Genomic DNA, 144,179 nt, shown 5'->3' on the forward strand with positions numbered 1-144,179 from the left:
CTCCAGTAACATTCCTACACAGCGGCCCACCAGGGGATTCTCCTGTTCTCCTGATGGCCAGTCCAAGCTTTAGAATAAAAATGGCATGTAAATAACCCATGAAAAATACTAAAAGGGGACAAAAATGTTTTTGGTATCTTCATAACTGTAACACCTGTTATAATAAAAGTTAATGTATTAATTGTACAGCAATGAAAAAAAAACACTACACAGAATAAGAACCAACTTTGGCGCTACTTAAAAACACAAATTGACCCCACAAAAAAAAAAAAAGAAGACCGGGTCACAGTGATTTAAAATGTAATAAAAACGCATACAGCGAGGCAAAATTGGAAAATGACTTGATGTCCTGAAGGCCAAAACTAGCAGTTAATGTTAATGGGTTAAGTCAAGAGCTACGGCCATGATTCTAAGTAAGCAAGACAGTTACAAAAGTGTAATTTTCGATGGAAGCGAAACCACATCTGGACTTGTAAACTTTCTGAGTCTCATTAGTTGAATATAAAGAGTTCTACAGTCAGACGGGTGGTTCATGGTAAAGGCTGTGGCACAATCAAGATGTTGGTGGCCTCAAAAAAGTAAATTATAAAAAATAATAGTAAGTAATTAGTCTATGGAAAAATAAACAGGCGGTCTGATCATCCAATGCTGATGCCCGATGGCACCGGTGTCCTTCACAGACCCCCGGCGCAAAGAGAAATACGGAACCTGGAGTAAGACATCTGTATTCACTCCTAGAAACAGTGGCTAAAAGAAACAAAATAAACACTTTCTATGCCCCTCCGCCCTGTAATCATTCAGCGTGTTTTCCACCCTGAGAATTATAGCAACATCTCAGTATTTTCCACATATGGGTCTGCACTTCTGCCGAAAGCACTTGGAAAGTTTTTCCTTTACTTTTATTAAAATGCCGTAAATTCACATTCTATATTTGGTAAGTCATATTTTCTGTGTCCTCCCACAACTCAATGCATGGCATGAAAAAAATGCATATTAGTTGTTCATCGAGTGTTTCCTAGTTCATGAATGCAATGTATGAACTAGAGTATTAGATTAGATAAATCTAGAGATAAATCAAACTGTGCTTCCACATGGATAGGTCAATATAGCAGGCAAGATAGAAAAATGGATGGCAAAATGGATGGATGAAAGAATGGATTGATGTGTGGCACCCCAGGAGTCCAGTTGCCACAGTGGCATTGCCTCCCTCACAGGGGGTGATGTCATGCCTGAAAGCAAGGAGGGGTCCTCTTACCAGGTAACACCAGCATCCAATACTTTTTCCCGACTCCAGACCAGAAGGGGGAGCTCTAACACCTGGCTTCAGGGGAGCTTCCCTATAAGTTCTGGCCTGGAGGCAGGGTTCGTCAGTCTGTGGAGTGGAGCTGTAACTAAGCTGACCCCAGAGCTGAGCGCTAGAAACCGGACACCGGAGTCCGTGGTTGCGCGGGCACTGAAGTCTCGGCAGCTAATTCCGGGGGGGGGGGCAGGAGACTACAGGTCTCCTGGCCCCATCTAACATCCAGTGGCACACCTGCATACCAGCGCCCGGAGCTGCCGCAAAGGAGCGACACCTGTAATAGGCTCAAGCGGCCTGCCATGCGGGTAATGTTTTATTTTAACTGTCAGACAGTGAGAGGAACTTGAGCAGAGCTTAAAGAAGCAAAGACCTAACAGGACAGCGCAGTAGGAAGACCTCTGAACCCATTGGTTATGTGGATCATAAATTGCTTGCAGGCTGCTCGGATCTCTATTACCATCTGTTACCCGTGCCCCAGACAGCACCTTCAACCATCGAGTAAAGGCAAATAAAACTACAGCCCTTGTGTCTTCCAGTCATTTCTCGCACTGTCAGTCCTGCACCCCAATGTCCACAATCTCTTACAACAGTACCGGTAGCCCTGGGGCCCTGCTCCATCTGTGGGGAGCAGAACCATTCCAGTTGCGTCATCATTGGCCCCTGTGGTCCCTTTAAGCAGCGTCGGCCATCCATTGCTGAACACCACAGGTGGCATCACATTAAATCTCTTATAAACTTTCCTCATTATTTTATTGTATACCCAGGGCCACTGGCCGGGGAAACTACTACTGTGACAACCCCCCTGAAGAACTGTCCGACCCAGACTGAGTACCCCACGGCCCTGGTGGGCGTCGCAGATTGATGGGTGGATGAAAGGACGGATGGATGAAAGAATGAATGGATGGGTGGATAAAAGAATGGATGGATGAATGAAAGAATTGATGGATGGGTGGATGAAAGAATGGATGGATGGATGAAAGAATTGATGGATGGGTGGATGAAAGGATGGATGGATAAAAGAATGGATGGATGAATGGATGAAAGAATGGATGGATGGATGAAAGAAGTGCCAACCACCTACGAGGAAAATGGATGCCTTAATGAAGCCTTAGGTCTGTGATCTGCCAGAGGCTGAAAGCAGCCAGAGAATGTTGGACAGACTGAAGACAATGAAGAACATGGGGCACTATTGGCATCGGATGCAAAAAGGGGGGCACTATTACTTCGTGAAGGGACATTATTATTGAAAGAAAGTTTCAAGGGGACATTACAAGTATTTGGGGTAAAGAGGGGTCATATCAGTGTGTTTTGGCACATTCGGAGAACTATTACTGTTTGAAGACACTTTTAGTTCTGAGGGACCACTATTACTGTGGAAGGCACAAATCAGGGCTACTATTCCTGTGTAGGACAAGAGTGGATCATTATTATCTATAAACAACTATGGTAATATTACATTTATGTTGGAGAACAAGTAGTGAAGCCGCTGGAAACCCAATAATTCCATTTTCACATCTCTGGCTTGAGTAAACACCTTGTAGACGTTGTTGAGGATATATATATATTTCATGCTGGTGAAGGGTGGATCACAGTAAGCCTCATCTGTTTGAAGTTACTTGATAAATAAAATGGAATGTACTAAGAATGTAGATAAGTAAGAAATCATTAACCAAGAAGGAAAGTTCACTTCCCTATCCTACATGTGCCGACTCCCGAGCTGTGTATGGAAACCACAGTAAAAACTTCCAGCAAAAGGAGGAAAGTGTTGGGACAATGCATCACATATCAGTGCCAAAGGGCTGGCTTACTATTTCTGATGTGCTGGGTATTTCTGAAGCTTCTGCCTTTCCATATTTTTCTAATAGAGACTTGTCAATGTGTGTTCTTAGCAAGACATCTGCAAATTACCTGGCGCAGCATTAGAAAAAAGCCGGTCAGATACACCGCCGCACTAGTCCAGTTTCTCCCCATCTTCAAACCACATGTACGGTTAGGCTACTTTCACACTAGCGTTTTTTGCAATACGTCGCAATGCGTCGTTTATGGCAAAAAACGCATCCTGCAAAGTTGTTTGCAGGATGCGTTTTTGCCCCATAGATTAACATTAGCGACGCATTGCGACGCATTGCCACACGTCGCAACCGTCATGCGACGGTTGCGCCGTGTTGTGGCGGACCGCCGGGAGCAATAAACGTTAAATGTAACGTTTTTTGCTGCTGACGGACCGCTTTTTCCGACCGCGCATGCGCGGATGGAACTCCGCCCCCACCTCCCCGCACCTCACAATGGGGCAGCGGATGCGCCGGAGAAATGCATCCGCTGCACCCATTGTGCGGCGCATCAAACGCTAGCGTCGGAATCTCAGCCTGACGCACTGCGACGGGGAGATTCCAACGCTAGTGTGAAAGTAGCCTTACTAACCTAACCGTTCTTTGAAATGCCAAAGTGTTTGATAAAAACATACCTGGCTGCAGTCAGGCTCTGATTCATGCTGCCTGTGGTTTGGGCAGCAAGAACCAAGCGACAGGTTCCCTCTAAAGAGGAAGCATTTGCCCTTCTGACATGTTTGTTTCAGTACTTTTTCCTGGAATTTTGCATTGTGTGGTTCCTCGATTTTTCTTCTGAAAAGGCATGATACATCTACAATTGGGAGCTACCCTCCTCTTATCGATGAGTGAAGGCCATACACATTCTATCAGAGAGGACTGGTAGATGCCCTCTGCAACTGACACTAGACTTGAGGGAAACCAGCCACTAAATACCCTGTCTGTTACCAACATTCTCTGTCCAGCCTCTCTGTCACTTGGACAGCAAATTAGTACTTACTAACCCTAAAGAAAAATCATATCGGCAACATATCCAATATAATAACAGCCAAACTGGCTAGAGAGTCCACCTTCACCGTCTTACAATGTTATAGACTAATACCATCTCCAGGAAGTAAAGAAGCATAGCTCCTCACCCTGGAGACTAGGGAGTGACAGGGGACATGCAAACATTGTTTCATCTGTGCGTATAGTTTGTATCAGGGATGCTTGACTTGAAGACAACAGTCCAGATCTGGCCCAGAAACATTAGATGTCCAGCCCCTGCAGAACTTCCATCACAAATGCATTGTAGGACGAGAGTGTCACCTCCGATACATCTATGTTGGCGGGTTGGGGTTGAGTTGATCACTTCAACTTCTTCCATCTGTGAAATTTAATATACCACACCACAAAATGTCAAGTGTCCTAAGAGTGAAACGTTAAATTCTCTGCAGTAGAACCTCCCCAACCCATCTCTTATATTGATGTGAATGTGATGTCCATTTCCTAGTTCAGATCTAAAGTCAGGAGCAGAAAGGAGGTGTTTAATACATGGAACCCAGGGCACTTCACAGCTTGGAAACACACACTGGACACATGGCTTTGCAACAGAATAAACTTGTTTTTCATGACCATGCTAAAGCGATCACTCAACAGCAGATGGGAGAGGTTGGGAGAGATTTACCGAGAGCCCAGGACACTTTACCCTTAGAGAACACCCACTAGACACTTGGCTTTATGGCGGATTAAACATCTACTTCTTGACCTTGCTGCTGCTCACAATATCCATATAGGTTTGTTAAAATTGGTTTACTGGTCATTTATTTAGCATTTTCAGCAGTTCATTTGAATATTGAATTTTTTTGGTGCAACAGTCAACTAATTTAATAAGCTTTCCATTGAAAAGAAGCAATTGCCCTGGTGCCGGCCTTCTGTACTGGCTTGTTTCGAAATGTTATAAAATTGACCTTCAGGGTAATAATATAAATAATAATTTTATTTCCATAGCACCGACATATTCCACAGCACATTATTGTCTGTACATGTCCTGCTCAATTACAAAGACATACAAATTAACATATAGTACACCAGTTATAGGAGGAGTGAGGGTCCTGCTCCCGAGCTTACAATCTATAAGTAAACAGGGGTACACACACTGGGGAAAAATTACTTGTCATGTATGATGCAGCCATCATAATTAAAATAGGGGTTTTCAAATAAGCTGCATGATCCGGTCATCAGCCAGTATCTGTCTAAGCGCAGTTATGAAGTGCTCTCGGGTGCATGGAGGAGGTGGAGAAAGATAAATAGGAATGATCAGATAATGAGGAAAATTTAGAAAGGAAAACAAGGGAAGAGTTAGATTAGTAAAGTTAGGTGATTGGCCTATCTAAAGTGATGTGCTTTTAAAGCACGCTTAAAAATGTAGGTGCTAGTAATCGTGTTGCGTAGTGCATTCTAGAAAACTGGTGCAGCACAAGAGAAAAGTCTTGGAGATGGAAGTGGGTGGTTTGGATTATGGAGGATATTAATCTTAGATCAGTTGCAGAATGGAGAAGAAGGGTAGAGTGATAGAGATGAGGGAGATGTAGAGTGGTGCAGAACTATGGAGAACTTTATGGGTGAAAGAGATAAGTCTATATTGTATTCTGTAGCTGATGAGTAACCAGTGTAATGACTGGCACAAGATGAAGGCATCAGTGTAGCGGCTGGTCAGAAATATGACCTTGGATCCCGCTTTCATGATCAATTGGAGAGGACAAAGTTTGGTAAGAGAGAGAGGGGTCAACAGACAGTTAGAGTAATCCAGACGAGAATGAATAAGAGCAACAGTAAGAGTTTTTACAGGGAAGTTGAGTAAGTATTTTGGGCATTCTATTTGTGCAATGTATTTTTTTTTTGTAAAACTATTTGTAGTCATATATCGTGCTCATTATTTATCCAAGCGCACATAGTAAGAGGTGGCATGCGTGTGGAATGTGAGAAGTATTATCTGGGAGCAGGCTTCCACAAGCTAAACTAAACATTGTTCTAAAATAAGACCAATTGGGTCCCGCGTGTTTTCTTCCAAGTGACTAATACAATTAGCAGATGTGCCAATGTTTTAAGGAGCGGTGGAGAATGGGCAGACATAATAGGCATAGCTTTGGAGACTTTTGTTTGGTCCATGTAAACTCATACGATTGTTCCAAGCCTGTCTGGAAGAAGGATGGTGCACATTTTATCAGGGAAGGGAAAGTCTTTTCAAAGCCTTCATTGTGTTTGTACAGATGTGTAGCAAGTGTAACAGCTATGCTCTGTTATTATTTGCCAAACTGTTACATCTTACTCGTCATTTCCATTAGTTTTCCCTTACTTCACATGCAGATCGTATATCAAGCAATACATAGCTATAGGTTTATCCACATACATACAATATATCGTGTAGAACATCCAGTAATAGGCAAAGCAACGGACTGGTTATTAGGAATATAAGTTTATCAAGATCATAACGAATCTTTAGACTTTCCATCTGCATTGGTAGGGCGTTATAGAATCTGTTATTAGGGTCTTCATTAATGATATCAGGAAGGATCATTAGATCCTAGAGTGATAAGGCTCTGAAGCAAAGGGTGGGAATCTTTTATTCTGCCAAGGGCATTTTGGACATTTATAACCTGATTCGGAGACAATACGAGATCATCAACTTAAAAATTACCCAGCTATATTTGGTCAAACATTTAATTAACTTTACCCTCATGTGACATCTGGAGCCGCTTCTCTGTGGTGAGACGTGTGATGTTAGGTGGCATTGATGATCTTGCTACTCAACGGTTTTTTTCCATGTTTGCGTCGGTCAGGAGCACAGTCGAGTTTTTGTAAAGAGCTCAAAGTAGTTAGTTTTACACAACACAGATGCATACTACACATAGGAGACACCGAGACTGCTTTATATATAACATATAGGAGACACAGACTGCTGTATATACATTTCATTAGTGGAGGTATGCATTAGGGGTTATACAGATCAAAGGCTGGGGGGAATTTGATCACTGCCTGCATCCTACCGCTGTAAACAAGTGATTGAAGCAGGTTATCTGGTGAAGAGAAGACATGGAGTCTGTATGCAGAAGAATTAACAAGTAGCTAAAAATGTTGGATAAGCATCTGGGCCAGCAGATGTGTCCCTGTATGCCTCCACTGGTACATAGGCAGGCTTGGACTGGCCCACGGGAGAACAGGAGAATCCTCCGGTGGGCCCCTATGCGATTGAGTGAGCCACCAATCTCTTATATGAGCAGTTCTTGGCACAATATACTTGGATCACTATGTACAGACAAAGGCAGCATATAAATTAGGGCTATCCAATGCAATAGGTTACAGATAACGAGTCACCAAATGGTAACATTATATAGGACCCAATATACTGTAGATCTTGATGCAACAATTCTCGAAACTCTCCGATAAACACTCAGGTCATGAGGTCTATGGACAGATGACAACATTTGTTTGGGAGATAAGAAAGAAAATACTTTAAGCCTTGCTAAGAATGATAAACGAGGCATTGTCCAACAGTAATTATCAATTTATTGTGGCTAATTATTCTTGAAACACTATTCTTCAAGCTCTTCAACGAGATGAAACCTTGTTCCCCAGAAATTGGATTTTCCTCTTCTCTTTACAAGGTCAGGAAAGGTTCACAAAGCGTAAAATGTTCATGTGAATTATGAGATTACAACAAAGTTCTTTTTAAGTTTTCAGCTTTTAACAGATGGGAGTTGAAGTGTTTATGGCACGGCACAAGTTAGTACAGGCCTCTGTCCATAAAATGCTTTTTGTGTAAATAAATGGACATTGCTGTCTATTATGATCACGCTACTCTGAAAAAAGAAAAAAAAAAAAAGCATCATCTTAGAACTGCAAACAGAGAATGACTTTGTAACGCAGACTGAGAGGTTATGTAATGACAGGCTATCCATAACCGAGTCACTATAAAAACAACAGAATATAGCTATATGCTACTACGCCACTAAAGGTGCCTATACATCTTCCAGTTATGGCATATGGACATTGTGGAGTGAAGTGGTCTTCCTCTATTAGCCAGGGTGGAGAACTAATACTAAGAAAACCAAGTTAGATCAAGTATTGGACATTTTAAAAAAATGCTATGTAATACCTCGTTTCACCTGTAGTGGCCACTGTAGGAAGAACGTGAACTCACCCAGTTTCCCTTAATCACTGGTGTTTCAAGTGATCAGCTGATCCCCAGCAGATTATATATTCATTAAGTGTAAGGTTTTAGAACACATTTTTTTTTACATTTCTACACTTTAGCCATGTAAAAATTCATAAAACATATGGGCTTAATCGTGTATGCATTTCTAGATATAGGCAAATTTGGCGTATGCTTGGAGCGGCAAACACTGAATGTCATGTACCGTAGACAGTCATACAGATATTACAAAATTCTGTCGTTGGTAAACCTAAATTTGCCAAATATCCAGATTTAGTCATAGCTACTAAAGTAGTATATTCATAAAAGCACTTTGAATTGACTTTTGGAAGAGTTGTACTTAGTAAGTCCAAAATATACATCTTTAGTCCAGCCACAATCATACCATGATTAAGAATGGGTAAGCAGCTCGAAACGCTTAGGCTCCTTACCTCATTTTATGAGGTTAAAATAACTTTTTATTCAATAAAGATTTTATGCTCCATCCTCGTGGTTGGGTGCATTTTCGGATTTTCATTGGAACACTACACATGATCATGGTCCGTGTCTTGGATTAAGCCTATTTACACCCAGTGACCTGGTCTTTTTAGCTTTTTTACTTTGCAAATAGTTGCCCAGCATAGACCAGTGCATCTCAAACTGGTTGTCTTTCACAAGTTTTTGGTAAGGTTCATCTGATGAGGCTTTTTTGACAAAAGAAATAAAATACTGCACCTACCCCCTGTCTTTAATCAAGATCTAATAGGTTATCGGTAAATTACTTAATAAGAAATAGGCCCAAATAGTTAGCGACTGGCTCCATCTCCAAAAGGTGTTGTCTTTTGCTTGACCTCTGCGTTCATGTTGCATAGGGGGCTTATTTTTGGATTAGACCCAGTCTCACCCCGACTTTGACCATTAGTAAAGACCGAGAAGCTCTATGTTTTGGCTAATGTGGCCTCAGCCAAAAAAAGGATAAGAAGACCAGGAGCAGCCTATGTTGTTTTGCATCTAATAAGTCATGTGTAGTTGAGTTGGCCATGGCCACCTCATTAATATCATCTGGAATATGTTTTGTCGCAAAGGCCCAAACTTACATTTTATTCATTAGCCATTTTAAGGCTCGGTCACGTGCCATAAATATATTTTACCAGGTGTAGTTGCTGATCTCCTGAACGTGTTGAGATTTTTCTTTTGCTCCTGTATAGGATTCTAGTCATTTTAGCCAACTGGGCATGGTTCTGAAAAGTAATGGAGAAGAGTTGAGGACTAGTGTTGAGCGATACCTTCCGATATCGGAAAGTATCGGTATCGGATAGGATCGGCCGATATTCAAAAAATATCGGATATCGCCGATACCGATACCCGATCCCAATGCAAGTCAATGGGACCAAAATATCGGAATTAAAATAAACCCTTTCTTGCCTTGTAGGTTCATTCTACATGAAGGAAAACAACTAAGAATAATGTAGGATGTATTGTGGGAGGTGGCGGAGACATTAAAGGCAATGAGGTTTAGCCCAATCAAATAGAATAGCATGTTTTTTTTTTTTTTTTAAGACGTTCGGAGTGAAAAAGATATTGAGTATGTAAATTTTTTTTTATTTTGTCAGATATTGATGTTTCACTATTCCACGCCCTTCCCCTTCTTTTTTTTTCTTTTTTTTTTTTACTTTTCCCACACTTTCATCTTCATCATCATCAGCATCTTTGACATCAACTTCTTCTTCACCTTATTCATCTTCTTCTTCATCTTCTACCTATTTTTTTTTTTTATTACATTCTTCATATTCATTTTATTCAACTATTATTATTCTTCCTATTCTACATATTCTTTTTATTCCACTGTTATTATTCTTCCTATTCTACTTCTTCATCATATTCTCATTTGTGACAGGCATTCCCGTAGTTGTTATCTATAAAAGTTGGAAGATTACACCTTCCGTTCTGCCAGTCACAAAAGTTACATTTGTCCGCGTTCAGTTTGGCCTGCAGCATCAGGCTTTATCCAGGGGCACCACGAGGAGGAACGGACTCACCCCCATACACTGCTTAGTCTTCTTCTGCATATAATTTAGATAATATCTTTTGCTCTGATATTAAGTCTTATGCTTAATGTTCTTCTGCTCTTTGTTCTGCAGCCTCTTGTTCTTCTGCTTCTCGGTCTTCCATGTCGTCGTCTCCAGGGTCGTCGTCTCCAGTGTCGTCATCTCCGCCGTCGTCGTCTCAGCCGTCGTCGTCTCCGCCGTCGTCATCATCGGGGTGGTCTTCCGGGTCGTCGTCGTCGTCATCGGGGTGGTCTTCCGGGTCGTCGACTTTAGGGTCTTCAACTTGGAAATTTAGCAGAAGGTACAAGAAGGCTGAGAAAATGCCAAGAACCAGCTGATGGAACTGGAACTCGGATGGCTACCCGAAGGTTCAAGAGCCTATGGAACAACCGAGGACCAGCTGACGTTACTGGAACCCGGTTACTAAGCAGGAGGTACCCGTGCTAAAAAGCACTACCAAGGACCGCCTGACGTTGGCGGAACTCGGATACCCAGAAGGAGGCACCTAAGCCAAAGGCTCTGCCCGGAACCAGCTGACGGTACTGGAGCCAGGATGGGGAGCAGAAGGTACAAGAGCAAAAGACACTGCCGAGAACCAGCTGACGGTGCTGGAACCAGGTGGTGGACCCCAAGGCCCACAGGAGAGGAGAGAACAGCTAGGCCGCGAGGCAGCCGCAGTTACCGAACCCCAACAGTCCTACAGGGGGAGCTGGGCCTACTGGCACTACAGAACCAGCCTTGACTACCAGTTCACGCAGCCCACATAGGAAGCTCCTAAACTGGAGGCACCCTGGAGTTGGCTAACCCGACCGCACCACGACGGGGCAAGCATAGGCGTCTCAGTGAGCTTGACACAACCCGGAAACAGCTGACGGTGCTGAAACCAGGCTTGGCACGAGGGAGTACCTGTGACAAGAACACTGCCGAGAACCAGCTGGCGGTGCTGGAACCCAGATGCGTTACCCCAGTGTGCAAGAGCCAATGGCACGACCGAGGACCAGCTGACGGTGCTGGAACACGGTTACTAAGCTGTAGGTGCCCGCGCTTAAAAGCACTACCAAGGACCGCCTGACGTTGGCGGAACTCGGATACCCAGGAGGAGGCACCTAAGCCAAAGGCTCGGCCTGGAACCAGCTGACGGTGCTGGAACCAGGTGGTGGACCCCAAGGCCCACAGGAGAGGAGAGAACAGCTAGGCCGCGAGGCAGCCGCAGTTACCGAACCCCAACAGTCCTACAGGGGGAGCTGGGCCTACTGGCACTACAGAACCAGCCTTGACTACCAGTTCACGCAGCCCACATAGGAAGCTCCTAAACTGGAGGCACCCTGGAGTTGGCTAACCCGACCGCACCACGACGGGGCAAGCATAGGCGTCTCAGTGAGCTTGACACAACCCGGAAACAGCTGACGGTGCTGAAACCAGGCTTGGCACGAGGGAGTACCTGTGACAAGAACACTGCCGAGAACCAGCTGGCGGTGCTGGAACCCAGATACGTTGCCCCAGTGTGCAAGAGCCAATGGCACGACCGAGGACCAGCTGGCGGTGCTGGAACCCGGTTACTAAGCTGTAGGTGCCCGCGCTTAAAAGCACTACCAAGGACCGCCTGACATTGGCGGAACTCGGATACCCAGGAGGAGGCACCTAAGCCAAAGGCTCGGCCTGGAACCAGCTGACGGTGCTGGAACCAGGTGGTGGACCCCAAGGCCCACAGGAGAGGAGAGAACAGCTAGGCCGCGAGGCAGCCGCAGTTACCAAACCCCAACAGTCCTACAGGGGGAGCTGGGCCTACTGGCACTACAGAACCAGCCTTGACTACCAGTTCACGCAGCCCACATAGGAAGCTCCTAAACTGGAGGCACCCTGGAGTTGGCTAACCCGACCGCACCACGACGGGGCAAGCATAGGCGTCTCAGTGAGCTTGACACAACCCGGAAACAGCTGACGGTGCTGAAACCAGGCTTGGCACGAGGGAGTACCTGTGACAAGAACACTGCCGAGAACCAGCTGGCGGTGCTGGAACCCAGATGCGTTGCCTATTAAAGATTGTCTTCCTAGAGCCCCAACTAGCGGTGTTGGAGCTAAGGGTAAGCAGGGGGAGCAGAGTGTAGGCCGAAGCCTGCACTGGAGGCAGCTTTGTGTCTGCGTTGCGTTTGCAGGACACTTTGCCGGCTACACAGTGGGGGAACAGCTGGCGTTGCTGAACCCCACTAACACAATGGCGTGTGTTTTTCTCTGTGCAGTTAGCACTTGCGGTCAAAAACTAGCGATGTTAGAGCCCGTGTTGAAGCAGGAGGAGGAGGAGGAGAGGAGCAGAGTGTAGGCCGAAGCCTAGTTGAACCAATTTCAAAGGAAACCTTTAACCCCCCCTCAGGTGTTACAAAGTACAAGAGACACACCTTGTGCAGTATTAATGCTGCACAAGTGAAAGGTTGCTCTATTAATTTGTCTACTTGCACACGCTGAATGAAAGACGTACACAATTTAGCCCATTCTACAGTCAAACTGTAGTGGATGCGTGACTTGGCTTTTTAAGGAGACGCAGCACAGGTGTCCCAAATAACGCCTTGGTGCTTGGCGCAGCTTCCTGAGCGTTGTTATTTGCTGTACAGGAGTCTGCGCTCTTGTGTTATCCCTTGGCAATGCCCTGTTAGAGCTGCCCGTCTTATGACCTCATTTCATGTTGGCCGGTGCGGTTAACGATGGCCATAAATCCCAGACCCACAGTGCCTTTTCATAAAGTCACACTGCGGTGCTGTGATTCGTGGCCTTGAGCAGTAAATATTTTGGCCGCTCACACACGTCCTTACACCTGCTTCAGACTGGGCGGCCTCTGCTGATCCCTTCTCGCATGCCGCGGCCATGAGGCTGCACAGTCTGAAGAAGGCGGAAGGAGATGAGTTAAGACAGGCGAAGATATGCACTGCTCGTGCCCATCAATCACACCCTCGCAGTCAAAATAAGTAAGACAACGAGGGGCGTTGTGTCGGGCATGGCGGACGCACAGGCACAGCCAGCCAACCAATGATGTCAGAAGACGGGAAGCGCTACCAAGGGGGGTGCTGCGTATCATTAGAAAGGAAAGTCACACCTCAGGGACAGTGGAATGGTCTCAATGAGACACATTTTGTACGTGTTGAGTTCCACGTGGGCAAGGACAAAAAGTCAGCCACCTTGTACAAATGCAGCAGTACTGCTGTACAAGGTGGCTGTTATACATAGAAACACCTGGGGGTGGGGGGCAGGCTCCCTTCAATTTCAGTTCATGTGCCTGCGTGGCGTTTGCAGGACACGTTGCCAGCTACACAGCAGGGGAACAGCTGGCGGTGCTGAACCCCACTAACACATTGGCTGGTGTTTTTCTCTGTGCAGCTAGCATGTCCGGGCAGAAACTGGCGTTGTTTGAGCCCAGGGTCAGCAGGAGGAGGAGAGGAGCAAAGTGTAGGCCGAAGCCTGCACTGGTGGCAGCTTTTGGTCAGTTGTGCCAGCGTGGCTTGTGCTGGACACGATGCCGACTACACAGCAGGGGAACAGCTGGCGGTGCTGAACCCCACTAACACATTGGCTGGTGTTTTTCTCTGTGCAGCTAGCATGTCCGGGCAGAAACTGGCGTTGTTTGAGCCCAGGGTCAGCAGGAGGAGGAGAGGAGCAAAGTGTAGGCCGAAGCCTGCACTGGTGGCAGCTTTTGTTCTGTTGTGCCAGCGTGGCTTGTGCTGGACACGTTGCCGACTACACAGCAGGGGAACAGCTGGCGTTGCTGAACCCCACTAACACATTGACTGGTGTTTTTCTCTGTGCAGCTAGCAGTTCCTGGCAAAAACTAGCGGTGTTTGAGCCCAGGGTCAGCAGGAGGAGTAGAGGAGCAGAGTGTAGGCCGAAGCCTAGTTGAACCAATTTCAAAGGTTACCTTTAACCCCCCCTCAGGTGTTGCAAGGTACAAGAGCCACACCTTGAACAGCATTAATGATGCACAAGTCAAAGGTTGCTCTATTTAATTTTGCTCCTTGCACACGCTGAATTAAACACGTACACTATTTAGCCCATTATACTGTCAAACAGTAGTGGAGGCGTGACTAGTCTACTAGTCTTTTTAAGGAGACGCAGCACAGGTGTACAAATTTACACCTAGGTGCTGTGCGCAGATTCCTTACCGTTGTTATTTGCAGTACAGGAAACTGCGCTCTTGTGTTATCCCTTGGCAATACCCTGTTAGTGCAGGCCGTCTCATGACCTCATTTCATGTTGGCCGTTGCGGTTAACGATGGCCATAAATCCCAGACCCACAGTGGCTTTTCCTAAAGTCACACTGCGGTGCTGGGATTCGTGGCCTTGTGCAGTAAATATGTTCGCCGCTCACACATGTCCTTACACCTGCTTCAGACTGGGCGGCCTCAGCTGATCCCTTATCGCATGCCGCGGCCATGAGGCCGCACAGTCAGAAGAAGGCGGAAGGAGGGGAGTGAAGACAGGGGAACATATGCACTGCTCGTGCCCATCAATCACACCCTCGCAGTCAAAATATATGAGACAACGGGGGGCGTTGTGTCGGGCAGGGGGGACGCACAGGCACAGCCAGCCAACCAATGATGTCAGGAGACGGGCAGCGCTAACAATGGGGGTGCTGCGTGTCATTAAAACGGAAAGTCACACCTCAGGGACATTGTAATGGTCTGTAATGAGACACATTTTGTACTTGTTGAGTTCCACGTGTGCAAGGAGAAAAAGTCAGCCACCTTGTACAAATGCAGCAGTACTGCTGTACAAGGTGGCTGTTATACATAGAAACACCTGGGGGGGTGGGGGGCAGGCTCCCTTCAATTTCAGTTCATGTGCTTGCGTGGCGTTTGCAGGACACGTTGCCAGCTACACAGCAGGGGAACAGCTGGCGGTGCTGAACCCCACTAACACATTGGCTGGTGTTTTTCTCTGTGCAGCCAGCATGTCCGGGCAGAAACTGGCGTTGTTTGAGCCCAGGGTCAGCAGGAGGAGGAGAGGAGCAAAGTGTAGGCCGAAGCCTGCACTGGTGGCAGCTTTTGGTCAGTTGTGCCAGCGTGGCTTGTGCTGGACACGATGCTGACTACACAGCAGGGGAACAGCTGGCGGTGCTGAACCCCACTAACACATTGGCTGGTGTTTTTCTCTGTGCAGCTAGCATGTCCGGGCAGAAACTGGCGTTGTTTGAGCCCAGGGTCAGCAGGAGGAGGAGAGGAGCAGAGTGTAGGCCGAAGCCTAGTTGAACCAATTTCAAAGGTTACCTTTAACCCCCCCCTCAGGTGTTGCAAGGTACAAGAGCCACACCTTGAACAGCATTAATGATGCACAAGTCAAAGGTTGCTCTATTTAATTTTGCTCCTTGCACACGCTGAATAAAACACGTACACTATTTAGCCCATTATACTGTCAAACAGTAGTGGAGGCGTGACTACTAGTCTTTTTAAGGAGATGCAGCACAGGTGTCAAAATTTACACCTAGCTGCTGTGCGCAGATTCCTGAGCGTTGTTATTTGCTGTACAGGAGTCTGCGCTATTGGGATCCCTTGGCCATGCGCTGTGAGCGCTTCCTGTCTTCTGACCTCATTTAATGTCGGCCGTTATGGTTAGCGATGGACATGAATCCCAGACCCACAGTGTGTTTTCAAAAAATCACACTGCGTGGCTGGGATTCGTGGCCTTGTTCAGTAAATATGTTTGACGCTCACACATGTCCTTACACCTGCTTCAGACTGGGCGGCCTCATCTGATCCCTTATCGCCTGCCGCGGCCATGAGGACACCCAGTCTGAAGAAGGCGGAAGGAGATGAGTGAACACAGGCAAACATATGCACTGCACATGCCCATCAATCACACCCTCGCTGTTCAAAAAAATAAGACACCGAGGGGCGTTGTTTCGAGCAGGGCAGACGCACAGGCGCAGCCAGCTAACCAATGATGTCAAAAGACGGGCAGCGCTAACAAGGGTGGTGCTGCGTATCATTAGAAAGGAAAGTCACACCTCAGGGACAGTGGAATGGTCTCAATGAGACACATTTTGTACGTGTTGAGTTCCACGTGGGCAAGGAGAAAAAGTCAGCCACCTTGTACAAATGCAGCAGTACTGCTGTACAAGGTGGCTGTTATACATAGAAACACCTGGGGGGGTGGGGGGCAGGCTCCCTTCAATTTCAGTTCATGTGCCTGCGTGGCGTTTGCAGGACACGTTGCCAGCTACACAGCAGGGGAACAGCTGGCGGTGCTGAACCCCACTAACACATTGGCTGGTGTTTTTCTCTGTGCAGCCAGCATGTCCGGGCAGAAACTGGCATTGTTTGAGCCCAGGGTCAGCAGGAGGAGGAGAGGAGCAGAGTGTAGGCCGAAGCCTGCACTGGTGGCAGCTTTTGGTCAGTTGTGCCAGCGTGGCTTGTGCTGGACACGATGCCGACTACACAGCAGGGGAACAGCTGGCGGTGCTGAACCTCACTAACACATTGACTGGTGTTTTTCTCTGTGCAGCTAGCAGTTCCGGGCAAAAACTAGCGGTGTTTGAGCCCAGGGTCAGCAGGAGAGGAGCAGAGTGTAGGCCGAAGCCTAGTTGAACCAATTTCAAAGGTTACCTTTAACCCCCCCCTCAGGTGTTGCAAGGTACAAGAGCCACACCTTGTGCAGCATTAATGCTGCACAAGTAAAAGGTTGCTCTATTTGTTTTGCTCCTTGCACACGCTGACTAAAACACGTACACTATTTAGCCCATTATACTGTCAAACAGTTGTGGAGGCGTGACTTGTCTTTTTAAGGAGACGCAGCACAGGTGTCAAAATTTGCACCTAGGTACTGGGCGCAGATTCCTGAGCGTTGTTATTTGCTGTACAGGAGTCTGCGCTATTGTGATCCCTTGGCCATGCGCTGTGAGCGCTTCCTGTCTTCTGACCTCATTTCATTTCGGCCGTTGCGGTTAGCGATGGACATGAATCCCAGACCCACAGTGTGTTTTCAAAAAATCACACTGCGTGGCTGGGATTCGTGGCCTTGTGCAGTAAATAGGTTTGCCGCTTACACATGTCCTTACACCTGCTCCAGACTGGGCGGCCTCAGCTGATCCCTTATCGCCTACCACGGCCAGGAGGCCGCACAGTCTGAAGAAGGCGGAAGGAGATGAGTTAAGACAGGCGAACATATGCACTGCTCGTGCCCATAAACCACACCCTCGCTGACAAAATAAATATGACAACGAGGGGCGTTGTTTCTAGCAGGGCGGATGCACAGGCGCAGCCAGCTAACCATGATGACAAAAGACGGGAAACGCTACCAAGGGGGGTGCTGCGTATCATTAGAAAGGAAAGTCACACCTCAGGGACAGTGGAATGGTCTCAATGAGACACATTTTGTACGTGTTGAGTTCCACGTGGGCAAGGAGAAAAAGTCAGCCACCTTGTACAAATGCAGCAGTACTGCTGTACTAGGTGGCTGTTATACATAGAAACACCTGGGGGGGTGGGGCCAGGTTCCCTTTAATTTCAGTTCATGTGCCTGCGTGGCGTTTGCAGGTCACGTTGCCGGCTACACAGCAGGGGAACAGCTGGCGTTGCTGAACCCCACTAACACATTGGCTGGTGTTTTTCTCTGTGCAGCTAGCACTTCCGGGCAAAAACTAGCGGTGTTTGAGCCCAGGGTCAGCAGGAGGAGGAGAGGAGCAGAGTGTAGGCCGAAGCCTGCACTGGTGGCAGCTTTTGTTCTGTTGTGCCAGCGTGGCTTGTGCTGGACACGTTGCCGACTACACAGCAGGGGAACAGCTGGCGGTGCTGAACCCCACTGACACATCACCTAGTGTTTTTTCTGTGTAGACAACACTTCCAGGTGGCAACTGACAGTGTTGAAACCCAGGGAATCAAAGAGGAGCAGAGTGTAGGCCGAAGCCTGCAGTGGAGCAAGTTGAAAGGGAACCTTTAAACCCCCCCCCCCCAGGCATTTGTTGCTGAAAGAGCCATCTTGTACAGCAGTAATACTGCACATGGAAAATGGTGGCTCCGAAAATTATGCTCCTTGCAAACGCTGAAGTACACACTCATATAATGTGTCCCCTCACACCGTCAAACCATCCGGGAAGTGGGACTTTCCTTTGTAATGTGACACAGCACAGGCGTCATTCCAACCCCCTTGGTGCCGGGCGCCACCTCCTCAACGTTGTTTGGTTCTGTCACGGAGCCCGCGCTGTAATGTTATCCCTTGGCCATGCACAGTTAGCGGTGCCCGTCTTCTGACATCATGTAGGTGTCAGGCTGGCAGTGCCTGTGCGTCCAAGCTGCCCGAGATCCAACCTTGCAGTGTCATCTAATGTAGTCCCACTGCGGGCCAGGGATCCATGGGCATGCGCAGTGCATATCATCGCCTCTCACTCACCTCCTTCCTGCTTCTTCAGACTGTGCGGCGTCACGGCCGTGGCATGCTATTAGGGATCAGCTGACGCCGCCTAGTCTGAAGAAGCGTGAAGAAGGGGAGTGAGAGGCTAGTATATGCACTGCGCATGGCCATGGATACCAGGCCCACTGTGGGATCACATTAGACGACACTGCGAGGTGTGATTTCGGGCAGCGTGGACGCACAGGCGCAGCCAGGACGACAACAAATAATGTCAGAGGACGGGCAGCGCAAACTGTGCATGGCCAAGGGATAACATAATAATAATAATAATTTTATTTATATAGCGCCAACATATTCCGCAGCGCTTTACAAATTATAGAGGGGACTTGTACAGACAATAAACATTACAGCATAACAGAAATACAGTTCAAAACAGATACCAGGAGGAGTGAGGGCCCTGCTCGCAAGCTTACAAACTATGGGGAAAAGGGGAGACACGAGAGGTGGATAACATAACATAACAGCGCAGGGTCCATGACGGAATCAAACAACGCTAAGGAGGCAGCGCACGGTGCCAAGGGGGTAGCAATGACGGCTGTGCTGCGTCACATTACAAAGGAAAGTCCCACCTCCGGGACGGTTGGACGGTGTGAGGGGACACATTACATGAGTGTGTAGTTCAGCGTTTGCAAGGAGCATAATTTCAAGAGCGACCTTTCCCTTGTGCAGTATTAGTGCTGCACATGGTGGCTCTTTCAGTAACAAACGCCTAGGGGGGGGGGGACAGGTCCCCTTACATTTTAGTTGTGCCAGCGTGGCGGTCGCATGACACGTTGCCGGATACACAGCTGGGGATCAGCTGACGTTACTGAACCCCAATAACAGAGGAGCGACTGTTGACTGTGCACACAGCACTTCCAGGCACCAACTGGCGGTGTTAGAGCCCAGGGACAGCAGGAGGAGCAGATTGGAGGTATTGCCGCACACACAGCTGGGGATCAGCTGACGTTACTGAACCCAATAACAGAGGAGCGACTGTTGACTGTGCACACAGCACTTCCAGGCACCAACTGGCAGTGTTAGAGCCCAGGGACAGCAGGAGGAGCAGATTGGAGGTATTGCCGCACACACAGCTGGGGATCAGCTGACGTTACTGAACCCCAATAACAGAGGAGCGACTGTTGACTGTGCACACAGCACTTCCAGGCACCAACTGGCGGTGTTAGAGCCCAGGGACAGCAGGAGGAGCAGAGGAACAGAGTGTAGGCCGAAGCCTGATTGGAGCAAGTTGAAAGGAAACCTTTAAACCCCCCCCCCCAAGACGTTTGTAGCTGAAAGAGCCATCTTGTGCAGCACTAAGGATGCAAAAGGAAAAGGTTGCTCTTTTAATTATGCTCCTTGCAAACACCGAAGTAAACACTAAAAATGTGTCCCTTTATACCGTTAAACCGTTCCAGAGGTGCGAATTTCCTTCGTAATGGGACACAGCACAGCTGTCATTCCTATCCCCTTGATGCCGTGCGCTGCCTCCTCAGCGTTGTTTTAAGCTGTCACGGAGCCTACGCTGTTCTGTTAGCCCTTGGCCATGCCCAATTAGCGCTGCCTGTCTTCTGACATAATTTGGTGTCAGGCTGTCAGTGCCTGTGCGTCCACGCTGCTCCAGATCCCACCTCGCAGTCTCGTCTAACGTAATCCCACTGCGGGCCTTGGAACCATGGGCATGCACAGTGCATAACCTCGACTCTCACTCCCCTCCTTCCCTCTTCTTCAGACTGTGCGGTGTCATGGCCGTGGCATGCTAGGGATCAGCTGACGGCGCACAGTCTAAAGAAGGCGGAGGGAAATGAGCGAGAGCCCGAGGGGAAGATATGCACTGCGCATGCCCATGGATCCCAGGCCCGCAGTGTGACTCAATCAGAAGACACTGCGAGGCGGGATCTCGAGCAGCGCGGCCGCACAGGCACAGCCAGCCTGACACCAAATTATGTCAGAAGACAGGCAGCGCAAATAGGGCATGCCCAAGGGATAACAGAACAGCGCAGGCTCCGTGACAGCTTAAAACAACGCTGAGGAGGCAGCGCATGGCACCAAGGGGGTAGGAATGACGGCTGTGCTGCGTCACATTACGAAGGAAAGTCCCAGCTCCGGGACGGTATAACGGTATCAGTGAACACATTTTATAAGTGTTAAGTTCTGCGTGTGCAAAGAGCTAAAAAAAAAGAGCTACCTTTTCCTTGTGCAGCATTACTGCTGCACAAGATGGCTCTTTCAGTAACAAACGACGGGGGGGGGGGACAGGTTCCCTTACATTTAGGTTGTTGTGCCAGCGTGGCGGTCGCAGGACACATTGCCGGCTACACAGCTGGGGATCAGCTGACGTTACTGAAACCCAATAACACTGGGTCGTATGTTTTTACTGTGCAGCCTGCACTTCTGAGCCGCAACTGGCGGTGTTGGAGCCCAGGAATAGCAGTTCAGGTGGTAGAAAGATGAACACAGCAGGAGACCTGGATGACACCCAATTACTTAATCAGGCAGAGGAGTGGCAAATTCCTGCGAGATCCAGGCCTGGTTCATTTTCAGGAAAGTAAGCCGGTCAACGTTATCGGAGGATAGTCGCATGCGACGGTCTGTTAGTACACCACCTGCGGCACTAAAGACACGTTCCGATAAGACACTAGCCGCAAGGCAAGCCAGCACCTCCAATGCATGCTGGCTTAGCTCTGGCCATGTATCCAGCTTAGAGACCCAAAACTTGAACGGGGAAGAGCCGTCTGGGAGTACAGTAAGAGGGCAAGCCATGTAGTCTGTCACCATCTGACGGAACCGTTGCCTCCTGCTGACTGGAGCCGCCGGTGATGGTGTAGACATTTGGGGCGGGCACACAAAAGTGTGCCAGAGTTGTGCCATACTGGGCTTGCCTTGGGCAGAGGCACTGCTTCTGCTCCCTCTTTGGGCAGAGCCTCCCTCACTGCCTCGACGCACTGAGCTGCTTTGTAAAGCACTAGCAGCACTCCTCTCAGTTGGACAGGAGAAGATGATGGAATTCACCAGTGTGTCGTGGTACTCCCGCAATTTACGCTCCCGGGTCAACGCAGGGATGAGGTTTTGGACGTTGTCCCGGTAGCGAGGATCGAGGAGGGTGAACACCCAATAATCAGGCATGTTGAGAATGTGGTCGATGCGGCGGTCGTTTCTCAGGCACTGCAGCATGAAATCCACCATGTGCTGCAGAGTGCCAACTGGCCCAGAAACGCTGTCCCCTGCTTGAGACATGATCTCTGCCCGCTCGTCATCACCCCACCCTCGCTGTACACACTGACCACTGGACAATTGTGTCGCTCCCTCCTCTGGACGGAGCTCTTCCTCCTCCATTGACTCCTCCTCATCCTCCTCACAAATTGGCCCCTGCGTACCCCTTTGTGAGGAACCACGTGGCGCTGACTCTCCAGAAGCTGATGGAAAAGGTGACTCCTCATCCTCCACCTCTTCCACCACATCATCCCTTAACCCTTGCAAAGTTTGCTGAAGCAGGCAGATAAGGGGGACAGTCATGCTGACTAGTGCATCATCTGCACTTGCCATCCGCGTGGAATAATCAAAAGGACGCAAAACCTGGCAGACGTCCTTCATAGTGGCCCACTCTGTGGTTGTGAAGTCTGATCGGCGCTGACTGCGACTTCTTTGCGCCTGATGCAGCTGGTACTCCATAACTGCTTGCTGCTGCTCACACAACCGCTCCAACATATGTAACGTGGAATTCCACCGGGTAGGTAGGTCACATATGATGCGGTGTTCCGGAAGGCGGAATCGGCGCTGCAGAGCAGCAATGCGGGATCTGGCCAAGCTGGAACGCCGCAAGTGAGCACACTCTAGGCGGACCTTGTGCAGCAGGGCATCAAGATCCGGATAGTCCCTCAGAAAACTCTGCACAACCAAATTGAGCACATGTGCCAGACATGGGATGTGAGTGAGGTTGCCAAGGGCCAAAGCTGCCACCAGATTTCGGCCATTGTCACACACTACCATGCCTGGCTGGAGATTCGCTGGCAGTAACCACACATCGCTCTCCTGCTTGATGGCATTCCAGAGCTCCTGCGCTGTGTGGCTTCGATGCCCCAAAGAAACTAGTTTCAAGACGGCCTGCTGATGTTTGGCCACGGCTGTGCTCATGTCGGTCATAAGTAAACGTTCACGGGTCCATGTGGAGGTGGACTGTGACGGATCCTGCAGAGAGGAATCAGAGGAACTGGTGTAAGAGGAGGAGTCGATGCGTACAGACTGGATTCCTGCAATCCTTGGAGTGGGCAGGACACGTCCTGCGCCACTCGCACGATCTGTACCTGGCTCAACAACATTAACCCAATGGGCAGTGAGGGAAACATATCGCCCCTGTCCATGCTGACTGGTCCACGCATCGGTGGTGAGGTGGACCTTGCTACTGACGGCGTTCAGTAGCACATGTTTTATGTTTGCCTCAACATGCCTGTGCAGGGCAGGGACAGCCTGCCTGCTGAAGTAAAAGCGGCTGGGCACCTTGTACTGTGGGACTGCCAATGCCATCAAGTCACGGAAGCTGTCAGTCTCCACCAGCCTGAACGAGAGCATTTCCAGGGACAACAGTTTGGCAATGCCTGCATTCAGAGCCTGTGCTCGGGGGTGGTTGGCCGAGAATGCCCGCCTTTTCTCCTATGCCTGGACTACCGATGGCTGTAGAGTAGACTGGGAGTGTGAGGATGACTGGGAAGGTGGTGCTGTGGGTGGAATTACACTAGGTCTCTGGACAACAGTGGAGGAAGAGGCAACACGAGATGAAGAGGTGGTAGCTGCCGCTGTTGGTTGGCCTACGTCTTCACTGTTTCTGTAACTCCACCGCGTGCCTGTTCCGCACGTTTCCACATATTTGTGGTATTGAGGTTGCTGACACTTTTACCTCTTTTTACTTTCTGATGACACAGCTTGCATTTGACAAAACAAATGTCATCTGCAACTGTGTCAAAAAAGGACCAGGCACTGCAAGTCTTGGGAGCGCCCTTTTTGGCTTTGGAAAGAGACAGGCTCCTAACGGGTGCCAAAGTGGAGGCTACAGGCTCCGCAGTCTTCCCCCTCCCTCTCTGGCCCGTAAAGGGAAGCTCTTCCTCAGAGCTGCTCCCACCACCTTCCTGTTCCTCACGCCACGATGGGTCAAGGACCTCATCATCTCCACTACCCTCTGCCACCAACTGCTCCTCCTGGGTAGTCTCGGCAGCACAGTACGCATCAGAAAGCGGCACCTGAGTTTCATCATCAGATGCGTACTGCGCTGTGGTCACCGGAGGCACTGGCCCACCTGCCTCTTCAGAGTCAGAGAGATAAAGCTTTTGGGCATCACTGCACACTGCCTCTTCTTCCATTTCTCCAATGCTGCTTGGCTGGCCCCCTGTTTCCAAGCCAAGAGATTCAGAGAACAGAAGTAGAGACGGCTCCTGTCCTGGGCTCTCTGACTGCCTGGCCAATTTGGCAGGTGGTGAAGAGACAGATGGCTGCTCTCCAGTGCTCTGTGCCTGAGAGGATGTGGCACTAACTGAAGTCGATGCCGAGGCGTTAGCTGCCATCCACCCGACAACGGCTTCAATTTGGTCTTCACGTAGCAGCGGTGCACGGCGCTCTCCGACAAAGCTGCGCATGAAGGACTGTTCCCTGCTGAAACTGAGTGACGACGAGTCACCGGCGCCCGCAGCAGGCACAGAATCACCACGTCCTCTCCCTGCTCCTCTCCCTGCTCCGCGCCCACGCCCACGTGCCTTACTCCCTGCCCTCTTCATCTTGGTTGACAGATAAAGATAAGCAGAAAAGTACTAAGGCCTTAGTGTGCTTATTCCTGAAATGCTCCTCCTAACAGGTGTAAGAAACACTAATGTTGTAAATTGTGGACTAAACTTTATTATTTTTCAAATGTGGGCTACACAAGTGTTAAGTTGTGTTTGGTGAACTTAACTTTTTTTTTGGTGCAGATCGGGCTACAGAGCTAGTTTAAATCACACGGAGACCGTGTAGACAGCCGTAAACGGCGCTGCAAGGCCAAAAAAACCTCCTCTAGGTTATCCTATATAGTGTTTTTCCACTATTTAGCTGGATACGAGTGGAAAGACACTAATAGGAATTTTTTTTTTCAAATTTTAAACTGGCTGCACTATTTGAAAAAAAGGAAATTGTTTTTCAAGGTATGAGGCAGTAACGCACCCTGAGCTGAATCCAACCGGCTATGGCTGCACACAGACTACAGGGCGAGCTGCGCTCACACAGAGACCGTGCAGACAGCCGTAAACGGCGCTGCAAGGCCAAAAAACCCTCCTCTAGGTTATCCTATAGTGTTTTTCCACTATTTAGCTGGATACGAGTGGAAAGACACTAATAGGAATTTTTGTTTTTCAAATTTTAAACAGGCTGCACTATTTGAAAAAAAGTAAAATTTTTCTCTAGGTATGAGCCAGTAACGAACCCTGAGCTGAATCCAACCGGCTATGGCTGCACACAGACTACAGGGCGAGCTGGGCTCACACGGAGACCGTGCAGACAGCCGTAAACGGCGCTGCAAGGCCAAAAAAACCTCCTCTAGGTTATCCTATATAGTGTTTTTCCACTATTTAGCTGGATACGAGTGGAAAGACACTAATAGGAATTTTTTTTTTTCAAATTTTAAACAGGCTGCACTATTTGAAAAAAAGTAAAATTTTTCTCAAGGTATGAGCCAGTAACGAACCCTGAGCTGAATCCAACCGGCTATGGCTGCACACAGACTACAGGGCGAGCTGGGCTCACACGGAGACCGTGCAGACAGCCGTAAACGGCGCTGCAAGGCCCTAAAACCCCCCTCTAGGTTATCCTATGTAGTGTTTTTCCACAATAGAGCTGGAGACTGGTGGAAAAACACTAATAGGAAATTTGAGAAAAAATGTGCAGCAGGCTGCACTAAGAGCAAAAAAGGACAACTGTGTGAGGCAGTGTGAACCCCCCCTGAGCTGAATACAACCGGGTATATGGCTGCACACAGACTACAGAGTGAGCTGCACACACACACACACACACACAGAGACCTTGCAGAACGCTGTTAAAACAGCGCTGCAAGGCAAGAGCAAGGTGAACAGTGAAGCACACACAGCGTTTTGCTAAATTAGCCTTTGGAAAGGAAAATAAAGCAATTAGCTAGCTCGACTGGCCCTCAGTTAGAACACAGCGTCCTGTCCCTAACTGAAATCACAGCAGAGTGAGCGCAAAATGGCGGCAGCGTTTTTTATAGTGCAGAGTGACATCATTTCAGCAGCCAATCCAAGCCTTGCCAGTACTTACACGCCCACCATGCTAAACAGGATGTGCCCACACTTCCAATCATTCCTCATTGGCTGCTGCGTTCAGTTTGAATTCTGGGAACTTCCGATTCCGGTATCCGATACGCGGGAAGTATCGGAATTCGGTATCGGAATTCCGATACCGCAAATATCGGCCGATACCCGATACTTGCGGTATCTGAATGCTCAACACTATTGAGGACCACATCAACTTGACTAAAAATACTAGATTTAAAGAGACGAGAGGACCATACCTCAAGAATGGAGAGAAGCTGAAACAAAAGAAAAAACAAACAATTTACACTAGGTCAAAAAAAAAAATTAAAGTACATATTTATTGTAAGAGTACGGTCTAATCAGTTGTAAAATTCAATCTAAATGAATGACATTAGTCAAGCAAACCATACACTTTGGATATCTGCTGGTTAGAGTTGGTGAAAACCGATATGAAGAATCGGGACCATCAGCCAAATCAGTAATCTGTGGCTGTCACAGGAGAACAGGAATATAGGAATATAGGCTGAACTGGATGGACAAATGTCTCTTTTCGGCCTTACCAACTATGTTACTATGTTACCTCTTTGCATCCATGGCTCCTCTTTTGATCAGCCAGGCTCATGAGGGGTCATTGTTGTAGCATAACTCGCATTTGACGTTGGGTCAGGCCAGCTAATCGTAAAAAGAGGTGCAGATGTGGCAGGCGGAAGTCAGTTTACTAGGCTCCAATCTGACAGCCATAGATTACCAACAGGGCCAATAGATTGGGTCCCACAAATCGATTTGCACCATTTCTACTGCTATCTAAATGCTTTATTTAGCCTACAGCCAACTCACCTTTGGCACATTTGCAATAGAGGAGTCCTATGCCCACTTTATTGTCCATGCACACTTTGTGCAACACTTCACAACGTTGTAGCAAAACAGAGAAATCCAGGAACCAGGGCACCCCTCCTTTTGGTAACTTTATTGGTGCAGAAAAATCACATTGTTTCGGTCATTCAGGACATTTAGTAAGCCATAGAAAAAGAGCGAGAGATGCATTTTCTATGGCTTCATAAAGGCCCTGCATGACAGAAACATTTTGATTTTGTACCAATAGAGTTACCAAAGAGGAGGGGTGCCCTGGTTCCTGAATTTCTTACACATTTGGCATGTGGTTTCAAATGAAAAAAGGAAATTTGCAGCCACTTTGGGCTTGTCGAAATTGAACAGCCTGATCCTTCTTCCCCCAGACATCTCAAGTCGTGGAAAAGTTTGGTACTCGCATACACAATGAATGGTTGTCATCTCCAGGCAAAATCAGCAGACTCAGCCCATATTAAGCTGAGCTTTTCAGATTAGGTTTTGGTCAGGAACTGTGCGGCTGGACATTTTGCACATGATATTTTAACAGTAATGTGCAGTACAACATGCCCAAGCTGAGCTGGATTCCTGCAGTAAGTTCTTCATTCTTATCAAGCAATAAACTTTCATGCAGTTTCTGTTGTGATATGACTCCAGACCAGTTCCTCCCTGATCATTGGCGGCTATCCACCAGACCTCCTATACCTAATTAATTGGATAATTGAAACTGGCAGGTCAGCATAGCAAGCCGGTGATATCTCGAACACTGGCACTTGTCCTATTCCTACCTTACTAGAACCAGAACACTATTGTGTACTACTTAGATTAAAATGTTGTAAGAGAAATCAGAAATTTAAATGTCATGCAATAAATATTAATACAATTATTAATCATTTACCTGTATGCAATTTGAGCAGTGAAAATATTAAATGGAGGAATGGTCAGAAGCAAACATTTTCCTAAATATAATGGTCGAATCGTGCAAGATTCTCTGGTGCCAGCAGCAAGACCCGTCATATGACAGTCATGTGACTGCAAATATGCGATATGCACATTTCCAGCCACAGTCCAACTAGATGACTGTGCAAGTCTTGTCAGCCTGTGGCCTAGAATGTCACAGGCGCCAGAACCAAAAAACCCTGAGAGCCTTCACTGAGGATTTACAAGTCTGCAGTCACAAAGTGACAAATAAGTAATCAAGAGGAAGTGGGTGCTCGCTTTCTCATATCTGATGGAGGGGACAGTGACGCCAGCTTCGATTGGGCTCGAGGCTAACATGACATAATGTGAACCTTGGAATTAAGAGTGACAACACCGCTGGGACATCACAGACACGTGGAGGCAAGTATAAATGTTTTCATCTTAATGGGTGCAAAGATATAGATTGAGAAGGGGTTGTCCTAGTAGTGGGCAGGCCATTTAAATAGGTTAACCCCGTTAATTTAAATTGAACATGTTGAATGAGAGCTGCAGTACTCAAAAAAGGCCTCTATATATTGTGCTGAGCTGTGCAGTTCTGTCTCCGAGCACAGTGGACAGCCACGAAAGCTGCAAACCACTGATCTTAGGGGGGTGCTGGGGGTTTGCCCCCAATAGTCTAATAAAGATTGAATATTCCAGTCCTGGACAACCCCTTTAAGATGCTCATAACACATTCAATAACTGCTGGCCTTTTCCTCCCCATACACATACTGTATATACAAGGTCTGTGCAAACACGTTCAGGCAATTCATCATGTTCCAGGCGGAAACATAAAACGTAATAAACACAGCAATTGAGGATATAGATTTGTACCATAAAGGCGGCAATAAAACACTGTGTAGGATCAAATGAAACAATGTGCATTTTGCTGTATTAGTCCTGTGTGAGCCTAGATAGGCGCTAGGCAGCACGGGTGAATAAACAGGATGTGTCATTTGTCAGCGTGCCACTGTAAATGTACCTTTGTACATAGAGTAAAAAGAAAAAAAGTTGTAATTCATAATGAATGCAAATACAGAAGGACAAAAACTGAATATGCTCACTAGTAACAGGTTTATGGGGTTGGGTGGATGTAAATCACAAATCTACTTCATGGTTCCATTTCAAATTAATTGGACGTACAGTTGAAATCAAAATTATTCACCCCCCATTGGAAGTTCAGTTTATTACCAACATTTACAACCTTTCCAATAAATGGCACAAGAACAATGGACATAACCAAGCACAACTAATATCACAAGTGGTTCCTCCAAATTCAGCACCAAATGCCTCTGACTACTGCAGTCTCTTCACCCCGTAAGAACAAGTGTAACACCCCAGAAAGCCTGTTGTTACCGTGGTGTTGCCTTCCTTTCAGGGAGGGTGATGCCATGCCTGGAAGCGACAAGGATCCCTTTAACAGGTAGCACATACATGCAACATGTTCTGACTCCAGGCGAGAAGGGGGGAGCTCTAGACCCGGTTTCAAAGGAACTTCCCTATATATGTTCTGGCTTGGAGGAAGGGTTAAATTAGTCAGTGGAGAGGGAGTGAGGAGTCTAGAGGAGAGCTGGAGCCGTGCAGAAATGAGATTCTGCAGCTCCTGACTGGAGTGGAGGAGTCAGACAGAGTTGAGTCTGTGGGAACGTGTGAGGGGAGAAGAGGCACAAGAGAAGTGAGGAGCTGGAGGGGAGCTGCGACTGGGCTCCCTCCACGCTGAAGCGCAGGAACCGGACACCGGGAATCCGAGGCTGTGTGGGACTGTATGCCCCACAGCAGAAACCGGAGTGCAGTGGATTTCAGGCCATCTGTACACAACCACACCCGAAGGCACAGCAGCATATAGAGCGCGGAGTCGCCGCAAGTAGAGACACCTGTAAAAAGGCTCGAGTTGCCTGCCATGCGGGTACTGTCCTACATATAGGACAGAGAGAGAGAGAGAGAACCCTGTGTGAAGCCTCAGGCAGCAAGGGACGAACACTACAGCGCAGAAAGGAAGGCTTCCAACCCCATCTGCTAAGGGGATTCCAAATCGCTTCCAGGCTGCCAAGACCTCACCATCATCTGTTACCGGTACCCTGGACTGTGGCTGCTTACTACCAGTAAAAGGTAAAGAGACTGCAACCTTGTGTCCTCTAATTCTTTCTGGCACCACATCATCTACCATCTTTGCCTAGTACATTGGGAGCCCTGTGGAAAACCACACAATCATTGCTGCAATAGCAGCATCCCCAGTGGACCCCTTTGGGCAGCGTCGGTCATCCCTGACCAACTACCACAGGTGGCGTCACGAACATTCTTTATTCAAAACAACCCCTTTAAAGACTTTCCCTTTAGCTTGGATGCCCAGGGCCACAGACCGGGTCACTGAAACCGTGACTACCCCTTTAACTGCCGCAGGATCCAGTACAGAGTATCCCCTAGGCCCTAGCAGGTGCTCCACAAGCGTCTATTGTACTTAGGTAGAATGAATAAACATTCCTAGAGATAGAGCTGGAAGCAGAGGTCACTAGTTCAAAGCTATAAGGACATTAGCACAATACCTGAACATGGCAGAAAGAAGATGCCGTTACTGGTTGCCACCAGATTCGCAAGGACAAAACCCTTGAGTTAGTTTGCATAGCAATGAACATAATCATCACTAAAGTTCTCCACATTTGAACTTCAAGATGTTCTCCTCAACTGATCTAAAAGCACAAGAAAAGTTGACTCCAATATGCTGAAAACAATACAAATAAGTTGCAGACGTCTCAGCAGCATAGCTTAAGGAAGAAAAATAAGCACTCAGAAAATAACACCCTCCATACAGTGAAGTATGGAGGAAGCTCTGATGCCCACAGAACAGCTTGGCGGGAGCTCAGTGATGCTTTGGGGCTGCTTTGTTTTCATTGCTAATAGAAAGCTGCAGTGTGTGGATATCTGCTATACCTGAAGGAAGTGAGTGAAGCAGCCCATTAACAGTCAATTACCTACATAGCTCATGTGACCCAATGTCAAGAGAGATCCTGCGAGCATGAGGTAAAATAGTAATTGAGAAGGGGTTGACCAAGTAGTGGACAACCCCTTAAATCAAGTAGCCGGAAAGCCTAAGAGAAAACATCATGCCTTCTGCGAGGAACTGAAACTTAGGCATCATTAGACCTTCGAACAGGACAATGATCCAAAGCAGATCTCAAAGACACCAAGGATTATTTCAGAAAAAGTCCTGGAAGATTCTGGAGTGGCCATCACAGTTGACTGACTTGAACCCCATTGAAAATCTTTCATGGGATTTGAATAACGTAGTTGCAGAAAAAACAAGAATATTCGTGAACTGGGGGCCATTGACCACATTGAACGGACTAAGAATCCACAAAAACGCTTCCACAAGTTGGTGTCTGCCAATGCATGTCTGTAGCAGGCCATTACAGCCAAAGAGGTTTTACAAATTGCAAAAGATGCTGTTCGTAAAGGGTGAATAATTTTGAAAGTCATTAATACACCTTAATTTGACAAAAATTTTGCGCAACTCAGAAGTTGCACAAAAATTTTGCAACTTCTGGCATATTAGCATCAGTCCTGGCCAGCTTTGTTAAAATGGGTGGAGCATGGACGGAGTATATCTAAGATAAATCTGTTTCTTTTTTCCTCCTAAACTCATTCATTCTCAAAATTCAGTGAACACATGAGTTTCCCCATTAATGAGATAGAAGATGGCAGTTCTTTATAGAACTTCATAAGCGCCAACTGTCATTTCAGGAGTACTTCTGTATCTGCCCCTAGCTCCTCCCACCACCAATTCCCTTCTCCATAGAATTTTAAAAGCATCAACTCGTCTGTCTGTAATGGAAAAACCTGTCTTCACCGAACCTTTCTCTGCCACAAAATTGAATTTATAATAATCTCTGGAGGCAGATCCTCAGGGAGATCTATGTCCGGCCCATAGATCTTTACAGCTCATTTACATAAGAAAAATGTGGATTTCTATTGAATTAGATATCGGATCGCAGATATCAAGGTATCATTTTATTCAACTTCCTACGTCCTACATCTTTCCCCACACCTGATGGCTGATTTAATGAGCCATCAAGTGCCTTTAACAGCTGCCGTTGGAGTGGTGCTCCACCCATGCCTGTTCACCAGTTAAATCCTGCTAAGGATCACTGACCGAGGGATTTAACATGTGCCAGTCGGAAGCACGTCACAAAAGCCATCGGCACCCGTCACATGATCGCGGTGAACCAATGGATTGTCTGAAGAAGACCCACATGCCAGTCATTTTGGCGGTTCATGGCCAGCGTTTATAGAAAATTGTGATTACTGCTACGTATAGCAGCACAGGCGATCGAACAATCACAGCTTTAAGTCTCTTAAGGGGACTGACGTCAGTTATTGAAGTTAGTAAAAATTGTGAAAAAAAAAGTTTAAAATATTTAAAAAAAAAAAAATAAAAATCACACCCATTGGTCAGATTTAAAATAAAAACAATGAAAAAAACTAATATGATATTGATGCATTCTGGAATGTCCAATTTAAAAAAATATAAAATTAATCCAATCACTTGACAGCATAACAAGAAAAAAAAAAATCAAAACGCTCCAGAATGGTGGGGTTTGCTTTTTTATGTCCACCACAACATTGCAATAAAATGCAATAAGAAGCGATCAAAACATAATAATATGTACCCCAAAGTCAGCTCAGCACAAATATTATATATATATATATATATATATATATATATATATATATATATATACATATATATATATATATATATATATATATATATATAGTGATATACAGTGGGGCAAAAAAGTATTTAGTCAGTCAGCAATAGTGCAAGTTCCACCACTTAAAAAGATGAGAGGCGTCTGTAATTTACATCATAGGTAGACCTCAACTATGGGAGACAAACTGAGAAAAAAAAATCCAGAAAATCACATTGTCTGTTTTTTTAACATTTTATTTGCATATTATGGTGGAAAATAAGTATTTGGTCAGAAACAAACAATCAAGATTTCTGGCTCTCACAGACCTGTAACTTCTTCTTTAAGAGTCTCCTCTTTCCTCCACTCATTACCTGTAGTAATGGCACCTGTTTAAACTTATTATCAGTATAAAAAGACACCTGTGCACACCCTCAAACAGTCTGACTCCAAACTCCACTATGGTGAAGACCAAAGAGCTGTCAAAGGACACCAGAAACAAAATTGTAGCCCTGCACCAGGCTGGGAAGACTGAATCTGCAATAGCCAACCAGCTTGGAGTGAAGAAATCAACAGTGGGAGCAATAATTAGAAAATGGAAGACATACAAGACCACTGATAATCTCCCTCGATCTGGGGCTCCACGCAAAATCCCACCCCGTGGGGTCAGAATGATCACAAGAACGGTGAGTAAAAATCCCAGAACCACGCGGGGGGATCTAGTGAATGAACTGCAGAGAGCTGGGACCAATGTAACAAGGCCTACCATAAGTAACACACTACGCCACCATGGACTCAGATCCTGCAGTGCCAGACGTGTCCCACTGCTTAAGCCAGTACATGTCCGGGCCCGTCTGAAGTTTGCTAGAGAGCATTTGGATGATCCAGAGGAGTTTTGGGAGAATGTCTTATGGTCTGATGAAACCAAACTGGAACTGTTTGGTAGAAACACAACTTGTCGTGTTTGGAGGAAAAAGAATACTGAGCTGCATCCATCAAACACCATACCTACTGTAAAGCATGGTGGTGGAAACATCATGCTTTGGGGCTGTTTCTCTGCAAAGGGGCCAGGACGACTGATCCGGGTACATGAAAGAATGAATGGGGCCATGTATCGTGAGATTTTGAGTGCAAACCTCCTTCCATCAGCAAGGGCATTGAAGATGAAACGTGGCTGGGTCTTTCAACATGACAATGATCCAAAGCACACCGCCAGGGCAACGAAGGAGTGGCTTCGTAAGAAGCATTTCAAGGTCCTGGAGTGGCCTAGCCAGTCTCCAGATCTCAACCCTATAGAAAACCTTTGGAGGGAGTTGAAAGTCCGTGTTGCCAAGCGAAAAGCCAAAAACATCACTGCTCTAGAGGAAAACGCCATGGAGGAATGGGCCAACATACCAACAACAGTGTGTGGCAACCTTGTGAAGACTTACAGAAAACGTTTGACCTCTGTCATTGCCAACAAAGGATATATTACAAAGTATTGAGATGAAATTTTGTTTCTGACCAAATACTTATTTTCCACCATAATATGCAAATAAAATATAAAAAAAAAACAGACAATGTGATTTTCTGGATTTTTTTCATCTTTTTAAGTGGTGGAACTTGCACTATTGCTGACTGACTAAATACTTTTTTGCCCCACTGTATATATATATATGTGTGTGTGTGTGTGTGTGTGTGTATATATATATATATTGTGGTGCACTAAAAGGTCTAGTGCTGGACGGAAGATATGTTTCTCCCAGCAGGATAAGTTTTGGCCTGTTATTTCCCTAAGGTTGAGGACCTGCAGTGATGTCATGGTCATGTGATCAGCCCATGTGATGGATACCTCACCTGTGGGTGTGGCTATAGACTATGTAATGGAGTTTCTTTTGTTTGGCACATGCTATTCTGGGGATGGAACTAGGCTGGAAGGAGCCTGAACTGTCTTCTCTCCCACACATGTCACAAAGGTTGGTGACACGACTGTTAGCAGCCCTGGGAATGGCACCTGGCGGAGGCCGCTGACCTGGCAGCCGCTCAGTTAAGCCCGTCCCGTATAAGGGTGAGTCTGAGACCAGTGGTTCTCCAAGCTGGAGTATGTTTGGTTTTTCTCTTACTTTTTGTCACGGACTGTTTAAAGTGCCAATAAAACACTGAAGTTTGGACTGCAAGCCTGTGTGTTGCCTCATTACTGCGGCCCTGCCATTGCTCACCTGAGCTAATCCCTACAATTTATATACACACACATACATACATACATATATATAAGCCATCACCCACCCCGACATAATAAAAAATTAAAAAGCTACGGGTCTCGACATATGCACATTTATTTTTTTCTTTACAAATTTGGAAAATTTTTCACCACTTAAATTTTTTTTAAAAACCTACACGTTTGGTATTAGAGTACTTGAACTGACCTTGGAATTATATTGTCAGGTCAGTTTTACCATATAGGGAACATGGTAATTAAAAAACCCAAAAAGGAATTATTGAATTGCACTTTTTTTTTTTTGCAATTTTTCCACACCTGGATTTTTTTCCCCTTTTTCCAGTACACTATATGGTGAAATCAATGGTGTCATTCAAAAGTACAACTTGTCCTGCAAAAAACAAGTCCTCATACAACTATGGGGAAGGAAAAAAATGGCTCTTGGAATAAAAGGTGGCAAAAACAAAAGGCACAAAAAAAATTGCAAAAAAGGTCAAGAAGTTATGGAGATTTTATACCAGCAGGAAACATGCACATATATGGCTAACCGGCCATGGAGTCTTCCACAGTTGCGGACCTCTGAAGAGGATTGACCACTAGTTATTTTCTGACAACATTTCCAAGCATTGACAATAATAGGGTCTGTTTGATAATACTGTAATTAGATGTGGTGAGATTAACCGGCCGTCTATCACCAGCGATGCCATGTGATTAGTGGTATATTTTCTTACATGCACACAAGCTTCATACTATTTGTTAGACAAGCCTAATATATAGTGCTCGTGTTCCTAAATAATATATTCAACATTACCATGAGTTGAAAAGAAAATTATACCCCATGTCTAACATGAACATACATTTTTTCCCCTTCACCGTCTCTGACTGAGCTATTGTCAGACAATGCTTTCAGCAAATATGGAAAACTAAAGTATAGAAAGAGACCTATCCGAAAAGCCTTAATGAGGCCTCCTTCAATTGCTGGTTCTCCTGCCACCATACTGCTTATTGTTGTAAGTCTCCGGCTGTGAATCCAAGTTTCCCTTTAGGAAAAAGTTGAGAACTAAAACTTGTACATGTTCAGACTTTTTAACAGTCCCAACTTTTTTTGGTCCTCCAGAGGGGCACTTTTTGTAACTGTTCCCCACTTTGGCCAAGACAGGAGTATCCTAAACTGCGGATTCCATCCTAACTCACAATTTCTTAGCAGGGTTTACAAAAATGGGTTTTGAAAACTAAACACACACTTTGAGTACCGTATATATATTGTGACAAAGTAACTGATAAAATACTAGATAGGAGATATGCATCACTGAGGTTGTTAGCTTCAGTGATATGAACCTAGGGAAATTGCTCTAGCACACCAAGTGCTGAGAAGGGTTAATGAGCCATTTTAAGCTCTAGATTTTTAAGTTAACAGCTGAAGAGCAAGTGGGAGGCTGAGTGGGGTTTAGAAGGCAAATAGTCAGCCTTCTGAGTCATTCGGCGGTAGGTGTGCCTGGAGTTGTGAACACCAGAGCTGTGTGTGTGGAGGTGGCAGGACTCCAGGATTTGAATGCCTTTGCTAAAAGAGCCAAGAAGTTGGACTCCAAGCCAGGTGGGCTAACCAGTACTATTGAATGGACTTGCTACTTTTTGTTTTACCTTGTGCCGGTCAAAGGCTGTGTTTATGTTTTCTGTAGACATGGTTTATGAGGACTGCAATAAACCAGCCAGACTTTAAATAGAAAACAGTTCCTGTGTCTACCTCCATGTGCAGCCAAGTGAGCCAATGTACCACAATATATTACTTGACAGTTGCGAATGGTGGCCTCCTTTGGTGGTTTCAAAGTAATTACTGTGTGCCATTGGCTGTTTATCCAACCCATGATATCCAGGAAACACCGGAAATAAAAATTGATGATGGAAGAAGAGCCATAAAGCTTGGAAATACCACTTAGTCCTGCCTCTATGGGTAGATTCTCCAAGACATGAACATTATCAATGGACAGCAGTAAGACCTTTATAATGACCTTTACTTGCCATGATATCGGATGCTTCACCTGAAATGCCACCCGAGGCAAGGAATGGTCTACTTGAGTCTAAGGACACTGATATATGTGTTTATGCTTCATATACTTAGCATAACTTGAGAACCTGCCTCTGGCACTAAATAGTATCCATTCCTCAATTCTGTTCTTTTAGCTCATACGGATATGAAAAATGTCTCTATGAAAAAGGATAACACCAGAACCTATAGGTATATGCAAACTGGATGACTTTTTTTTTTTTTTTTTACTAGAAAATCAATTTAAAATGTGCAATCAAAATCTCATTTATAAAAGAGTCCCCTCAACAAGTCAAGACTAGAGCTTTATCGCACCTTTATATAGAATTGGCTTTAAAACATTCCCATACAAATATAGATTCTAGGATGTTAAGTCATCTAGGAACTCAAATATCACGTTTTAAATGATCCCATCAATCCAATACTAATGTAATTACCTATTGCAGTGGTGATGAACCTATAGTACACATGCCAGAGGGGGCACCCAGAGCCTTCTCTGGGCAAGGGTGCGCCAGACCTGCAATCCAGCATCCAGGGGTATAATGATTGCGGTCACAGAGATTGCAATCTCAAAAGAAACCGTGTGGGAGGGGACCCATCGATACCAATTTCACCTGGATGTGTGTCCTCAGATGCACATTCAGGTGAATTGTATTATGCAACAGCAGAGATCCATCAGGTCCTTTATCTGCAATACACACCACGGGTCAATCAGAGACCGGTAACTGATGTCGCCTTGCCAATGATATGCGGTGCATGGCAGTGACATGTGCTGCCCTTATCGTCACACCGAAGTCAGCTACCGGCTCCTGTACCTGCTACAGAAGAGGATGTTGTGCAGCGTGGGAGCAGAACACGGTGAGTAGTTTAGTTTTAAAGTATGCTGGAGAAGAACAGCAGGTCCAGGATGGGGGACAAAAACCTCAGTATTCAGGTTCAATTGCAATGTGGGCACTTGGCGATAAATAAGTGGGGTTTGGGTTGCAATTTGGGAACTCTGTCTCTAAAAGGTTCATTATCGCTGACCTATGGTATGCATGGGTCATCAATATCATATGACCAAAAAACTCCACTAAAGGGTTTTTGTTCCGACGATAAAAATAAAAACTATTTGTTCATAAAATGAGTCTGTAATCCTGGAAAGCAAGTGATTACTCACATCGAGCAGGCTCCTAAAACCGTCAGGGAACAGATGCAGGTTTAGCCAATTTTCACATGTTCACAGTTCAAGTGTGGATCTCGAGACTTGGACAGGCTACTGTCTCGACCCAACCCAACCTCAACAGCCTCATGTATTCTTGAGAGGTTGTCGAATTCAAGTCAGTTTGGATATTACAGTCCATACTTGGACCATGAATGTTGGACATGTGAGATCCACACCTAAAGGTTCCTTTACATGGGCAGCCAATTTGCCAAAAGGCCTAGTTCAGATCACTGACTCACAAATGGCAGGAATCATCCATCAAGCGTGCAAATCACTTGGTTATTGACCGATACCATTTTTTTTTAATATACGACCTGTAAAATTCATCATTGTTAAGAGAGTCACACAGCCGTATAACTTGGTTGAGGATCGCAATGCAATACTCGGTCTAATGGTCGACAGCATGTGTTTCTATGCAGCTGACATGCCCAGGTTGGGAGAAATGACGGCCAGACCGAGCATTGCATTTCGGTCATCGTTACAGCTGTTTGACTCTTCCCTTAGCAACACTTCTACTAGTGTTAACTGTTAATGGGCTGCAGACACTGGACAAACTGTATGGGGGAACTGTATCAATCCTTAACCCAACACAGTTTACTTCAGCCCATGTAAATGGGTCTTTAAGAACACAATTTCCATTTCATTGGTTTAGTGCACACATTGGAGAAATTTTAAAACCCTAGGAACTGAACGAAACCCCAACATTTTCAACTATATGTCACACATTTTCCTAGGGCCATCACGTTAAAAATTATGAAACATTTGTCAGGCACCATGAAGGTCTTGGCATTTATCGGCATTATAGGGCTATTCGGAGAAGTTGAACATGTACCCCAGAAAATTGTGGACAAATTTTCTTGTCTTTGGGCGTATCTATTGAAGCATATCCAATGTGCATAGGATCTGTCCCACTGAAAAGTCCGTTATCTTTTTATAAACTGTAGAATAGTAGCAGCCATTCACTTGTGGACTGGCCAAACTAGAAAGGAGCTATTACAATATAAGACGTCTGTCCAGCAACCAAAAAAAAAAAAAAAGCGTTATGGAGGTTTGGCAAGGAAGGGACCTCAATTTTTTCTTCTTTTTTCATCTTTACGGGAAAACCACATTTTCGCTTCAGCATCTTGATTTTCATAACATAATATTATAGACCATTATGGATGAATCACCAACAATAATATTCATTATCCAAGCCTATATTTAAGCGATTGTACTTTAGAAAAGAATAAAGCCATTTAATAGTTGCTCGGATCAGTAGTCACGCATTTAGGAAATTTCACGGAAGGACAAATAACAGAAATACAGAACATTGTGAAAATGGGCGAGTTTCGCTACCATTTTTGAGAAATGCTCAACCAAATTTTTCCATAGCAATAATAATGTGCAGATATTATTGTACATGAATCACCAGAGAGTTTCCTAAGAATTGCTTAGAAATAGGTGATTTAGGCCCTATGCACCCAGCTGTATTACGGCTCCATACATGAGAGCTGCCATTGTAGCGTGTAGGACTTTTTCTGTGCCTCTCATAACCCTTTTCATCAAGGTAAATTCCAGTGGGTTCCATACAAAAAGTAACCAGAAATTTTTTTTTAGCAGGCAACAATGGGCACCATATGTGATGTAGGCACAGCGCCCAAAGGAAAACCACATAGGAGGCAAAAGGACTCCATACCAGAGTGCTGCCCATCCTCCATAAGTTGTTGTGCAGGCTCCATGCACATAGCTCTACCACAATCTCCAAGCCTTACAGAAAGATAAAAGCAACATCTAAAAATCACACTCATAGAATTCCATCTGGTCAATAGCGGAATTTATCAAATTGATCTCTGTAAAGCCTTTAGTAGACCATACTTGCCAACTCTCCAAGATTCTCCTGGAGGCCCCATCCATGGAAAAGTTAGCAAATCTAGGATGCTTCACCATTCGTGATTAGTGAGTGTACTCGTTGCTTGGGTTTTCCCGAGCACGCTCGGGTGACCTCCGAGTATTTTTGACTGCTCGGAGATTTAGTTTTCTTCGCGACAGCTGAATGATTTACAGCTACTAGCCAGCTTGATTACATGTGGGGATTCCCTAGCAACCAGGCAACCCTCACATGTACTCAGCCTGGCTAAAAGCTGTAAATCATTCAGCTGCCGCGATGAAAACTAAATCTCCGAGCAGGTACAAATACTCGGAGGTCACCCTAGCGTGCTCGAGAAAACCCGAGCAACGAGTACACTCGCTCATCACTATGCACCATCAGACAAAAGCTCCATGGATGGGGTGGAAGACAAAGTGGAAGAGGCATAGAGGGAGCATGGTCTGTAAAAAAGGGAAGCGTGATTTCAGGGCAAAATTTTCCTCAGAACTAATACATGCCAGATAGGCCACAGTTAAAAGTTGGCAAACATGAAGGAATTTGGGCAAAACATTTTAACCCTTTTTATTAAATTTTCCTCCCTTTTTATAAAATAACCATATATTTCTTTATTCTTCAGTCAATGGAGCTAAGTGGTGACGTCCTTATTGTGTTGTGAGCTGGTGTCCATTTTAGAGTAGATACGACATTCTGATTATCGCATTATTTGTTAGTATTTTTAATAACTTTTCACTCTCTATAAGGAAATTGAAACTGCAATCATGCGGTCACTTATACCGTATACCGCCATGACACAATATGCAGTCAAAATCACCGTCTCTTTGATACCCAGGCAACCACCTGACATGATCCATGCCATATATCTGTCACAGAGCATTAAGGGATTAAATAGGTCAACAGATATTTGTGGGAACCGAGGGTCACCGGTGGTGATATCCGCCAGTCTGTACATCCGTGGTATACTTACATGTATATTTGTGGAACTATAATGTGGCCAAGTGATGGTTCTCACCCAGCCAGAGTTCTCCGTTTTTGTCCTAGAAATAAAATGGCGAGCATGGGCTTTATGAGTTTTCCGATTAGAATGGACAAAAAAAAATAAAAAAAATTAACAGGACCCTGGGGGTCAGCGTCTACGTTGGTAGATAACGTTGCGCCAGGCCTATTCAAGGAGGAGGTGTCAGAAATACCAGCCGGGAGGAGGAGGTTTGCGGAACTCCGGTCAAATCTACTGAAAGGGAGGTCACGATAACGTAAGACAAGTTTAAAAGGAACAAGATGTTTAAAAAAAAAAAACATCTTACCTGTTTCTGTCTTAAAAGATAAAAGGGAGGATGTTTGGGAGTATATTTTTCGTATTCTTGAATTCCAATTTTGTGACCCAGTAATGCACGACAGATTTGCATCAGTCTCTACGATTCTGTCCTCTGCCTTTTGCCATATGGTTGAATATTCGACTGCTTCCATAGATCAAGCAAAAGGGGATAATCTCTAGAAAACTGCGACCGATGGAACCATTTCTCTTGCATATTCCTCCCAATTAAAAGAAATACATAACTCCACAACGCTGAACAGTGCCGTAAAATTTGGAATTGGTAACAAGGCTGTAATAGAAGTGCATTTTAACATCAAGATTATGGCTGTATGTGCCTAATTGTAAGTCTACCAACGCAAACCAACTATCAGATCCTTAAAACAATCGGAGATGGGGCCAGAATACCAACGCTAAAATACAGCCTATTCATGGCGGGCTAAATTAGGGCACGAGTATATTCATTTCTCCATATCTAGAAGTCTTAACCAGGTTTGTCTATGGGACAGTAACAACAGTTTTTGGCTGTATATCATGGAATCACTACGTTTGGGAACAAATTTCTCTTTGTTCTTTTTTACGTTATGTTACATTCCTCTTTTTATTAGTATTGCTTGTACACCATGCACAACCCAGGTTAAAACAGAAAATTGTGTTAAAGGGAATCTTGCAACAAGTTTTTGCTATGGAATCAGAGAACAGCATAACATAGAGCAAGAGAACCCTATTCCACTGATGTATCACTTACTGAGCTGCTTGGTGCAGTTTTGACAAAATCTCCATTTTATCTGTTGTAAAGGTAGCAGTGGTTGGAATGCTGACCTGTGGATTGGCAGACCTGGATTGGCAGATTTCTTAGAGTGTAAACAGGAAGCTGCCAATCAGTGATGTGGGCGGGGTTGTCCTGCCAGGCACGTGAGACCAAGTCCTTCAGGGATAATCTCTTGCTGATAAAATACTGATTGTATAGAAACAACGCAGCCTAGTAAATGACATTGCGGTAATCAGGCTCTCGCCCTATTTTATGCAGCTCTCAAATAAAATAGAAAAAAAAAAAAAAACCTGCTGACAGATTGGCTTTTAGGAAGGAAAAAAAAAAAAACGCTTTTTTTCCACGGCAACAAAATCCAAATCACTAAATATTTTCCAAACCTTACAGTTTGATTTAAGACCATTGTCATCTATAATCGTTTATATTTTAAAATACTTTTTGATGAAAGATTCCCTTTAATGGACTTATTTACTTGACCTTCAATATATCGTAAGCACTTTGGAGTGCTTAGATATCATCTTAATCCACTGCCAAATACCATAACGGAGCTTCAGTCATGATTTATCGACCCATGTGTGCTATTGCACTTCTCAGTTTTACATTTTTCCTGCAAGTTACGATCAGTTTCCTTCCAGAAATTACCAAGCTGAAGTTCAAAAAAATGTGCACATTAATATTCTTTTCTATATATCTTTTAGGTAAGGTTTACCAAATCTATCGATAAAAAGGGATGCACGTTTTCGTGCGATTCCAAAAAAGTACTGCCTGCGTGGAATTTGACGATAAACCTGTCCTGACCTAAATTATCCTGGCTCCATTCTCATGGGAAAATGCCCTCTTTCATGCTTGGTAACCATAAGCGATTTTCAAGCCCGAGACAGGTGACCCTGGATATTACACAGATGTTTTATCTGAAGATTAAATTTTCTAAACCATTTAAAAATTATTAAGGTATTCAAGCATGACCGCCCAAAAAGCACGCTCGTCTGGGAAAGACGACCGAGTAAGGAGATATGTTTTACACACAAGAATCACGTCTGGAAGTCAGGGGCATCCATTCTCCGTCCGGGAACATGCTGCATTGTGTTGTCAACCGATCCACAAAGGGAAGCTAATCATTTGCGCTACAAAATTAAATGTACACCAGATGTGAAGTGTATTCACCGATGACCTGGTCACCAGTCCGGGATATTTATGAAATATTTCCTCCCTTTGATCACGCAGCCGTGTACACCAAAGCCACTTTTTTTTTTTGCATCAAGGATATTTCCGCACACCTTACCACAAAGGAGATGCGGATCCTTATCTAGAAGCTCAAAGTATCATTCATCGAGTGACTTTATGCTTCATTTGATCTCCGGGGCTAGAGAGGTCTACAACACGGTGTATGACCAAGTATTGAAGTCAATTCATGGAAGGAAAAGAGATCACGGCTATAGTAAAAAAAATTTAAAAAAACTAATTATAGTAGTCAACATTACGGAAAAATACAATAGTAGTAGGGAGTTCAGCATCTTAGAAAATACAGTCAGCTAGAAACATTTTTTGGTGAGACTTCAAAGCGAACCGGTCACCAGGTTTGACCGATATGAGATAAGACCACCACCTTTCAGGCCTGATATACAGCATGCTATATTGCTGTATATCTGTCCACAACCCGACCTGCAAGACAAGAAAAAGACCTTTTATTATACTCACCTGCGGGGCGGTCCTGTCCGAGGGCTGTCGCTGGTCTTGGTCCGGCGCCTCCCTTCTTCTTGCTTGACGTCATCCACACAGTCTCGCCGGCATCGTGCTCCTGCACGGGCACACTTCTCTGCCCTGAGGAGGGCAGGCAAAGTACTGCAGTGCGCAGGCACTGGGAAAGGTCTAAGAGCCCCGACGCATGCGCACTCTTTCCGTGCCAGGACAGAAAAGTTCACCTGCGCAGGAGCGCGATGCCGGGGAGACTGTGTGGATGATGTAGTGGCGCGTCAACCACACGAAGCAAGAAGGAAGACGGCATCACAAGAAGAAGAAAGACGCCAGACCAAGACCAGTGACACCCCTTGGACCGGACCGCCCCGTAGGTGAGTATAATAAAAGAGTATTTGTGTTTAGGGTCAGGTTGGGGGCATACATACAGCATTATAGAATGCTGTATATCAGCCCTGAAAGGTGGTGGTCATATCTCATATCGGTCACACCTGGTGACTCAATACCTTTAATGCTGGCACATCAAAAATAAATGGTATAGTATATACTGTGTATTGAAGAGAATGAATGATAAATGGCATTATGTCACAGCTACAGTACCTGTATATGGTCGTGAACTATTATCCTATGTGGAGACCAGAGTATTTTCTGCATTTTTAGGCTACATTTTCATGAGTTTGACTGCACATCTATCCAAAGTGGATGGGATTAATGTAAATCTCATGGACGCTTTTTTTTTTGCTTTTCTTTTTGTTAACTCTACATAAAACTTGCCTGCGGTGCGTGTTTCAAATCAGCAACATGTCAATTTCTCTTGCGGGTATGCTGCAGATTTTCCCCATAAACTGGAATAAGATACAGAAAATTTGCAGGTAAAAAGACGCATATGTGGAGACCATCAGTAAAGTTCAATTAAAGCCAAATACCAGGAAGTATATAAAAAAAAAAACCTAATTGGTGCAGGAAATCTACAACATCAAAAAGTCAATAAACATTGTATGAATGTAGCCCAAATTTTGTCTATTTAAAAGAGATTGTCCGTACTTGGGGTTCAAGTGTACGGTCACGATGTCAGAATTCTCCGTTACCGGGAGTAGGCGGGTACTTGTCCGCAAGTGTGCAATTTGCATACATGCAGTCACGTACCAACTAGACGTGTCAGACCTCAACCAAAGCACTTGTATTGAGCAAGGGTGGACACGTCTAGTCGGAATGTGGCCGAAGTATGCAAATTGCATACTTGCAGTCACATGACTATCCATTCCCAGAGAATCCTGACAGTGAGCGCTGTGCATGCAGACTTGAGCCCCAATCATGGACAACCCCTTTAAGTAATTTTAGAGGCTTGCTAATGTTTATTAAAATAAGATCCTTTACTAGCATCCCAGCATTAAACACATGACATTTAATGTAATTTTAGAGATTTGTTGAAGTGCAGTAATTACTCTGGTGTCCACATAGGACATAATTGTCACATACAGGTACTGTAGATGTATTAGTACTATAACCCCATTTATCATGTAATGCTGGCACACCTTATAAAGTATATAAGGTGTTCCAGCATCAAAAAAAAAAAAAGTCTAAAAAGAGAGGATTCTATTTATTAATATTTGACCCGAAAGTCTGCCTGTTCAAGAGAAAATATTTGTGATGGTTGTGATTCCAGAAGATGCCCCATAGTTATGCCTACTTGTCACATCTCTGTCCAAAATCCAGGGGAAGAAAAAAAATGCATATTTCTAGTCATAAGATCTCTAATGGGACTTTGAAAAGGAGTGGAAATAACTTAATCTTCTCCCTGGACTTGACTTATTCTTGGCACACACAGACACACCAAATCCCTAAGCTATGGCTTGTTTGTCTGCGTCTGAAACACTTCTAGATTTCCCGCTCAAGCCAAAGCCATCAACTCACCCTTCACAGACCTTTCCGTTGAAGACATATTAAATCCATATGAGGATTGCTGTAGCAGCCATAGCTGGAACCTCCTTACCCATTAAATTCGTAATTCCAAAAGGAAATGGGAAAGGGGGTAAGGGTGGGGGGATTGGAAACGTCGCCCTTATGTGACCTTACAGGCTAGAAAGTCGTCAGCTTAAGAAGCGCCAACACCGATCCTGACTCACCTAGATCCATGTAACAAGCAATATTCAGCCAAATATAAGTCGGAAAGTTGAAGATTTGACAAATATTCACAACAAAATTACAGGTATTGACTTAAAAAAATTGTCTGGAAGTATGGAATGACAATCACTGCTCTGATGTTTGTCTCTAGTACCGGACTTCTGTAGCCAATCACTTGCCTATACAATATTGGCATGTCTTTCTCATTCCCACTGGGGTCAATGTTTGACTACAATGGTCAGATAACCATCATTTTGGGGAACAGTGGGAAACACAGGAACATTGGAGAACTCAAGGATTTACGGGGGTTGTCAATGAGCAGAACGGTGGCTCAGTGGTTAGTGTTGCTTTGCAGGTATGGAGTCCTGGGTTCAGATCCCACCAAAGAAAACATCTGCATGGAGTTAGTATGTTCTCACCGTGTTTGCATGAGGTTACTCCGGTTTCTCACCACACAAACTGATTGGGGCCTACAACCTAAATTCCCTATAGAGACAGCGATGTTCATGTCTATAAAATGCTATGGAATATGAATGCGCCATATATAAGCAATGCATAATAAATATAAAAATTCCTTAAAAAAAAACACACTATAATGTATATAAAACCCCATCAGACCCTCAAATTTATTTTTACATTTGGGCGGGTAGAAATAGAATGGCTCTAGAAATGTGAGAACAGTTCTAACTCTTGATCTACAAATACATAAAAAGTTTACACATTTTGGAACAGTGTCAAAAGAGGCACAAATTTTTCCATTGACACCTCATAATCTAAGTAGTGACTTCAGGTTAACTAACGTTTCACTAATATTTATGGACTTTTGTAGGGCAAAAATTCTTAATGTGGAAAACCTGATTAGTTTTAATCAAATCAACACGATCCTTGTTGACCATTTTCGGATACATTCATATGTGCTGTAGACGTTGAAATGCGTAATAATTTGCATTTGCCCAAATTGTCACTTGTTTCACAACACTTTTCGGCGAGAAAAGATTCAGATCGATAGTGGGGGGAGGGTCAAAGAGCTAGGAAATAAATGGAATTAAGCCTGTAGTGTGGGAAATCTAAGAGCAGTCTGGGTTCTCTAAAGACCATCTTAACATCTTTCCCATGTACAGGGTGGGCCATTTATATGGATACACCTTGGAGCGCCATTTATAAAGTTGCATTAAAAAATGGCCAACTTCAAAATGGCCGCCATGGTCACCACCCATCTTGAAAAGTTTTCCTCCTCCCATATACTAATGTGCCACAAACAGGAAGTTGATATCACCAACCATTCCCATTTTATTTAGGTGTATCAATATACATGGCCCACCCAAGTCAATTTATATAAATGGCCCATAGAGCCAGAATGATGTAGGAGTAACGATAGACTCCAGCAATGTGTTATTTCCTAGTCTAAATGCTTATTTTGATACAATCACTTATCTACTGAAAATCTACCAGAGCTTGGAATGCTGAACCCTACGTAACCCCACCCACACCACTGATTGGCAGCTTTCTGCTTACACTGTGCATTGATTGACAGAAAGCTGCCGATCAGTGGTGGAGGCGGGGTTACAGAGTGGTTGACTAGGAAGCACGAGATACCTAGTCCCGTAGTGATAATTTCCTGCGGATACACAGATTTTATTGAAACTGCAGCACACAGCCCAGTAAGTAACAAATTCCTCAAATCAAGGTCTTAGTGGCTATGTGTTGCTTCTCTCAGATTATATAGCAAAAGCCTGCTGACAGATTCCCTTTAAATTTTGGTAACGTAAGACTCCCACTAGTAGAAAACTTGACCTGAAAAATTATACACAATGCCATATTAAGAATCTAGTTGATAGCGTTCATGTTTTCGCATGATCCATGGAATACAGTTCTAAGGAGTATTGAGTCTTTTTCATATTAATACAACGAGTAACTGGATCCAAGAAGATTATACGTTGTATAATGTATGCCAAGGCAAACAGGATCATGGGGTGCATTAAAAGAGGTCTGGATACACATGATGAGAGCATTATACTGCCTCTGTACAAATCCCTAGTTAGATCGCACATGGAGTACTGTGTCCAGTTTTGGGCACCGGTGCTCAGGAAGGATATAATGGAACTAGAGAGAGTACAAAGGAGGGCAACAAAATTAATAAAGGGGATGGGAGAACTACAATACCCAGATAGATTAGCGAAATTAGGATTATTTAGTCTAGAAAAAAGACGACTGAGGGGCGATCTAATAACCATGTATAAGTATATAAGGGGACAATACAAATATCTCGCTGAGGATCTGTTTATACCAAGGAAGGTGACGGGCACAAGGGGGCATTCTTTGCGTCTGGAGGAGAGAAGGTTTTTCCACCAACATAGAAGAGGATTCTTTACTGTTAGGGCAGTGAGAATCTGGAATTGCTTGCCTGAGGAGGTGGTGATGGCGAACTCAGTCGAGGGGTTCAAGAGAGGCCTGGATGTCTTCCTGGAGCAGAACAATATTGTATCATACAATTAGGTTCTGTAGAAGGACGTAGATCTGGGGATTTATTATGATGGAATATAGGCTGAACTGGATGGACAAATGTCTTTTTTCGGCCTTACTAACTATGTTACTATGTTACTATACTGGATTCGTCCACAAGATGACTGCACCCATTACATGTAATTCGAATTCTTAATAAAGGGGGTTTTCCCACTGTAGTCAATCCTATTTGCTAGAAGGCTTGCCCAGTAATACGCTGATCATAGGTTAAGCCGTTGTCAGTACTCCCCAGTGGTTAGCTCTATTCTGTTGGGCTATCCAGAATGTATTCAATTCCCCTGTAGCACCCCTACAGGGCAAATAAAGCATTACACCGTTCTCTTTGATACTGTTCATTTGGGGTCCTCCAGAATCTGAACATTTACAGCAGCTCTGGGTCATAGTCAAGGGTCCCGGACACAGTACGTTCCTACATTTACTAAGAATTTCCTAAAAAGCCACCTTCAATGAAAAAAAATAAATAAATAAATATGTATTTTCCAAACCAGGAAATGACTATTTTTGTGTCCTTCCCCCTTGAAGTCCTGGTGGCTTATGTAGAAGGCATTTTTTGAATTTATGGTCTAAAAGACATGCAATTAAATAGATCATAAAAAGAACAGATTTTAATAAATAAACCATGACATACGATTTCATGTAACCTAGTATATAAGAACCGGTTAAAAAAAAAAAAAATCACTTATAGGATATTTTATTTTATTTTTGCTGTTTAAAATCTGTGCAATGTCATAGAACGCACATTATGCAGAAATAGGAAAATCGCATAAGAGGTGTCCAAAATGCTACAACCATACATTCCATCTACATCATTTTAATGGATATACAAAGCCTTTGTTTCATTAGATACTTTAGGCAAAAAAAAAAAAAAAAAAAAAAATATAAAGCAATATTATTGGCATCCCACCAAAACATAAATATATAAATTACACTTTTATACAGGGTTTCATTTTTTTTTTTTTTTTTTTTCGGTTTTACGCAGACACAGACATTCATGTGCATTACATTATGAACTGTACACATATTTGCAAAGGAACAAACACACAACTTAATACATAAATTTCCAGTTTTGGAGGTGAATGCATCTTCAGATGGATTAAAAAATTATCACAAGGTGCGGACTGAAAAAAAAATTTTTTGTTTTTGCTAAGAAAATCTTAAATAGGTTGCAAATTAATGGGAATGTATTTCAAAATGTATATAAAATTCATTTTCCCCCCAATTACAATAAGTTTTATTAGGTTGTAAAACATTTTACTAAAATCTATATAGAGCAGATTGGTGCTAGAGTTCAAGGATGTGGCAACCAGTTTTCAATTCAGGCCACAATAGTTTGCTCTTAGCCTAGGAGCAGGGGTAGAAATTACCTTTATAAGTAGTGTAGGGTCAACTTTAGGGTTTCTCACGGAGAAACAATTTTTTAGGTATAGAATTATTGTTATCTGCTAATCAGTCATAAAAATGTACCGGAAAATCATTTTGTATGCCAGTCTTCACGGAAAGTGTGCTGGAAGAAGATTGGCACACAAAAAGGCCAAAACTAGTTCTAGAAACATAAGTTTTGTATCAGATTTTGAGACGTATCAGAGTTGGAGTTTCCGAAGCAGGGGCGTAACGATCGAGTTCAAAGGGCGTGTCCGCAATCAGGCCCGTGCTGGAGGGGGCTCATCTATGCCAGTGTCCATTTCCGCTGGATGTGTGTCTGAGCACCTACATTCAGCTGAAATATACTGTGGCGCAGAGACCCGCTGGCTCCCTACACTGCAATACACATCGCCAGTCAATCAGAGACCCAAATTCTGGGGCCAACTTCCGGCTATGGAATTCAACACCAGAAGTTGTGAAAGGAGGAGGAAAGTGAGAAAAGTTCAATTTTTTTTTCTAAAATGAGTTGGAAAAAGAGCAGAAGAACAGGGGGACTTTATTATAGGAAGGGTCCAGAATGGAGGACATAAGGAGTTCAGCATGAGGAACATTGTACAAAGAATAGGCCCAGAGTGGGGGGGGGCACTACAGAAAGGGACATCAGTATATAGAGGGCAAATACATATGTCTATATAGGCAATAGAACACTCAAGGGCCCGTACATTTAACACATTCAGGTGGGGGCCTAGGTCCAAATTTTAACCCAGGAGCCCAATGGACTCTTGTTACACAACCATTTAGAAAGATAAGATTCCTTCAAAAATACTGTTCTTTGTAAAATATGAAAATAGATTAAAAGCCTACAAATTGGCTTCAAAATACAGTATATCCTAGAAGTGCCAGTTAGAGGGAAGCAGATAAACACCGAGACCCCACAGATTTTAAGAGTGATGTATTTATTATAGCTTCCTACAACTCAGAGCTGATTTCAGAGGTCAGATATGGAGTACAGGTTTATGACTGATTAGTATATTAGGCACAAGGATGTAGAAATAATGACTATTTTCAAGGCGTTGGGGGAAACAAAAAATGATTGGCTCTTCTAAACATGAACCGATTTTATTGGGAGGGAGATAAACTCCATTTAAAAAAACAGAACCAAGCAACCAATACTAAATAAGTTAATACTTTATAGGAACTTTTTTTTATAACTTTCGAAATACTCACACCTCAGCTACAATAGGACTTTATGGTTGCAGTTTAAAAAATGCCCAACACCTTTTTAATGATTGGTCGAATGCAAAGTAATGGGTACAGGTAATGCCAATACACAAATGGGAAAATGACTCCTATATAGTAGTGGCATACTTAACTCATTGAAGAATGGGATTAAAAGAATAAAAAAATAAATGTATTTGACCGATTCATGCTATCCAAACAATGGACCTCAGGGTGGCATCACGAAACATACTTTGAAAAGCAGGCTGGAGACTGTCGGAAAGAACTTGTCCAAGGCCTGTTCCAGGAGGTTTCTCCTCCCCTGCTCCCTTAGAAAGACAGGTCTTTTCCTATGAGTTTGTGTATGTAGGGAGATCCAAAGTCACGTGGAAAAGCTCGTCAAGAGGTCAATACTATCTTGTAGGATTGCCGCTTCAAATAGCTGGCACTAGAGCTTTAGTTCTCTTCCTCTCTGAAGAAGTAATTTGAATGTAGAGGGAGAGACCTGTCAGTCTAGGGCAATGTTCCCCAAGTTCGGTCCTCAAGAGCCACCAACGGGTCATGTTTTCAGGGTTTCCTTAGTAATGCTTAGGTGAGAACTCCATAATCTAGACAGGCAACAATTCCATCACCTGGGCCATACTACAGAAATCCTAAAAACACGACCTGTTGGTGGCTCTTGAGGACTGGAGTTGGGGAACACTGGTCTAGGGAGTAGAGCAGGAAGAAACCACTGAGGGGGTGACTGCTTCTAGAACTAGACATCTGAAACGCATACACCCAGATTCATTATCAAGACTGGCATTGTTCACACTGGTCTTGTCGAGAGAGCATGCTGGAGTCAGACACACTTTATTCATTACGAAGCGCATCTGAAAAGTGTCTTGCGCCTCACTACAAGTCTTAGTCCAAGGCAAGTTACAGCTCATGGATGGATTAGAAAAAGGTGTCACACATCTACCGTGCCCCAGCTCCGGAACTGGCTTGAAGGCTCCAAGAGGTGACAAAAACTTAGCAACTTATCAAAGTGTTTTACACCAGAGCTGTGGTGAAAACAGTCTGATTTTGGCCACGTCCCCACCTTCAGTATTTGGTCAGTATTTTACCTCAGTATTTGTAAGCCAAAACCAGGAGTGGAACAATCAGAGGAAACGTATATTAGAAACAAGTCACCACTTCTGTATTTATCACCCACTCCTGGTTTTGGCTTACAAATACTGATGTAAAATACTGATCAAGTACCAAAAGGTGGGGGACGTTTAGGACCTGGCTTTTTTTTTTTTTGTTTCCTCTAAAACACCACAGTATTTAAAGGGAATCTGTCAGCAGGTTTTTGCTATGTAATCTGAGGGCAGCATGAGGTAGGGGATGAGACATGGATTTCAGCGATATGTCACTTAATGGCCTGTGTACTGTTTCAATACAATTAGTGTTTATGAACAGGAGATCATTGCCCGGACTGGTGCCCTCGTGCCTCCTGGTCCAGCCACGCCACCAGGACCGATCACAACTGCAGCACCCGGAAAACTAAGCAATACATCTTTGGAATCAAGATCTCTGGGTCTACAATATGCTGCTCTCAGATGAGGTAACAAAGACCTGGTGACCGATTCCCTTTAAGGCCGGGGTCACACTAGCGTATTGCATCCGATGCGAGAGCATCAGATGCAATATGCTAATGACACTCGGCTCCTGCTCGCAGCAGAGCAGGAGCCGAGTGTCATGCATCTGTGCTCCGATTCTCTCGCACAGGGAGGATCGGAGCACAGCTGCGGAGGAGGCGGAGAAATGAATTTCTCCATCTCCTCCATTGCTGGGGTCCGCTTATAGCGCACATCACTCGGATGATATCCGAGTGGTGTGCGCTGTCTCACTCGCACCCATAGGCTTATATAGGTGCGAGTGAGCCGAGAGTTTTCCTCGGTCCGAGATAATCGCAGCATGCTGCGATTGTCTCGGACCGAGGAAAACGGCCGACAAAAAGTCGGCTGCTGGGAGCGGCCCCATATGGTAACATTGGTCCGAGTGCAATGCGATTTTTTATCGCATTGCACTCGGCCGTATTACGGTCTAGTGTGACCCCGGCCCAAGAGTAAATAACACAACAGTTTGGGGTTCTCTGAAACGGTCAGGCTAAAAAAAATAATAAAAAAAATGTAAGGCTCAAAGCACAATGCGTCCGAGTTCTACACTTAAACTTAGTCACCAGAAAAAGCCTTTGGGACGTACCGTATGTTAAAACTTACCCACAAAATCCTAATAAAAAAAAATAAAAGGTAAAACAAAAAAATTGTAAAAATTAAAAAAAAATAATTTCAATGATACATGAACATTAAATATATAAAAAGTTGAGTTTAAGACCAAAATGGATAATAACTTGGCAGCCTTCATTAGAATTTTTCGCTCAGCCACTCGACAGATTGACATATTGGGGAACGGACACTCACTAGATATACATTTACTTTAACAGCAGCAGTAGATTATAGGATATCGTAAACCAAGTGCTAGAAACACTTCTATGCAACAGATATAGCTAATTATTTGTATGATATGGTGCTACAAAAATATGACCACACAATGCAGTTTTTGGTTCAAGAAAACATAGTAGGCTTTTCGTACTCATATAAAAATGTTAATTTTAGATAAAAATACAAACTTCAACTTTACAAAAAAAAGAACACATTTCTGTTGAATACACATAAGCATACATAGATTTTTTTTTTATTTTTTTTTACCAAAAATAAAGAATTTAGGATTTGTTCAAATACAGGTAGCAAATATTTTTTTTTCTCTTGCTACTGTGACACTGTACAATGCAGTTACAAGAATAAAAATGTCCATTTCACACTTTGGAAAAAAAAAAAAAAAATGTGAAAATGTTGTGTATGATAAAATAAAATAGCAAAAAAAGAAAAAAAAAATATATAGAAAAATAAAAAAAAATTATTAGCATTAATAGGCAACCGGCACAAATCTAAAGTTGCACAGATATCCCATGATTTATTAATATACAATATTTTATTTAAAATTAAATTATGCAGACACAATTGAAAGGAAATTTGATGAGGTGTGGACTGGATATATATATTTTTTCCTAATGAAGTGGAGTATAGTTCGTTAGCTTAATTCCAAGGGTTGGAAATAATAAGACATCATGGCTGGGTATCTGGATCCTTTTCAATTAAATACATTAAAATGCCAACAAAAATGGGCAAAATCATTGGAGGGGTAAAAAATTAAAATAAAATGATAAAAAAAATCATACTTAGGCAGATACTTTCAGTGTTCGTAAGCAAGATTTTAGGTCAAGGTAGGGATACAGTTCTATAAATACATGCATTCATAATGTGGTTGGCCATTAGAAATGTGTTTGCTCCTGCAATAGATCAAATTGGTCTTATGTGGGCCTATGGTCTACCATGGTTAACGCCTGACCCTCCTCCTCACTTTTACTGGATGGTTCAGGGATCTCCTATTTTTCTCTCCTTTCTACAGTGGTGGACACCATTTAGAAATAATTACTGGACATTTTACTAAAAGGTTGGCTTAGGAAACATAAGGTTTAACCAAATTAGTCCCCATGGGCACCTTGTCTTCTTTACCTCTTAAAAACCCCCACAGTAGTTCAAAATGGCTGAATAAGATTTTACCACCGACAAGATAAAAATAAAATAAAAAAAAAATAAAGCACTTTCACTATAAAATAGTCAAAAAATATATATAAAAACAAACAAAAACAAATCAAATGCTAAGAATTTGATTCTTATAATTGAGAGGTAGCCATTTGGTGGGTTAAACATCGATACTCTTTATTCAGAATGTCAAAAGTGGTTTTTCGGGAACGTTGGGCACAAGAGAGTCTTCGTTTTGCCCCAAGTTCACGGCGTATTGGTAGGCTGTAGTAGTTCAGGCCACGAAATGAAAAAGAAGCCTCCATTGTAGATACTTTCTAAACAAGAGACGAGATATGGGGGAAGGAACAATGAGACACTGATCCCATTAAGTTGGCAAGGTGAATGTATATTTTAAGATTTTTTTTTTTATAGATATATATGTGTATATAACTTTTTTTTTTTATCCCCCTGGCAAGCAAGAGCAAGTACGCAAACACACAAAATTCAAACACTTTGAAGATCAACTGCTGCAAAAATGACACAAATAGATATTAGAATCATTAACTGACCCATGTAAGAGCAGGCGAGTTCCTAGTGGTAGAACTGTGCTCCATAATTAAATTACCCCCGTGGTACAATAATTACTCTATAGAGTAAAAAAATAAAACAAAAACAAAACAAAAAAAAAAAAAGTCCTCTTAAGGCTTCCCAGGTTTTTTTTGTGAAGACTTTAACATCATGGAGCAAGGATTTATTGTATTGAAAGCTTCTGCGTAGACACTTGCTCGTTTGATACATTCCTGGCCTTTGATTTGCTAGTGGTCTGTGACGGACCATCCATCTTCATCAATACAAGCAGGCACATCACTTTGCTATAAAGTCTCTATTCACTTTCTATGTTTACTATGTATTTTGTTGTTGTTTTTTTGTTTGTTTTTTTAAAGCACATCCTTTTATCCATTCCGCCATCTTGTTTTGTTGCCGCAGTTTGACAGGGGAAGCGTCTCTTCTCTGCAAGAGTGCTACAATACTTGCTTTGATGTCACATTGAAACAAATGTACATTGTTCCTTTGTACTCACAGAGTGTCCTTTGAACCTTATTTTTTATCCTTTTGTTTTTATCCTGTCTTTCCACACAAGAGAACAAAAAAAAAAAAAAAAGGGGAAAAAAATTAAATAAAACAAAGTCTATAAAAGCACCATACGTAGAAGATTCAGGAATGTAACAAAGTGTGTACATCCAAGTCCCAGATGAAAGTTTCTAGCTTATTTCACCTTACATCTGTGGAAAGAAAAAAAAAAGAAAAGAAAAAAATTAGTTTACCATCAGTAAAAAAACGACAACAGTTTTGGAAAATGAAAATTTAAAGTTTGTCCACAAAATATAATTGTATTTTCACCTTTACAATTGGCTATTCTTTAAATAAAATATATTTGAAAAAAATTTAAAAAGAGAGCACTTACAAAATTTTGCATATTTACTATTGTTACCCAACAATTTGAGAACCAAAAAGTTGGTTAAAAGATTGTTCGGCCAGTTGACGTTTAAAAGGGGCATTCCCTACTAGTCATCACCTATCTAAGGGATAGAACGGAGCTGCTAATTCTGCCCGGTAATAGAACATTTCAAAGCCTCGTTCTTGGGATCGGTGTAGGCACTAGCAGTTGGACCCCATTGATAACTTTGCTATCACTTTCTGGTATAAAATCTGATTAAAAAGTACAACTTGGGCAAAACTAGATATCCTTTTAGGATGGAAGTACTGGTGTCCCGATTCCAGAAAAGGTCCACTCTGCTTTGGGTTTCCTCAACCATAAGGAGGAATCTCAGAAACCTTCCTCAAAAGAAGACTCGTGATGCGCTATTTAGCGGACTGCAGACCCCGGTTGTCTCCGTATGAGATATGAAGGAAGAGCGGTGTATCACCAAGCCAAAAAGACAGACCCTTTTAAGCCTATCAATAGTCACATGTTGACAAAGTTGAGAGAACTTCCATTCTGCTTCAAAACAAATCCAGAAGTGGAGCACATTGGTGTGCAAAAAAAACAAAACAACTATCCATTTATCCATTTGGAGAATCCATTAATGGGGTAAAAAAAATAAATAGGTGCTATTCGATATCAATTCATCAAGTTTACAAAATTAGCTTTGTGGACAAAGCCATGCATATAGGCACAGATACAACTGTGGCTGCAATTTCAGAGTTCGGTAACTGTTTTCCATGGACTAGTCGAAACAGGCTGCTCTCAAACGTCTACTAAACTAAAATAAATGCTTGCCTATCCTTAGAAATCCTTCTAGAGTTCAAGGCCAGATTCTCACATTGCTAATCATAAGGCTTATGCAAAGCCATGTTTGATTTAGACTTTGTAATTGTTCCAGGCTTCATTTAGATCAAGAAGCATTGCAATACCCCCCTCCAACCATCTGATTGGAGGCACTTTACGGTTAAGCAAATATTTAATCATTTGTAAAGAAAAATCCATTCAAAAATCAGTTCCGCTAAGGCTCATGGAAACACAATAGATGAAAAGCCAACTGGTTGCTCAACTACACACAACCAAAACGTCTTTGTTCATAGTATAAACATACGTATGAAAATACCATTCACAGAGAATTTCCCCATCTCATGAAAAGCTAAAATTATACACTAGCACATCTCAATTGCTTTGCAGCTGAAAAAATATATATATCTCAAAACTTCAGTAGAAAAAATTTCCTCTAAATGAAGTCCATATTTATAGAAAATTTCCCAAGACAACAAAAATGACACAGCGAGACCATGAGGAAAGTTGAACCTACGCTTTTGGCATTGGTGGGATTTTCAAAGAACCTTCCACCAGGTTTTCCACCATGTAAAGTATGGAAATCACTAGAATGCTGTAAAAAAAAAATGCCCAATCCACTCTGCAGATCCCAAAAAAGACTTATTACACCCACTGATGCGGTCCGAAGAGCATCTCTGAAGGAAGAGAGGAGGCGCTAGAGATAGACCGTGATTGGTTCTTCGTTCCCGGATTCATGTGGTTGATATGTCTTACATCATCCACAGTGTCCCCCAAGCATGCTCCTGGCCAAGAAACCTTCTCTGTTCCCTGCCAAGGCTGGAGCAAAAGTACTGTAATGTCCATGCAAGGCCGAAGAGACCCGATGACCTGGAAGAAAAGCTGGCGTATGTGCACTACATTACTTCGGTCGGTCCTTTGGGGGAGGGTGGAAGTCATGATGAGTCAGCCACATGAAGCAGAGATTGAGAATGATTGGAAGATGAGAGAAGGCGCCAGATCAAGACGGGAGACATCCATGGGACCAGACCGCGTTGTGTGTCTTCTTTGGGATTGATTGAGAACGTTGTTTTTTTACGGCATACTCATATGTTGAAAAAAGAGACCTTAATGGTGATGGACGTACATTATCTTGGGAAAACATGGTGACGGGTAACCTTTAGAAATTACTTGAATTCAACTCACAAAAAAGGGCTACCACCATCCTCCTGAATGGTGAGAAAATACATCTAAAATGCAGTGTCGTGGGGCAATAGAACCTCTCCAGTCACATACCTCTTCACTTTCCCTCAGGTGAAGGGGGGAGGGGGGAAATGGAGCTTAAATGGAGCTGGTCACGGTAAAATCCCACACCCTAATTAAAAAAAAAAAAAAGACAAGTTTTTTGGTTTGTTTTTTTAAAGAGGGCTTTAAATCCGAATATACAAAAATAATTCAAAATGTGAAGATTCCCTTCCACGAATAACGCTTTCTACACCCAGACGACATTCTTTATGGATGCTTCTTGGCTATAAAATAGCCCCTCTTACACAGAAACGTATGGATTTCAATTAAATTTCAGCTGAGGGAAGGTTAAGTGCTCTTTGACCATGACCGCCTACCCCTCTAACCCCCCCAAAAACGTAGTGAACTAAGGACAGGCACTAAAGGTTTGAGTAATATAGCAGCTGGAGCATATGCTATACTTTAGTGTTGGTAAATGGCATCGGGCACTACTATATTAAGTTGAATCTGTCAGCAGATTTTTGTTATTTAATCTGAGAGAAGCATGATGTAGAGGCAGATACCTTGATTCCAGTGCTGTATCACTTACTAGACTGTGTGCTGTAGCTTAAAAAAAGTTTTATCAGCAGGAGATCAGCATTACAGGACTAGGTCTCACATGCAGCCCAGTCCAGCTAATATGTGCAACCACGCCCCCACCACTGATTGGCTTGCTGACAATGTAAACAGGAACCTGCCAATCAGAGATGAGGGTGGGGTTATACAACACTCAGCATTCTAAATACTGGTACATCTAAAACAAGAATTTTGGGAAAACTACATCAAGCAGCCCAGTAAGTGACACTGCTGGAAACACTAGATTTGGGAGAGTTAACTTCGATATTTTTTTTCTGCTGATGAGTAGATTGAAGATCTAAACCCAGGAATTCGTATAACTGCAGATTTTAATCTATGCATTTTGAAGTACACACGCTTCTTCTTCAGGACATAAGCACATAGGTTGGAAACGGATTCTTGGCCTCTACATCATGCTGCTTTAAGGCCGGTTTCACACTTCAGTGGCTCCGGTACATGAGGTGACAGTTTCCTCACGTACCGGAGCCACTGACACACGTAGGCACAGTTAAATCAATGCATCTGTGCAGAGGTCATTGATTTTTTGCGGACCGTGTCTCCGTGTGCCAAACACGGAGACATGTCCATGTTCGTGGGAGCGAACGGATTACACGGACCCATTAAAGTCAATGGGTCCGTGTAAAACACGTACCGCACACGGACGTTGTCCGTGTGCAGTCCGTGTGCCGTGCAGGAGACAGTGCTACTGTAAGCGCTGTCCCCCCCACTGGTGCTGAAGCCGCGATTCATATCTTCCCTGCAGCAGCGTTTGCTGTAGAGAAGATATGAATAATCGTGTTTAAAATAAAGCTCCATGTGCCCACCCCCCTCCCACCCCCTGTGCGCCCCCCCGCTGTTCTGAAAATACTCACCCGGCTCCCTCGCTGGCTGGCGCTGCTTCCTGTCCTGGCCGCACCTCTACTGTATGAGCGGTCACGTGGGGCCGCCCATTACAATCATGAATATGCGACTCCACCTCCCACAGGGGTGGAGCCGCATATTCATCACTGTAAATGAGCGGCCCCACGTGACCGCATACAGTAGAAGGTGCGGCCAGGACAGGAAGCAGCGGCAGCCAGGTGAGTATTTTAAGAACAGCGGGGGGATAACACTGCTGCAGGGAAGATATGAATCGTGGCTTCAGCACGATGCAGGGGACAGTGCTAAACTTTAGCACTGTCTCCTGCACGGTGCGTGTGGTACCCAGTGGGCACACGGGCGGCACACGTGTGCTGCACGTGTGCCACACTGATGTGCCACAGAAACGCACCGGCACACGGAAACGGATAATTCCGGTACCGATTTTTCCGGTACCGGAATTATCTGTACGTGTGAGACTGCCCTTAAGATAGCAAAAACCTGCTGACAGATTCACTTTTACATTGTCAATTACTTTAGATAATTAAGGCTCTTCAACAACAGTCGAGATTGAAACAACCCCCCCCAAAAAAAAAAAATATAATAATAATAATAATAATAATAATAGTATAAAGGTGATTTCATAACTTATATTTTGTGGACTGATCAGGATAAATAATGAATTTTTTTTCAAATTTCCATTTGTAACATTGGATACACATCTTCCACAACATTATCATTTAGACAATTCTTTCATGCATGGTGACACCAAAAATCATTAATAATGACACATTTTGCAGGAAGACAAAATACAGATGAGTAAAATCTTAAGAATATAAAAAAATAAAAAAAAAATAAAAAAAAAAAAAAGAGTGAGAAAGGAAGCCAGCCAAGGAATGCAAGATGTTTACTGAGATATGTAGCTTAAAGAAAAAAAAAATATCCAGCAGGTAGAATTATCAAAGCCAATCATATATAATCTCTTTGCAGCCTTAAGGTAATAGTGTCAAGATTGGAACAAGTGATTGTGCTGATGTGATTAAGAGGATGGGAAGGTTTTATTTTTATTTTTTTTACATTGCTGGTGCTGTTATTTTCAGCTTTGGGTTCCTACCTGCCGAGGAAAATTATTTCCAGCTGGGTATTAAGTAGGCTTTAGTTTTTTTTCGCTTCCGTTTTTTACCTGTTTCCTTAGGCCTTCCTGTTAACACAAGGGCAGGGATGGTGAAAAGGCCTAAGGAAACGTATTTTGTTCAGTAATGAGACAAACATTTTAAAAGTGCATTCCTGAAAGAGAAATTTGTTAGCTACTGTACCATGTGCACCGTACAAACAATTGAGGAATGTAAAATTGTTGTCGTCTTCAGTTCATGCTTTCATTTTGGTTTTTGCTTCTTTTCTTTATGTGTGTAAGTTATAGGTGTGGTTGGCTAGGGTTTTTAGTCACAGAATTATAGGATATTAGAATTGGAAGGGAGCCCCAGAGTCATCGTGTCCAACCCCCTGCTCAATGTAGGATTCACTAAACCATTAGACAGATGTCTGTCCAGCTTCTGTTTGAAGACTTCCATGGAAGGAGAACTCACCACCTCTTCTGGCAGCCTGTTCCACTCATTGATCACCGTAACTGTCAAAATGTTTTCTAAGGCTGCTTTCACACATCAGGTTTTTGCCATCAGGCACAATCTGGCGAATTTTGAAAAAACGGATCTGGCAAAAAACGGATCCGTCGCCGTACTTCCTTTGCTATAATGGAACCCTATGGCGCCAGATCCGTCAAATGATGGAATCCAGCGACAGATTCTGTTTTTTTAAACTAAGCATGCATTTTCCATTCTGGGGTCTCTCTCTACCAGCTATTCAACTCTGGACTGGATAGGCAAGTCGAATCAGGCAAAAAAAAAAAAAAACAAAACAGATCTGTCACATCAGTTTTTCAAAATTCGCCGGATTGTGCCTGGCGGCAAAAACCTCATGTGTGAAAGCAGCCTTATATCTAATCTGTATCTTCTCCCTTTCAGTTTCATTACATTGCTTCTCGTGTTTCCATGTGCAAATGAGAATAAGGATGATCCCTCTACACTGGGACATCCCTTCAGATATTTGTAGACAGCTGTTAAGTCTCCGCTTAGCCTTCTTTTTTGCAAGCTAAACAAAGCTAAACTTTTCAATCCTATACTTGGTCATTTTTTCAATAAGGATAGTATGAGATCCTTTATCAAATGCTTTGCCGAAGTAGAGCTATACTAGATCTACTGCATTTCCCTGATTCACCCAGTCAGTGATTCCATCATAGAAGGAAATTAGATTAGTCTGGCATGACTTGTTTGCTACAAACCCATGCTGGCTCTGGTTAATTACTATATTCTTATCCAAGTACTTACATTCATGCTGTTTATTAAATTTATCCAATTTATTTATTCTCCTGGTATAGAAGTAAGGCTCACTGGCCTCTAATTTCTTGGCTCCATCTTCTTTCCTTTTTTGAAGATAGGGACAACATTTGCCCTTCTCCAATTTTCTGGGACTTCTGTTCTCCAGGATTTTTCAAAGATTCTGGCTAGTGGTTCTGCAATTTCCTCTGCTAACTTTTTCAGTACCCTAGGATGCAATTCATCTGGACCAGGAGATATAAATTCATTGAAATTAACCAAGTGTTCCCTCACCATCCCTCGGTTTATAAATTGCATGGATTTTTTATTCCTTTGATAGCACCATGAAGATCAGTTGATGTTACAATTGCTTTCATAGAGAACACAGATGCAAAATAGGAATTTAAAAGTTAGACTCTAAACGTCATTATTGACTAATTCACCCTTTCCATCCTGTAAAAATCCTATAGCATCTTTGATTTTATTTATTTTTTTTCTTTTGACATGCCCCCAAATTCTTTTGTTTTATTGATTTTGGTCTCCATTACAAGCCTCACTTTATTACTGTCTTTAGTTCTTCTAAAACCCTGCATTCCCTACAAACAGCATTATATTCTTCTTTAGATATGCCCCCTCCTTCAAATTTAATATACATTTATTTTTTTCCTTTTTAACAAGTGTTTAAGTTTGGTGTTCATCCATCCTAGTCTATTTAAATACTCTTCCAATTCTTAAAAATTGGATCTAAAACTAGATCAGACATTCATAAACTTTAGAGGAGTTTTGAGATCTTTTAGAACAGCATGCCCATGCTTCACTTTCCTCCTACCTCACTTTGACAACCTACAATCTGAATTCTGTCCCCACTGTTCCACTGAAATGGTCCAATCCAACATTACTAATGACTTAATTTCCGCCAAAGTCAAACAAACAATGCTCAATAATCCACCTTCTAGACTTAAGGTACCTTCACACATAACGATATCGTTGCTTTTTGTGACGTAGCAACGATATAGTTAAGGAAATAGTTCTGTGTGACAGCGACCAACGATCAGGCCCCTGCTGGGAGATCGTTGGTCGCTGAGGAAAGTCCAGAACTTTATTTGGTCGCTGGACTCCCTGCAGACATCGCTGGATCGGCGTGTGTGACACCGATCCAGCGATGTCTTCACTGGTAACCAGGGTAAACATCGGGTTACTAAGCGCAGGGCCGCGCTTAGTAACCCGATGTTTACCCTGGTTACCAGCGTAAAAGTAAAAAAAACAAACACTACATACTTACCTACCGCTGTCTGTCCCCGGCGCTGTGCTCTGCACTCCTCCTGTACTGGCTGTGAGCGTCGGTCAGCCGGAAAGCAGAGCGGTGATGTCACCGCTCTGCTTTCCGGCCGCTGTGCTCACAGTCAGTGCAGAGGAGTGCAGAGAAGCTGAGCGCCGGGGACAGACAGCGGTAGGTAAGTATGTAGTGTTTTTTTTTTTTTTACTTTTACGCTGGTAACCAGGGTAAACATCGGGTTACTAAGCGCGGCCCTGCGCTTAGTAACCCGATGTTTACCCTGGTTACCCGGGGACCTCAGGATCATTGGTCGCTGGAGAGCTGTCTGTGTGACAGCTCTCCAGCGACCAAACAGCGACGCTGCAGCGATCGGCATCGTTGTCGGTATCGCTGCAGCGTCGCTGAGTGTGAAGGTACCTTTAGCTTTTGCTCTCGACAGTCAACCACTCCTTTCTACTACAGATCCTCTCTTCTCTTGGCATAAAAAACCTTGCCCTTTCCTGGATATATTCATACCTCACTAACCGAACATTTAGCGCCTCCCATTTCCATTTAACCTCTTCATCCAACCCCCTCTTTGTTAGTATCCCCAATGCTAGGTCTTGGGACTTGTACCCCTCTCCATCTATATCCGTTGTCCCAGGTCAAAAGGTAAAGTCCCATTGCTTCCAATACCACTTATAAGCGGACAACACTCAGATCCACGTCTGTGACCCAGATGTCACATCTTTGCTGTCCAGAATCCCACAGTGTATCAGCCATATCTTTTTTCACCTCTTTCCTAAAACTCAACTCATCTTTTGCCCTCTCACCCAACACCCTACCCGATCTATCAACAAATCTGAATTAGACAGTTGCCACAATTTTTATTTTTCAAGGGGGCGGTGTGCAAGTTTTCCCCAATTTAATTTAAAATGAAAGTGTTAATAGATAGCATGTTAATGGATAAAAAACGGAGAGAACTAAAAAGAGAAATCCAAGATCATATTATTTAGAGGACCACCCTTTGCCTTTAAAAACAGAATAAATTTTACATTGATATGAAACTATTGCAAGATTGAGCACCTCAAAGGCCGGGATCACACATGCGAGAAATACGTCCGAGTCTCGCATGCCAATACCCGGCATTCCCGCCGTCACTCAGGAGTGGAGCGTGCGGCTGCATGTATTGCTATGCGTCCGACGCTCCGCTCCTGAGTGACGGCGGCAATGCCGGGTATTACCATGCGAGACTCGGACGTATTTCTCGCATGTGTGATCCCGGCCAAAGACATAAGGTAGCTCTTCATCAGAGGTGTTTTTCCCCAGGCAAAGATTTCAAAGAAGACCGATTTTAAAAATGTCTTGTCCAAGCTCTTTGAAGAAGCACCGAGAAATGGGCAACATTGAGGACTGTGGACGCAGTGGTCAGCCAAGGAAACTTAGGACAGCGGAAGAAGCCACAGAATGCTTACTTTGAAATAGGAATACTCCAACAGTGCCATTAACTGAGAACTGGTAACAACCCATGGGACCCAGCTACACGCATCTATTTTTCCTGATAGTTCTGGCCTGAATTAGTCTTCACATAACAATTGTGGACAAAGAGCTAGACCTTTGACATTCAAATTATGCCAAGCAACAGAACTATGCATGAAAACATGGGAACTCTGGAGCAGAAAACTGGCAGCAGGTGCTTAAAAATGGATGAGTCAAAATAAGAAATATATGCATGTAACAAAAGGCAGTTTGTTGCTTGCAGACACTAGTATTGTAATGCTCTTCAGCGACAATGAGTTTCTTGCAAGTTTGGGGTTGCATTTCAGCAAATGGAGTTGAGAATTTCCAGGCTTAATGGAGTCCTCAATGCTCAAATCTGATAAATACAGCTAGATACTTTTCCATCATGTAATACCATTTGATTGGTGATACGTTCGAAGTTGTTGTGTTGCTGAATTAATTTGGAGTCAACGTCATTCAGAACCGTCTTCAAACGTCAACAACAAGGCATCCTGAAGGTGACGATAGGTCCTCCCCCAAAGAACCCCGATCTAAACAAATTCTCTCCACATCCACTTGAGATCTGTGGTTAGTTCTCCAAGATATTTGGAGAAACCTTCCAGCAAAATTCCTTAAAAACAAGGGCACAAGTGTATCCAAAATAATTGATGGTGGTAAATGGGTGGTCACACAAAATAGTAATTTGATTCTTCTGTTCAATCACTAATAGTTTTTTGCATTTTGTGAATTGAAAAAAGGTAAACATTTTGGGTTTGTAAAAACATTCTTACTTTGCATTAGCCAAAAAAACCTATCCCAAACTAATGGTCCAACAAGCTGAATGAATTCAGTGAAAATATTTGTAAACCTCTGTGTTCTACTTATTAGGTGGGCTCTTCTAGGATTAAGGAGGAGGGGGGGGGCACTTCTTACTAGCATTAAAGGCATCAAGGTGTCTGCAAATTTAACTTCCACGAAACAATAGTATGTTGTAGGTGGTGAAGTGACAGCTGTGTTGAAGAGCACAAATATTAACATGACTGAGCAATTTTTCCACAGCTGCATACTAAAGGAGATGGCAATCGGTACTGCCAAGACGTAATGACCTTGACGCTGTAGAAACTAGGTACCGGACAATATCGACTATTGTGCTCATAGAATGTCACAAATAAAACATTATCTGAATGTACGCAGCAAAATAAGACATTTTAGGTTAAAATATTATAGCAGTTTTCTACAAAGTGTCATGGAGAAAAAAAATGATGGGGTGGGTATAAAAAATAAAAAGTTCGAATATAGAATGATCACGTATCTGGAATGACTTATTAAAATTCTTTCTAAGGTTTGCTCTCAGACATTTTTAAACTCATAATCAATATATACTAGTCTGGGAGGTATAAAATGTCAACATTTTTGGTGAGTGAAATCATTGAGAGAAAGCCAAAGGATACATCACAGCAAGTTCACTACATCGACTGAAAAACACAATATCCATGAGCTATGGAACCTTCTGCTAAGGCAGTTTGCTGATTGTACTCGAAAAGTAGTTGACTCCACCATCTAATGTGTATAGGAAAAAGGGAATTCTGACTCAATTTCAGATTTGGGGCGAAGGAAGGTTTGGACATGTTAAAATTCAACATGGCCAATACGTGGTTTATGGTTTGGTCTACCATAGGCTTCGTAGGTTGATAAGAAGATGACAATTCACAGCAATAGTTATTTATTGGGCATTTTAAATAGACCTTCTGAAGGTTTAAAAGAAAAAAAAAGTGTCAGAAGAAAAATGTAAAAGGTTACTTACCAGTTTCTTCTTCTCGATAATCTGAATTAGAATTTGCTGTACAAGTGCATTCCAGGTGCTCTTCTAATCTCACCAGAACTTCTTTTAACTTGGGTTTTTTCCTTACATATTCTACTTTTGCCACCTTAAAAATAAAAACAAATCTATAAATGAGGACTACCTTTAAAACGATTGTCCATAACCCAGTTTGCATGGAGGTATCAAACATGCAAGACAAGGTTTAAAACCCAGTATATCATTACAAATAGAGTATGCGCGAGTAATTCACCAAGTCGAAAATTAGAAACCATGTAGTGAAGCTCATTCCACCACCAATAGTTGGCATGAACTTGTCATGGACAATGGACCATCAATATTTTCAGCTTATTCCGTTATATGAACACTAATGCCATTCAATTTCAAATAAAAAAAGTTGACATATCAAAAGTATCCATATATTGAATAAAATGGCTTCCGGAAATACCAGCTTATGCCCAACATGCCCCGTAACCATAACAGATAGGACCTTCACATTCATCTATAGTGATTGGTGCTAAAGAATATTTTAGTAACATGTTATTAATCTACCTACCATCTAGGCCCAATATATACTATGGGCGTATGCCACCTATAAAACAAGCCATCGGTGTTAATGTTAACTCACTTGCCCTATTCTTAGACTCCCTGATTAAAACTTTTTTTTTTTCCCCTAAAAGCCAAATGACATCATTTCGTGATAAGAAAATTGGCAAGGAGGATAAAACAAAAACAGAGAGCAATGATATACCCCCATTGTTGTTGTTCAAACGCTGGTTGTAGATAATATTGACCATGTGCCATGCCAAAATCAGCTTGTAATCTGTAGATAAAATATATTATCGGAAGAAACATTTTCCTACACAGCTCTGACCACACCAAGAGGCGAAAGTAACGATTAGTGAAATGGTGCTACAGGGAGAATAGAGTCACTAATGCTCCATGAATTTTAGGTGTATGTACTGGACGTGATGGGACTGCAACAGACAAATGATTTGTACAACATAGAAACACAAAAAACAGTGAAGCCTCTTGATATGGTCTATAAATGTTTCCTGAAAATATCAGTACTTATGGACAGTCAGACAGTCAGAATCCCCCACACGGTAATGTTCGGCCCAGTGGTCCTATGTTCTTCACAAGAGCGCTCCTTTGGTAGGGATTTTCCAGAAAGTTGGAGAAATCCTACAGGTTGGATCTTTTTCTGAGAAAAAAAAACTGCCAGGGAAGAGTAAGGATGCCCCCCATACAAATTAGATTGTCGGACGATCCTGATGTTATTGGCAGGTTCAGACAACTAAACTAATTAAATTTGCAGATGATGCAAAGCTAGAAAGTATAGGTAAGGGAAGACAAAGGATTTAGAAGGATCTAGATAAGCTTGAACAATGTGCAGTGACTAAAAGAGTAGTATTTACCACGGAGAAATGCAAGATTCTACATCTGGGCAAGAAAAAAAATGAAGATTACAACTTTAGAATGGGAGGAATAGAACCAAGCAACAGCACGTGTGAAAAAAACGTGGATACACTAATAGATCACAGACTGCACATGAGTCAACAGCATGATGAAGCAGCAAAAAGGTAAACAGTTCTAGGATGTATTAAGAGAAGCATAGAGTCTAGATCACGTGAAGTAATTATCCCCCTCTACTCCTCCTTGGTCAGGACTCAAATGGAATACTGTGTTCAGATCTGGGCACCACATTTAAAAAAAAAAAAACATTGCAAAACTGGAGCAAGTTCAGAGAAGAGTTACCAGGATGGTGAGCGGACTGCAAACTATGTCGAACGAGGAACAGTTAAAGGTTATGGGAATGTTTAGCTTACAAAAAAAGCAGGCCAAGAGGAGACTTAATAGTGGCCTACAAATATCTGAAGGGATGTCTCAGTGTAGAGGTATCATCATTCTCATTTGCAAATGGAAAAAAAAGAAGCAATGGAATGAGTTTCACAAAAAGTTACAGCATATTAAAAGTAAAATAAAGTGTAATTAAAATTAAGTCTACGCCATCATTCATATCTAGTTCTCATCAACATAAGCAATCAAAACCAGGCACTATATAAAAAAATAAAATAAAAATAAACGTTAAAAAAAAAAAGAAAAGAAATAAAAAAAAAAGGGTTTTCACAGTAGTCAGACAGGAAGTATCGAACACTAAGCATTCAGTCACTGCCCTTTTTGTCAACAGGACATGGAGCCTACTTTCATTAGCCCTGCAAACAAAAGTCTTATAGCCAGACAGTAACAGAAAAAAAGTCAAAACGTAAGGCATTTCCAGGGCTGTCAGACTTCCATTGAAAAAGTCAAAGCTGTATGTGACCATTATGAATGCCTTGCAAGAAGGTCAACTTCGGGTCGAAGTAATATGTTTTAGCTTCTTTTATAGTGAATGTGCCTCTGTTAATGCTTTTCAAGATGCTGGGTAAATTTGACTCATCCGGCATGAAAGAACGCCTAATCTGCAAAATTCTCGAAGATCAAATGATGATTAAGACCTAACACTGAAGATACAGACAGCAAAATCTCTAATTATCGAGCCAAGCCGTGTCGGAATTAAGAGGATATCTAGGAAAGTACCTTTTCTCCAATGTGGTCTTTTAGCAGAAAAAAAAAAAAAAAAAACACACAAACAGTTGCAAAAATTCACCATTATCATTTAGAAGTAGTTTAGTCTTACAAGCCGTTAATCTCTCTACGGACCACTATTCTCCAATGCAGTTCAAGACAAACCTATGACTCATCTTTTTTTACTTACCGGCCAAGCTCAACAAATCACCATAAATGGTGAAGTCTAGGAGGCTTCTAATAATTTAATGTTTGATTTAGAAGATGGGGATTTTTTTCCCCTAGCCTTATAAAAATCAATTTAGACCTTATCTTGTTTCATTCTTTTACCCTCAAAGCTAAAAAAAAAAAATCTGGAAACACAAATATGTACACAGCCTTTTCAACCATACTTGCGTATTTGTCGAAAGAAGAAAAGACGAAGAAAACTACAATGTCCCGCTGATAAATACAGCTGCTAACCTACCGTGCCCCCTTATGTACTCTCTACCCTCATCCAAATACCAATAGATAAAGCCCTTTTGTAGAAAGTTAGTCTGTTGTTGGTAACTCTTGAAAAGTACTGGGGTGGGCATAACAATATCAACACAGGAGATCTGGAGAGCTTCTTTGTGTAGCCTCTTTTGACAGTGTCATTTTCTTTTAAGAAGTCTTCTTTATTTTTCTTTTATCCAAGGACAGAGAATGCAGAAAGCTGGTCAAATCCTCTACCGCAGTCTCTATACATGCCCCTTGGACATCAGCTGTTACTTGGGTATAAATGAGCCATCCAGAATTTCAAGATAGAAGGTCAAGAATGATACAAAAAGTTGGACAAGGTTTCATCGCAGCTTAGAAGAGAAGTTATCTATAACATTTATCGAATTCTCCTGGAAAACAGCTGTCGAGAGACTTGAGACCCCTTTCTGAAGGCTACAAACCAATATGGCACTTGGTTTGTAAGAAACACGTTGAATTCTGCTTCTGTTGCAGATAGCCATGATGATTAAGTGGCAAGAGGTCTTTTAACTTCACTCACGACTCACTATTAAAAATGTGGCAGTACAGTCAGCTAAGTTATTAAGGTTTTACTGGCAGCAACCATTGCTTAAAATTACACAGGCTATCAGCCAATGAAGAGTAGAGATTAGTATGTGGAGTTAGATAATCAGAAGTTATTACAAGGGGAAACAAGCTGCTCATGGGATAATGATTATATGTACGGCATCAGTAACTGCACAGTTCTCACACGATTAAATCAGATTTATGGCCCAAACTCAAGCCGAAAATGTTGCGCCTCATTATAAAAGGTGCAATCAACAGACACCAACCGGTGACATTAAGTTGCAGCTTTATCTTTAGACACTACATATTCGGCTATATCTCATGGACACTAAACATGCTGGACCTCTCACTTCGTCCAGTTACCATGGGTGTCCGTATGCCAAAGAGTTCATCAATGTCCCTAGTAATATAGCGCACATGACATTGGGTCGCGGTCTCTAAACACACTGATCCTTATCTGACCAGTTGCCGTGGGTGACCGCACAGCACCCCATACGCTGGGTTACCTTCTAGGAGCTCCTGCTCCATACGCCGACTCCAGTCAGTACTCTCTCTCAGGGAAGCTGCCGAACTGGGATCACCATCCCGGGCAATGACTTGCTCACCAGGCCACCCGACAGTCCAGATCCTCAGACGGGCTGTAGCTTCCCCAAACACAGTGCCATCACGTACTTTGCACAAAGCGTCCTCTCTGTGCGCTATTCAGGATGTCATCCCCATCTGGGACCATCCAACACACAGGCCCCCAGGTCCAAGGCCTCTCCCATGTGGTCTTCAGGAATCTAGTCCTACTCCCAGGACCTCCCAACACAGAGGCCCTCCAGGACCTGGCACACAGACCACTCAGGTCCATCCATTTTTCCCCTTGTGAGCCACATGGTCACATTATATACTTGTAGCCACTCCCATAGGTGGGAGGTGGCTAGTTCAACCATTATAACCAGATATGACTCCATGCATATCCTGAGGAGCACATGCAGCGCTCACTAGCTGTAACAAGGGACACTGCATCACTAATTATATATATCAGTCTATACATCTGAATCTCGCCCTCCATAAAACAAAAATGACCCTTTATTATGCTCACTTAGGGGGTAGTTCAGTCTGATCTGGATTTGGCTCATGCTCTTCTTGTTTCGTGTGGATGACTCCATCTACGTGATCCACACAGTGTCCTCGGCATCGCTCTACAGCGCAGGCATTCTTCTCTGCCCTGCTGAGGTCAGAGCAAAATATTGTACTGCGCATACGCCGGCACTCTGGCCTTTCCCCATGCATGCACATTGTAGTACTTTGCCCTCAACAGGTCAGATAAGTGTACTTGCGCAGGAGCGAGATGCCAAGGACACTGCGGATGCTGTAGAACACAATATCCACATGAAGCTAGAGAGGAGCCACCAGAACAGAAACACTTATCGAACCCCGTAAAAGAGTATTGTAAAAGCCAATTTTAGTTTTATGGAGAGCGCAATGGGGACTTACCGTATATACAGCATTCTAGAATGCTGTCACATAGGGCTTACATGTGCTGGCTCTAATTTATATGGGAAAAACATTGTAGTTCTACTGGACCAAAGAGGTCACATTACTTTAATGTTGATGGGGACCAAAGTCAGCAGATCACATCCAATATCAACTGATATCCAATGTGTATGTGGGCCTTCCAACAAGACCATCAGAAGAGAAGGATCAGGCAGTAGAAATTCAATGGCCGATCCTTTTGTTCTCATTCACAATAAGCCACTGCCAAAAGCAATCTGACAGCGACTAAGAAAACACAGGAGCACTCAGGCCTAGTATTCTGGTGTTTGTGGTTCATAAGAGACAGCTGTCACTTTTGGCTGAATGATCGTCCGGCTAAATAATGTATATGAAAGCCTTTACGTTTGGTTCAGTACTGTTAATCCCTATGTATACAGTGCAAACATTCTGAAGCAATTTTCAGCTGGGGAACTCAGACAAGTAACATAAAGAATTAAAACTAACTGTAGAGACTGGCCACACTGTTCTGGAGGTGCTCGTGCTTGAGGAAAGAACTGTGGGCATCTTGATTTAGTGAAAGTTAAAATCCTCAGCACCGAAGAAGACAAAAGGTAGAGCTTGTACCTTTTGTCTTTTTTGGTGCTGAGGTTTTTTTTTTTTTTTCTTTACTTTCACCAAATAATTAAAACTACTCAGACATAGGTGAACTGTGGGCTATTAAATGACCAAACAAGTAGCCATATGGTGTTCATTTAGAAGCTAGATCTGAAAGTATCCATTTCAAGTATAGTTTCCTCGACACATCCTATAGTGAAAATCAATATAAAAAGTCACAGGATCAATTTATCGTGCGACCCACAGACTCATGTTACGCTAGAATACAAAAAAATATATATACTGTATATAGTATACTGATATACACCAAGACAACATGGGCAGAAAAAGCTCTCCTTCAAGTAAGTGAAGGTCTGTAAAATATGCCATTAGTTAAACTGAGTCTAATCACGAGATGACCAGGCACAGACACTAGGTGCACCCTAGTCGTGACCGGGCAGTAGATTGCACCTTCTGACTTGTTCTCTATCTATTTTTACCATCCTCTGTCAATCAAGAAATAAGTGGCAGGCGATAGATGGAAAACAAGTAAGTGGGAAGGTGCCCTGAATTGCTAGGTCATGTCATAGGTGTGCAGAGTCCTTGTAATTGGTTTGAACAGTTATTCTGTGCAGATGTACTTTAAAAAAAAAAAAATGGACTGACTTCTATCAAAACACAATGTAACGGGATTGGCAAGAAATACTATACTTACAAAGTTTAACACCAACTAACAACTGGTTGAATTGAACATTCTCAAATTTCTTCTTCAGCGCTGCTACCATCATGCTCAATAAAGAAAAATCCATTGTGGACCAGAGCATGTTGGGTCATCCACTCCTAGTTTCTCGTTCAAACATATTCCAGACTTTACTACTCAGTGAACTCATCACATGGACATATTTGACTAGAATTATACCCAAGATCACAATACCCCTTCTTGTTCCTCTAGGGCCATCTATTCAGATTCCAGATGTGGTTGATCTCTTTTAGGCTTTCAGTTTTTTGAAACTACTTAACCCTTATATTATGAAATACCTTAGGACATACACTACCTAATAACCTGAAAGAGCCTTTTTTTTTGCACAAATTGAACTGAATTAATACTTAAAATATTTACTCCAAGAGTAATTAGGTCAATTCTTTAGAGGGCAAATAATTAGTGCTTTACGCAACATAAATGTGTAAGTTATGGTTGTTAACTTTAAAGAACCAAGAAAATTCTTCTTAGGTATGGTTTTTAGACCAAGGCCAAATTTAGTTGTCTACAGACAGACTGCAGTAAACATTATCAATGTTTAATAGTAAAATAAGATTATGGCCAACCTCAACACCAGTAAAAAAAATTCTGACCTAGTCAATTTTTTTTTTTTTTTTACAACAACTTTGCCGCTCACAACTATAATCTATATATCGATCTATCAATCTATATAAATAGTACAGACCAAAAGTTTGGACACACCTCAGTTAAAGATTTTTCTGTATTTTCATGACTATGACAATTGTACATTCACACTGAAGGCATCAAAACTATGAATTAACACATGTGGAATTATATACTTAACAAAAAAAAGTGTGAAACAACTGAAAATATGTCTTATATTCTAGGTTCTTCAAATTAGCCACCTTTTGCATTGACATTCTCTTGATGAGCTTCAAGAGGTAGTCACCGGGAATGGTCTTCCAATAATCTTGAAGGAGTTCCCAGAGATACTTAGCATTTGTTGGCCCTTTTGCCTTCACTCTGCGGTCCAGCTCACCCCAAACCATCTCTATTGGGTTCAGGTCTGGCGATTGGAGGCCAGGTCATCTGGCGTAGCACCCCATCACTCTCCTTCTTGGTCAAATAGCCCTTACACAGCCTGGAGGTGTGTTTGGGGTCATTGTCCTGTTGAAAAATAAATGATGGTCCAACTAAACGCAAACCAGATGGAATAGCATGCCGCTGCAAGATGCTGTGGTAGCCATGCTGGTTCAGTATGCCTTCAATTTTGAATAAATCCCCAACAGTGTCACCAGCAAAGCACCCCCACACCTCCTCCTCCATGTTTCATGGTGGGAACCAGGCATGTAGAGTCCATCCGTTCACCTTTTCTGCGTCGCACAAAGACACGGTGGTTGGAACCAAAGAGCTCAAATTTGGACTCATCAGACCAAAGCACAGATTTCCACTGGTCCAATGTTCATTCCTTGTGTTCTTTAGCCCAAACAAGTCTCTTCTGCTTGTTACCTGTCCTTAGCAGCGGTTTCCTAGCAGCTATTTTACCATGAAGGCCTGCTGCACAAAGTCTCCTCTTAACAGTTGTTGTAGAGATGTGTCTGCTGCTAGAACTCTGTGTGGCATTGACCTAATCTCTAATCTGAGCTGCTGTTAACCTGTGATTTCTGAGGCTGGTGACTCTGATAAACTAATCCTCAGAAGCAGAGGTGACTCTTGGTCTTCCTTTCCTGGGGCGGTCCTCATGTGAGCCAGTTTCTTTGCAGCGCTAGATGGTTTTTGCCACTACACTTGGGGACACTTTCAAAGTTTTCCCAATTTTTCGGACTGACTGACCTTCATTTCTTAAAGCAATGATGGCCACTCGTTTTTCCTTACTTAGCAGCTTTTTTCTTGCCATAATACAAATTCTAACAGTCTATTCAGTAGGACTATCAGCTGTGTATCCACCAGACTTCTGCTCAACACAACTGATGGTCCCAACAACATTTATAAGGCAAGAAATCCCGCTTATTAAACCTAACAGGGCACACCTGTGAAGTAAAAACCATTCCCGGTGACTACCTCTTGAAGCTTATCAAGAGAATGCCAAGAGTGTGCAAAGCAGTCATCAAAGCAAAAGGTGGCTACTTTGAAGAACCTAGAATATAAGACATAATTTCAGTTGTTTCACACTTTTTTGTTAAGTATATAATTCCACATGTGTTAATTCATAGTTTTGATGCCTTCAGTGTGAATGTACAATTTTCATAGTCAGGAAAATACAGAAAAATCTTTAAATGAGAAGGTGTGTCCAAACTTTTGGTCTGTACTGTATATTTATTTATTTTACTTTTTTTGAGGGTTTGCATCAAGGACATAATAGGACAAAATAACTGAAAACTTCAGGTGTGCATTCACCTCCTAGAGTCAGTACTTTTCAGAGCATCCATTTGCAGCAATTACAACTACAAGTCGCTTTGGATAAGTCTCTAAGCTTTCTACATCTTGCCACTAGGATTTATGTGCATTCCTCAAGGCAAAACTGCTCCAGCTCCTTAAAATTAGATAGTTTCCTCTGGGTTTTGACTAGGCCACTACAAAACATTTACACGTTTCACCTTAAGCCACTCGACTGTTGCTTAAGAAGTATGCTTTGGGTCATTGTCTTGGAAGGTGTACCTCCATCCCAGTCTCAAATCACTGACGGGCTTTAACAGGTTTTGCTCAAGAATTTTCCTTTATTTTGCACCATCCATGTTCCCTGTCCCTGCTGCCAAAAAACATCCCCACAGCATGATGCTGCCACCACGTTTCAATGTAGCGATGGTGTTCTAGGGGTGATGAGCTGTGTTGGTTTGGCACCAGACAGTGTTTACCTTGGTGGCCAAAAAGTTCAATTTTGGCCTCATCTGACCACAGCACCTTCCTCTATACAATTGAGGAGTCTCCCACATGTATTTTGGCAAACTCAAAACGAACCTTACGATGTTTGTGTGAAAGTAAAGACTTTGTTCTGCCCACTTTTCCATAAAGGCCACCTCTATGGAGTGTACAGCTAATTGTGTTCTTATAGACAGATACTCCAGTGTCTGCTTGGGAACTCTACAGCTCCTTCAGGGTTACATTTGGTCTCTGCACTGCCTCTCTGATTAATGCCCCCCGTTGCCCATGCTGAGTTTTGGTGTCCGGCCCTCTCTTAGCAGGTTTGTTGTGGTACCATGTTCATTCCATTTAATGATAATGCATTTGATGGTTCTCTGGGGGATCATGAGAGATTAGGGATCTATTTATCCAACCCCTGACTTGTACTTCTCAACAACGTTGTCTCTGTTGAGATCTCCTTGGTCTTCATAGTGCTGTTTGGTTCATTGGGGTCTCTTGATTAATGTTGGTGCAGCCTCAGTGGACTTTCAGAAAAGGTGTGTATATGCTGACAGACATGTGACACTAAATTGTACACAGGTGGACGTCCTTCACTAAGCATGGGACTTATGAAGGTAACTGCTAGCACCAGAAATGTTTTAGGGGCTTCATAGCAAAATGGGTGAATACGTATGTACATGCCAATTTTTAGCTATTTGATCCCATAAATTTAATGTATGCCTATATTTTTATCACTTCACTAACTTAAATTAATTAGTGATGATGCAGAAGTAATTCAGAGACACCACATTTTCATTAATGAAGCATATTTCACAAGTCCTGAGAACTTCTGCCACAGATGTACGCCAATCTCAAATTGGAGTACATTTTTTGGAAAAATTTACACTAAAGTGACGAAAATTTTCTTAATTTGGATAGCTTGGTAAAGCCCCATCCTTCACCCATCTGGGTGGGGTTTGCCAAGACTGACTTGAAAATGACATAGTGGATTGGTTGGCTGTGTAAATTTAGAAACTAATCCGCAGCATTGCACGCTTGGCGGTTCCAAGCGCTGTGGATTAGACAGGGGTGGAAAGAGATGATTTGCATAGCTCCGCCTACTGCAAAGGATTCTGGGTAAACCTGCTATTCTTTGTATTATGCTGCTTGCAAGTACTTTCCGTTTCAGGAAAGCATCCACTATGTATTTCCTTTGAGTAGAGGGCTTTTCGGTCTCTTTCGTCCCGCTACATTTAGCCCAACTTGGGTCTCTCCCTAAGGTGGCTAGCATGTATTGAAAATGACAAAAATTGTAAAATTTTTGCACAACTTCAGCGTTGCGTGGAAAAAAAAAAAAAGTTGTAATGATTATAAGACAGAGCTGCCCTTAAAACAGCATACAAAGCTGTAATGATTCAGCAAATTAAAACTACTTTGAAAAAAAAAAAAGTTGAGATCCAACAAAGAACAGTATTAAAATCCATCAGATGAAGTATTCAGAACAGTGCTAGGACATTGTATATCTAAATTAATATCATTTGCCGATCCAATAAATATGGGTTATCTTCAAAAGAGACTCAAATATGGAATTCAAGTCGGGTTCTGGAACCCACATCTACAACCCAAGCAATCATCAGAGGTCCAAGTTCCAAGAACAAGGCAACTATTTGAGAAACCAAAAATGTGTCTCTGAAGTTAATCATAACCCATGCTTTACTACTGATGAATGCACAATATGATGTGGTATCCTGACTATTAGACCCAACTGATGTGGAAATGATGCAGTACCATAAATATAATTCAGAACATCTCAAACATTAATCATCTCCAGCAAACATCCAGAAGGAAATCTGCATCAAAAGAGCAAGTCTGGCATAATCTCTTTCATTAGATGCGGGGAGTCACAGACAGGGCATTTATAGAATGAATCATTTCTATGTGAGGTGGTGGGTTGGGAAAGTACATGAAGAAAGGGAGAAATATTCAGGAGACAGACTCTGGAAAGGTCAATGAGCTAAATTTGGGTGGCATGTAGACTATTTGTGGGAGTGTATTAGGAAGCAAAAAAAAAAACACTTTTAATCAATATAACACTAGGTGCTACTGCAGAGAAGGACTTGGATGGCACAGGGCTTGCATAATAGTCCTATACGGTAGGCCCATCATTTAGACCATTTGCCTATGGTTTGTCACTAATATGACCAGAATGTCAGTATAAAGTCAATATTAATGCCCTGAAAGTTCATTTATAGATCAATTATACAAAGGAACGAATTTCCGTTCCAAAAAGTGTTGGCTTTTAACTAGATTACATTCCATGCCTTACATTTAAAAAAGGGACCTCAAAAGAACCATAGATTTGGAGCAGGTAACAAATCTGGTTTTCAGAAAATAGACAGTTTTGAATATAATTATCTATGTACACTCAACTCTAAGACAAAGTCAAGGCAACTAGAATGAAGAGAGCCATGTAATGACGCCATTCTTGGTTTAGAAGTCTACTAGTGCCATTCTACAATTGCACGCCTACAACGAAGGCTCTGATCAAGTTGACATCCTCTTTAAAAACGGTACTTTCTGCAATAGTCCTTCAAATTCTTTTCCTAAACTTTCCAAGGACAGAAAGTTATTTTAAGTTACTGAGCCACTCTATAATTACAATTTGAAGGGAAAAAAATGGTAAGGTTGCCAACTCGATGTAAAAGATGCAGCCAGATGCCCTTGTGGGAACAGTCAACGTTATCATTTATTGATCTCTGGATGTGCCCGTGTACTCAGCCAACATTTAATTTCTATGATCTCAGTACCTTGTCATTATAAAAAGGCCTCTATTTTAATAGAAAAAGGAAGTCTTGATAAAACTAGAAATTGTGCAAACAGTCGAGAAAGTTAAAAAACATTCCAGGAAAATGGAGAGACCCAATAGCCTGTAACACTTTCCACCACATCCTGCGTGACTCTCCGGTACAATTTACTAAATGACGCCACACAAAAGCCCTTCAAGTCCCAAGTCCAGAATTAGAAAACGCTGCTTGTCAACTGCATAAAGCCCCAAGAAAAAGGCGGTTGTTGCGGTGTATACTGTGCTTCTTTGTCTATGTTGGGAGGTGAAGGGGTGAGCTTCCAGTTTCAAGTATTAAACACCCGTTCTCCTAACATGCTCTTTGACCTTCTGTCCTTTAACTTCAGTCGGATAAATTAGCTGGAGTTTGTTCCAACGTTACATATCCGCTATACCACACAGACATAAAATGGATGTTGTTATCTGGATGATTATTCATCAGGACTTTGTAAAATCCTTGGTAAAATTACATTCTTAGTAGAAAAAAAAAAAAGAAAGAGCAAAACATAAAATTTAGGATTTATCTTAAATTATAAAAGATAAGAAAATACAAAGCTAAAGTAGTAATATCTAGAATAGCACAACCGACCAGTATGCATTTTCCAATGTTCTGGCTGACTAATCTGTCAAAAGTACGATATATATAGCTACTAATGACACCTACATTTTCCAGTTCTTTATATAGCTCCAGTATATTCCACATCTCGCATTAATCCACTCCCTATAGGCCTCAATTCATTCATACTATAAAGCCACTTTCGTAGGAAACCTGTTAACTCAAGCATGTTCAAGTCACGCTGTGGGGGTGGGGTGGGAAACAAACAAAAAAAACAAAACCATAGAACACTGCATACAAACTTCATGCGAATGTTTAACCCTGGCTGGGTTCAAGATCATGGCCAATGTAAGCACTTCAGTAGGGGGAAAAAAAAAAAAAAAAAAAAAATGAATAATGTGCTACTGTTACTCAATTAACCAATATCTTAATTCAGATTAGAAAGTGAATCATCCCTTAAACAAAAAAAAAAAAAAAAAAAATCAAAGAAGGGGTATGGTGTTAAGGTACTTATTCAATTAATATCAGGAAAGGTCCAATATGCCAAAAGCAAGCTAATCAGGAAATATAGGTCATCGATGTATCAGCACGCATCTCTTGGGATCGGCCTTGGGCAGTTAAGAGTTTGAACTTATCACATCTGGTCTATCATGCAATCCAGTAAATCAAAGACATCCATGAAGAATAGCACAGGAACTCAAAATTAGGTTGATCCACAAGCGGATACTTCATCCTTCAAATCATGACCCTAGAATGAGCTCCAAAAGTCCAAACAAAAGGCAACCCCATTTGAGGCCACGTCATCATTTATGGTTTATTCCTGCTCACAAACACATTTAATGCCAACATCTAGCAGAAAATAAAAAGGTTCATTAATAAAATAATGGTGTTTAGGCTACCAAAATCACTCAAACCAATAGTGGAGAACTGACATAGATCCAAACATGGATTGATGTCCTAAGACAAAATTGACCCAGGCCAGGTCAAGATCTGGATGACAGTCTGCCTACCTTGACACTCCGGTGGTGTATTCTTGATGGTTGGCATTTAACACTGCTGGTATTACAGCAGCCTGTGCAACGTTTCACCTCCACACAAGGTGGCCATATCAGAAAGTTTGCAGATGTTGGGTCAATTTGGCTACGAGGTATCTCGTATATAACAGTCCTTGTTTTGCAAACTGCAGGAACAGCTTCCTCTGTTAAAAAAAATAATAATTTAAAAATTGGTGAGATCATCATCATCATCTTTTGCATGTTTGGTTCATTTTATAAATCCCCTCCACGCACAAGGAAAAAAAATTTCAATTGCAGTAATATAGAGCCACACGTCATATTATTTGCATCCATCATACAATTTAAGTATCAAGCAAAGTTATGACTAAGCAAAACACCTGCTGCAATCTCAGTCATACAATCTGTCACCTATGTCTTGCTAAATATATACTCTCAGCAAGTGTGAAAGTTAAATCTATGTGCACTGAGATAATCATTCATACTGAATCATCCAAGGCCATCTCTGCAGACAACCTCCACAATGAATTGTTGCTCGTGGAAAGGAAAACAGACAATTAGGTTCTGCAATAAATACTTTTGAAGGGCAGAGCAACCATATGGCCTCAATATTAACATGTAGGTGGTGATATTGTCGATCAAGACTATATCTAGCCAACATTTACTAAAGGCAGCCCGCAGAACAAATCCATAATAAAAAAAACCAAAATATAAAAGTGCTCCATAAAATTACAACCAAAAACATTATTATATGAAGGATTCATGGTAATTGGAAGCAAACGTTAATGATGGGAGTTGTCAGAGCCTTAAAAATTACCATGTTGTTGGATGTCCATGCTCCTAAGAGGAGTTGGGTCTGTAGACTTCCTAGAGTCGAACACGATGATGTCCTGTCAGTTTTTCCATACTAAGGCATTTTCCTAAGAAAATACCCACCAGTTACCAGCACTGGATAAGACAATGTTTAAAGGTCAATTATTAATGGTGGAAAATTTGTTTTATGATTGGGATATCCATGGAGCGGCAGGAGATTCCAAGAAGATTGCATTTTCTATACAAAACTACTGGATCCATAAGTTAAAAGGTCACAATACTGGTACCATCCATTGGCAAATAGAAGGGCTATTCGTTTGCAAATAGGGGGTAGGGATTTGTGTTCTGTAGACTTGAATATGGCATGACCCTATATTATCAATACTGACATTGAATAAGATCTTAAACCAGGACCAACAGAATAGTATTTAAAGGTGACTTAATGGTTTTATATTAATGTTATTTACCGATGCACTTTAATTCTGACACCGTAACAAAATCATCCCTTGCTGAACGCTCAAAATTTCATTTCATACACAAATTTACAAAAAGTCTCCATTACATATTTACCGTATGTGGTCTCTTTTCGAAGTATAGAACAGTTAGTAGATAGAAAATGTCTAAGTGATCCCATCTCCAAGACAAGATCATTAACAAGAATTGGTGATAAATATATCACAGTAGCCATAATTGAAATGTATACCTGACTGATGAACCTTTATGAAAAATAATGAGGTAGGAGTGATTAAAACAAAAATCATCTCACCAACACTTCGCTTCCTTCGAATAGGCACAGACCTCTTCTCTTGAACATGTTTATTGTGATGGAAGTTGTGTGTCTGCGGTTTTAGGTTTCCTCCTGTTCCTACCGATAGATCAGAAGTTCCTAAAAAGGGGAAAAAAAAGAAACCCATATTACATAGATGACAATGTACAATATTATCTAAAAACTCCAAGTTTGGGTAGAATATACACACACACACACATTTGTACTGTTCCTTCCTGCAGAAACATTGGCCTAAAAAAAAGTCAGTACAAGACCACGTTTACCTAGTGCCCCGTCGTATGTCTATAAATTGTATTATGAACTCAGTTCCTGGCAATCTGCCCTCCTACAAATGGTAGTAATGTTATGGCCTACAAACAACATGCTTTATTCAATGCTGCCACAGTATGATGTCCACACTAGCAGTAACTGTTTAGCAATATTAGTTTCATGGAGGTCAATGAATAGTGACAGTGCAATTCAATAAATAGTGACAGTGCAATTGTCACTCTAGAAAGGTCAAGGATCCTACCACATAGGCTACAGTTGCATCCTCAATCGACAACAACGAATCACTCTTCAACGAGCAACAGGACAGAATATCACAAAACCTTTACCCACAGTAGAACTTGTTCTTTAACCCCCTGACCTTTAGAGCAGTTGTTCAGGCAAACATGTCTGCTTTCTTCTCCAGGATTACGCCCCTTCTGTTTGTGTGTGGTATTGCATCTCAGCTACATTTCACTTAATTGGAACCAAGATGCAATACATGACAACCAATGAACAGGTATGGTGTGGTATATACTGGAAGATTGCCATGATTTTCTAATTCTGGACAACACATTTCAGTAATGATAGGGCAGGGGAGTGGGGTGAACAAAACATTTGACAAGGAAGAATATTTAGAGCAGGGTAAATAAATAATAACCTTGGCAGGCAAATACTGAGAAACATTACATTGCATGAGGCCTAGTCACAGAGCCTAATGGGACATCATTACATACATCATGGGGCTTAGTAAATAGCTGAGGTCCCGAGGATGCCAGGTGCATAAGTGAAGCTTGGCTGCCTGGGAGCACCATTCAATGAGAACTGAAATATTCTCTTCTGTTGGTAGTATGACTAGAGTTGCCAACTTGACTTTATTTTTTCTTGACAACGTATAATAAAAAAGGTGTTTTGTTTTTTTTTTTAACAGACACATTGGAAAACCTATCATAAATCATGATTAGAATATACATGTCTTTAGTCCATAATTCTGATAAGACTTTAGTTGCATTCACTTTAAACCGTACAATGATACATTTGACAAGTTATCTGTTTAGGTTTCTACAGCTAGAAAAAGAAAAATAAAAAAATAAAAAAAGACGGCTGGCTTACACTTTTTTTTTTTTAATTTATTTTTTTCGCCCAGTCGTATTACGGTACGTCATGGGCTACAACATAGAAGACAAAGTATCTGACACTAGTCACAATCCATGAGTCAAATGTTCCGGGGTCAGAAACCAAGAGAGCACATCGTAAACTAAAGGGGGAAGACAAAGACGTAGTCAAGTCACAGTCCGAGGTCAGAATACCAGAAAGATAAGGGATCAGAAAAAAAAAAAAAAAGGGGGGGGCTAGGCACACAGACGGTCATAACTACGTCCAAGATAAGGCAGCAAACAGAGCACAGGAATACAAGACAATGCACCACCAAGCAAATGCAGAGATCTGGGACTGACAGCTTGACTAAGTTGCTGGGTAATAATTTAGAACAGGGAACACCAGAAGAAAGCTCAGCACCTCCCATCCTCAGATTCGACAGCCGAGTAGTCGATCACAATACTGACAGCTCAGCAAGACTCAATTGGACAATCGAGTTGTTACTCACTGCATCTAAGATACAGCAAGCGGAGGAATCATGACACCAACGTGTTAGCGATCCAGATGCTGCGCAGATTTGTTGCAGTAACAATCAGTGGAATAATCATGACAACCTGATACATAAAAATGTTTGAGATGCGGTCTTGGGTAATCCATAATTAAGTTGACTATACATCAAAGCATTATTGAAGCCAAATAAGAATCCACTGGTTAAGCAACAAAACTCGAATGGTGTTTGCACCCCTACTTTGTCTTCTATTCATCACATGGACGGGCAATGTGGAGATCTGGGGGAGGGGGATCAACAGCATTACCATCCTAGAGAACCAACAAAGGTGTCATGTCCTACACACAGTATCCAAAATTGTGAGCAGACACAATGAATGGGGTTGAGGGAAACGCAAGAGACTGCCCCTTCCGTGTCACACAGGGTGTTGCCATATGTGGCGCTTTCTTCTATTTTTGATCACTTGATGTTCCCAATATCACCACGTAGTCTTAGCTTTGTAGTATGGCACAAATGAAAAAATAAAGTGAACAATTTTAATTTCAGTATTTTTTTTAACTGGTGTATGGTATGATCCTCATTATACTGTCTAGTAAAATTCGAGATCCATCACCATTTTATACATTCTTTGCTGCAGATAATCCTGCAGGCAATGTTTGTCTCAGTCATTACCCTCGACATAAAAGGCTTTGATCCAGCATTCATGGCTTCCATATTCTACATATCTTATTCTGCTTTAGACGCTCTAGGAGGTGGAAAGGGATGGGGTGGGTATGATGTTGCCAACGGTTAATCTAGAATGCTTTTTTGGCAAGTGCCCAAATAGTTTCACTTAAATTTTTCATGCCCTGATGTACTGACAATGTTTAGAGAATGGATAAAATATACGACAATTAGTTCTGTAATGTATCTGAAAATGCAACTTGATCGTTACCAACAAAATGGCAAAATGGAGGCGCGCCAAGTAAACAAGACAAAAAAAAAAAAAAAAAGTAAATGAGGTGCTCCTACATGGAATGGCTAGGTATTGGCATTCGTTTTAACATCTGCCAAAAAATGCAATTACTTTTTCAGAAGCCCAGAATGGAGCCGCCTTGCATTGATCTATGGGCATAGGTAGACAAAACAAGATTAAGCTCACAATAACTCACATAGATCAACAGGGAACAAAAAAGACAAATTAAAATTATATTCATGTAAATCTAATCTAGCAATGGCCAAGTCAGTTTTTATTTTGGGGATTGGGGGGTGGGGTGGCTTCCAGTTCAGCTACTACTTAAAAAAAAAACAAAAAAAAAAAAAACAGTATTTGAGATCTGAGGGCTCGCATTCTGTTATTATCTGTTTTGCCCAGAGGAACCAATCACAGTGCAGCTTTCATTTCTAAAATGGCTCAGTTGACATGAAAGCTGCACAGCGATTGGTTGGTATTGACGACAAGAGCAAATTTTATGATCAGACACATTTTAAATGGGCCTCATTTATCCAAACTGTTTGAAAGAAACAGTCTTTGTTGGCCAAAGCAACCAATCACAGTGCAGCTTTTATTTCAACAAAGCAGTTAAGAAATAAAAGCTAGCCTGCCATTGGCTGCTATGGAAAATCTAGACTGAGGGCCACATTCATAAAGCTCCTTTAAAAGTCACTCAATTTTTGCAGCTTTGCATTTTTTACACCAGTCTTAGCCAAAAATGAGGGAAGCGTGAATAGAACGGGGAGAGACTGAGACTAAGCCCGCCTGTCTAATTCATCAAAATTTACACCACTTTAGGTGTGTAAAATACACCAAGCCAAGGCCTAACTGCAGTAACATTTCTGGCAACATCTTCAGTCTAAATTAATCAGGCCCAGTGCTTTTTGTGGGGGGTAACTTTGTTGAGGCCTACTGAATGTGCCTGATCAGAACAGCTGGCCTTGTTGCCCATAACAACCAATTACAGTGAAGCTTTTATTTCAACAAAGCCATATAAGAAATGAAAGCTGCACTGTGATTGGATGCTATAAACGACAACAAACAAAACTGGCCTTATTGCCCATAGCAACCACAGTGCTGCCTTTATCTTAATACAGCCATATGTATCCTCACCCTCAGTTTTGCCAGGGAGAGGCACATTTTAGTCAGACCTTTTCCCCTGCAAATAAATTACTTAGGGTTCATAAGTGTCCCTAGAGGTCAGTTCCTGTAATAAATGGTTAAAAACACAAGATGTGCCAAAACGACGCTATGTAGATATCAGAACTACCTTCGATGGCCAAGGCACTCGCATACATCAGGCTAAAAGTTATTTTAGGTAGTTCTCAACTCTTCGTGTAATTACATTCTGTATATAGCACGTCCCAACTGAATCTCTTCCTGCCCCGCTGTCATTTTATTTTAGCAGTGGATAAAAATGTCACTTGCTTCCTCGGCTCGGGTACAAATCGCGGCATGGTAAGGATTTAATGGCACATTGCAAGTTATGACATAAGCCGGAAGGTCAGGCCTTATGAAAAACTAATCCAGGTCATATGCCGCCATTTGTCTCAATACAAAAATGCTTTTTAATCGCATATTATATTGATCATACGTTGCATTGTCCCATTTTATGCCTGCGATCAGTCGTACATCAGATTTGTAATTCATTCCACTTTTGTCCACTAGGAGGCGACACAAAGACCTGCTGTATATATTGCTTTAGGCTACGTACACATTTGCGTTCTGCCGGGCTGCGTCGGGCGCAGCCGCGGCGACACATGCGCCCCTATATTTAACATGGGGGCGCATGGACATGCGTTTGCATGCGTTTTGCGATGCATGCGTTTTTTTGCCGCAAGCGTTAGGGCGCAGAGGACGCAGCAAGATGCATTTTTTTTGCGTCCAAAATTCGGCAAAAAAGGACGCATACGTCACAAAACTATGCGTTTTAGCATGCGTTTTTGTGCGCGTTGTGTCGCCGACGCAACATCGCACAACGCAAATGTGAACGTAGCCTTAGTAAGAGGTCTGCAAATGATTAGTGGGAGGGACCACAACAATACAGCAAGGGTATCATACTTTTGGAAAACGGTTATCACATTGGTCTTAATATTGCCAGGTTACAAAGTTATGTTTATTTTTTATTTATTTATTTTTTTTGTAACCGAACCTTGCCAGTTGCTAAAAAAATTTAATATATTTCCACTGCATACACCATCCGAGCAGGAGTATATGCAGACAAGATTCATCTACATGAATAAATCAAGGAATGACATTGGAGATGGTAAACGTGCCAAAGAAGATTAGAGGTTTCTTGCGGCTTCACATTTTTATAATTATACGTAACCCAAAGTCACTGTAATAGTCATGCGCCAAGTTCGCACTGGGGAGGCTGTGCTGTCATATTGCAGATGCTAAAATTTGAAATAGCAGTTAAAGGGGGTGTCCATATTATTTTATCATGTATGTGGGGGGTTGGGGGTTAGGATTATGTGGCACTTCCTTACATAAGTATTACACATCGTCCCATTTTTAGTGAAGCCGTCCACACAGACTGCACTTCCCTCCTATTCTCAGAAGGTCTTCTGATGGAGGAGCATGTGACCTGCCCAGCCCATCAGCCAACTACCAATTAAAGAACAGCTTTCCCCATGCAGTGGTTTTCATTGGAGGAAGCCGATCGTAGGTTTGGTCACGTGCTCCTCCATGAGTAGACACTGAGAACTTGAAATCAGTACAATCTGGGAGGAAGAGAGCACTAAACAAAAGAAAACATGTAATACTTAAATATTAGTAAGTGCCATAAAAGTAATGTCCTCGTTATATCTGTGAAAAAAAAAAAAAAAAGTGGTCCACCCATATAACTACTCAAGAAGTAAGCATACCCCTTGATATACTGTACATGCCCTCTCAAATAAATACTTTCTTAGCCCAACTAGTAGCCACACACATTGTGTGGAGACTTGGGGTTAGTTTTAAAAGAAAACAGGTCTATGAACAACCAAAAAAGCAGACCCCTTTAGTACATGTAATACCCCCATACTAGCAAAATAAGAGCCAATGACAGTGTCCAATTCATGTCTAGGGATCATTAATACGCCCTAAAAATGAATACATAATTACTTACCAAACACCAGTATACACCTTAAAGGACATCAGTCAGTCGGATCAACCCTCCTAAGCTGTCTATGTGGACATGCAGGTCATAGAAAAATCGACTCACACGATATCTTGATGAATGGTTCCTCAAGAAATCCACATTTTTCAAATATGTAAATGAGCTTAAACGATCTCTAGGAAAGACCCTACTCTGGAACAGATGTTTTCAGCTCATTTACACTTTTTTTAAGTAACCTTCTGAGGAGCCATTCATTAAATTACAGATATCAATGCATCATTTGATTCAACTTTCTCTACCCTGTATGTCTTTATAGATGGTGCAAGAGGGGCATTTCTCCCCTTTTTCCCCATACATCTATTCCATTGCTAGTTTACATTAAGGAATACAGATAGAGAAGATGAATTCCAGAATATCTTCAATACCTTTAATATACTTTTCTTTGTTCTAGAAGAGTGAATATAAAAAGGAAGGAAAGTGAAATAGAAGAAGAAGCTATAAGGGTGAGTTCAGAGTTTTTCCACATGGATTTTGGGGCAAAATAAGTGTGTAACCAAAGTGAAGAACACCAAGAAAACATGTCCCATTGACGTAAATATGGCCTCTGCACACACATACACATCCCGACGTATAGTGCTATTGAACAGGCCTAATCTCCATCCATATGGGCAGTTCAAAGTGCAAATCTGCCTCAGCATCTTAGGTTTCTGCTGCAGATTGAGGCTTGGACTGGCCTACAGGAGAACAGGGGAATCCTCCGGTGGGCCCCTGTCCAAGAGTGAACCACCACCCTCTTATATAAGCGATACTTGGCACAATATACTGGAATCACTATGTACAGACAAAGGCAGCTTTGTATTCAGGTAACAATCTACCCAGACCATCGTTATATAAATTTGTGATTAAGGATAATGTCACATTTACATGTAGCTGAGGCGTGGGGTCCTGAAGTTGATTACTGGTTGACCCTTGGCACCCCAGTCCGACACTGCACAGTACATACGTTACATATTTGGAGTAGATTGTTCTGCGATCTTGTATATGGATTTTGTGCAGATTTCATCCTTTCAATTTAAAGGGTGAAATTCGCACAATTGTCACACTTGAAATCTTAACCCTGCTGTTGTCTTCGGTCAAAAACGACCGACCTTGAACTTCAATATTCTTTAAAATATTCAAGATGTGGCTCTGAAACCCGTGGTTGACCGACCCATCCTTTAAATCAATCAACCACAAGTTTCAGAACCGCATCTTGAACACCCCAAAAAATACCAAAGTTCAAAATAGGTCTCCCCAGACCGAAGACAACAGCAGGGTTAAGATCAGCACCACTGGTCAATTTCCGCTCATAAATTTTTTTTACCAAAGTCAAGAAGAGATTTGGTGAAAAATGAATTGACTTAGTTGGGTAAGCCACACCAAAATCTACAATTTGTGAACCTAGCCCAGTATCAGACCGGGGTGCAAAGGGTCTTCCAGTAACCAACTCCAGGGCCCCACATTTCACCTACATGTTAATGTAACATTATCCTCAATCACAAATTTATATAACAATGAACGGGGTACATTGATAAATGAATAAGATGCCGCCTTTGTCTGTACATAGTGATTCAAGAATATAGTGCCAAGTACTGCTCACATAAAAGGGTGGTGGCCCACCGGAGGATTCCCCTGTTCTCCGGTGGGCTAGTCCTAACCTGAGCAGGGGTCCACTGGAGCATTCTGCCATTCTCCTGTGGGCCAGTCCTAGTCTGAAGGAATTCACAAGCAGCAAATTTTGTTGCAAAAACATAATCAAGTCTTCTCTAAGCGAACCAGAGGAAAAACAACAACCAAAAAAACAAAACAGAACTGTACTCGAAACATCCATCCCATCGAATATTGAATTCGACAGCACATGGGGCCCAGGGAGCATCGGTGGATCTTTCCACTGCTCAGTCCATGCATCCATCTCCTCTCCTGATGTCACATAGCTCTGCACATTTTTTTTTTTTACCATATGGACAGAGAAATGTTACCATGTTTAATTGGAAGTTCAGCATTATTTTCCTCCTTTCAAGATAAAAGCTCCTTTTATCTTAAAACATGCACAATCAGCTGTCTGGGACCGCAGTGCTTCATTACCTGCTCAAAGCTCAGTGGCAAAAGGGAGGTTGCGAAGCAGAAAACCTGGCCTATATAAATAGACCTGCAATTATGCCCTCGGTAAAGGATGTGTGAATGAAGCAAGGAGCTTTCTGTGTCCTACAACCCTGCTAGACAATTGTTTGGATCCAAAGGAAATTAGCCTTGCAGTCTTGTCCCAACAGGCTTTCTGATCCTCCACCACTGATTTGCTTAAATACCCTACAAATAATTGCTTTTTATTATTTATGGCTACGGCCAAAGTTGGGGAGGTCCAACACGACATCAAAAGCAACACAGACTAAAATTGCTAAAGGCATGCACTCAAAAGAAGCTACCACCCCGGCGTTATCAAAGAGTCTTCCCTATTCATTAGAGACACCATCATAACACGGCTATTGTCAACTATCTTTTCACCACCAGGCATAATCCCTCTCTGGTTCATAGCTCAAAAAACATTGCTGTCAACAGGTAGAAAGCTACAAATAAATCCTGGATAATTGGAATAATTATTGTATTTCTTCCCTAAGGCTTTATAAAAAATATTGGGCAACTGTGCTACAAAAGCAGTGGGAGTTTTGTTTTTTGTTTTTTTTAAATGTAATTCCTAATTAGAAAACCAATTTTGCAACACATCAGACAAGTACAAGTTGCTAAAAAGCGGAATTGTGGTTGAGAAGATCTACCATGATCGCGATGAAATCCCCCCCAAGTTAAAGTTGTCCCTTTCTAAAGGTGGGTACAAGAACCCAAAAGAATCACGCTATTGGTAAATTTCGAAGGTTGGAAGTCAGTTCTGGCCAAGTTGGAACGCGGCCATGAAGCCAATCCATATAGGCTACCCATTCGAAAAGTTGCCGTTGTTACATCCTCCACATACAGCAGCGTGTAAGATCCAAGGTGACTTCAAGAAAACTTAAGGTCCAGAGTACCCCTCTTGTAATGATAAAAAATATTTCTTGTAAACCATTCTTGTCTTGAATGAGCCAAAACACAAGACTCCCTTCCACACTAGATATCAGCATCTTCCCAAACTCCAGCCCTCGCGGTCCCCCAACAAGTCATGTTCTCAGGATTCCCTTAGTAGTGCACAGTTTGGTGGAAGTATCATCAAGGCATCAGGAATTCTCTCACATACGCAATGCTATGGAAATCGTGAAAACATGACCTGTGGGGGGCGGTGAGGACTGGAGTTTAGGAAACACCTACTATATACGATTAGATTCCACAATCGAAGATTTTTGTTTTTAACACCCCTGCGCTGACCCACACGAAGAAGATCTACAAAGTGTCCTAAATTGATCCTCAATATTTGTTTTTTAAAGCTATGCAGACTGTTTTTGATAGTTCACATATAACACATCAATAGTGCCAGATTAAAAAAAAAAAAAAAAAAAAAATTCTGGTGCGAGGTATTCATCATAGATGAAGACATGATTTCCAGAACGAGTCAGTGGTTAGTCGCATTCTATAAATACATTTTTTGGTGCATTTTTCTTTTAATCCCAAATCAGAAATGGAAACATAAAAGCAAGAAGGTTTTTCCGTTCTACGATAGGACATGGGCTAATGGAAAAAAAAAAAAAAAAAAAAAAAACAACGAATCAGATCTATTTACTTAAAATGTATAATTTGCAACAACGTAAAGAAGAAGTCATAAAAAGCCAAATCTGTTGAAAAGTGTCCCTGAAACGTCTTTCACCCATTCATAACTATGACACTTTTTTTGGGGGGCAATTGTGACCCATTGATACACGTGGGCTTCCCCTAAGCAAGAAAATATTTTTGGTAACGTCCACTGTCACAGTACTATCGTTACAAGTAGACATTTCCTTTCGATAGCAACAGATGGGCAGTAAATACACCAGCGCTGAAATCATTACCATCGCAGCCTCTTCCACCAACGTCTTTTCTTCGGGGGGGGGGGGGGAGACAAGGCAATGAACGTGAACACAGGTCACCTTTTATACTACCATCTCCCAATGCCTGGGCCTCTATTCTCCAAAAGAGTCAAGTCACACCCACCCATCAGAAGCCCCGTTAGATTATCAATAGCTCAGCTGCCCTTTTATTGGCCTGGAATCTGACCTTTAGTCTGCGCGGTTAACCATTTGTGAGCCACAAGAGAAAAAATAAAATAAAAAAAATAAAAATTTAAAGGGAATGTAGGGTAATAATCACATTTGTAAACCAGAGGTGAACAGGAGAAGGTAAAAAGGAAATTGAATTTACCTACGGAATCAATCTCCAGGAGGCGCTGTAGGTCGCTGATGGTGTGGATTTCACTGTGAGCCAGTTTCTCGATCAGCTCCTGAGGGATCTCGGCTTCCTTAATGCAGCCAGGGAAGAAACACATTTTTAAAAAAAATACAGTTCATAGACACTTCCCAATGACAATCCACTCCCACTATTTAATCTACAGCAAACATGCCAGATCCTCCCTTAGTGCTAAGCGTGGAATGTTTGCAAGATGGAGAACCTCCAGCAGAGAGGGACAAAAAAAAAAAGAACCCAAGAAGGGATGGAGGGGGGGGGGGGGTCGCCCCGATTCTAAATCCATGGAGATTAACCAATTACGGTATTCTCAATGTCCAAAAAATATATGTATATATGCTTCCTTACACAGTCATAATGAAAATCAAACGTCACAATTACGTCTTACTCCTTATCAAGGACCCGAGTTACCTTTGCACCCACCTCGCATTCTTAAAAGTTGACACACAAATGTCATTTCCAGGCCCCCTTTTTTTTTTTTTTTTTTTTTACTAGTAGGGGGAGCGGAGGACTTGAAATCAAGTCGGTTGTATAACAGAAGCAAACTAGACTTGCAAAAAAAAAAATAAAAAGAGGTGTCTGTGTTTTCTCTAAGGGAGCATGTCAGCAGTCTGGAAAGCAAGACATAAAGGCAAGAGATGGAAAATCAGCTCATTGTGTCCTACTCTGTAGCCAAAGGGCAAGCAGAGAACGACGAGAGTGTCCAGTCCGCGGCCTAGTCAGATGCCACCAGCGATATCGACTCCTTTATTAAAAATCGGTCAAGTCACGTGCATTAGTAATTAGCATTTTTTTTAACCCTTTAAAAAAAAAAAAAGACAAGCTCTAATGGATTCCTATATATGGATATACAGTCTTCTACATGTATCCCACCCGCCCACCCCCCTCTAACCGCAGTTACTGAAGTGGTTGCACGGTTTAGTTAGTTCAACCTGTAGTAGCGTTATATGAAAGAAACAAGTAGAGGCTTTGAAGATCTCCACATGCAGCGGGCACAGAAAACAAAACTCCTTGAGAAAAGCCCACAGGCAGGTAATAGCTTCCATTTATCCATGAAGGCAACAAGGGTTTTTTTTTTATTTATTTTTAAATTGAATGGTGGGGGCTCATAAGAAAGCAAGCAAAACATGTACTTCAGTCTGCAGGTGATCTAAAAAAAAACAAAATAAAAAAAACAACATCTTTCTTCTAGGATAGAAGACAAAAAAAAATAAAAAAATTCTAGATCACATCCATCCAAAAAAAAAAAAAACCCACCAGGATTGGACTTTTCACTTGAAAGCCAGGGATATAATGTGCTGTATAGAAAAAAAAAAAAGAAGAAGAAGAAAAAAAAAAAACCCAGAGCCTTAAAAGTTTACCAGCTATGCCCCAGTTCTCACACGTTATGGGGGCACGGTTCATTGTGCAAAGGACTACGAATCCGTCTGTGCTGGAGGACACCCATCAAGCCATAGAAGCAGCTACACCCATCTACAAACTGTTTAACAAACACGTAAATGTAACATCACTATAATAACAATGAAAATAAAAATAGAAAATGTAGCAACAAAAAAAAAAAAAGCATCATCCTTGAACTTGATCTTGGGTAGTAGGATTTTTTTTTTTATTATTATTCCTAGAGATTCCAATGCAAGTCAGAGGTAAATTTTAGCAATATTCCCCCTCAAACCACTACAAACTGCAATGCGATGAGGACATTCCAGTTCATTTTTTCCACTAGGATCCTACAAATCCCCATTAATTATAGCTTAGGAACTTTTGGACTAGGAGGCAGTATACCCAGGACAGATGCGCTCAGCAGGAATCTATTACATTGGAGCACATGTGTAGGGCCTTCAACATAGTACCGTAGGAGAGAAGGAAGGGAGTAAAATAGCATTTCGAAGTCCAATGTGCTTGAACATGCCCTAATCTTGTCTAGGCATGGACTCAGAATGTGGTTCACTGCACTAGTCAATGGCGTTTATACTATCTAGGACTTCGTTAGGAAAGCCACCATGGGAGGCCAATGCAGAAAAGGCTTCATCAGAACCTCTTGGGAGGCTGTAGGAACATCTGCATCTACTGCAGAACCTCCTGGGAAGCAGAACTGTCAATCATCATATGTATCTGATCAAATTATGGAAATATAGACTTGGCAGGAGGAAAAAAAAAGGAATTTAGAATATTTCCAGGCCATGGTCTAGAATGGATGGAGAAGCCTAATCATGAGTCCATGGAGACAATGGGCACCTTTTGATGCCCCAAGCAGTTTAGGAGGATAATGGGGGGTGTTGGCAGACCTATGACACATTGGTTGTTGGTTAGACTTTACTAGACTTTAATGTGCATGGTTAGTTTAAAGTCTGCAACTTGCCCAAGTGCAGGTGACTGGCAGCATGGTCATAGCATGAAGCTCCTCAAGATCTGAGGTTCTTCTGAGTCAATGGATTAGCACTATAGGTCTTTCCAGCCCTGCCCTTAGCGCAAGTGTGAAGAAGGCTGCTGGTGTATGGAGGAAATGCACACAGTGCTATGCAAACAAGGTTCTCTGCACAAGGAACATATAGAGAAGATGAAGACCTACCTCGCAGAATGAAGAAGACAAGTAGCAGACGCCTAGAAGCAAAATCCAAGCCCAGCTCGTCATTGCGTTCTGCTGCACTTATTACTGAATGACAATGCAATGTCTTGATGTAGGAGCTGCAGAACTGCTCCTGTGTCTGGGGGAGTCAGTACCATCCCTTAGAGGGGGATCAACACCCCACCAATGTGTTGGATCTGCTGGATGTTTGGAGGGGTTGGGTGGGTTCTCCAGGACCAACCTGCTTCTTTTTCTCCTTTTTTTTTTTTTGCAGATAGGTTGATCTTTACCAGGCAATGAGGCTCAGGTTCTGCATGTTGTGCACTGATCAGACCAACATAAAAGCCCAAGGAGGCAGCTCTAGATCTCCACTGAAACGCCCATCACCTGTCTGCATGGAGCTCCGGTGGACCCCCTCCCTTCCCAATCATTCAATGCACAAAGGCAGCGATCACGGTGTCGGTCTCGGAGGAGCCGGCACCGGGAACCAAGTTTCCAACACTGGATCTTCTGCACAGGGGTCAGTAAGGCAGCAGCTCCCCGGAGTCCCACCTGGATGGAAAAGGGTTTAAATCCCAGGGCGAGGAAGCAGCAGGGCGATCCAGTAACTCCAGAGGGATGTCAGCTGCTCACAGCTCTGCTGCTGGGAGAGTGAAATAATCTGGAGCAAGAGATTATAGCATTGCCAACCTCCCTGTACCGCCCCCTCTGCCTGTACTAAGCAACACAACCACAAACAGCCAAGTAGTGGGCAGGTTCTGGGAGCCCACACTGCCTGCCTGCTAGTCACCAGCTCTGGAGATCAGGGGGGCACTATGTACTATAGCCTGCTAGTCACCAGCTCTGGAGATGGGGGGCACTATGTACTATAGCCTGCTAGTCACCAGCTCTGGAGATCAGGGGGGCACTATGTATTATAGCCTGCTAGTCACCTCACCAGCTCTGGAGATGGGGGGCACTATGTACTATAGCCTGCTAGTCACCAGCTCTGGAGATCAGGGGGGCACTATGTACTATAGCCTGCTAGTCACCAGCTCTGGAGATCAGGGGGGCACTATGTATTATAGCCTGCTAGTCACCAGCTCTGGAGATGGGGGGCACTATGTATTACCTGCTAGTCACCAGCTCTGGAGATGGGGGGCACTATGTACTATAGCCTGCTAGTCACCAGCTCTGGAGATGGGGGGCACTATGTACTATAGCCTGCTAGTCACCAGCTCTGGAGATGGGGGGCACTATGTACTATAGCCTGCTAGTCACCAGCTCTGGAGATGGGGGGCACTATGTACTATAGCCTGCTAGTCACCAGCTCTGGAGATCAGGGGGGCACTATGTATTATAGCCTGCTAGTCACCAGCTCTGGAGATGGGGGGCACTATGTATTATAGCCTGCTAGTCACCTCACCAGCTCTGGAGATGGGGGGCACTATGTACTATAGCCTGCTAGTCACCAGCTCTGGAGATGGGGGGCACTATGTATTATAGCCTGCTAGTCACCAGCTCTGGAGATCAGGGGGGCACTATGTACTATAGCCTGCTAGTCACCAGCTCTGGAGATCAGGGGGGCACTATGTACTATAGCCTGCTAGTCACCAGCTCTGGAGATGGGGGGCACTATGTACTATAGCCTGCTAGTCACCAGCTCTGGAGATCAGGGGGGCACTATGTATTATAGCCTGCTAGTCACCAGCTCTGGAGATGGGGGGCACTATGTATTATAGCCTGCTAGTCACCAGCTCTGGAGATCAGGGGGGCACTATGTATTATAGCCTGCTAGTCACCAGCTCTGGAGATGGGGGGCACTATGTACTATAGCCTGCTAGTCACCTCACCAGCTCTGGAGATCAGGGGGGCACTATGTATTATAGCCTGCTAGTCACCAGCTCTGGAGATCAGGGGGGCACTATGTACTATAGCCTGCTAGTCACCAGCTCTGGAGATCAGGGGGGCACTATGTACTATAGCCTGCTAGTCACCAGCTCTGGAGATCAGGGGGGCACTATGTACTATAGCCTGCTAGTCACCAGCTCTGGAGATGGGGGGCACTATGTACTATAGCCTGCTAGTCACCAGCTCTGGAGATGGGGGGGCACTATGTACTATAGCCTGCTAGTCACCAGCTCTGGAGATGGGGGGCACTATGTATTATAGCCTGCTAGTCACCAGCTCTGGAGATGGGGGGCACTATAGCCTGCTAGTCACCAGCTCTGGAGATGGGGGGCACTATGTACTATAGCCTGCTAGTCACCAGCTCTGGAGATGGGGGGCACTATGTACTATAGCCTGCTAGTCACCAGCTCTGGAGATCAGGGGGGCACTATGTATTATAGCCTGCTAGTCACCAGCTCTGGAGATGGGGGGCACTATGTACTATAGCCTGCTAGTCACCAGCTCTGGAGATGGGGGGCACTATGTACTATAGCCTGCTAGTCACCAGCTCTGGAGATCAGGGGGGCACTATGTACTATAGCCTGCTAGTCACCAGCTCTGGAGATGGGGGGCACTATGTACTATAGCCTGCTAGTCACCAGCTCTGGAGATGGGGGGCACTATGTACTATAGCCTGCTAGTCACCAGCTCTGGTGATGGGGGGCACTATGTATTATAGCCTGCTAGTCACCAGCTCTGGAGATCAGGGGGGCACTATGTATTATAGCCTGCTAGTCACCAGCTCTGGAGATCAGGGGGGCACTATGTATTATAGCCTGCTAGTCACCAGCTCTGGAGATCAGGGGGGCACTATGTACTATAGCCTGCTAGTCACCAGCTCTGGAGATCAGGGGGGAATTATGTACTATAGCCTGCTAGTCACCAGCTCTGGAGATGGGGGGCACTATGTATTATAGCCTGCTAGTCACCAGCTCTGGAGATGGGGGGCACTATGTACTATAGCCTGCTAGTCACCAGCTCTGGAGATGGGGGGCACGATGTACTATAGCCTGCTAGTCACCAGCTCTGGAGATCAGGGGGGCACTATGTATTATAGCCTGCTAGTCACCAGCTCTGGAGATCAGGGGGGCACTATGTATTATAGCCTGCTAGTCACCAGCTCTGGAGATGGGGGGCACTATGTATTATAGCCTGCTAGTCACCAGCTCTGGAGATGGGGGGCACTATGTATTATAGCCTGCTAGTCACCAGCTCTGGAGATGGGGGGGGGGGGCACTATGTATTATAGCCTGCTAGTCACCAGCTATGGAGATCAGGGGGGCACTATGTATTGCCTGTCACCAGCTCTGGAGATGGGGGGCACTATGTATTGCCTGTCACCAGTTCTGGAGATGGGGGGCATTATGTATTGCCTGCTAGTCACCAGCTCTGGAGATGGGGGGCACTATGTATTGCCCGACACCAGGTATGGGTATCAGGGGGGCACTATGTATTGCCTGTCACCAGCTATGGAGATCAGGGGGGCACTATGTATTGCCTGTCACCAGCTATGGAGATTAGGTGGGCACTATGTATTGCCTGTCACCAGCTATGGAGATTAGGGGGGCAGCTATGTATTGCCTGTCACCAGCTATGGAGATCAGAGGGGCAGCTATGAATTGCCTGTCACTAGCTATAGATATCAGGGGGCACGATGTATTGCCTGTCACTAGCTATAGATATCAGGGGGCACTATGTATTGCCTGTCACTAGCTATGGAAATCAGGGGGCAGCTAGGTATTGCCTGTCACTAGCTATGGAGATTAGGGGGGCAGCTATGTATTGCCTGTCACTAGCTATGGAGATTAGGGGGGCAGCTATGTATTGCCTGACACCAGTTATGGAGATTAGGTGGCACTATGTATTGCCTGTCACCAGCTATGGAGATTAGGTGGCACTATGTATTGCCTGTCACCAGCTATGGAGATTAGGGGACACTATGTATTGCCTGTCACCAGCTCTGGAGATCAGGGGGGCAGCTATGTATTGCCTGTCACCAGCTATGGAGATTAGGGGGGCAGCTATGTATTGCCTTTCACTAGCTATGGAGATTAGGGGGGGCAGCTATGTATTTGCAGCACCCCAGAGACCTGGTCGTTGCAGTAACGTTGCTCTGCCACTAAGGGGAGTGATGGTACGTCTGATGGCACTAAAGGAGTTCTTCTGACCAGGTATCACCAGCACACATTACACTTCACACTCCGGCCACTAGTGGGAGCAAAAGGTTTTATTTATTAGGCCTAGTACGGTCTGTGCCCCGTGCCTTACCTACCTCCCAGCCACACACCACTGCTGCCATGTCCTGGCAACCCACGGCTTCTGCCGCTGCAGAGTCGTTGGCCCGAACACGGGCATGGAGTCCCAGGAGAGACAAAGGATTATGGGACGAGAACTGATGAACTGTATAGAAATAACAGGACATTGTGCTCACTGCACTCCATAGTGTTGGAATAGAATAACGGGACTGTTCTGCATCCCTGCTAGCGAGGGAGCCCTGAAGCACCCCCAGAGCCATGTGTAAAGTGGTCGGAGGGCCAGAAGTGAGTGAGTTTTTTTGGTTGTTCTGTTGCGCCATTTCTGCTGGAAAGCAGGAATATGCCAGGGAACTGTACCACGGACTATGTGCAACTGCAGGAACAGCCTGTTCCTGGGACAGGCAGTGTACATAGCATTTAAAGGGACACTGTCACCTGAATTTGGAGGGAACAATCTTCAGCCATGGAGGCGGGGTTTTGGGGTGTTTGATTCACCCTTTCCTTACCCGCTGGCTGCATGCTGGCTGCAATATTGGATTGAAGTTCATTCTCTGTCCTCCATAGTACACGCCTGCGCAAGGCAAGATTGCACCTTGCGCAGGCGTGTACTACAATCTTGCCTTGCGCAGGCGTGTACTATGGAGGACAGAGAATGAACTTCAATCCAATATTGCAGCCAGCATGCAGCCAGCGGGTAAGGAAAGGGTGAATCAAACACCCAAAAACCCCGCCTCCATGGCTGAAGATTGTTCCCTCCAAATTCAGGTGACCGTGTCCCTTTAAGGGCACTGTTGCCCTCAAAGGGAAGGGGATATATTTTTCCTCCCTAAGGACTGTTGGCCCACTGGAAGGGTTATCTAATTGTTTATATGTTAATTACCGGTGGACAAGACTGGAATATGGGACTGTCAGGGTGTTGCCTGGAGGACTGTGCATTAGGCATCCCTTAAGAGAGAAAGGACTCTCCTGCGACATTGTACAGACTCAGCTCACATTGATCCAATGTAATCATTCTACTTCTTTTTACCATGTTCTCTCTGCACGGAGAATACCTTGTAAAAATAAAGTAATGATGCAGAAATGGTCAAGGATGACCATTGTTAAAGGGAGGGGGAATGTAAGCGGTATACCAGGACCGTGTGAATCTACTCCCTTCCTCCATGTACATGATACCTTTATGTAATTGTCTATAAATCTCAATTCTGCTAACAATGATAAACATAAGGAAAGTTTAGTACCCTGGTCAGCCCACTAGATGGGACCCATTGCGCCTTATAATAATTAGTGTAGAAAGTTAGGAAACATCCAGCAGTTAAAGTGAAGAACCATCCGGCAGTTAAAGTGAAGAATCCAGCCATCCAGGGCTCGGTGGACAGATGTGCAGCAAAACCAGCACAGGATCCAGCAGTGGTGAACCAGAAGCAGCAGTGGGTCCGACGGGCACACAGGTTGCTTGATATGTGGCAGATCATCGCTTGGGCTGACACCCTCAGCTCCGTAACGAAACGGACAAGGGAACTCCCCAGCTCAGAGAATCTGGACAGGGAGGACACTGCATTACCGCAAGAGGCGGTACGACCTGGGCACATACTGGATGGCAGACCAGGGCACGCAAGACCACGACTACAGCCCTGGCCCTCCCTCACACCTGTCACTAGCTATGGATATTAGGGAGGCAGCTATGCATTGCCTGTTACGGATTCCACCATGCTGCCAACCATATGTCGTGGTTCACGGGGAAGATACCTTTATCATCCCCACCACTCACACTAATATGTCATGAACCGGGGTTGTTTGGTTGCCCCTGGTTCCTTCTGAAGGGGATTTATCTATATCCCACTTCCGGTTTTGGAACGTGCAGCTCTCTGGCGCCCCCCTTACCCTCAGGTCAGTCAGGGTACTGCATGTAGGGTAATTAGTTGCCAGAAAGGCTGCCTGCTATGTACTGGCTATTGGGCTCACTGCAGGGAGGGTGATGTAACTACTCCCATTCTGGCGGGAACAATAATTATCAACGCCGCCATCTCTACAAAGCCTCCCAAACACACAGAACAAATTATGCTGCCACCAGCTCCAATTTTCTAAGGGTTAACAGGTCCGGAGCCAACCCAAATCAGTAGCATAATTCACTTCATAAGACGCGACAGTTAATTTAGAGTATGAAGGACAAGCTAGTAAATTATATATTTTACTCCAAAAAAAGGTAGGCCGTGTTTACAAGGTATAAAAAAAATATTATAAAGAAGACAAAATCATGTGTACATTACAATTACAAATAAAAGAAGGATTAAGATTGAAAACACACATAGCATTCAGATCATTTCATCTCCTGTTTGCCCATTTGCTCAGGAGATACATCAAGATGCATGTCGCATCTATAGAGCAGCTGGACCCCGAGCAAAAAGACACTGCCAGAATGCTGTCTCACTAAGTTATTCTAGCCCAAAACCCAGGCACTCCCCCTGTGGTGACACCTCCCTTTTACTTAGGGCTATGTTAACTATTTTCATGCATAACTTGCTGTGTGAACCTCACATAACTATGATGCAATGCTCATGATGTTCCCCACGTCAGGGGCATTCTTTTAAGTGTGAACAAGGAGTAATTACATGAACCGCTTACTGAGAAATCCACTCTTTGTGCTTGTTGTGTTTAGCTGCTAGCACTTTCAGTGAGTGATAAATCTATCGATGGACATCCGGAATATATTATTCTTATCTCTCTAGCCCAGATCTGTATATATATATATATATATATCTTAATAGAACAAAGAAACTCAGGGCTTTTACACCAGTTTTGGCTGTATTAGATGGGAAAGGGGAATGAGGAGTGTAGGGAGATCTGCTTGCAGTTTAGAGCAATAAAAGTGATTCTAGAGAGGGTTTTGAATTACACACATAGCAGCAGGCAGAGTGAGAAGAGGGGGGGTCGGAATAGCCAGCAGCATGTGTCTTGTAAAGTTAGGTAGATACTCAAACATGGCATATTCACATTATCGTAACAGCTCCCCCTTTTGGACTGCGCTATGGAAGCAGGACCTTGCGTACTCCTCCATGCGCAGCAGGTCCGCCCTGGCGGGACAACCCGTCTGCATTGCCGTGCTCCTTGCCCGTTTTGTGTTTGATTGTAAAGTCGTACTGCTGGAGGGCAAGACTCCAGCGTAGCAACCTTGAATTGGTTCCACACATGGCTTGTAGCCAGCGCAGAGGGTTGTGGTCTGTCACCACAGTGAACGGGCGACCGTACAGGTAGGGCTGCAAACTTTGCAGGGCCCAGACTATGGCCAGGCACTCCTTCTCAATAGTGGAATAGGCCACTTCCCTTGGCAGAAGCTTCCAACTCAGGTACAACACGGGGTGCTCGTTATTCCCCGGGTCGACCTGGCTGAGCACAGCACCGAGGCCAAACTCGCTGGCGTCAGTCTGCACCAAGAATGGTTGACTGCTTTCAACACAGGAGCTTTGCACAGGGCTGTTTTCAATGCCTGGAAGGCCCCCTCACAGCCATCGGTCCAGTCGACTATGTGGGGTAGCTTCTTCCTGGTTAGGTCTGTCAAGGGTTTTGCCAGGCTACTATAGTTCTGTACAACGCGTCTATAGTACCCTGCAGTGCCCAGGAAGGACATCATCTGTTTCTTGATCCTGGGGGTGGGCCAGAACGCGATCGCGTCCACTTTCCCAGGCTCTGGCATTATTGAGCCCCCGCCTACCCGGTGCCCCAGGTAGTGGACCTCACTCATGCCCATCTGGCACTTTCCCGGCTTGATGGTCAGACCGGCTCGGCGAATTCGCCTGAGACACTCCTGAAGATGCTGCAGGTGTTCATCCCAGGAGGAACTGAAGATGGCGAAGTCATCCAAATACGCCACAGCGTACTTCTCCAGCCCCTGAAGCAGGTGATTGCCTCTGCCACTTTCTAGCAGATGGTCATTCTTCATGCCGAAGGGCATGACCGTGGACTCGTACAGTCCAAAGGGTGTGATAAAGGTGGACTTCTCCTGTGCCTCAGTGCTAAGGGGAATCTGCCAGTATCCTCTACTCAGATCCATTATGGTCAGATATTTTGCGCCAGCTAACTGCTCAAGCAGCTCTTCGATGCGTGGTATTAGGTGTGCATCAGAGGCTGTGATGGCGTTGAGCCCCCTTAAGTCCACGCAGAACCGGGTGGTCCAATCCTTCTTTGGCACGAGAACTACAGGTGTGGCCCACGCGCTCTTTGACCTTTGAATCACCCCCAGCTGCATCATCTCATCGATCTCCTGGCGCATAACCTGCTGCACCTCGTCGGAGATCCGATATGGTGTTCACCGTAGTGGGGCATGATTCCCAGTGTCCACCTCATGGACCGCTAACTCAGTCCTTCCAGGTCGGTCAGAGAACACAGCTTGGAAGGGTTCCAGCGTGGTCTGCGACTGCTGGAGTTCAGTTAACAAGGTGCTTTCCTCCATGTCCTCGATGGACCCACTGGTCTTGGCTTGGGCCAGCATGGCCAGGAGGGGGGTCTTCCTCCCCGCCTTGGGCAGGCTGCAGACCGGTAGGACATAAGCTTCACATTTGTGATTATCCTTCATCATGTTGATGTGAAAGGCCTTTCGCCTACCCTGAGTGTGGTCAAGCATGACCACGTAGGTGACTGGGTTGAGCTGTTGGTGGACGATGTACGAGCCTTCCCAGGCTGCCTGAAGATTATCCTTTGGTATGGGGACCAGCACCCTACACCTTTTGACCCATCTGGTAGGTACACTCCCGGGCATTCTGGTCGTACCAGTGCTTCTGATCAGCCTGAACCTGCGTCATGTTGTCGTGCACCAACTGCGTCAAGGTCTGCATTTTGTCACGGAAGCGTATAACATACTCCACTATGGACACTTCAGAAGGGTTCGGCTCTTCTTCCCAGGATTCCCTTACCAACCCAAGGGGTCCCCGGACTCACCTGCCGCACAGGAGCTCGAAGGGGGAGAACCCTTTCGAGGCCTGCAGAACCTCTTAGTAAGCGAATAGCAGGTGTGGGAGGTACAGCTCCCAGTCGCATCCTTAGGTCTCATCCAGCATGCGTAGCATCTGTTTGAGGGTACCGTTGAAGTGCTCTCACAAGCCATTGGTCTGAGGGTGGTACGCACTCGATACCAGATGCTTCACCTGCATTTTCTTACAGAGAGCCTCCATTAGGCAAGACATGAATTGGGTCCCTTGATCGGTAAGCATCTCCCTGGGAAATCCTACCTGTGAAAAGAGCCAACAGTGCATCTGCCACCTTATCTGCCCTAGTTGAGGACAGAGCCATTGCCTCTGGGTACCGGGTAGCGTAGTCTATCACAGTGAGAACGTATTGCTTTCCAGAGCTGCTGGGAATGGCCAGCGGGCCCACAATGTCCACCGCAATCCTCTGGAAAGGCTCCTCTATCACTGGCAAAGAGATCAGGGGAGCCTTAGGAGCAGGCCCCGCCGTCCCCACTCTTTGACAGGTGATACAGGAGTGGCAGTAGTTTGTCATAAATGTCGCCATCTTGGGCCAATAGAAGTTTTGAGACAGCCGGGCCATAGTTTTGCTGATCCCCAAGAGTCCAGCGAGCGGGATCTCATGGGCAATCCGCAAGAACTCACTCCTGAATTGGTGAGCGACAACCAGCTGTCTTTCTCTCAACCACTCCTTTTGGGATTTTCCAGGTACTGTCTCCCGGTACAACCTCCCACATTCCCAGGACACCCTCTTCTTATCCGTCACGGAGGTGGGAGTCTCAGAGATGGGGCCACAAATTCTCCAGGCTCGCATCTGAGTGCAGAGCAGCCTGGAACTCCTGGCTAGGGGCAGCCAGAAGCGACGTCAGGGTCCCTTCCCCACGGGAACCCTCTGGGACTTGCTCTGGGTCCATCTCTGGTTCTGTCATGCCTGTGAGGGTCCAGAAGGCAGAACGTTATCTGCGTTACGGGCACTCTGACTGCGGGTGACAGCAGCTACGTAGGCTGTCTCCCCGGGGATTTTCACAGACCCATCAACCGGCGCAGCTATGGGTACTACCTCCCCATCCACCCACATTACCTCAGGATTGGTGCTACTTATGGGGCAGTTACCTTCCTCTGTGGCACTGGTCAGTTGCACGGCATCACATTCCTCATGGTTCCCATGCATCTCCCCATTTCCCTGAGCACCATCGCTTGCTCCTGTTAGGGGTTCCTCAGCCATCCCACTCCGCGGAGTGATGTGGATGAGCACTCCTGCACCTGTGAACACATCATTCCTAGGAAACAAATGGTTATCAGGTAAAACATGCATATTTTCATCATCAGCATTATTAGTATTATACTCGGCAATTTCAGAAAAATTATCAGGTACATCATTAATCGGTAAAGCATTGTCAGGTAACACATGCAATTTCCCATTGCTATCATTAGCATTCGATCGGGAAGGGGAGTCAGGGACATAGTATGCAACCATCCTCCCCAAATCAGTCCCCAATAAAACATCAGTGGGTAAGTTATCGGACAGCCCCACTTCCTTCACCCAGCTCCCAGCACCCCAATCTATATTCACCTGGGCCATTGGCAAGGGACAGCTGATTCCCCCAATCCCGGTGACAGTCAAGGTTTTTCCCCGGAATAATCTCTTCAGGGGCCGCTAGTTCGGGTCGGATGAGGGTTCGTTCAGCCTCGGTGTCCTTTTGAGGCCTGTAGCGACATGGCCCCCCACGGTGACGTGCTGCACGATGTCATGCACCCTCCCAACCACCCCACCCACCAAAAGAACTGCTGCATTAGACCCCAAGGCTTTGGCTGGGGATTCTTCTGCTTCTCTGGACAGTGGGTGCTGACATGACCAGTCCGCTTGCAGAAAAAACACTGGCGAAGGTCGGTGGTAGGTCTGATGCTGTTGGCAACGAGGATAGGGCCTCTGTTGTGTTGGCTGGTAGGGGTACTGGCGTTGGTTGCAGGCTTACCCCCTCTTCAGCTGGCGGTGACTGGCTTCCGCCCTTCCGATCTACGGTTGGCCTCATAGGCATCGGCAATCTGCGCTGCTTTAGTTACATCTTTTGGCCCTCTGTCCATCACGAACTGTCGCACCTCAGCTGGGCAAAGATGTAAGAACTGGTCTTTGATCATCAGGTCTCCCAGCTGCTCAAAGGTGGTCACTGACAGTCCTTTGATCCACTGGTTAAAGTGGATCCTGAGTCCATGCACCACATTGCCGTAGCTGTCGTGTGGGCCACGTTGGCGGTTCCGGAACTTTCTACGGTAAACCACAGGTCTAAGCTGGTACTTGGTTATCAGGGCCTGCTTGATGGCCTTATAGTCACCATCTTCTTGAGGGAGAGCAGCAAACGCCTCCAGAGCTTTGCCTCTTAGCCCTGGGGTCAGGTATCTGTTGTGAATTCTGTTGTCAGGCTCCCTCCTGTGGTCATGAATGGTACTTTGGCTGGTTCTGTCCATGGACTTCCTCTGGTGGGTGTTTCTGAGTTTCCTTCCACAGGTGACGAGGTTAATTCGTTAGCAGGCTGCTCTATTTAACTCCACTTAGATCTTTGCTCCATGCCACCTGTCAATGTTCCAGTAATTGGTCTAGTTCACTCCTGGATCGTTCTTGTGACCTGTCTTCCCAGCAGAAGCTAAGTTCCAGCTTGTATTTCTTTGGTTTGCTATTTTTCTGTCCAGCTTGCTATTTTTATTGTTGTCTTGCTTGTTGGAAGCTCTGGGACGCAGAGGGAGCGCCTCCGCACCGTGAGTCGGTGCGGAGGGTCTTTTTGCGCCCTCTGCGTGGTCTTTTTGTAGGTTTTTGTGCTGACCGCAAAGTAACCTTTCCTATCCTCGGTCTGTTCAGTAAGTCGTGCCTCACTTTGCTAAATCTATTTCATCTCTGTGTTTGTATTTTCATCTTTACTCACAGTCATTATATGTGGGGGGCTGCCTTTTCCTTTGGGGAATTTCTCTGAGGCAAGGTAGGCTTTATTTTTCTTTCTTCAGGGCTGGCTATTTCCTTAGGCTGTGCCGAGTTGCATAGGGAGCGTTAGGCGCAATCCACGGCTATTTCTAGTGTGTTTGATAGGATTAGGGATTGCGGTCAGCAGAGTTCCCACGTCCCAGAGCTCATCCTTTATTATCAGTAACTATCAGGTCATTCCGTGTGCTCTTAACCACCAGGTCCATTATTGTCCTGACCACCAGGTCATAACAGGTATCTGGCCCGTTGGTCCCCAGGCAGCCCGTACTGTCTGCAGGCTTTCTCAAAGGCCTTCAGAAATGTGTCCAAGTCCCCACCCTTTTCCATCATAGGAAAGTGCTCTGGACGAGGTGTAGGGGTCTGAGCGAAGTTGGGCTCACCACAGGACTGGGACGACCTCTGCACTTGGAGTCGGGCTAACTCCAGCCGGTGCTTCCACTCTGCTTGCCGCTTGGCCTCTGCTTTCTCTTGGTATTGCTGAATCAGCTGCAGATGTCCATCACGGTCATCGGTGGGGAGTTGTTTCAAGGCCGCCAGCAGGTGGGGTCCAATGCACCCTGGTTGCAAGTAGGGTCAGCATTCAGTGGTTGGACCTCTGCTGCAGCAACATTTTCGCTTGTGCTGGCGTCTGCAGCCACTGGGCTCTGAGACCGGGCCTGGTCTGCTTCAAATTGCACCAGTCCCTTGACTACTTGAGCCTTGCTTTTGCCATGGGGGTCCAGGCCATGGTACGTGCATACTCCAACAAGTCCTTCTGCTGCTGGGTGTACCAGGCATCTCCTTTTGCGGCCATCATTGCCAAATAAAAGATAGGATAGAAAAACGAAGAGAAAGGGAGGGGATAATCGCTAGTACACACAATTGTCTCAGACTAGTAAACACTGAGCGTATTCTCCAAACTTATTTGCACAGAGTCCTCTCCAGAACTATGCAAGTTTTTAGTGAGAGGAATGATTTCTCAAACCAGATCACTAATGCTCTATTATCCCACCGCTCTGCCACCAATATTTCACGGATTCGACCATGCTGCCAACCATATGTCACGGTTGACTGGTATCCTTCCGCTGTTCCCCTCCTGCGCCTTTTTTTCCACTGTGCTTCTTCCCTCTAAGCTCTTTCACAATTCAACTCCTCTTGTTATCTCTCTTTCCAGAGGCTGCAGCTCCCTCGTGGCTGCTCGGCCTCTTCGTCTGCTCCAGACGTCCTCCTGCTCTCCTGGAGACCAACTGTCTCCTTCCACTCTCTCTCAGACTGTCTAGCTCCTCCTCCAGACCAGGATACATAAAGTGTAAGGAAGCTCCCCTGAATCCGGGTCCGGAGCTCCCCCTCCAGGCCTAGATTCAGATGTGCTGAATGCTAGTGCCTTACCTGATAGAAAGAATGCCCCTTGCCTCCAAGCATGACATCACCCTCCATGAAGGAAAGGCAACATCACTGCAGCAACCGCCTGTCACTAGCTATAGTGGCAGGTCAGGGGCGTCTGGGGCATTATTATAATGCAACATATGCAAGGATTGGTCTGCATTAAAACCTCGGAGAAAAAGGTAATGCAACTTGGACTCTTTAAAAATCTTTCCACCCCGGAACTAGTAGTGCTGGTAGCTGCCACTAGAATGGTGGACAGTCACTGACATTTGAGGGATGATTGATAATTACTTGTCAAGTAGTACAGCACCTTAGACATTCAGGACACAGCAGCCATATAGCCAATTATAACTCTACAGCACAGTGCCCGCTCACTAATCTGTGTGAGAATATTAATATTTAATAATAATTTGTCACTTCATATCAGAACAATCTTTACTCCGTTCCAAAGTCTAGAACTTAGTATACAGCCGTCTATGACAGATCTGTGTTTGTTTAGTGGGTTTGTCCAGGCTTAGAAAAATTATCTGCTTTCCTCCAAAACCAGCGCCACCCCTGTCCTCAGGCTGTGCCTGGTATTGCACTACAGCTCATCCTATGTTATATATATTACTAGCTGAAGAGCCCGGCGTTGCCTGGGCATAGTAAATATCTGTGGTTAGTTATAGCACCTCACTTCTCTTATTTTCTCATCACGCCTCTCATTTTCCCAATCACATCTTTCATTTTCCCCCTCACATCTCTCATTTTCTCCCTCACTCCTCTCATTCCCCCCTAACACTTGTCATTTCGACCTCACATCTGTCATTTTCCGATCACTCCACTATTTTCCCTCACTCCTCTCATTTTGCACTCACACCTTTTCATTTTCACCTCACACCTCTCATTTTCACCTCCGTATATACATGTTTGCATCTCCCTTATATAGTATACACCTGTATGTCATCTCCTGTATATAGTATATACCTGTATGTCATCTCCCCTGTATATAGTATATACCTGCTGTGTGTCATCTCCCCTTTATATAGTATATACCTGTATGTCATCTCCTCCTATATATAGTATATATCTGTGTGTCATCTCCCTTGTATATAGTATATATCTGTGTGTCATCCCCTCCTGTATATAGTATATACCTGTATGTCATCTCCTCCTCTATATAGTCTATACCTGTGTGTCATCTCCTCCTGTATATAGTATATACCTGTGTGTCATCTCTCCTGTATATAGTATATATCTGTATGTCATCTCCCCTGTTTATAGTATATACCTGTGTGTCATCTCCTCCTGTATTAGACCTCGTTCACACGTTATTTGCTCAGTATTTTTACCTCAGTATTTGTAAGCTAAATTGGCAGCCTGATAAATCCCTAGCCAACAGGAAGCCCTCCCCCTGGGAGTATATATTAGCACACACATACACATAATAGACAGGTCATGTGACTGACAGTTGCCGTATTTCCTATATGGTACATTTGTTGCTCTTGTAGTTTGTCTGCTTATTAATCAGATTTTTATTTTTGAAGGATAATACCAGACTTGTGTGTGTTTTAGGGCGAGTTTCGTTTGTCAAGTTGTGTGTGTTGAGTTGCGTGTGGCGACATGCATGTAGCAACTTTTTGTGTGTCGAGTTGCATGCGACAGGTTAGTGTAGCAAGTTGTGTGCAGCAAGTTTTGCGCGTGGCGAGTTTTATGTGTGGTGCCTTTTGAGTATGTGCAAATTTTGTGTGAGGCAACTTTTGCATGTGTTGCAACTTTTGTGCATGTGGCAATTTTTCCGCGTGTGCAAGTTTTGCGTGTGGCGCGTTTTCCATGAGGTGAGTTTTGCACTTGTGGCGAGTTTTGCGTGAGCCTAGTTTTTGCATGTGGCGAGTTTTGTGCGTGGCGAGTTTTGAGCAGCGACTTTTGTGTTTCGACTTTTATGTGGCGAGGTTGGTGTATGTGTGGTGAAATGTGTCCTGAGGGTGGTATATGTGTTCAAGCATGTGTTAGTGTGTGGCGCATTTTGTGTGTGTGTTCATATCCCCGTGTGTGGTGAGTATCCCATGTCGGGGCCCCACCTTAGCAACTGTACGGTATATACTCTTTGGCGCCATCGCTCTCATTCTTTAAGTCCCCCTTGTTCACATCTGGCAGCTGTCAATTTGCCTCCTACACTTTTCCTTTCATTTTTTCCCATTGTGTAGATAGGGGCAAAATTGTTTGGTGAATTGGAAAGCGCGGGGTTAAAATTTCGCCTCACAACATAGCCTATGACGCTCTCGGGGTCCAGACGTGTGACTGTGCAAAATTTTGTGGCTGTAGCTTCGACGGTGCAGATGCCAATCCCGGACATACATACATACATACATACATACATACACACATACACACATACACACATACACACATACACACATACACACATACACACATACACACATACACACATACACACATACACACATACACACATACACACATACACACATACACACATACACACATACACACATACACACATACACACACACATACATTCAGCTTTATATATTAGATTGGGAATTATGGAAGGATAAATAAATCTGTATTTATGCGTGTAATCTATGGGGGCATTATGAAATCGTGCTTTGAAGGGATTGTCCTGAGGATAGGTGATAACTTGTTTATCGGTGGGTCCCCTACCAATCGGCAGAAAGGGGCAGTTTATGCCCGTGACCTCCGCTCCATTCATTCCCTACGGGACTGGTAAGTGCTGACTTTGGCTTTTTCCAGGGAGGTTCACTGCCACTCCATTCTAAAGGGGATAAAATAAACGCCTTCTGCCAATCGGTGGGGTCCAACAATATATGTGCTCTAGGCAGTCCAATAACTCATCATAATGCACAATTCCACCTGCTTTGGAGGTAGTAGTGGCCTTCTTACCTCTTGGACCCCTGTGTTGTTGCACCAATAATATGTGCCCCCCTGGCTGGGAACACCAATTTGATTGTCTTGACTGTACTTGGCGATTTCCTTCAGTCGCACAGTTTAAAGGGGCAGGGTTCATTTTCTACTGCGGCTATGATCAGTCTCTTCCTGGATCCGGTCGTGCGGCCGGTAGGAATGAAGGGCCAGGGTCACCAGTTTTCTCAACCCGTCTAGGAGAATAGGTGTAATATCCTATTATGCTTTAGGGATTATAATAAAATGTTGCTTTTCAATCAGAAACAGCGCCACTCTTGTTCATGGGTTGTATCTGGTATTGCAGCTGAGCCGTATTCACTTAAAAAGTTTACTTTCCATTAATATGTAAAAAATATTTTTCCATTCTTCTCCTGATTCTGAGGTTTTTTCTTTTTTTTTTTTTCTCCATTCCTGAAATTTGTCACTTTCTCCTCTGTATAAAAATATAGTAATTTATAGCCAAATGGGCGTGATCCTTAAGGAGACTCCAGCAGAGAAGAGCACTCCCACTTTTGCTAAGTTTTCAAACAAGGAAGAGAGAACCATAGCTCAGGAATGGAGAGCAAAAGAAGAAAGAATAGTAGATTCGGGAGAACAATTGCATTTACACCAGGAAGTGACGTGGCAAGGGTTGGCGCTAGTGATGCTTGAACGTGTCGGGGGTAGGGTGTTATCTGAGCATGCTTGAGTGCTAACTGAGTGTCTTTGGCGTGCTCGAATAATATGTCCGAGTCCCCGCGGCTGGTCGACCAGCACCAGGAATGGACCTATTCTTGGATGTCTCTTGTATGTGTTTCTAAGCATGACCACAATCAATAGGCACGTCGTAGCCAAGTGTCTGAGACGCATTAGTAGGCACATTCCACTATGTGTAACCTGTGCCCACACACTGGCACTATATAATTTCTACAGTGAAATAGAATTGCATTGTGGTAATGGCACAGGAAATCAATCCCCCTGTCTCAGGAAAGGCCATTAGGTCATACTTAGCGGAGCTATCGGGAGCCAGCTCTTATCTCTATGGGCTTTCTTCCAAATGATATTAAAGTGAATGGGATTCTATTACCAGCTAGACGCATGTAAACATATACCTGGCATAGAGCGAAGAGCCCGAGATGGTCTGGAAGAAATGAGATGACTGCTACGAGGAATAGCAGATCCGAGAGTGGCACAGAAAGTGCAGATTTATCCATACTTATCCACAAAAGTAGGGTTCGAAAAGCTCAGGCGTTGCAACATCACACTCAAATATTTCGGTTGCATTTACATGAGTTTAGACCGTTAAGTCCTTCGGTGCTTGTTTCACATCCTGTTTACACAGGATCACGAAGGATGATGGGGACGGAACAAGCAATAATAGATCAATCTGTCCCCGTACATAACATGTTATCAGCAGCACCTTTACAGTTTACATCGGGTGATGTGCAGCCGAGACCAGTGATGACTGTTCCACCATGAACAGTCCAATCATCTGATGATTGAGTAGCTTTTTGCTCCTTCGTTGACCTGTTTACACATATTATTATTTATTTAAGAGCACCGTTGATTCCATGATATTGTAAGTAAGAAGGGGTTACATACAAGATACAAATATGAATTACGGTGAACAAACTAACAACGACAGACTGGTACAGAAAGGAGAAGACCCTGCCCTTCTGGGCTTACGGTCTACAAGATAATGGGGAAGGAGGCAGTAGGATAAGGGGTTGTGACAACTCTGGTGGTGGTGAGGTGGAAGCGGAGTCATTGTCAGCTATAAGCTTTCTTGAAGAGATGGGTTTTCAAGTTCTGTTTGAAGGTTCTGAATGTGGTGGATAATCTGTTGGGTCACAGAATTCCAGAGGATGGAGGACACTTAGGAGAAGTCTTGGAGGCGATCGGGTGAGGAACATATGAGTGTGGAGGAGAGAAGGAGATCTTGGGAGGACCGGAGGTTGTGTGTTGGAAACTATTGGCGGATTAGCTTTGAGAAACACGGAGGAGACAGATTATGGGCGGCTTTATAAGTAAGCGTTAGCTGTTTGAACTGGATACATTGGGCAATTGGGAGTCAACAGTGATTCGCAGAGGGTAGAAGCGGAGGAATAGCATGGAAAGAGGCAGATTACTCGGGCAGCAGAGTAAGGGACGGACTGGACACGTGCAAGAATGTTAGCAGGAAAGTCACAGAGGAGGATATTGCAGTAGTCAAGGCGGGAGATGATGAGGGCATGGACTAATATTATAGTAGTTTTAGAGTGGCGGAAAGGATGGCTTCTGGAAATATATTTTTGAGTTGTTGGCAGTAGAAGGTGGCGGTTTGAAGGACAGGGTAGAGTGTTCTCTGAGGCAGCGGACTTCAGTGTGGTGTCGTTAATTGTGATGGCTAAATCTGGTAAGGGGTTTAGGTGAGTTGAAGGAAAGATGATGAGTTCAGTTTTGTCCACACTTGAGTTTTAGGAAGCGAGAGGAACCTATGAACTTTCATCTGTGCTGCCGGTGTTTGTACTTGTGGATGCTACAATATGTGTCACATACGGTGTGTAATATACACACACAGGTATACACGCACATAACACACACATATATACACAGAGCACATACATACACATATGTATATATACAGTATGTATATATCACACAGAGTCCATACATTCTAGGCTCAACCACATACACAGAGACAGACACACACCTATTCACATCATTGGGCTGTGTCACAGGACGGCTCCTCCAGAGAGACACGCTCTTTGAAATCACTTACACTCTGACCAAGAAATGAGGATTCTGAAGAGAGGACTCATATTAATTTAAGAATTACATAAAAATGTTTAATAAACTAAGTGTTACAAACTGTAGAGACAGTAAGAAGGTTTTCATAGGATCATCTGCTTAAATTAAGTAAAATTTGAATTGTCAAGCACCATCTTGGCGTTCCAAAATTCCTATGACAACACTTCCTGTCTTGAGATGTTATGGGGTCGCAAGGGTCCTCACTATGGAAATGTTGAACTTAATGCCTTGTAAGTTCTGCCTGATAACTGTCTAGGCATTTAGGAATTAAGGAGGTACCCTAACCCTTCCTACATGTTATACTGTAGGCATGATTTTTTTTTTATTTGCTAGTAAATCCATCATGAACATACAAAAAATGAAGCCTGCAGGGGGCGCTCGTGGTGCTATTATATGGCTAATGCAAGGATGTTAACTCCATTACCCCCCATCAATTTTCAATTTTTTTTTTTCTTTTTGTTGTTTGTTTCTGCTTTTTTTCCTCCCAGTCTTCCAAGACCCATAACTTCTTTCATTTTTCTGCCCACATAGCTGTGTGAGGGCTTGCTTTTTTGCAGGATAAGTTGTACTTTTGAATGACACCATTCATTCTACCACATAGTGTAGTGGAAAATGGGAAAAAAATCCAAGTGCGTTGAAATTGAAAAAAAAAAAGTGCAATTCCACAATGGTTTTTGAAGTTTTTTATTTACCACGTTCATTATATGGTAAAACTGACCTGGCAATATGATTCTCCATGTCAATACCAGTACGTAGATACCAAACATCTACAGTTTATTATTTTTTTTTTTATCTATCGCAATGTCTTATTCCAGAGAAATTCCAAGTTTTTCTTAATATGTAAATGAGCTGTTAAGATCTCTGGACCGGACATAGATCTACCTGAGAATCTGCCTCCAGAGCCTATTTTAAAAGAAAGGAGGAGTTACTAGTGTGAGACATGTAGATCAGAAGAGCGGACTGTCAGTCATTACATGTCTCACTCTGGTAATGCTTCATTTAATGTGAGACTTGTAGATCAGGAGATCAGACTGTCAGTCATTACATGTCTCACTCTGGTAATGCTTCATTTAATGTGAGGTATGTAGATCAGGAGAGCAGACTGTCAGTCATTACATGTCTCACTCTGGTAATGCTTCATTTAATGTGAGATATGTAGATCAGGAGAGCAGACTGTCAGTCATTACATGTCTCACTCTGGTAATGCTTCATTTAATGTGAGACATGTAGATCAGGAGAGCAGACTGTCAGTCATTACATGTCTCACTCTGGTAATGCTTCATTTAATGTGAGACATGTAGATCAGGAGAGCAGACTGTCAGTCATTACATGTCTCACTCTGGTAATGCTTCATTTACAGTAATCTCTGGAGGCAGATTCTCACAGAGATCTAAGTCCGGCCCATAGATCTTAACAGCTCATTTACATATTAAGAAAAATGTGGATTTCCATGGAATAGGACATCGGATCGCATATTTTTGCAACACACTGATAATAAAGCCACTTCTTTAAGTACAGTAAAGTCTTACATTCCAAATATCCCGCTTTTGGGAGGACTTTCGTTTCTTTTAACCCAAAAAATAGATGTGCATTATTACGTTTTGAGATTTTGCTCCTGAAAATATCTGCTCCTAATCTGTATATTAGAGCCCACCTTTTTATTATTTCATTATTTTGTGCCATAAGAGACTTTTATGTGTCTATAGTCAAATTTTAGTTTTGTGAAATTTTTTTATGTAAAAAAAAACCTTTTTAAACAAAGAGGAAAAACTAGATTTTTCACATTAAATGTACCTCTCTGGATATCCCAACAAGTTGGGAGTTCTGTTAAATTACTTTTAATAGTAAGTGGAATGGGCAAAAATACAACTCTCATCAGGAATCCCGTGCAGGTTTGATATACTTGATCGCCCTCTACTGGACTAATTAGGAAGCACAAGCAATTTTTATATTTTTATTTAATTTTTTTAATCTTTTATCTTTTTTTTTTTTTAAATCTGCTTTTAAATATATATATTTATATTATATAACTAATGATCTAAAACTTACCCTGCTTTAATGCCGCTATGTAATGAAATAATGTGCATTCGGCATTTGCCTTTATAGGTCAATATACTACTATACGTCAACTTCTGCATGACTTTAAACAGGGGACCATGTTTTACCATGGCATCTTCTCTTGCCAGGCAGCTTTGGCATCAAGGGTTATAAGAAAGGTGGGTGACAGTCCTCATGTGAATGGGCATTTAGGCCATATTGCTCATCATGCAGCTTTTCTTAGACATCAATCATTAAAAAATTGATGACTTTCATCATTTATTATTATTTTTATTATTATTATTATTAATAATAATAATTAAATAATATATTTCTTCAAGTATTTCATTTTACTTTTACACCTTTTTGAAACAAAAAAAAAACTTGGTCCAAATTCCAGATTTAGCCTAAGGGCTTGTGCAGACTTTGCAGATTTGGTGCGTTTTTTTTTTAATGCAGATTTTCTAGAAAAACCTGCCGCAAGTGAACGAGAAACCTGACATGTCGTGCGCCCCTTGCAGATTTGGTGCAGAAAATAATCAGCAGCATGTCAATTCTCCGTGCGTTTATTCACCGTTGACTTCATTCAAATCAGTCAAAAACGCACTAAAATGTTTTTTTTTTTTTTGCAGTCAGTCTAGGGGAGCAGGGGGAAACGTAGAAACGTAGGAGAAGCTTTTTGGGACCTGCCTTGGACTGGTCATCCGAGATGTATAGTCATTGGCTAGCTTTTCAAACTATGTTGTCTACTATTGCTAGTGAGGGTGATCAATGAGTGGAACCGGCTGCCACGAGAGGTGGTGAGTTCTCCTTCAATGGAAGTCTTCAAACAGAGGCTGGACAGACATCTGTCTGAGATGGTTTAGTGAATCCTGCATTGAGCAGGGGGTTGGACACGATGACTCTGGGGGTCTTGTCCAACTCTAACAATCTAGGATTCTGTACATGTTAAAACGGAGGGCACTTAGTTAAAAAAATTTTGGGCAAAGTGTATCTTTTAATAGTGTCAGGTTCCCATTAACCATGTAAGGTGATATTATTGGCCCTTTATGTGGGCTCCATATGGTAGAATCAAATGGGCTCTTTAATTAAAGGGTTCGTCCAACAATTACAACCTACCACTTATCCACAGGATAGATAAGCATATGATCGTTGGGAGCACCATGGATGGGGTCCCCATCGTCCACCATATCACCGTTCTACGTCCACTGTCTAAATAAAGCGTTTTTGAGCATGTGCAGTGTGGCGCCATTTATTGTCTACGGTACTGATCGCCCATTACGGCATTTTGCTATCTCCAATCAATCCCACATAAACAATGAATTGAGCGGCAGCTTGAATACGCAATCAGCGGAGGATACAAGACCCTCGTTCTCGAGATTGGAGGGGGTCCGAGTATTGGAACCGAAAAGTTATGATGTATCCTAGACACATAATTGTGGCCAACCCCATTTAATGGGTACTGAATTTTATTTGGTGGTACTATATGAGCTGAGCATTGGTCTATTAGCTTGGCATTATATAGCGGTATTATGAAGGCTGAAATTTAAAAAAAAATCGAAAAATGCTAAGGAGGGTCCCTACTTTGCTTGTTACCCCATTTTTCTATCAAACCATACCCGTGTTGGCGTCGCCCACAACTTATTATTTTGAGCAATAAAATGGTAAGAACTGTAAACCCAGTATCCCTAATAGCAAATATTGGGGCACAGTCTGTTGTGAGTGCAGACCAAATGTCCAGATATATACCGTTTGGTCAGTGGCCAAAATGATCCGCTGATGTCTTCCCCCCCATAATTCGATCCCGCGCCACTGTCTGCGATCAGCCACTTTAAAGTCACTAATTCGCCTGCCTTTATACAGGAGCTCGTTTTAGCAAGAAGTAGATAAAACCCGCAGACAGAATTTTAGCCCCTTATCTATTTAATCACTCCAATTAAGATCTTCAAATTACCCCATTACAGAGTATCAGGCCGACAACAAATCCAGAACAAGGGGCATATTCATTCCCAAATAAAGTGAGATCCCCCTGGGGGGCAGAGGGCCTGCTAAGTTAAGATCACCCCTGGCTATAGACAAGTCATCATCGGCCATATTATGATTTAAAATAAAGTCGGCCTTTTAGAAAAGGGGAAGATTTCGACAATGGGCGGCAATCACCCGATCAGTGAAATGCAAAATCCAATAACATTTAAGTGGATTAAGCACAAAACACCAAACTATCACCCAGGTAGACAATGGGCCGTAAATGCACAGGGACCTTTCATCTAAGCCTCTACCTTCATTCTGAAGGAGCAATTCAAAAGAGAATGGGAGCCCTGGAGGGCTGAGATCTACAGTAGCTGGCTGGGGCATGCTCCCAGAAGAACCTGTGCACTCCTCAACGCATACAAGTTCTCACAAACACTGACATGGGCTTTCAACTGTGTGTGATGTCACCTCCACTTGCAGGGTGGTCTTGGAGCCAAAAAAAAAAAAACAAAAACCAGAAGATTTTGGAAAGGCATAAAAGGACGGGTTAGGATGGAAGCTGGTAATGAAGGCTTGGAAGCACAATGTTTTATCAGAAGTGTTGTTAGTTAATGGCTCTTCCCACTTCTGTATACAATGTGTTCGGCGATGATGTCAGAGACGGGCACAGTAGCCCGGAATTTAGAAAAAGGAAAGGTCAGGTTTTGTAGCATAAGTATAAAGATTTTTGCACTGTGGTGGTTTAGACAATCAGGTGTACATACCATCCAGTCATCACAATATTGGGTTGACCCCCATACCCATCTCCTATTTACAGGAGAACCAGTTCGATGGTCTTTCTACAAGAGATGATGGGGCAACAAGACCAGGTCCATCTTGTCCTGGAATATAAGGCATTTTCATTCTTGTAATGTGAGTGCTGCAAATAATATATTTTAATGGTCCAATCTTGAAATTAGCTTCCAGTACCACCTACCCGTGTACACACTTGTCTCAGCTTCCAGTATCACCTACCCGTGTACACACTTGTTTTAGTCTCCAGTATCACCTACCCGTGTACACACTTGTTTTAGCTTCCAGTACCACCTACCCATGTACACACTTGTCTCAGTTTTTTAATTTCCACTTCCCCATGTACACACTTGTCCCATGTCCCAGAACTGCCTCCACATGTACACATTTGTGTCCTCTCTCTCTCAGTATGGCCTCCCCGTGTACACATTTGTACCACCTTTCAGTACTGCTGCCAGTACTGACTCCTTCCGTACACATTTGTTGCACCTTCCTATACTGCCTCCCAATCCTCTCACCTCCACCTCCCATTACTGCCTCCCTGTGCACACACTTGAACCACCTCCCCATATACATATGTTTCCCAATTCTGCCCCCATGTACACACTTGTATCACCTCCAAATTTTGCCCCCTCGTGTACACACTTGTACCACCTCCCTGTCTACACATTTGTCTCACTTCCCAGTACCACCTCCACATACACACACTTGTCTCATCTTTTTTACTTCCACCTCACCGTGTACACACTTATCATACATCTCAGTACTGCCCTCCCATGCACACACTTGTACCACCTCCCCATGTACGCATTTGTCTCATTTCCCAGTGCAGCTTCCCTATGTATACACTTGTATTCTACTAGGTTACCACAAACTATACAATCTCCAAAGACTTAACACTTAGCCACTAGAAACTTTATATGATCCAGGGACTGAACAGATAACCACTATGTCACCAGGAATTATACAGTCTTCAATGGCTAAACGTTTACCCAATTGTTGACCAGAAACTGAACTGTTTCCAAAAGCTGAACACTTCACCACTGTGTCACCAGGGACTGTACACTCTACAAGGGTTTAATATTACTCTTCATTTCACTACATTTATTCTTCTAGATAACCACGAACAGTACAATCTCCACTGGCTGAACAATACACTACAGGGCTACCAAGAACTATACAATCTCCAAGGACTAAACACATCACCACTAGTTGACCAGAACCTGAGCACTTTCCAAAGGCTGAACACTTCTCCACTATGTCACCAGGAACAATATAATATCCATGGGCAAAACACTTCGACAAATACGTTACCAGAACCTGAACACTTTACCATTTATGTCATCGAAAACTACATCTTCTCCAATGGCAACAACCTGATTACTTTCCAAAGGCTGAACACGTCACCACTATATCACTAGGGACTATTCAAGGAATGGACATTGGAAGGAATAAACATCTCACTACCAGATGACCACTTACTGTTCAATCTCCAAGGGTTAAACACCTCACCACTATGTAAGCAGAAACTGTACAATCTCCAAAGGCTGAATGCTTCACCACTATGACACCAGGAATTAGACACTCTCCAAGGACTGAACAGTGACACTTCTCTACTAGTCCACCAGGAACAATTCAATCTCTTAAGGGCTGAACACTTCACCAATAATCCACCAGGAGCTGTATGACCTGCACTACTAGGTCACCAGGGATAGTACACTTCGCTATTTAGTCACCAGGGAATGGACACTAGACCACTCCAGTGAGTTGCTACAAGGTAGTGGACACTTTCGCAAGTTCAGCAATAAAAATGGGACTTAGAACATTCTACTGGGTCATCGGGCAGTAAACCCTTTACAATACTTGGTCAGCAGGAAATAAGCCATCATTTTACTATTGGTTTCTATAGAGTGGATATGAAACTTTTCAAAATTTCAATAACTTTGCAAACCCTTGTATCTCTATGGCCTGTGACAGATGCGTAAATCTGTGAATTTATAAAATAAAATTGTTAAAATTGCATTGAAATCAGGGCAGATGCAAATACCAGAGTCCCATTTTAATACTGCAGGGCGATCTGGAGCATGTGGGGGGCCCAGTAGTGACACTGAGCGTTTGCTGTCTTGTCAAGGGGTTAAGAGCAGTCAACTGTGTTCAGTGTAATTTTCTTTTCAGATTCTTGCTACTGAGCCGCATGCAATTACTTGTTAGTAAATTTAAGTGGTAATTTAGTGCGACTGATTAGTGCAATGATTAGTAAATTTGCATAATGTAAATAGCAAAGCAATTTGCCACAATCTGGTGATGATTCTTTCTCCAGGCGCACAAAGTGTGTAGGGTTTGTTAAAGTTGTAAAGCAGGTTCTAAAACAAGAAATAAGAGGGTAATTGCGCACTGTGGACATTATCTAAGGGGCTTAAGTCCAGATTAGGTTAGACCCTGTAGGCACGTTACAGAGACACCATGGACTATGGAAAATGCTATGGGTGCTTCTTAATTTTTTCTGTTTCTCGCAAAGTTTGGTAAAAGCTCCCCCGGTTATCGAGATTATTTTAATGGGGAAGATAGCCTCAACCAAGTGGTAAACCAGTTGCCAAATGCAAGTGATGGTTCATAACCTTAGATGAAAGGCATATTCTGTAGAGGCTTTGTTCAGAACCCCCGGAGAAAATTCCATCTGAATGCAGCACTACAAAATGATGGAACTCAATAGACCCCATTATTATTCAATAGGGTCCGCTGATATCCTTTGTATGATGCATCCAGTACTAAGTAGTGGTTATCTGTGGATCTCAGAAGTTGCCGTTTCCAGCAATTGGAGAATCACAAATTGCAGGCTACTCTTAAATGGGATTCATTTTACCATGCTTTTAGGGTACGCAAGAGGATGGCGAAAAGAAATTATGTATCACCTGGTGAGGTGGATCCTCGAAAACCCTTGTTTCAAATGAGCAGCTGTATAGCAGCACAGACCGGAGATGATGGTGCAGTAGGGCAGTCCAACTGGAATAATGGAGTCTGTGAATGCTAGATGGCTGCAGGAAGGATAGGATGCGAATCATGAGATAAAACAGATTGAGACGGCCATTTTGAAAAGTTGGCCAGTTCTATCTGCAATTGCGAACATGACTAGAGTCCATGTGCAGATTCGTGAGATCGTCCCCATTCTGGCCTATAAAACAGACCAATGTAGAGCATGCTGCAATTTTTTTTTCCATGTGATCAGTCTGTATGGCAAATGGGCCATGTGCATTACGAAATTGACTATAATGTGTCTGAGTGTAGACTCGTCTGAAGGAGCCCTTATGCCATTGAAAGGCTGGACTGTACCAGCAGTGTAGCAGATTTAACATAGTAAAGTAGTGGAGCTGAGTTTGTCACAAAGTTCAATGCTGAACTAGCAACTGTACAGCGAAGTGGACTGACTACTGACCTAGCATAGTGTGGTGTAGAGCTGGGGTAGTCACGTGGTCAAAGTCAAGTCTGACCAGCGTTGTAGCAGAATTCTCAGAATGCTAAGCTAGTCACAGAGCCCAAAACAGAGTTGGCAAGCAGTACAGCAGAATTGACTCAGTCTTATAGAAGAACTGGGTTGGCCATAGAGTCCAAGACATAGCTGGCTGGCAGTAAAGCAGACTACTTAGTGATGTCGCAAAGCTGAATTTGTCACAAATTCCAAGGCAAAATAGTTTTTCAGCTGTATAGTAAAATACTCAGCAATGTAGAAGAGCTGGGTTTGTAACAAGGTCCAAGGCAGAACTGGCCAGAGATCTTGCCAAGTGTTCTGACTGTCAAAGCACATTCACATGGGTAACGTAAAAACCAGGAAGACAAATACCTGAACATGATAGGAACCTGTTCAAACAAGTAAAAAACCTTCTCTGATCCTGGTCTGTTCCTGACTGCGGAGGTCGGCACCTTAAGGTAATGCAGTAACGCCCCCACTTGATGGCGGCTTACCCTGAATGTCCTTAGCAGTTCCTAGGATAGCTAGGGTATCAAGTAAAAAATGGAATCATACACAGCTGCAACGAACACAAAACTACAGCACAGTGAATGAATCCAACAAAGTGTATCACCAGCAGGAAACACTAGTCGCTGGAGGTATAAAAGCTGCACCCGAAAGGTGATAGGACATATAAACAGAGTAAATGCAAAATACCTGTTTCCCAAAACCAGCAGAAACAAAGATAACAGAACTAAAACACCCAAAGGAAAAGTGGACCAATTGTGGCTCAGCCGAAAGAGACGCCGACCACAGAACACAGAATCAATGGATCGAATCCAGAAGCATGACACCGTGTTGCTCAGTGGTATAAGGCTACGTTCACATTTGCGTTGTGCGGTGCTGCGTCTGCAACCCAATGCACAAAGCAAATGTAAACGCATGCACAACGCAGTGTTTTGTGACGCATGCGTTCATTTTTTCATGGTTTTTGGCGCAGAAAAAAACTGCATCATGCAGCATCCTCTGCGCCCTGATGCATGCGCTGCAGTGACGCATGCGTCACAAAACACAAGTGCAATGCGTGTCCATGCGCCCCCCATGTTAAATATAGGAGCGCATGATGCATGCGTCGTTGCGGTTGCGCGCGACGCAACGCAAATGTGAACGTAGCCAAATAGGGCTAGTCAATGCAGAGCTGGCACAGAGTAGCGGTTCACAGTAGTGGAGTGGACACCAACTACCTGAATACTCAGGCACCATGCTGCAGTCTGAGCTGACCTGTGAGGCCATAGTAAATTTGTACGCCAAAGAGCAGAAGGTGCCATCTGATGCAAGGGGAAGACGTTGAATCAGTAGTTCAAGGACAGCTGAGTAACAAATATATACTGTGCTGCATAGGAATTTTACAATGGGACCCCATGGGTGACATATGCCACTGTATGCATGGCCATACTGATTACTTCCCGCAGTATACCATTGATAAAAGGCTCAGGCGCAATGTGCTCCAAGCCTTATTTTAACATTTTGTGCCCCTTTCTACCATATTAGCAGCATACGGCAGTTTATCCCCCTTACCCAAAAAGGCAGTAATATATAGACTGGGTGAAGCACGTTCCATCCCATGTAGAATAGCAGGAGCACATGTTTATCCTCATTTATCTTCTCACCAGTCTCACCAGTACTACACGCTGACTGGTGACAATGCATATACTGATGTCATCCAATTAGAAACCTTACACTGAATGTAGCAGATGGGAATAAAACCTCACAGGTCTACTCTACGAAAACAAATAAAGCCAGCTGTACTCATTTATCAAAGTCCGTTCACATGAGTTGTGTGTATGGATGTGTTTATGGCTTTACTGGAAATTTCATATAATAATGCACATGTTCTATATTGTAGAGGGATCATCCTCCACATACGCTATACTATATTAATACATATAACTCCTGTATTCAATGATCCTCGTGTCATTTCCCCATGCAAATTGATCTGTGTTGCAAATTGGGCACAGATTTATTGTGGGTTTCCACAACTGACCTTAAGGGTATGTTCACACAGAGTAAATACACATCTGAAAAATTTGATATTTACGATATTCCTTCCGGAATCCGAAATTTCTACTGTGGATTTGCCACTTTATCAGCTGTAGGTCCAAATGTGTATTAACCCCATTTAATGTGTTTATTTTGGGTGTCTACTGGCTATAGTTACTTCTAAATATACAGTGTACACACATTAAATGTACATAAATACATACATATTACACATACAACAATACATACACATTACACATACAGCAATACATACACATTACTCAAACAATACATACACATTTCATAAACAACAATACATGCACATTACACATACATAAATACTGTAGTGCGGTGGTGTTCACACCGTGTGGTAATAAGGCAGTGACCCAGTAAAGTTCAAAGCAAATGTCTTTAATGTCCAAAAAAACTCACAAATGAAAAGCAAATGGTATCCTCCGGATTGCAGCCGAGGCGTCAAGACAGTCTATATCCAAGCCCAGTTGCCGTGGGCGACTGCACCACCGTTTCACGCTGAGGGTGACGCCAGGCATTCGCTTCCCTTGGCTCTGTGTTGACTGCACACATTAGCCGGATGTTGCAGAGCCACCTGCTCTGCAGCTTGCAAACCAACAGTGACACACCCAACCTTTCCTGCAGGGTTTTTAAATGAGATCTGTGACCATGAGACACTTGTAAGACCCGGCTGGAGAGAGTGAACCGCCCCAATACCATCCTGTAGTTCACGCCAAAAATAAAAGCCCATGCTGAGTTTTCTTAAATCTGCCTTAGGCAAATAGCTTGTCCAAGACCAAATGTACTTTTATTCTGCACTGCAACCACAGCTATGTCTGTGACTGCAATGCACTCCAGTGGCCTCAATACATTTCTATGCGCATCCTGGGGGATACATACCGTCCCTCGCATATAATTCCCCTCTCTGCCTCACAATACATACACATTACACATACAACAATACATACAGCTCTGGCAAAAATTAAGAGACCACTGCAAAATGTTCAGTTTGTCTGATTTCTCTCTTTATAGGTATATTTTTAAGTAAAATGTAAATTGTTCTTTTATTCTATAAACTTCTGACAACATCTCTGAATTTCCAAGCAATACATTTTGTATTAATTTTCTGAAAAGGAGAAATGGTCAAAATTACAAAAAAAAAACCAATGCTTTCAGTTTTCATTAGAGAATGTAAATATTCCAGTGATCCTTCATTATTTGCTGTAAGCCATTCATTAAGTAGAAGCTCTTATTATCTGGTCACCCAGCGTGACGGCTCAGTAAATATATTCACTTTTCCAGTCCTGCAGTGAAGGAGTTAAATAATTCATGCAGACTGCATTATCTTGATAACATTCATCTTATGGATCTGGACTAGACCTAATGCCGCATTCACTCAATCGGGGGTCACCGTCTCATCATGACCTGTATGCAACAGCGTCATAGACATATATGAGCTTGTGAAGTTCGGAGACCCGTGCAACGGTCATCGAATACTGATGCGGAACTTGAAAATTAATTTTCTAAACAAGGCAACCTCTACTCAAATTCTGCTAAACAAGACAACCTGACCCAAGAATTCACCTATTAAAATGAATGGAGAGACCCATGTATGGTCTGCCATCTTTCCATTCCCAGCATAGTCAGGGATAGCCAAGGAGTCGATACATGGAAGCAGCAGTATAATCTTAGAATGAAGGTGCAGGTGAAAGGAAGCTTGACTACAGGCTGGTAGCTCAATAATCTCGCAAGGAAATGAGTGCAATGCCAGGTTTAAATAGGGTGTTCAATCAGGGTGAAGACAGTCAGGAACTCAGGGTGGAGACAATCAGAAACAACACAGGTACAAGTATCTGGGTTAGCAAGGAACTGTCCTGTGAGCTGAATAGCTCAGAGGGAAGAGCTGCCACCTGGTGCACAGGAGCTGCTGGGATCCTAAAACAGTGGTAGTACCTGCATCTACAAGAAATGTATATCATATCGTGAGGAAATACCATAGCTATCCAAACTGAGAATACCCCCTTAAAAGGTATACATGCTGTAGTATGCAGACTGCATGGCAGTATTATATAAATGGGTCACCTGCTTTCCAGCTTCCTGATTGCCGGAGGGAGGTTCTCTCCTGCTTGATTGACAGTTTGGACCAGTTGCATGGTTGCGCCACTGGTCCAAATGGTGTGTGCTCCAATGTTGAAAGCAAAGACAGCTTTGCCTCTGCAGCACTTAAACTGGAGCGATGCAGCCAAAGCAGCGCTTACAAGCCATATTGAAAGGAGCTTGTAAGCACTGCTCTCCTTGCATAGAAGTCTTGCTACCAATGATAGACTGCAATGGTGGCTGGTATCCTCAGCAATAAACAGTGAAAAATACGAATCCCTATTTTTGTTAACCATAAGGGATTTTTAATAAGGAAATTGGAAAGTTGATTGTTTTTACAAGCACTTTGCGATTTTTAACAATTTCTGATATTAAGAAAGACCCATTAGGTGCACGGCTTTATTATGAAGACCTACATTGCCATGTATAGGGATTGTTTGGAAGTGTTATTTAGTATTGTATAGCAATATTCTTGCTATTAAGGGCTTGCAGTGGGCAGGATACTTTACTTCTCGACCAGGGCCCCATTTTCTACCAAATCGGCCTCGTCGTTGGAGGAGAATCGAAGACAATAATCGCTGTAAGGAAAGTTACAGTGTGAAAAATAAGAAGTGATTTTAGTTATTTCTGAGGACATGATAATGGTCATGCTCGTCTCTCAGTGTCTGAACTATTTGAGATCCTTATCTATCCGCTTACCCGTGACATTAATGTCTCATCTTCTACCAAGCGCTGAACTCATAACACACATTAATCCTTTCACTACACAGAACTCTTGTATCGTATTACCGCAGGCTCAAACTATTCTGCAGATCAACAGCACATATTCTATTGCCAGTTTTAGACAAAGTATATCATGTCTTTCTGTACTCAGACTTGAAATTGTAGAAATGATATATAGGCAAGATCCTAAGGCGGCAAAATCTCAAGGGCGGCAAAATGATAAAACGGCAAAACTTGTGATGACGACACAATGACACTGGCTAATTTTGCAGCCAATATTAATAATACATTAAACCATATGCAAAGCTTATGTAGTGCAACTCATAACTGTATAATCAGCCCAATCTGCCTTGAGAGCTCAATTATTATACATTTATTAGTCAATGGATAAAGGAAACCTGTTTCAATAATAACATTTACATAAAGGATTAAGATGGCAAATATATTGCATTATTTGTCTTGTTCTGGGATTAGGCTGCGGCCTATATTATACTCCAGAGCTGAATTTGTAATTCTGCTGTTTGTTATTGGAAGATGCCAACAAGCTTGATCAGGTAGACATGTTCTACAGTTTTCTTTGCTGCACTGCATTTTGGAGCAGCTAATTTTTCCTACATTAGATAAAGGCGGCCATATGATTGATTCTTCATTTTCATGGGAGTTAAGCCACTGTCAGAGGTATCTGGAAGCAGCTCATTCGCCTTCAGGTTTAATTAAAGGGGTTGAACACAAGTACCCTGTGAAATGTTTAGGAATTGCAACCATTTTTCTACAAAGCCTCCTCATTTCAGGGGCTCAAAAATAATTGGACAAATTAAACTTTGCCATAAATAGAATGTTCATTTTTAACCCCTTACCGGCATCGGACGTACTATACCGTCCGATGCCGGCTCCCCTGCTTTGATGCAGGGCTCCGCGGTGAGCCCGCACCAAAGCCGGGACATGTCAGCTGTTTTGAACAGCTGACATGTGCCCGTAATAGGCACGGGCAGAATCGCGATCTGCCCGCACCTATTAACTAGTTAAATGCCGCTGTCAAACGCAGACAGCGGCATTTAACTACCGCTTCCGGCCGGGCGGCCGGAAATGACGTCATCGCCGACCCCCGTCACATGTCCGGGGGTCGGCGATGCGTCTCCATTGTAGCCATAGAGGTCCTTGAGACCTCTATGGTTACTGATTGCCCGTCGCTGTGAGCGCCACCCTGTGGTCGGCGCTCACAGCACACGTGCAATTCTGCTACATAGCAGCGATCAGCAGATCGCTGCTATGTAGCAGAGCCGATCGTGCTGCGCCTGCTTCTAGCCTCCCATGGAGGCTATTGAAGCATGGCAAAAGTTAAAAAAAAAAGTTTAAAAAAATGTGAAAAAAATAAAAAAAACATAAAAGTTTAAATCACCCCCCTTTCGCCCCAATCAAAATAAATCAATAAAAAAAATATCAAATCTACGCATATTTGGTATCGCCGCGCTCAGAATTGCCCGATCTATCAAGTAAAAAAAAGTATTAACCTGATCGCTAAACAGCGTAGCGGGAAAAAAACTCGAAACGCCAGAATTACTTTTTTTGGTCGCCGCGACATTGCATTAAAATGCAATAACGGGCGATCAAAAGAACGTATCTGCACCGAAATGCTATCATTAAAAACGTCATGTCGGCACGCAAAAAATAAGCCCTCAACCGACCCCAGATCACGAAAAATGGAGACGCTACGAGTATCGGAAAATGGCGCAATTTTTTTTTTTTTTTTTTTTTTTAGCAAAGTTTGGAATTTTTTTTCACCACTTAGATAAAAAATAACCTAGTCATGTTTGGTGTCTATGAACTCGTAATGACCTGGAGAATCATAATGGCAGGTCATTTTTAGCATTTAGTGAACCTAGCAAAAAAGCCAAACAAAAAACCAATGTGGGATTGCACTTTTTTTGCAATTTCACCGCACTTGGAATTTTTTTCCCGTTTTCTAGTACACGACATGCTAAAACCAATGATGTCGTTCAAAAGTACAACTCGTCCCGCAAAAAATAAGCCCTCACATGGCCAAATTGACGGAAAAATAAAAAAGTTATGGCTCTGGGAAGGAGGGGAGCGAAAAACGAACACGGAAAAACGAAAAATCCCCCGGTCATGAAGGGGTTAATACTTTGTAGAGAATCCTTTGCAGGCAATGACTACCTGAAGTATGGAAGCCATGGAGAGGGGCGTAACTAGAGGTTGAGACCGGGCCCGTGAGGATGAGTGGCCTCCCGACGCTAGAGCAAACTTCAACAGGATGTGCGTCCCAGGGGTCCGTGCGCTTCAATACACACTGCCAGCCAGAGGCAAGCAGCTGACATCGGCAGGCACATGATTGGGGGAGCGTGGCAGTGACGGCATGCGCTCCTGACGCTTGCACACTGAAGTCAGCTGCCGGGTTCAGAAGAGGATGCCACGTAGTGGGGGACAGGAGCGAATGTGAGTAGAATCTTTTTTTTTTTCTTCTTTGTCGTAAAGAACAGCGGCAGAATGAAGGACATATACCACGATGGGGGATAGATATACCAGCAAGGGGCCCAGGATAAGGGACATACCGTATATACTCGAGTATAAGCCGATCCGAGTATAAGCCGACCCCCTAATTTTGCCACAAAAAACTGGGAAAACTTAATGACTCGAGTATAAGCCTAGGGTGGAAAATGCAGCAGCTACTGGTAAATTTCAAAAATAAAAATAGATACCAATAAAAGTAAAATTAATTGAGATATCAGTAGTTTGTGTTTTTGAATATCCATATTGAATCCGGAGCACCATATAATGCTCCATACAGTTTATGATGGGCCCCATATAATGCTCCATATTAAAATATGCCCCATATAATGCTCCACAAATGTGGATTATGGCCCCATAAGATGCTCCATACAGATAACTGCCCCATATAATGCTGCACATGGCCACATAAGATGCTCCATACAGATATTTACCCCGTATAATGCTGCACATGGCCACATACAGATGCCCCATACAGATATTTGTCCCCATATCATGCTGCACATGGCCACATAAGATGCCCCATACAGATAACTGCCCCATATAATGCTGCACATAGCCACATAAGATGCTCCATACAGATATTTGCCCCCATATCACGCTGCACATGGCCACATAAGATGCCCCATACAGATATTTGCCCCCATATCATGCTGCACATGGCCACATAAGATGCCCCATACAGATATTTGCCCCCATATCATGCTGCACATGGCCACATAAGATGCCCCATACAGACATTTGCCCCCATATAATGCTGCACATGGCCACAAAAGATGCTACATACAGATATTTGCCCCGTATAATGCTCCACAAATGTTGACTATGACCCCATACAGATGCCCCATAGAGATATTTGCCCCCGTATCATGCTGCACATGGCCACATAAGATGCCCCATACAGATATTTGCCCCCATATAACGCTGCACATGGCCACATAAGATGTCCCATACAGATATTTACCCCATATGCTGTTGCTGCGATTAAAAAAATTACATACTCACCTCTCAGACCCCCGGAACTTGCTATACTCACCTTTCCCGTTCCACTGCTGACTGCCGCTGTCTCTTCCCTTCCTCTGAGCCGCGGTTCAGTAAGAGGGCGGCGCGCACTAATCACGTCACTGCGCTCTCTGACCTGAGCGTCACTGCGGAAGACACAGTGATACTGACAGTGGAACGAGGAGCAGGTGAGTATCGCGCACTGCCCCTGTCATACTTACTTGCTCCTGGCGCCGTCGCTGCACGTCTGTTCCCTGGCGCCGCATTTTCTTCCTGTAGTGAGCAGTCACCGTTACCGCTCATTACAGTAATGAATATGCGGCTCCACCTCTATGGGAGGTGGAGCTGCATATTCATTATTGTAATGAGCGGTACCATGTGACCACTCACTACAGGAAGAAGCTGCAGCACTGGAAGAAGCAGGGACGTCCAGGGACCGCGCCAGCAGTAGGTGAGCATAACTAGACAGCCCCCGCTCCCCCTCCCCTGCCGACCCCTGGGTATGACTCGAGTATAAGCCAAGAGGGGGACTTTCAGCCCATAAAAGTGGGCTGAAAATCTCGGCTTATACTCGAGTATATACGGTATATAGCAGGATGAGAGACATATACATGTATCAGGATGTGCCCAGGATGTGAAACATATGTACCAGGATGGAGAACATGTATATCAGGATGGGGAACATATATGAAAGGACAGGGAACATGTATACCAGGATGGAGGTCATATACTATCATGGTCGAAAGTGATGGCACCCTTGAAATTGTTCCAGAAAATGAAGTGCTTCTCCCAGAAAATTATTGCAATTACACTAGTTTTGTCATATACATATTTATTGGTACAACTCAAAAGAAACTGAGAAAATAAGACAAATTGGACGTATTTACACACTCTTGAATCGTGAGCTGTTTCATGATCATGAACCTTCTCCATACTTTCTTTTCCTGAACTTGGTGGCTTCTTTAGATGTTTTTTTGGCAAAGTCTAAGCAGGCCAATATATTTATGGCTGATTAATGGTTTGTACCTTGTGGTGAACCCTCTTTATTTGCGCTTATGAAATCTTCTCTTTCTGGTGGAGTTAGATACTGAAACACCTACTTCCTGGAGAGAGTTCTTCACTTGGTTGGATGTTGTGAAAGAGGTTTATCTCCATGGAAAGGATTCTGCGATCATCCACCATTGTTGTCTTATGTGGACATCCAGGCTTTTTTGGATTCCCAAGCTCACTGGTAAGCTCTTATTTTTCTCTTTTTTTGCAGGATGTACCAAATGGATTTGGCCACTTCTAACATTTCTGCTATCTCTCTGATGGATTTCTTCCTTTTTTCAGCCTAATGATAGTCTGTTTCTCTTCCACTGAGAGCTCCTTTGACCGCATGTTGTGGGTTCGCAGCAACAGCTTCCATATGCAAATGATACACCTGGAATCCGCTTTAGACCTTTTACCTGCTAACTTAATGGTGGATTAATGATGGACATTCCCATGCAGCCCTTTAATGAACTTCTGAGACAATTGGCAACTATTTTTGGTCCCTTTCAAAAAGAGGCAGTCACATATTACAGAGCTGTAACTTCTAAACCCTTATTCAAATTAGGATGCGAATACCCTCAAATTAAAGCTGGGGGTCTGCCCTTTAAGCCCATATTAGTTATATAACTATCTTGAATATGTTTTGGAAAACAACCAACATGCCCAAACTTGTGTCACTGTCCAAATATTTCTGAACCTAATTGTATATGAAATGTCTGTGGTCTAATATCATTCTTAATTCACGGCCAAACAAATAAACCAATCTGCCCCAAATGTGACACATAGGTAAATCAGGCTCTTCCAAAGGTTTTACGGTAGATCAGGTTTTCATTTATCTCTGATCTACCGTTCTTGAGATATTTGTCCAAAAAATCAGAATACAAAAGCAAATATTAGTTCACAACCAATCTGCCCCAAATTTGGCATATATGTTAATCAGGTAGCTCAGAAAGCCTGAGTTTCAGTTCTCTTGGATCTAACATTCTTGAGATTTTTGTAAAAAAAAATGGAATGCGAAAGCAAATTTTAAGTTACAGCCAAACGAAAGGACCAATCTGAACCAAATTTAACTTATGGGTAAATCGGGCACTTCTAAAGGTTTTAATTCGGATTTAAGCTCCCTAGGACTTACCGTTTTCGATAAATTTGCCAAAAGAATGACACATCAAAGCAAATATCAGTAGAAAACAAAGTTCTTAACCACACACAAATGGGTAAACTGAACACGTGCAAAGTCGGGTAATTCTACTACTTTTTTATATTTGTTTTATTTATTTATTTTGGGGGTAAAATCTGGCATAATATAATCTAAATGCAGGTAACACTTTCCACAGATTTTCTGAATATGTTGCTGGGACTGTCACACTATATACATAAATGGGAAGGGGGATTTAAACCAGATCATAACTTCAAACACTTTCACATGCAGCCTCCAGACATAGCTAAAAAAAAAAATAAATAAAATGTAATCAGGCGAGCAAGCCGAAGCTTGCTCCCAAAACCAAAACACATGACCCTGGGGCAAATCTAATCCACCGGCAATTAGAGAAAGCTCCATTATTATAATATGAATTCTTAGAAAGGGATTCTAGGAGGTTTCAGCCTCAGAGACATCTTTCATTTCTGGCCTTGGACTTCAGTAGTGACAAATAATTACAGGCCACAAGTCGCCGGTAAATGTATAATTGAGTCGTCTTCTTCTACCAAATATATGGGACGGTTTCACGGTTATATTTATTCCCTGCAAAGATGGGCGGTAAAAACGATCGCTGAGATTCTTCAGGGTTTATCTAATTCCTGATTGGCAGATTTTCTCTGGAATCTCCTGGTTCCCAAAAGGAGAATGGGTTAGAGGGCCCCGTCTACCATTTCTACGTGAAAGAGGGACCACATAGGGAGAGACCTGTCAGTTTAGGGGACTCGGGAGGGGAAAAGCTGCTGGGGACCTTCCTCTTGGACTAGTAATTCTTTGAAGCAAATAATTCATGTTGCCAGTGGTTCAGGCAACATGAATCCTCTGACCGGTTCCCTTTAATGTGTTTTCTAATCCCCGTAACCTCAAGTGACTGATCATTGACCTCAGTGGTGATGCCTGTATGTTAGGCACGGGACTACTTTGGCCAGTGGACAGTTCTACTCCAGGTGACTTCTCTCACGTCACTCCAAGCACAGACCCAAAATTCCTCTTGTCCCGACTCCCTCTAGAGTGCTTTTGAAGCAGAGACTGATGGGCAGTCATGAGACCACTGGCACTGAAGCAAGAGGGGATTTAAAAGTTGGGAATAAGCTGATTTAAAATTTAATTAGTGATCTAGATCTTTATAGGGGCTGTCAACTTTTGGGGACTTTTTTTTTTTTTTTTTAGCATTTGGTGCTAAAAATAATAATTTTTGCAGTTGGGTCTCTGTATTGTACGGTTATCTCAGAATCCATCACTGAGCAAATTCTGATGGTCTAATGGGAAAGTTTGTTAGCTGTCTTTTCCTGAGATCTTCTCAACTGATTTATGGCCGCAGACCACTTTGAAGTTAAATGTGAGGAAAACAAAGAACAAAAGCCAAACTATACAAGATTTTTTTTCTGTGAATCCCAACTGCAAAAAATAATTTTTAGGCAAAAAAAAAAAATGTCCTTAATGATAGATAACAGCAATTATGCCATCTCTGGTAGACCTTAACATCCGACGGTGTCAAGTCTCATTCTACAAGCAAGTGATAGACACTCTCTTAGGCACAGTGACAGGTGCAGGCAGATGAGATATCCATTAAAGATGCCTTAGAGTTATCTAACCTGTCTCTACATGCCTTGTGTCCTTACTATCCCACTGCTCCTCTCACAGACCACCAGAAGGCAGATTAGCCCCTTATCCATACACCTTAAGGCAAGAATCTTAAAGTATCTAGGAAAAGTATAATACAGAGTTCTAAGAGAATGTGTTTCATGAAGACTACAAGTGACAACTCAAACAGACCGAAGGATCACTGTCACTGTAACTACATTATGGACCGGATCCCCAACAGATCGTCTGTAAAGTTAAAAGGGTTTTCCTACTAAATACACTTATAGCCGATCTACAGGTTGCAAGACTATTGTGGAAACCCCTATTGATCCCATGAATTAAGTTCCCAGAGTAACCTGTGTGAAGTGGTGGTGAGAAACAAACATGAGACCTGCTCTCTTCTCTTAGCGGCCCTCTACCAGTGAATGGAGTGGTGGTTAAGCATTGACACTAGGGTTGAGCGAAACGGGTCGAACATTTTCAAAAGTCGCCGACTTTTGGCTAAGTCGGGGTTTCATGAAACCCGATCCGACCCCTGTGCGGGGTCGGCCATGCGGTACGCGACTTTCGCGCCAAAGTCGCGTTTCAATGACGCGAAAAGCGCCATTTCTCAGCCAATGAAGGTAAACGCAGAGTGTGGGCAGCGTGATGACATAGGTCCTGGTCCCCACCATCTTAGAGAAGGGCATTGCAGTGATTGGCTTGCTGTCTGCGACGTCACAGGGGCTATAAAGAGGCGTTCCCGCCGACCGCCATCTTACTGCTGCTGATCTGAGCTTAGGGAGAGGTTGCTGCCGCTTTGTCAGAAGCAGGGATAGCGTTAGGCAGGGTCCATTAACCACAAAACCGCTTGTGCTGCAGCGATTTGCACTGTCCAACACCACCCTCGGTGTGCAGGGACAGTGGAAGTTTTTTTTTTTTTTTTTTCCCCTCAGCGCTGTAGCTCATTGGGCTGCCCTAGAAGGCTCCCTGATAGCTGCATTGCTGTGTGTACGCCGCTGTGCAAACCAACTGCTTTTTTCAAAGCACAAATCCTCTTGTTCCTTCCTTTCTGCACAGCTATCTTTTTTGTTTGTCCACACTTTTTATTTCATTTGTGCATCAGTCCACTCCTTATTGCTGCCTGCCATACCTGGCTGAGATTACTGCAGGCAGGGAGATAGTAGCTGCCTGCCATACCTGGCTGAGATTACTGCAGGCAGGGAGATAGTAATTGTAGGACATTCCCTGTTTTTTTTTTTTTTTTTTTTTTGGTGGGAGATTAAGATTGGCAATTTGGCATTTCTGCTAGAGTGCCATCCCTGTGTGTGCCATCTCTCTCACATAGTGGGCCATAGAAAGCCTTTTCATTTTTCTGTATTTTTTTTTGTGGGGTGTATAAATTCTCCCTGATAAAAATACAGTGGGAGATTAATATTGGCCTTTGGGCTTGTGTGCCAGTCCTGAGTGTGCCATCTCTCTCACAAATAGTGGGCCATAGAAAGCCTATTTTATTTTTTTTGGGGTTTTATAAATTCTCCCTGAAAAAAAGGGAGATTAATATTGGCCTCTGGGCTTGTGTGCCAGTCCTGAGCGTGCCATCTGTGCCAGCCCTGAGCGTGCCATCTCTCTCACAAATAGTGGGCCATAGAAAGCCTATTTATTTTTTTTTTTGGTTTTATAAATTCTCCCTGAAAAAAAGGGAGATTAATATTGGCCTCTGGGCTTGTGTGCCAGTCCTGAGCGTGCCATCTGTGCCAGCCCTGAGCGTGCCATCTCTCTCACAAATAGTGGGCCATAGAAAGCCTATTTAATTTTTTTTTTTGTTTTATAAATTTTCCCTGAAAAAAGGGAGATTAATATTGGCCTCTGGGCTTGTGTGCCAGTTGTGAGCGTGCCATCTGTGCCAGTCCTGAGCGTGCCATCTCTCTCACAAATAGTGGGCCATAGAAAGCCTATTTAAATTTTTTTTTGGTTTTATAAATTCTCCCAGAAAAAAAGGGAGATTAATATTGGCCTCTGGGCTTCTGTGCCAGTCCTGAGCGTGCCATCTGTGCCAGTCCTGAGCGTCCCATCTCTCTCACAAATAGTGGGCCATAGAAAGCCTATTTTATTTTTTTGGGGGGTTTTATAATTTCTCCCTGAAAAAAAGGGAGATTAATATTGGCCTCTGGGCTTGTGTGCCAGTCCTGAGCGTGCCATCTGTGCCAGCCCTGAGCGTGCCATCTCTCTCACAAATAGTGGGCCATAGAAAGCCTATTTATTTTTTTTTTTTGTTTTATAAATTTTCCCTGAAAAAAGGGAGATTAATATTGGCCTCTGGGCTTGTGTGCCAGTTGTGAGCGTGCCATCTGTGCCAGTCCTGAGCGTGCCATCTCTCTCACAAATAGTGGGCCATAGAAAGCCTATTTAAATATTTTTTTGGTTTTATAAATTCTCCCAGAAAAAAAGGGAGATTAATATTGGCCTCTGGGCTTCTGTGCCAGTCCTGAGCGTGCCATCTGTGCCAGTCCTGAGCGTCCCATCTCTCTCACAAATAGTGGGCCATAGAAAGCCTATTTTATTTTTTTTTTGGGTTTTAGAAATTCTCCCTGGAAAAAAAAGGGAGATTAATATTGCCCTTTGGGCTTGTGTGCCAGTACTAAGCGTTCCATCTCTCTCTCTCTCTCTCTCAGTCAGTGGGCCATAGAACGCCTATTTTTGGTTTTATTTGTTTTATAAATTCTCCCTGAAAAAATCATTTTATTTTATTTGGTTTCTAAATTCTTCCTGATAAAATCTTTTTTTTTTTATTATTTTTTTTTCTAAAGTCTCCCTGAAAAAAAAAAAAAAAAACAGTGGGAGATTAATATTGGCCTTTCTGCTTGTGTGCCAGTCTTGACTCCTGGGTGTGCCATCTCTCTCTCTCTCTCTCTCTCTCTCTCTCTCTCCAATTGTGGTCCATAGAAAGCCTATATTTTTTTTCCTTGATTTGGGTTCTAAAATCTACCAGAGAAAATAACTACATCAATCATTGGTAGAAAAATATTGGCCTCTGGGTTTGTGTGCCACTCCTGACTCCTGTGTGCGTCATCTCTCAGTCAGTGGGCCATAGAACGCCTATTTTTGTTTTTATTTGTTTTATAAATTCTCCCTGAAAAAATCATTTTATTTTATTTGGTTTCTAAATTCTTCCTGATAAAATCATATTTTTTTTATTATTTTTTTTTCTAAAGTCTCCCTGAAAAAAAAAAAAAAAAACAGTGGGAGATTAATATTGGCCTTTCTGCTTGTGTGCCAGTCTTGACTCCTGGGTGCGTCATCTCTCAGTCAGTGGGCCATAGAACGCCTATTTTTGGTTTTATTTGTTTTCTAAATTCTCCCTGAAAAAATCATTTTATTTTATTTGGTTTCTAAATTCTTCCTGATAAAATCACATTTTTTTTATTATTTTTTTTTCTAAAGTCTCCCTGAAAAAAAAAAAAAAAAACAGTGGGAGATTAATATTGGCCTTTCTGCTTGTGTGCCAGTCTTGACTCCTGGGTGCGTCATCTCTCAGTCAGTGGGCCATAGAACGCCTATTTTTGGTTTTATTTGTTTTCTAAATTCTCCCTGAAAAAATCATTTTATTTTATTTGGTTTCTAAATTCTTCCTGATAAAATCACATTTTTTTTATTATTTTTTTTTCTAAAGTCTCCCTGAAAAAAAAAAAACACAGTGGGAGATTAATATTGGCCTTTCTGCTTGTGTGCCAGTCTTGACTCCTGGGTGCGTCATCTCTCAGTCAGTGGGCCATAGAACGCCTATTTTTGGTTTTATTTGTTTTCTAAATTCTCCCTGAAAAAATCATTTTATTTTATTTGGTTTCTAAATTCTTCCTGATAAAATCACATTTTTTTTATTATTTTTTTTTCTAAAGTCTCCCTGAAAAAAAAAAAAAAAAACAGTGGGAGATTAATATTGGCCTTTCTGCTTGTGTGCCAGTCTTGACTCCTGGGTGCGTCATCTCTCAGTCAGTGGGCCATAGAACGCCTATTTTTGGTTTTATTTGTTTTCTAAATTCTCCCTGAAAAAATCATTTTATTTTATTTGGTTTCTAAATTCTTCCTGATAAAATCACATTTTTTTTATTATTTTTTTTTCTAAAGTCTCCCTGAAAAAAAAAAAAAAACACAGTGGGAGATTAATATTGGCCTTTCTGCTTGTGTGCCAGTCTTGACTCCTGGGTGCGTCATCTCTCAGTCAGTGGGCCATAGAACGCCTATTTTTGGTTTTATTTGTTTTCTAAATTCTCCCTGAAAAAATCATTTTATTTTATTTGGTTTCTAAATTCTTCCTGATAAAATCACATTTTTTTTATTATTTTTTTTTCTAAAGTCTCCCTGAAAAAAAAAAAAAAAAAAACAACCAAAAAAAACAGTGGGAGATTAATATTGGCCTTTCTGCTTGTGTGCCAGTCTTGACTCCTGGGTGTGCCATCTCTCTCTCTCTCTCTCTCTCTCTCTCTCTCTCTCTCTCTCTCTCCAATTGTGGTCCATAGAAAGCCTATATTTTTTTTCCTTGATTTGGGTTCTAAAATCTACCAGAGAAAATAACTACATCAATCATTGGTAGAAAAATATTGGCCTCTGGGTTTGTGTGCCACTCCTGACTCCTGTGTGCGTCATCTCTCAGTCAGTGGGCCATAGAACGCCTATTTTTGTTTTTATTTGTTTTATAAATTCTCCCTGAAAAAATCATTTTATTTTATTTGGTTTCTAAATTCTTCCTGATAAAATCATATTTTTTTTATTATTTTTTTTTCTAAAGTCTCCCTGAAAAAAAAAAAAAAAACAAACAAAAAAAAAAAAAAACAGTGGGAGATTAATATTGGCCTTTCTGCTTGTGTGCCAGTCTTGACTCCTGGGTGTGCCATCTCTCTCTCTCTCTCTCTCTCTCCAATTGTGGTCCATAGAAAGCCTACATTTTTTTTCCTTGATTTGGGTTCCAAAATCTACCAGAGAAAATAACTCCATCAATCATTGGTAGAAAAATATTGGCCTCTGGGCTTGTGTGCCACTCCTGATTCCTGTGTGCGTCATCTCTCACTCAGTGGCCCATAGAAAGCATATAGTTTGTTACATTTGTTTTCTAAATTCTCCCTGCAAAAATCTTTTTTTTTTTTTTTGGGGGGTTTCTAAAGTGTTCCTGAAAAAAATAAAAATAAAAAAAAAATAATAGTGTGACATTAATATTAACATTTGTGCTTCAGTGACAGTCCTGCGTGTGGGGCATCTCTCTAATTTGCAGCCACCAAAAAAAGAGTGTGTAACATTGGGCCTGATTTTCGCTGTGGTCTCACCAACCTGTAAAGGGGTAGCTAAATCATACTGAAGTTATAGCTCACCGTGTAAGTTGTGTGACTACAACAAATAACGTTAGTTTGGTTACGTTTTTAAAACAATGAGGAAGTCTAGTGGAAGAGGTCGTGGCCGGGGGCGTTCATTGTCAGCTGGTAATGAGGGTAGTGGTAGTGGTGGAGCATCAGGTGGTCGTGGGGGAAAAAATATTGCACCTAAGTCTGGAGCTGTGGAGCCAGGTTCGTCGTCCGGCTACACAAGGCCTCGAACGCTCCCTTTTCTGGGATTAGGAAAACCGCTTTTAAAGCCGGAGCAGCAAGAGCAAGTTTTGGCTTATCTTGCTGACTCAGCCTCTAGCTCTTTTGCCTCATCTCGTGAAACTGGTAAAAGTAAAAGCAGCGCGTCGTTAGTGGATGTTCACGGTCAGGGACAAGTCACTTCCTTGTCCTCTTCAGCAAAAACAACAACAGAGAAGAATGCAGCAGGCGACACAACGGGTTACTCCATGGAGCTCTTTACACATACCGTCCCTGGCTTAGAAAGTGAAGCAGTTAACAGTCCATGCCCATTACAAATTGAATCTGACATGGAGTGCACTGACGCACAGCCACAGCCAGACTACTATGCTGGTCCTTTGACTCAGACCACAACATTGCCCTCGCAGGGTGCTGATCAAGAATCAGACCCTGATGAGACTATGTTGCCCCATCACGAACGCTATACCACCGAACGACACGGTGACACAGACGAAGTTGCGCAGGAGGTACAAGAAGAGTTATTAGATGACCCAGTTCTTGACCCCGATTGGCAGCCATTGGGGGAACAGGGTGCAGGCGGCAGCAGTTCTGAAGCAGAGGAGGAGGAGGGGCCGCAGCAGGCATCAACATCGCCACAGGTTCCATCTGCCGGGCCCGTATCTTGCCCAAAACGCGTGGCAAAGCCAAAACCTGGTGGAGGACAGCGTGGCCATCCGGTTAAAGCTCAGTCTGCAATGCCTGAAAAGGTATCCGATGCTAGAAAGAGTGCAGTCTGGCATTTTTTTAAACAACATCCAATTGATCAGCGCAAAGTCATCTGTCAAAAATGTTCTACTTCCTTAAGCAGAGGTCAGAATCTGAAAAGTCTCAATACTAGTTGCATGCATAGACATTTAACCACCATGCATTTGAAAGCTTGGACTAACTACCAAACGTCCCTTAAGGTTGTTGCACCCTCGGCCAATGAAGCTAGTCATCAACGCAACATCCCTTCCGGCAGTGTAGGACCACCATTTAGCGCACCACCTGCTGTATCTGTGCAGGTATCTTTGCCAGGCCAAAGCAGTCAGGGTCAGGGAATCACCAGTTTCGTAGTAGGAAACACTGCATCTAGGGCACCGGCGGCAACAATACCATCTCCCACCGTCTCTCAGTCTGCCATGTCCACCGGCACCCCCGCTAGTTCCACGATCTCCAGCTCTCCAGTCCAGCTCACCCTACATGAGACTATGGTTAGAAAAAGGAAATACTTAGCCTCGCATCCGCGTACACAGGGTTTGAACGCCCACATAGCTAGACTAATCTCGTTAGAGATGATGCCCTACCGGTTAGTTGAAAGCGAAGCTTTCAAAGACCTGATGGACTACGCTGTACCACGCTACGAGCTACCCAGTCGACACTTTTTTTCCAGAAAAGCCATCCCAGCCCTCCACCAGCATGTTAAAGAGCGCATCGTCCATGCACTCAGGCAATCTGTGAGCACAAAGGTGCACCTGACAACAGATGCATGGACCAGTAGGCATGGCCAGGGACGTTACGTGTCCATCACGGCACACTGGGTAAATGTGGTGGATTCAGGGTCCACAGGGGACAGCAAGTTTGGGACAGTTCTGCCTAGCCCACGGTCTAGTAAACAGTTGTCTGTAGCCGTTCGCACCCCCTCCTCCTCCTCCTCCTCCTCGTCCTCCTGCAGAAGCAAGAGCTCGTCCACAGACCGCAGTCGCACAAACACTCCATCCGCACCTGCCACTGTTGCACACCAGGTCTCCCATTATGGGGCAGCTACTGGCATACGTCAGCAGGCTGTATTGGCTATGAAGTGTTTGGGCGACAATAGACACACCGCGGAAGTTCTGTCCGAGTTCTTGCAGCAAGAAACGCAGTCGTGGCTGGGCACTGTAGATCTTGAGGCAGGCAAGGTAGTGAGTGATAACGGAAGGAATTTCATGGCTGCCATCTCCCTTTCCCAACTGAAACACATTCCTTGCCTGGCTCACACCTTAAACCTGGTGGTGCAGTGCTTCCTGAAAAGTTATCCGGGGTTATCCGACCTGCTCCTCAAAGTGCGTGGACTTTGCGCACATATCCGCCGTTCGCCTGTACACTCCAGCCGTATGCAGACCTATCAGCGTTCTTTGAACCTTCCCCAGCATCGCCTAATCATAGACGTTGCAACAAGGTGGAACTCAACACTGCACATGCTTCAGAGACTGTGCGAACAGAGGCGGGCTGTTATGTTTTTGTGGGAGGATACACATACACGGGCAGGCAGTAGGATGGCAGACATGGAGTTGTCAGGTGTGCAGTGGTCGAAGATTCAAGACATGTGTCAAGTCCTTCAGTGTTTTGAGGAATGCACACGGCTGGTTAGTGCAGACAACGCCATAATAAGCATGAGCATCCCCCTAATGCGTCTGCTGATGCAAAGTTTGACGCACATAAAGGATCAGGCGTCTGCACCAGAGGAAGAGGAAAGCCTTGATGACAGTCAGCGATTGTCTGGTCAGGGCAGTGTACATGACGAGGTACCGGGCGAAGAGGAGGTGGAGGATGAGGAGGATGATGGGGATGAGTATATTTTTAATGAGGAAGCTTTCCCGGGGGCACGGGAAATTGGTGGCGTGGCAAGGCCGGGTTCTGGTTTTTTGAGGGACACAAGTGACGTAGATTTGCCTGCAACTGCCCCTCAACCAAGCACAACCGCAGATTTGACAACGGGAACTTTGGCCCACATGGCGGATTATGCCTTGCGTATCCTCAAAAGGGACACACGCATTACAAAAATGATGAACGATGACGATTACTGGTTGGCCTGCCTCCTTGATCCTCGCTATAAAGGCAAATTGCAAAATATTATGCCACATGAGAACTTGGAACTAATATTAGCAACAAAACAATCAACTCTTGTTGACCGTTTGCTTCTGGCATTCCCTGCACACAGCGCCCGTGATCGTTCTCACACGAGCTCCAGGGGCCAGCAGACCAGAGGTGTTAGAGGGGCAGAAATCAGAAGTGGCGTTGGCCAGAGGGGTTTTCTGACCAGGTTGTGGAGTGATTTTTCTATGACCGCAGACAGGACAGGTACTGCAGCATCAATTCAAAGTGACAGGAGACAACATTTGTCCAGTATGGTTACAAACTATTTTTCATCCCTTATCGACGTTCTCCCTCAACCGTCATTCCCATTTGATTACTGGGCATCCAAATTAGACACCTGGCCAGAATTGGCAGAATATGCATTGCAGGAGCTTGCTTGCCCGGCAGCTAGTGTCCTATCAGAAAGAGTATTCAGTGCTGCAGGTTCAATACTAACAGAAAAAAGGACTCGTCTGGCTACCCAAAATGTAGATGATCTAACCTTCATTAAAATGAACCACAACTGGATTTCAAAATCTTTTGCCCCACCCTGCCCGGCTGACACCTAGCTTTCCTATGAAAAGGTCTTGCCTGTGGACTATTCTGAATGACTTTTCCAATCTCGTAATTTTCTTCACCTGATTGTCCAGCATACGACATGTTTCCACCTCACGAAATGGCCAAACTCCCCACACGGGGCCGTGCTATCGCCACTTTGCGCTTGGACCCTTGAGAGTGCTGTTTGTCTGAAGAGGTGGGTGTGGCCGCTTTTGGTCGACGGCACTGCCACTGGGTCCCTCATAGTACAATAAAGTGTCTCTGGCGGTGGTGGTGCGCACCCAACGTCAGACACACCGTTGTAATATGAGGGGCCCTGTGCCTGTAACGCCGGCCACAAGACAGTTCCCCCCCCCAGCTCAAACAGTGCTCTACCACTAGCAAAATTATCTCTCACAGCTTCACCAATGTGTAGTCTAGGCGCTGACATCCTTCAATGCCTGGCACTGACAATACCATTGTTTTGACATTTTTGTTATGTTAGGCCTTCGAAGCCTGTCTGCGGTCCCTTCTTTCTACAACTACTACACTGACCAGGCCACTGCTGGCCGTGTTACCCTGGAACCAATTTAAAAGTGCCTACAGTCAGCCCAATTTTGTTATGTTAGGCCTTCGAAGACTGTCTGCCGTCACTCCTTCCACTAGACTTCCACTGACCATACACTGCTGCCCATGTACCCCTGGAACCAATTTAAAGTGCCTACAGCCAGCCCAATTTTGTTATGTTAGGCCTTCGAAGCCTGTCTGCGGTCACTCCTTCCACTAGACTTCCACTGACCAGACCACTGCTGCCCGTGTACCCCTGGAACCAATTTAAAAGTGCCTACAGCCAGCCCAAGTTTGTTATGTTAGGCCTTGGAAGCCTGTCTGCGGTCACTCCTTCCACTAGACTTCCACTGACCAGACCACTGCTGCCCGTGTACCCCTGGAACCAATTTAAAAGTGCCTACAGCCAGCCCAAGTTTGTTATGTTAGGCCTTGGAAGCCTGTCTGCGGTCACTCCTTCCACTAGACTTCCACTGACCAGACCACTGCTGCCCGTGTACCCCTGGAACCAATTTAAAAGTGCCTACAGC

The 144,179-nt window shown here is 43.5% G+C and overlaps 1 protein-coding gene across 4 annotated transcripts; it reads right to left on the reverse strand.

The window, feature by feature from the left end:
- Positions 1-48,904: 48,904 nt before the first annotated feature.
- On the reverse strand, positions 48,905-95,201 carry PDGFA (platelet derived growth factor subunit A). 4 transcript variants are annotated; one of them, XR_011314716.1, is made up of 7 exons: positions 94,507-95,171; positions 91,896-91,992; positions 81,594-81,713; positions 80,012-80,199; positions 66,339-66,462; positions 57,986-58,064; positions 48,905-55,706 (listed from the first exon to the last, which is right to left on the reverse strand). XR_011314716.1 is itself a non-coding variant. In XM_069734251.1 (7 exons), exons 1-6 carry the CDS (start codon positions 94,567-94,569, stop codon positions 60,535-60,537), a joined length of 666 nt encoding a protein of 221 aa, XP_069590352.1. In that variant the 5' UTR covers positions 94,570-95,176; the 3' UTR covers positions 48,905-55,706; positions 60,522-60,534. The 4 variants fall into 4 exon arrangements, 3 of the variants coding, with proteins under 3 accessions (XP_069590352.1, XP_069590350.1, XP_069590353.1); XM_069734251.1 differs by lacking the exon at positions 57,986-58,064 and adding an exon at positions 60,522-60,608 and having other exon boundaries at positions 94,507-95,176; XM_069734249.1 differs by lacking the exon at positions 57,986-58,064 and adding an exon at positions 60,522-60,641.
- Between the last annotated feature and the right edge of the window lie 48,978 nt (positions 95,202-144,179).

Source organism: Ranitomeya imitator, chromosome 7, assembly GCF_032444005.1.
Source record: "Ranitomeya imitator isolate aRanImi1 chromosome 7, aRanImi1.pri, whole genome shotgun sequence".
NCBI classification, from domain to species: Eukaryota; Metazoa; Chordata; class Amphibia; order Anura; family Dendrobatidae; genus Ranitomeya; species Ranitomeya imitator.

What these genes read in the sequence shown, in the direction of transcription:
- PDGFA (XM_069734249.1), bottom strand. Translation starts at nt 94,569, where the DNA reads ATGACGAGCTGGGCTTGGATTTTGCTTCTAGGCGTCTGCTACTTGTCT. An exon ending in CCTGGAGATTGATTCCGTAG is followed by an intron (nt 81,714 to 91,895) that starts GTAAATTCAATT and finishes TCCCCTTTTTAG; the next exon opens with GAACTTCTGATCTATCGGTA. An exon ending in TTATCGAGAAGAAGAAACTG is followed by an intron (nt 60,642 to 66,338) that starts GTAAGTAACCTT and finishes ACGTTTCCTTAG; the next exon opens with GCCTTTTCACCATCCCTGCC.